Source organism: Periplaneta americana, chromosome 1 (assembly GCF_040183065.1).
Source record: "Periplaneta americana isolate PAMFEO1 chromosome 1, P.americana_PAMFEO1_priV1, whole genome shotgun sequence".
Lineage (NCBI taxonomy): Eukaryota > Metazoa > Arthropoda > Insecta > Blattodea > Blattidae > Periplaneta > Periplaneta americana.
This window is the reverse complement of record NC_091117.1, coordinates 40,500,672-40,622,567: the sequence shown is the minus strand read 5'-3', so window position 1 is coordinate 40,622,567 and position 121,896 is coordinate 40,500,672. Positions and strand designations below refer to the sequence as shown.

The 121,896-nt window shown below is 34.9% G+C and overlaps 4 protein-coding genes and 2 long non-coding RNA genes across 7 annotated transcripts; 3 read left to right on the top strand and 3 right to left on the bottom strand.

The window, feature by feature from the left end:
- Positions 1-367: 367 nt before the first annotated feature.
- LOC138694790 (ADP-ribosylation factor-like protein 2-binding protein) lies at positions 368-10,638 on the bottom strand. The gene is made up of 6 exons (XM_069818862.1): positions 10,441-10,638; positions 8,203-8,322; positions 4,550-4,656; positions 2,952-3,037; positions 1,807-1,903; positions 368-927 (listed from the first exon to the last, which is right to left on the bottom strand). Exons 1-6 carry the CDS (start codon positions 10,454-10,456, stop codon positions 862-864), a joined length of 492 nt encoding a protein of 163 aa, XP_069674963.1. The 5' UTR covers positions 10,457-10,638; the 3' UTR covers positions 368-861.
- Positions 10,639-10,751: 113 nt separating this feature from the next.
- Positions 10,752-19,823, top strand: LOC138694797 (uncharacterized). The gene is made up of 2 exons (XR_011331015.1): positions 10,752-11,178; positions 19,190-19,823. It is a non-coding gene; the product is annotated as an uncharacterized lncRNA (long non-coding RNA).
- An 18,532-nt stretch (positions 19,824-38,355) lies between these two features.
- Positions 38,356-45,382, bottom strand: LOC138694782 (suppressor of cytokine signaling 5-like). The gene is made up of 2 exons (XM_069818848.1): positions 45,245-45,382; positions 38,356-40,536 (listed from the first exon to the last, which is right to left on the bottom strand). The coding sequence occupies exon 2, from the start codon at positions 40,459-40,461 to the stop codon at positions 38,854-38,856; it is 1,608 nt and encodes a 535-aa protein (XP_069674949.1). The 5' UTR covers positions 40,462-40,536; positions 45,245-45,382; the 3' UTR covers positions 38,356-38,853.
- Positions 45,383-49,209: 3,827 nt separating this feature from the next.
- On the top strand, positions 49,210-84,157 carry Got2 (glutamate oxaloacetate transaminase 2). The gene is made up of 9 exons (XM_069818835.1): positions 49,210-49,416; positions 56,256-56,412; positions 61,244-61,372; positions 64,586-64,807; positions 69,089-69,245; positions 76,503-76,601; positions 77,954-78,119; positions 80,884-81,034; positions 83,883-84,157. The coding sequence occupies exons 1-9, from the start codon at positions 49,328-49,330 to the stop codon at positions 84,003-84,005; spliced, it is 1,293 nt and encodes a 430-aa protein (XP_069674936.1). The 5' UTR covers positions 49,210-49,327; the 3' UTR covers positions 84,006-84,157.
- Positions 84,158-88,078: 3,921 nt separating this feature from the next.
- Positions 88,079-91,238, bottom strand: LOC138694774 (uncharacterized). The gene is made up of 2 exons (XR_011331012.1): positions 90,779-91,238; positions 88,079-88,829 (listed from the first exon to the last, which is right to left on the bottom strand). It is a non-coding gene; the product is annotated as an uncharacterized lncRNA (long non-coding RNA).
- A 704-nt stretch (positions 91,239-91,942) lies between these two features.
- SmB (small ribonucleoprotein particle protein SmB) lies at positions 91,943-97,784 on the top strand. 2 transcript variants are annotated; one of them, XM_069818813.1, is made up of 6 exons: positions 91,943-92,103; positions 92,251-92,344; positions 92,902-93,174; positions 93,804-93,983; positions 96,849-96,920; positions 97,539-97,784. In XM_069818813.1, the coding sequence occupies exons 1-6, from the start codon at positions 92,101-92,103 to the stop codon at positions 97,556-97,558; spliced, it is 642 nt and encodes a 213-aa protein (XP_069674914.1). In that variant the 5' UTR covers positions 91,943-92,100; the 3' UTR covers positions 97,559-97,784. The 2 variants fall into 2 exon arrangements, with proteins under 2 accessions (XP_069674914.1, XP_069674904.1); XM_069818803.1 differs by having other exon boundaries at positions 96,849-96,935.
- The last annotated feature ends 24,112 nt before the right edge of the window (positions 97,785-121,896 follow it).

Below are 121,896 nucleotides of genomic sequence, written 5' to 3'. Positions count from 1 at the left end.
TGAAACATACAGTATGTACCGCAACTTGAATAAACCGTGCACTCTAGAAGCACACTTCTCTCGTGCAAGCACAAAGTGTATAATTCTCCCCAACCCTGCTCTATGGCCTGTAATAGGAAAATTTTATTTCCCTACCCCTTCATGCTGGTTAGTAACATGATTTTGAAGTATCTGGGTAAGCACATCAACAGGCATATGGTTGATAGGGGGTTGAAAGTAAACTAGCTATTGAGGGTTGCTGTCTTCATCTTCCTTGTAATATGTTGTAGTCTCTGGCCAAGAAAGAAATGTGAAATTTGACTTTGCAAAGGAAAGAATCTGTAAGGATGTGATGGTAGATAATAATTTGACAAACGTCAAATTAATGTAGTGATCATTTAATTTCCGAATAATATGTATAATGTGAAAATGTGTGATACATCCATATTTTTAATTAAACATTAACTACATTAAGGCCTCGTATGTTTCAAAATTCTTTAAAAACTGTTGACTAGATACATTACATCAAATCAGTAGTTAATACTTTACACTTCTGTATGTGATTAATACTTAGACATCATGGATCTTCAATACAGTCGTGAGAAGAGAGCAATATAAATTATTCATACTGTGCAGCAGAACCATGATATGTGCACAAGGACGTCAATAGAAGAAACTCATTAAACTATGTTTAGAGTCTATCGTGTTTCATGAGTATAATACTGAGACTACTACTGCTTTAATAATAATATTAAGGCCTCATATGTTTAAAAAATGCATTAAAAATTGTCTTTTCATTGTCTTAATACAGACACTTATATCTCGTATTTCACATCCTGCCTTCAGGTCTCATTCTTTTTTTCTTTAATCATTTACATCACTTTAGTGCAGCATTCCAGAAGTAATACATATATCTTTGCTCAGATCTTCCACCGTTCCATTTTTCACCTGTGAAATGCAACATTTTTATATTCAAATCTCTCTTGGATTAATATTCTCATTGAATGATAAGTTAGGGTACATCATTATACACTCCTAATGGCTCTACATCACTGTAATTGAGTTGCAAAATCTTCTGCTAGGGTTCGAGGCTAATACAAATTGAAAATAAATATTACAGCATCTGAAATAACTGTATTTCGAGGTATGTGACAAGGTTAGACGGATATGATAAGAGATTACTTAAGTGACATGCCGAGGACTGTGACAGATAGTTCAGAGATTTGTAATACATAGCCCAAAGCCTGACATGTAGCTCCAAGATTTGTGATGTGTAACCACAGTCTAGTATATACTGTACAGTCGCGAAGCTCAATACGTAGTAAATATGCAAACATTAGATAGTTGCTCACCACTAGGATCGCTAATATCGCCTCATTACAGGCAATGCAAAATAGTACCGTCACAGTCTATTGTTTCTAGCACCCTCAAAACTCAAGCTTCGTGACTGTATATAGTAGACTGGTGTAACCTAGAGATCTGTGACGAGGTTAGAGTGGGTTCTATGAGGATATAGCTAAGTGACAGGTCAATGAGAATATTCACTTTGTGTCATATCCTTTGCATAAGTTAGTAGCAATGAAAAATTTAAGCAATACATTTTGTAGTAATGGCATAGAAATCAGTGAGCTATGGTGTATTCTGATATATAAGGAAGAACACAATTTGAGGCAAGTGAATTTATAGCTTTCACAGTGTTCACATCGTGTTTCTAACAATGCTCTTTTATTTTTAGGTTATTCCAGTCATTTCAAACATGCTTCGAAATGACGTACCCTAACTTGTTGTTTATAATTTCCTCAGATTTCCATTCTTGGTATTACTTACAGCCTTATAATCGAGGAACATTTCCTTGAAAGCCAAGAAGTCTGAGAATGTAAACAGTATTTCAAAAACTTCACCATCCAGTTCATTTTTTCTAGTTCTGTAACACATGAGCCTATTAGTATTGAAGTACTATCAAATATAGTTGTAATATTGCACTAAATTCCAGCAAAACTTCTATTATTACATTCAATAAATTATACAGATCCATAAATGATTAATACAGTTTTGGGGATAAAATATGAGGGCAATTATAAAGCATACCCACAAATAACAGGTAGTAGCAAAAAGTCAAACTCTCGGAGATTTCGAAATCGGTGGTATGCCTCCATATTATCTGTCCTCACAACCAGCCTTTGCCTCTTAAAAAAATTCTTTCTTTTGAGACTAAAAGGTGTTGATGACATGTAATAATCTCGAAGGCGTTTCGACAATTGTGATATCTTTATATTATTGTTCAGGTTAGGTTTGTTTGTTTTTCATGTTTTCCGAAATAGTTACTATGTTTTCATGGAATATTCAAAACGATTTGAATCTCAAGGTCGATGCACCTAAAAAGTAGGATTGGATTGAATTCAGTATGGATTGGATTGCATAAAAACGGGTAGGCCTATTGTATTCAAAACAATTTCAATAAATGATAGTCATTTGTTTGATGTGTCATCTGTTTTTCCAAGAGCGAGAGCAATTTTGTTGAAAAATCATGCTGGCACGTAGCCTACTCCTGTCGAGTAGCACCAAGGGGGCCGCCAGGCTTAACGTCCCCATTCAACAGACAAATCACTATCAACAGTGACATATACCTTCCCTTCATATGGACTGCAGAGAGATTTGGGATTTAACCCGGCATATTGATGCACGATTTAATGATTAGAAGTTGTGCACCGCCATCTCTCCAAGTCCTGAAATAGAAATTTTACAAGAAAAATCTCTGACCCCACCGAGAATCGTACCCAGGATGGCTAGTCTGGAGGCAGACACGCTACCACAGAGCTAACTTGGCGGAATCAATTTATATGGAGACTGTTGAGAAATAAGGTAAGCAGTTGATCCTTTAAGAACATAGAGGTCAGGGATAGAGCAAATGGATCATCCATCGTATTTGACCACCTCCTTGAGCTGAATACAAATTACATTTAAATACTTACTGTAAGTGCTCAATAAATTCGTCCATTGAAAAATTTGGAATCTTGGTCATCAGATGTGTTTCAATATGTCTTTCAATGACGTCTGTCTGGAAAAGGTCAAATAACAAACTATAACACAACCACAATATTAATTTAATACTCATCACTCAGCTAGAGAATGTGTCTGACAATTTTATGATGCCATTTCCTTAACTCCACCCCTAATTTAACTGAATAAATGGGAAAGCAGTGACCTCATTTCTGTAATCAGTCGCTGAAATGCATCAGTTTCATGTTTCTAAGTTTGTACTACTACTGCATCAGTTTCCATTAAGTATATTTGCCAGTTTATGCCAAACTAGCAATACTGTAAGTGCTCTGCCTGTAACTGACATTGGCTACCTTTTCTGGCAGACCGAGTTTTATTTGATCATTACTGCTTCAATAAGAGAACTCAAAATATTTGTTTAGCAAGTAATATAAAAAAATAAAAAATGTATTAACAAAATGGTGAATAACTTATACAGGGACATCACTTTATTTTTACCAACATTTTTAACATTAACCTGGCTATACTCGGAAATACTGTTGCCCCCTTCCATTACATGAGTTTGATGTTACTAGTGCAATATGTAAACAAATCATTTTACTAGGTATAGGAGGAGAGAAAAGTAGTGTATCCATTTATGTTGTAGGGAAATACGATATTACGATTTTCAGTTTGATCATCACTTTTACGGAATTTATCAAAATACAGTAGAGTAGTAACATTTTTTTTTCAAAAACTCAACTTTTCAGGCAGCTATGTTCGTTATGTAATGTCTACTTTATTTAGCATATTAATTATTGATGTTACCATACAATATAGAGAGTGCATTTAAATTGAGGGGGTCATAAGTAAAGGGCTGTAAGTGCACTTGTTACTTTTGAGAAAATGGGGTTTAAATATTTAAGCTTTCATAAAATCGGTGAAATTTTTTATTTAAATTTTAATGTGTGATGCGATTAAAATATCCCTTTGCCACTAAAATTTTAGATACTTTTGCTTACACTGGATGCACTTAACTCATGTTATTACAAATGTCACTAGCATTCCTTTGCTTCTAGCCACCTCAATTCAAAAAAAGCTAATCTGAATTTTTAAACAAGTTGCTGAAAATGGTTGCCGTTCATTACAATGTAGGCTTCAATTCAGTACGCATATTATTAAAAACATTTTGAAGCATATTCTCTGAAATTGAATTTATCATTTCTTGAATATAATTTTTAGTACGATATTATTAATATAGGTTCTTTCTTCTATGGAAAACGCAATCATATTTATGAAACACACTATACACTGCAGTGTTTACTTCACTGCTTGAAGACTTTGAATGCAACAGCGGCCGTAAGTTTGTGTGTCTGACGGGAGGAAGGACATCAGTGAAGGGGTGAGAGTGAAGTACATTCAGAAATGCAGGTACAATAAAAATGCAAGTAAAAATAAAATGATGTCCCTGTACAAAGCTTCCAAAAGTACCAATCAATTAATATAACATTTCTGTACAATTGAAGAAACTAAATTCATATTCTGTACAAAGTCTGCAAGTTTGAATTCACTATGAGTACATAAATCTTACATATTCTTTAAAGATATCCATGTAGCATAATTTATTTTCCTCGTCGTCATCAAATTCATGCCAATACTTTTCCATAAAAGATTTCTGTAATTCTTGGAAATTATCCTCTGCAACAATAAAAAACAAACATTTATTTTCCATATAGCAAACTTTGCTTAGTGTTTGAAGAGCTAAGAGAAAGGTAAAACATGACAGTAAATGCATTAAACCTCTAATGCTGGCTCAAAAGTTTCCTTAATCGTTAGGAACAATTACAAACAAGAGTATCAATTTAGAAATGTAAATCGATAATACTTAGCAATTATACAAAAAAAAAAAAAAGTAAATCACCATAAATTCATAAATCCTTCTCAGGTTCTCAATTGAGTGAGTGGTATTTTTGATTCCAAGCTTTCGATAACTAGTTCTGCCATCTTCTTCAGGGATTGAAGTGCCTTGGGACTATGTCAGGCTGGTATAAAAGCATTCAGTTGAAATTCCCGCTGTGGACCAATCAGGAACTAGTACCTAGTCCACACTGCCTGTCGTAATCTGGTTGGTCAAAGCATACAAGGCTGAAGGCCCATCTATGCCAAGTGATACAACTCCTCTTATATTTGGCAGGGGAGAGTCAGCAAAGGCTCTTGAGGGCCGAAACTGGTTTCTCTGTTGCTGAAGTTGTTCTGTCGGAGTGTCTGGATACATCCAGAAAACGACAGGCGAGTCAGGACAAGGAAAATACTCCAACAGAACTTTGACAACAGAGAAACTAGTTTTGGTCCTCCAAGGGTCTTTGCGGACTATCCCCTGCCAAGATATAAGAGGAGACGTAAGTCCTGGCACCAATGGGCCTTCAGCCGTGCATAGCATGGGAACCTGCTATCACATGCTTCAACCAACCAGAACACGACAGGTGGTCTGGACTAGATACTAGCTCCTGATTGGTCCGCAGCAGGGAGGCCAACTGAATGCTTATGAAATGAAATTTGAATGGAATTTACGGGAGGGCGGCACTGTTATGATCTATTGCGCTAACCTTCAAGCTAGGCGTATTCCCAAACACACAACGGCTGATTACACTAAGGTTCACTGCAAATCCAGGTTTCGAGCAAGCCACCTCACTCATCCCTCTATGCGTCGCCAGCCGGCGATCGGGGAATGCTATGGAATGATGACAAATGGAGAAATGGTGACGGAATGATGTAGATACCTAATATGAGGAAAAATGAGAGAACCCCGAGAAAAACCCCAACTGCGACCTTGTCCGTCATAAGTGTCACTATAAGTTAATGCTTACATACCAGCCTAGATGTAGTCCCAAGACACTTAATGCCTGAAAAAGATGGCGGAGTTAGTCATCGAAAGCTTGGAATCAACAATTCACTCACCCAACTGAGAACCCAGGAAGAATTAATCAATAACGAGCGCCGGAAGAATCTTAAGTCCTACAGCATAATTTAAGTACCCTAAGCCCAAATCTGAGCTTTTTTCAACCTGATACTAGACCAGTGATCAGCAAAGATTACGCCATATAAAATGCAGCCTGCAGACCTATTTTTCACATAGGCTTCAAATATAAATATGTTGTATATGATACCGTTAAAATAAAAAATTCGTCAAAACCAGTTTCAGCTAGTTTTTAAAAATGTAGATAGAAAGCGAGTTTTCGTAAGATCTAGAATCAGTGACAGGTTTGGTTTGTTTAGGCTTTTGTTTGGTAAAAGCCTAAACAAACCAAACCTAACCTTTCACTGATTCTAGACCTTACGAAAATTCGCTTTGCATATATGCGTTTGTTTGGTAAACTAGTCTCTACTAGTTTAAACTGGTTTTGACGGTAATATATAGGCTATACTATGACTAGCAATACACTGTATTTTCTCGAGTACCCCGCGTACTTTTTTTTTTCTTCGAAATCTACAAATAAAAGGTACGGGTGCGCGGCTTATTCGAAATGATGTTGGCAACATTGACAGATTTTCCTACCGCGCAATTCATAAGTTGGTAACACATGCCATTATCTTCCCGCGCGGGTATTTCAATTTTTAACATTGTTAAATGGCGTTTGGATTAGCAGTGCATGTGTTAGAATCAAGTTCAAGCGTGTTAAGTTTATGCATCTCATATTTTCAATGGATCCTTGATGCATGGACACGCATATTGCTCCCTCTTGTTGAAAAGAGCTTCAAAAAGTGTACCATCGCCAATCAACTGGACGGAACAGAGGAGGATTGTGTATGGAGAATTGAGAATGAAGACGATTGCCCGGGCGAGATGATAATGACGAAAATAGCGCAGAATGAAGAAGTTAACAGTAATGACAGGTATTTATTATAATTTATAACAAACCACGTAATATCACACAAAATAAAGGTAGTTAATTTACTGACGCGTGCTATTAATACTGCAGGATAACATGTAAATGGCGGATTAGTGGACATGCATGCAGTGCGTGCCCATAAGATGAATTTGAAATGCGACCTGTTCCAGGATAACATTTATTTAAAGTTTATTGTCACCCAAACTGTGTTTGTTTTTTATTTGTCGTGAATGCATTTGTTGAAAGTTTTATTGTTGCATTTTCTTATTTTCTTTTCCCCCCTTCAAAAGTGGTGTGCACGGCTTATTCGAGGTCGCGGGGTAATCGAGAAAATACGGTATGGAAAAACAAGCGTTGAGGTAGTAGTTCCAGTGACTGTGGAAGTAAATTATTTAAATTATTGTTTAACGACGCTCGCAACTGCAGAGATTATATCAGTGCTGCCAGTGTGCCGAAATTTTGTCCTGCAGGAGTTCTTTTACATGCCAGTAAATCTACTGACATGAGTCTGTCGCATTTAAGCACACTTAAATGCCTTTGACCTGGGCCGGGATCGAACCCGCAATCTCGAGCACAGAAGGCTATACCGACTACGCTACCCAGGCCGACCCCATTCTGGAAATGAAAATGGTCGAATTTATAAGGGATTTCTTGCGGAGATGGATTTCGAAAGTTAAAGATGTTATAGGAAAATATTTCAAGAAAAGGAAATTGTTCGGAAATCTAGTAAATTACGTCTGAAATGAGAGGTGCGTGGTAATGGAAATGCAATTTACGTTGTGGTTTCTGGTGAAGGAAAGGAACCAAAGACGTTATAAGAAAGGAACATACGGACATAAAACACACGACACCATGTAATATGAAGAACGCAGAACTTTTATTAATTCAATAACCACTGTAATACAGTGAAGCACAACAAATAATAATTAAATAGACATAAAATTTCTATATTGTAATGTCGTTTCCACACCGTCCATTATAGTAGCCCGTACCGATAACATCACTACACAAAAATCACCAGGCTTTGAAAATCCTGCAGAGATTCGTATATACAAGATATAACAAAAGTCTAAACTAATCTAACTTGCCACAGATTAGTATAAATAAGACATAACAAAAGTCTAAACTAATCTAACTTGCCTCAGATTCATAGCAAGGCATAGCCTGAGTGTACACTAGCGTGAAACTTTCGAATTGTCACCAAAGTTATGTTGGTAGTACAGAGGAGACAGCTGAAGGTGTGGAAGCGAAGTGGAAAGGGAACTACCTCAGCGCTCGTTTAACCACCATTGTTAACAGAATCATTTACTAAAAGAGGTCGAACCTAAGAATAAAAGAGAACTTATCTAATTACCCATGAGAATATCTTCAATGTGTCCTATTATTAAGTCAAAGAAGCTGTCATCTGCACTGGACTGTGAAGTTATGATTTCTAAATCATCATTGCCGTTGCTGCGCATTCCTTCAGAGTATTCTGAAAAATATGTGTCGTATAAATTTAAAATGTAATATTCGCACATGACGATTACAAATTGTATTTACGTAGCCTAAATAGTATCTAGAAAAAAAAATGACAGTTTCAGAAAATATTTGCCCTGTAAAATTTTATAAGCTATTCTGTTTCAAGTACATAATGAAGGCAAATATGAATATTAAAGTAGGCCTATTATTTATATGTAAATTTAGTTGCAAATTAAAAAGTCATGGTTTAGAAGCAGGCAACAAATTTCAGCATTGAGAACTATTTAAAAATTTTGTGGAAAACTGGAATATATAGCCTACTATTACGAAAAAAGAATTATTGGTACAGTTAGGTTAGTTTTTAATAATATTTAGGGCGCGGTACAAGATCTGAAAAATCGCAATATATCATAATGCTAAACATAGGTGCACTCATTTTTAAATTAGTTCACATTTTAAACTTACTTGAACTGATTTGTGAATTGTACATATTTAGTATTGGTCAATATTATGCAAATACAATCTTTCTTGTGTATCCCTCAGAAATTCTGCATAGGTCCACTTGCAGAATCACTATTAGTGTTGTGTAAAGTTCATATCAGATCGTTTTGGAGCAATGTAGAACTGTCCAGAACGTTACAGAAACTTCATAAACAATCTGAAATGTTCTAAAACCTTCCAGAACAATTTGGAACTTTCCAGAACGTTCTAGAAACTTCTTTAATAATAATGTAGAACCTTCCAGTACGTTCTAAAGAAATAATAACTAAACAAAATAAACCAAAAGAATATAAATCATGAGTAATCAATGAAACAGAACTTCTGGAACAATCTATGGCAGAGGTTTACATAATTTTTTCTCTGAGTAGGTAGGCCTAGCCTACCACGAATTCAGTACTTAAGACTTAAGTATCACCAACCAGAAGAAATACCATGAACTGAAGAACTTTCATAATGAAATTTATGAGGTTCACGAAATGCAATATATGTTAATAAGAAGCATGGTCTGCTTTTGATGGCACTTTGCTTTTAATATCAGAAATAGTTTTAAACTTAGGTCATGTTGAATTTTTATACCTGCTTATTCTTAAAAACATCAAAGAAGAAAAAACTTTCATAGAAGTATGTTGTCGTGAAAGACAAAAAAATTGTACAGCTACAGTAGCCAATTTTGGGTATCTTATTACCTTTGAATCCAAAAATCTGGCAGTTATGTTCTAGAAAAGCTGTGAAGGCCACTTTCACAAGCTTAGTTATCTATTTTTAGCATAAATCTTTGGAGGCACACTTTTTCCACGAGGAGAGGGATTTTTTTTTTTATTCGCCGTAAAATAGGATCCCTAGTAATAAGGTATAACGAATCTACACTAATACAACCTTGCTGTGCATCATATTAACATTTAAACACAAAAGTAATCATACTTGTACAATCTCGTCACATTACAGCATCTTCATACAAGGAAGGGTTTAGGGAAATAGAGGATAGGTGACCCAGAAAATAAAAATCGAAAAGAATCCAGTCTCTGCACATGCGTATCAATTATTTAAACACAGAATCAATATTTACAATGACTATAAAGTTCTACTTATGCTATACTGATTCTAAGATAGGCCTACATATTAATAGTTTTCAACATCAGTAAAGGGATATTAAGTCCTGTGCCGCAGCCACGTGGTCTAAAGCGTTATATTCAGCCAATGTATGGGACTGGTGCCCACCCAGCATTGTGATGAATTTGGGAGGATCACTGTGCTAACCACACGTTACTCCCATGGACTAGTTGGATGATCGTTCACATCTGCCGAAGCAATTGAACGTGAGGCCGTCAGCTGGTCCCTCTTGACACTATAGACTCGTGCCGCCACGGATAAAAAAGGGGAATCAATGATATGGTAAGGTACGATTTCATGAAATAAATTGGTACAGCCCCAATGTCAGTAATAAGGTTAGGTTAGGTAGGGTTTAATGGGATGAGTTTAGTACCAGTTGCTTCGCACAAAAATGACACAAATGTCATCCTTCTATAATTAGTGTATACAATGCTGTACATTTATCACAAAAATATCAATTTCATATTTACAGTGCTAGAATAAAGATATGTGCAATTGCTATTTCCGATCCTGCACTAACCTCTAAATACAGCCATCACCAGACGCTTATAAGTCGATTGTTGGAAAAAATAAAGTAATTTGTTAGCATAGCCCGTAATTATGAAATAGGAATTGTTCGTTCAGTAATGAAACCGTCACGAAGTCCTCTATAATTATTATTTATTGTTTTATTTGTCCAACTTAATTACTCATTTTCATAAACATAAACAAAACAACTGCCTAACTATAAACAACAGGAACTGTTCATGTATTGTACGTCCGTCTGTTAACGACCGCTCTGTCAGCTTAGTTCAATCCGTAAGCATAAATACTTTCAGAAATGTGTATTATCTTTCAGTCACCTTTTTAATATAATCGACTCTATGATATTCATTGACACGCATATATTATGGTAGTAAACTAGCTGACAGATGTCATCTAAACGAACCATATAAATCTGGCATCTGGCATATTTTAGTTACGCCTACTGGAGAGCTGTGCTATGATTAAAGAGGGCTTGTCTATCTGTGTCTGTTGCCTTGGCGAAAGTAATCATGGTGGGGAGTGATGTTGAAATATAGGAAACGGCATGTGGATTTCATTAAGTTTTAGTGTTTGATGTTGAGATAACGTCTAACCATAAAATATTAAGTTTCAAATTTTGTGATTTACGTAAAGATGATACAGTCAGTGTGGAAGTTTTTATGTTACTGGTACTTTCGTTACTTGATGGTAACAGAACTATACATGGTAGAAAGATGGGAACGAGCAGTGATCAGTATCCTTTAATCGTTCTTATGTTAATGCAACTGTTTATACATTAACGCTGATATTTTTGTTTTAATGGAAGAATTAAAAAATGTTTGTAGGTTTGTGTTTCAAAAAAGAAGTTCAACTACGGCATTCTTATCAGTATAGGTTAGGATTGAAGTAACAAATTTTAGTCCATTTCACATGATTATACAATTTACTAAGTTCTTAGGATTTCATATAGGCCTATAGTGTTACGGTACCTTATTCGTGTATTTTATTTACAAAGAACTCTAAACTAAAATATGTAGCCTATTTGAGAGATGGAAATAAGTCTGGCGTAATGACGAGGGACTGAATTGAAGTTAATAATTTTATGTTTTTGGTTTATACAGGTGATTCCAGAAAAATGTGAGGCTAAACTAGCGCTGAGGTAGTTCCCTTCATACTCCGGTTATACACCATGCATATACGACAGGTTAGGTTTGGTTAGTTTAGGCTTTTATTATGCCTTGCATATACTATTACTAACTGCATCTCCACCAAAAAAAGGAAAAGAAAAACTCATAGAATATCCAATTCAACAATTTTCACTTCCGAAATCACCGGAACTACCTCAGTGCTAATTTGAAAACAATCATTTTCTGCAGTTTTGAGTAAGGAAATGTTAAGATTAAGGAACACTAAATGTTCTATACGAGTCTCCTTTCAGGCTCCTTGCTGGAAGTGTTGTCATACCAATACGTCAGTGTCCTAATTACTGTAACATAGGCATATTACCTAGTTTTATACTACAAATAATCATTATTTATAGTAAGAATAGCGAAGGAAAGAAATGCTTAGTATAAGTAAAATATTTTATCTTCCCTATTATTGTGCATGATGATGATGATGATGATGATGATGATGATGATGATAATTCTTTAGAAAAGCTACATTGAAGAAGACACAATTTTCTTTTGCTTCACTGACTGACTTCTGTGAGATGTATAGGCCTATAATGATAAACACGTGGTTTTAGTTTACAGCCACAAATACGTTTAACATAAAAATCGTCAGCTACATATCTTTATATTCTAACCTCCCCCTTCCCCCACTTATTATTAAGGAACAAATGCACAATATCGGAGCTGCCAGATTTCATATATGCCAGTTACGCAACCAGTTAAAGTAAAAATAATTAAAAAAAAGGGAAGTGTTACAGTATATTGTACCTGGTGCTGTTTACAGTATGCAAGCTCTTCTATATTGCTGACTGCCTTAGCATTCGGTCTAACGAATATTCGATTTGTTTCTCACTCTTTATGGGTGAACAGCTCTGGATTACATTGAGTAATCCAGGAATTCCAAGAGCCCTTGCAAGGATGCGATTATCATCATTCATTTATTCATTCATTCAGTGTTCTGTTCAAGGGCAGATCTTTCACTGCAAACCCAGTTTTCTCCAATCTTTCCTATTTTCTGCCTACCTGATTATCATCGTTTACCCTTCAATTTATATTTCCTAGCTCCCTCTTTTATTCGTTCGTTCATTCATTCATACATCTATGTATTATAGTTAGGTATAGTCAAGAGCAACAACATACAGTGTGAAACTACAACCATTAGGAGTGTGAGAGTACTTTTCTTTTTGTTAATATAACATTCTATTTTCTTAAAAACTATTTCTGTATGAAATGATAAAGGATCTACTTAGAGAAATTAAGATAAATTTTATATGAACAAATACTATTTTGGAGGTACTATGCATTTTGGGTGTTTAAATTATAAACGTTATAATAGAATGTATGTACTTATTGCCCTTCTATTTTGTAAGTAGCCTAAATATAATTTATTCTGTTCTTGCATTTGTTTACATATCAGATTTCAGATTATGTATTATGCTTATTTCATTTAGTGTTACTGGTGTACATTTATTCATTTATACAGTGCGTTTGTAGCTCAGCCGGACTGTTCTGCAGCACTGATCGTCAATTGACGAGAAAATTTTATAGACACTTCAACCATTCATGCAAGTCGTGTAAAAACTAACAAGCATGCAATCAAGTCTGTACCAGACCAATTTCTGAACTTGGCTACGGACTAGAAGGTCCGGGGTTCGATCCCAGGTGGTGACAGGATTTTTTCTCGTTGCCAAACTTTCAGAACGGCCCCGAGGTTCACTCAGCCTCCTATAAAATTGAGTACCGGGTCCTTCCCGGGGGTAAAAGGCGGTTAGAGTGTAGTGCCGACCACACCACCTCATTCTAGTGCCGAGGTCATGGAAAGCATGGGGCTCTACCTCCATGCCCCCCCAAGTGCCTTCATGGCATGTTACGGGGATACCTTTACCTTTACCTTTAAAATAAATTCTTATTGTTGTGTTATATAATGCCATGGAATGGTCCAGCCGAGCTATGAAAGCACTATATATTAATCATGGAATTACCGTAAGTTCAATTAATAAAAAATGTAACTGTATTAAAGTGTCCAATAAATTGTAGGCTTGTTTCAAGCAAACACTTTCCATCTTGGAATAATTCTTCTCGGGCTCTCAGCCAGGCAAGTTAGATAGTTGCTTCCAAGCCTTTGACACTAGCTCTGCAATCTTTTTCAGGGATGAAGTGCCGTGGGACCATGTCTAGCCAGTATATAAGTGGTTAATAGGGCTTCCCGCTGCAGACCAATCAGGAGCTAGTTCCTAGTCTTGACCGTCTGCCATGTTCTGGTTGATCGAAGCATGTTGATTGCAGATTTCGACACTGTACTCGTCTGTATTCCCCCCATCTCTGTTGAAATGATTGCCATCTAGTTGGATTTTGATGACTTCCTTGACAACCAGGCCCCAATAACCTGATGCCTTGTTCAAGACAGTGGTGGCGTCAAAATCTATCTTGTGGACCATTTCCAGGCGGTATTGTGCTACTACCGGCTAGATATGGTCCCTTGGCACTTCATCCCTGAAGAAGATGGCAGAGCTAGTCACCAAAAACTTGGAAGCAGCTATCCAACTTACCTGGCTGAGAATTCAAAAAGAATTACGGAGTATTCCATATCCAATGCTGGGAAAGCCTCAAGTCCTACACTTTTCATCTTGATTAGATAAAGTAAATTTCCTTAAATTGTTACTACGTTTGTGTACTCAGAATATGTTAGAATTCGTGTATGATGAAGTGCGCCTAGTGTTCTATCTAGCCCACAAAACAAGTTTCCTTCAAAAATTTTATTCACATATAATTTTTTTTTCTTTCAGCAGTAGTTGGAAGTTAAAATTGTGTTGGCTTTATTTACTGATTATTCATTTGACGGATGTATATCATATAACCACTTGAAGTTCGAACATTCAGGTAGATGCTCAACCTTAACAGATGTTCTCTGGCTGGTCAAATATAAACCAGTTCTAATCCCTATTCTGCAGTTCTCTTATACACACAACATCTAAACTAGTCAATTAAGGTAAAATATTAACATAGAGTAACATTAGCATAGTGAAGTAATTGTTTATTTAAATAACTTAACAGTTCTTTAGTGATTTAGAATGTTGATTTGTTATTTATTGGTATGATGCGAGTTTTGTTGTTTCATTCAGCTTGCTTTGGAAAAAAACTTGCAACTTGAATAAGGATGATGCTGCTTGTTTTTGTATCTCCAGACTAATTGGCAGATTTCTTGTGTATAGTTAGAGGGCTGTAACTGATGTTGTATTCATTGCTGCATAAATTAGTCTTAAGTCATTATTTTTGGCTCTTTCAAGGTTTTCCAGTCTTGTTTTAGTGGCTATAACAGTAACTTCACTGATACATTTCATTATAGATTTGACATAGGTGTTATATGTGGGTGATATTCAGTATGCTGTGTACTGCCCCACTTTGCTCTTGCTAGCCTCTTGTTTGTTTTCTGTACTGTTTGTTAATGTGGTCTGCCCAGTTAAGGTTGTGTCAAAAAGTACTCCTAAATTGTATTGACATTCTTCTGTAACATTTGACTATCAATTTTCAAGCTGAAATCTTCACTGTTGTGGCATAATGAAAAGAATTGTTATACAGGTTTTGATTTGATGATCATGTTTTTCTTTATTGCTCATGGGTTATATACCTTTAAGGAGTGATTCATAATTTTTCTCCAGGGTTCTTTGTTATTTTTTGCTGATGTCCATTAGATTAGATTACATAGGATCAGGTGTAATTCCCTAACATTGAAACAGTGAAGATCCATTGTACATATATTATTACTCATTTTCTTTGGTTCTAATTGAACATATATCTTTCCTTCATATTAGGCTCAAGAGTCTGTTCACCAGATTCTTTTCTGGAAGATCCTCCTTAGGATTAATAATTCCCAGGAGTTCATATATCCCCCCAACTAATGTTTCACATTTGAAGGTTATGTGAGAGGCTGTTTCATTCTTTTTTTTCAGCCTCTTTGGGAGCCCTTTGATATACATGTTGGAGACTGCTTCATGTAGAAGGTCAATTCTGGATTGCTTATACTTTGATTCTGCCTCGTCCCACTCTGACCCATCTCTTTGCTAGAAACCTGCCAAACCAGCTGAGCATATTTCTCCTCACTTCATATCTCTTGCGTTTCTCCATTAGCTTGCTTCTTCAGAAAGTATTATAAGTACCTTTAAAATCTATACCAGCTTGTTCTTCAATTAGTAGTTTCTAATTTTCTGTGAACCATTTTAGTGTTGCTGATGTCATTTTTTTTTTTTTTTCAAAGATTTTTGCAAGTATCGAAGTAAAAGCTATTGATCATAATGACTCTATTTCTTACTGCTGGTTTTTATGGTTTTAATAATGGTATGATTATTGAATGTACTGAATATAGCAAGGTTTATTTTACTACACGATACAATTGAAGCAAATGCGGAAAGGCAAAATACTATGTAATTTTGAACACTACTGAAACTGAACAATTTCAAAATGGGAGAAGAAATGATAAATACATAATGGAGGTATGTTTGCTACATTTTCAGAAGTTCGCCCTCATCTGTAAAATGAACTTTGTGTATATGTTGCCAAAAATAGGGAAGCTAAGGCTTATATTGGGCTGTAGACATGATGACGATCTTAATATGAGGAATTATATGAAGATTTAAATTATATCTTCCATTATCTAAAAAAAGGGGTTATTTCTACGTTTAAAAATCATGTTAAAAATGCTTACTGGTACTTCTGTGCACAACAAAACTTTAAAATAACACCCTTGATACGATATTAACAAATATTCTGAGAAGCAACATGGATTATATATATCGAAGTTAGTTTTTTTTTCTGTAATACTTTGTATTACCTTCATAATCCATGTTACTTCACAAAGTATTTGTTAATATCGTATGAAGGATATTATTTTAAAGTTTCATTGCTTATGAAAGTAAGCAGTTTTGTTAACCTGATTTTTAAATGTAGAAATGGAAGATATAATTTAAATCTTCATATAATTCCTCACATTTTTGTATTTTATAGTGAACGAAGTTGTGTGTCTGAAACAGAACATAATTTTAAAATGCACTGTCTGTAAGCTAGTTACGTGACTTGTATCTTATCTTATCATAAGCTGTTTCATTTATACTTGGAAGCCCCAGAGAAACAGTTATGAGCAGAGTGATATTAGCCTACCTTATCAGAAGATTTGGCATTGAATCCGTAATTTAAATAAATTTATCTTAATGCTATGCTCTTCTAATATTGTAAAGTAACATTTAAAGTATACCTAGTTAAAATGTCAGTTATTCTACTCCGAAGTTCGTTGAGGGAAATTGAATGCCCTTGAATTAATTTGTTTACTGTAATAACTTTCTAGTACATGACTACCATAAAATTATATGAAGTCTTGAGATACTGAAAGTGGTTGTTGTGAACTTGTAGGAAATTCTTCACTTTCAGGATATTAATATACTAGAGTGAGTTGTCTCGTTTTAATTCATCCTAGTAAATTCGCTGATTTAATTCTGAAATTTTTATTTAAGGTAGATTTAGGAATAACACACAAACTCTCTTTTCCTATGCCCTTCTCCTCCTCTCCCACAATTCTCGCGATTACTCTTAAGTTTTATTATCTTGCTTAAATGTATAAAATTTAAATTTTGTTTCTATCTATGGCTAAGTCTCTGCAAACATTAGGCCTCGCTACTTTTTGATATTACAAAAATGTTTATTTTATGTCAGAATACCGACAAGTCCTGTTGTTAATTTAAAAGTCTATGATTCTGACAAGTCCTATTGTTGATCTGAAAGGGTTTTGTTTCTGACAAGTCCTGTTGTTAATCTAAAAGGTCTCTGACTGATAAGTCCTGTCATTAATGTAAAAGGGCTATGACTCGGATAAGATTTGTTGTTAATCTAAAAGGGCTGTGACTGACAATCCTGTTGTTAATACAAAAGATCTGTGACTTTTACAAGTCCTGTTCTTAATGTAAAAGGGCTGTGATTCTTGACTAGTCCTGTTGTTGATCTAAAAGGGCTGTGACTGACAAGTCCTGTTGTGATCTAAAAGGGCTGTGACTCTGACAAGTCCTGTTGTTAATCTAGAAAAAACCTGTGACTCTGACAAACTGTGACTCTCTGACAAGTTCTGTTCTTAATCTAAAAGAGCTGTGACTCTTAAAAAGTTCTGTTATGTAAAAGGACTGTGACCCTAACAAGTTCTGTTAATGTAAAAGGATCATGACTCTGAGAGTCCTGTTGTTGATCTAGAAGGACTGTGACTCTGACACGTCCTGTTGTTAGCTAAAAGGTCTGTGACTGACTAGTTTTGTTCTTAATCTATAAGGGCTGTGACTCTAACAAGTCTTGTTAATGTAAAGTGACCGTGACTGACGAGTCCTGTTGTTGATTTAAAAAGGCTGTGTCTCAGACAAGTCCTCTTGTTGATTTAAAATGGCTGTGACTCTGACAAGTTCTTTACAAGTCCTTTTTTTTTATGTAAAAGGGCTGCGACTTCTACAAGTCCTGTTGTTAATCTAAAAGGGCTGTGACTTTTACAAGTCCTGTTTTTTTATGTAAAAGGGCTGTGACTCTAACAAGTTCTGTTGTTAATCTAAAAGGGCTGTGACTTTTACAAGTCCTGTTTTTTATGTAAAAGGGCAGCGACTCTGACAAGTCCTGTTGTTAATCTAAAAGGGCTGTGACTTTTACAAGTCCTGTTTTTTATGTAAAAGGGCTGCGACTTCTACAAGTCCTGTTGTTAATCTAAAAGAGCTGTGACTTTTACAAGTCCTGTTTTTTATGTAAAAGGGCTGCGACTCCGACAAGTCCTGTTTTTTATGTAAAAGGGCTGTGACTTTTACAAATCCTGTTTTTTTATGTAGAAGGTCTGCGACTCTGACAAGTCCTGTTGTTAATCTAAAAGGGCTGTGACTTCTACAAGTCCTGTTTTTTTATGTAAAAGGGCTGCGACTCTGACAAGTCCTGTTGTTAATCTAAAAGGGCAGTGACTTTTACAAGTCCTGTTTTTTATGTAAAAGGGCTGTGACTTCTACAAGTCCTGTTTTTTATGTAAAAGGGCTGCGACTCTGACAAGTCCTGTTGTTAATCTAAAAGGGCTGTGACTTTTACAAGTCCTGTTTTTTATGTAAAAGGGCTGCGACTTCTACAAGTCCTGTTGTTAATCTAAAAGGGCTGTGACTTTTACAAGTCCTGTTTTTATGTAAAAGGGCTGCGACTCTGACAAGTTCTGTTTTTTATGTAAAAGGGCTGTGACTTTTACAAATCCTGTTTTTTTATGTAAAAGGGCTGCGACTCTGACAAGTCCTGTTGTTAATCTAAAAGGGCTGTGACTTCTACAAGTCCTGTTTTTTTATGTAAAAGGGCTGTGACTTCTACAAGTCCTGTTTTTTTATGTGAAAGGGCTGTGACTCTGACACGTCCTATTGTACATCTTAAAGGGCTATGACTTTGGCGGGTCCAGTTATATACAGACAATCGTGATTTACCTAGCAACTCAAAGACAAATAAGTAGTGTATTTATAGGAAAATACTTTTGACACGACCTAGTATATATTCAGTTGAACCAAAATTTGTGATGTTGATGCTCAATTTTCCTTAACTATGATTCAGATGTTGTATTTCTAATACTGTTTCTCATGCTATCCTACTTCAACTATGCCGTAATTTTGTATGCAACATCCTCAGTAGTTAGATATACATTAATATAGCAGGCCATCACCCGTCACGCAGCAGTCACAGAATCACCAATATCAAGCACACAATATACATCTGCAAATATTTTGCAATGAAACGGACCAGCAGCTCTACAGTTGTTATACTTATGACAATATTTTAATTGCAAGTCTTTTTGAATAAATGAAAGTAATTTAATTTTCTTTATATAAATATAAAAAATGCTTATGGTAAATTTTAAGACTGTTACATTCCTTGTTTCATTGTGAATCAAAAGATAATCGAGTACAATCTCTATTGCATTTTAATAGGATAATTTAAAGCTGTTTTCATGTCGTTTGTTAACTGTATGGCTCAGTGAAACATGTATACAAAATACTGTATAATACATCTATGGCTTACCATAAAAGTTTGATTGTTTATCCTTCTCCATACTTAGATTTCATCTTTACAGGTTTATAATTTTACTTATTCAGACACGATTTATTTATTTATGTATGGTTTTGGTAATATAATGCAATGGAGATCCTGAGAACATGTCAGAAAAAATAAATGCACAGTTTATATAACAGTTTGTGTGATATTAAATTAATGATTCCTAAAGTTTGCTGCTGTCAATAACGTACTTGTCCCAACAAAGCTGTCTGTAGTTTGATTCCCGGAATGGGTAGAAATTTATCTTCATTCCATGGAATTGGGTATTTATAGCTTGATTTGTGCATATCCTCTGATGACTCTACAGTGGTCTGCATCACACCAATCTCATGGCCAGCAGGGCCCCCAATGTGAATATGTCTAATGTTGATCAAATCCCCTCTCCTACGTCACTGTGGTTTCTAGGACTGCATAAGAGTAAAAGAGAGAAAGAAAAAATATGAAACTTGATATTAATGAGTAATTTTTCACACTGGTGTCACAGATAGTAAAAGAACAGTGGCGTAGCTTGACTTTTGAAACAAGGGAAGCAATGAAGATTAAGTTAGTAATATTTAGTCTTAAAGTTAATTGAAGATAAGTATATAATTTCACACAAATAATTACGAACCTTAGAGTTTGAGTAAGTAAAAGCAATACTCTGCTAGACTAGATGGCATTTCGGAAGGCGGTCAGCTGCTACATGTGCTGTAGCATTTCTGGTATGTGACGTCACAAACTTGTACAGTAGAACTAATCAGAATCAGTCTGTAACAAGTACTTCCAGAGTTCGTTTGTTCACGTGTGAGTGTTTCAATACATTGAATAAGTAAAACTAACATTTACTGTGTATGTGTAAGATAAATAAATGGAAGAAGAGACTGTAAAAAGACAAGTATTGCACAGGCAGGCACGGAAAATAGTGTTTAAGGTGTATAATTATTTTAAAAATGTTGACGAGCAGAACGCTGCCGGCCATCTTGATGCTGATTGCAACGTTGCCAACACGCAAGAAACGACTGTAGAAGCATGTGGTGTGGGATTGAGAACCGTGCAAAGAATATTGTTAGTGAAGGAAAGAGGGTTTGTTTGGTGTCATGCTTACAGTAATCAACAGCTAAGGTCATTATTGTCTTTTGATAACTTAAATTCTCTCCTGCACTATTTGTATTGCACGTGCTCGTGAAGTACGATGTGGCAATGTTGTGTGCTGCCTTGTCCTCTCTATCTGTCTCTCTCTATGCAAATGCTAGCAGACTACTGCCTTCCGAATTGCCGTCGACTCTAACAGTCTTACCTTGTTGTTATAATGTAGTGTACTTACTTATGACTTTAAGGAACCCGAAGGTTCATTGCCACCCTCACATAAGCCCGCCATCGGTCCCTATCCTGAGCAAGATTAATCCAGTCTACCATCATATCCCACCTTCCTTATAATGTAGTGTATTATGTTTAAATGTTTTGTTTAAAAGTTAGATAGGCCTACATTTCTTTCCAGTTATTATGTCATAAATAGTCATTGCAATATCCATCGAAATGAATAAATGAGTTTTCTTATAATGTAGTAGTTACGTATGTAGTTTCTTACTAGGTTCTTTAATGCAGTATAATATCAATACATCATTAATATTTTTATTATTTTTGTAATATACATATAGCCTATTTTCAAATACATATATGAATATTTTAATTAAAATGAGATATATAATTTTAGTTTTATTTATTAACGTGGAATGTTCAAGTGGTCACCTATTTGGGAAGAAAGTCTGTTGCCATTTCTGTAACACTCTACACGCCTATTGCTCCTTAGTGGAAGCATGCCGATACAACCCTCAACATATCATTGTTCCTTAGCAGCAGCGGACTGATGCAACCCCCAACAACCGAACTTTCGAGACATTATAAGGAGACAATAGAGATGTTTTCCAGGAGAAACTTAAAAACCCCAAGCCACCAGTTTCACCAACATTCCGGGACTCTCAAAAGTAAAATGTCCAAATTCCTCTTTAGAGTCAATGAACTCGTACCTTCAATGAATTTGATAAGCTAAAACAAAATAAGTAGTTCCTATTCCACCTTTTCTCATCCTTTCTAATGGAAGTCTTTTCAGCGTTGCCGTGTCCTTTTATATATGTGTAAATTAATGTTCTAAATGGTTTTCATTCATCCGTCAATTTTGCTGTCTACTTAATTTCTTCTCTTTTTGGGACTTCATGGGATTTCATCATACAAAACAATATTAACTGACGGAAGGTTTAATTTTTCGCCAGAAAATATAGAAAAGTTACTTACCTTGTATTGTAGCTAATGTAAGAATTTATTTTTTTCTCTCTTTTTTTTTTTTTTTTTGTAAAAAAAATTGAGTTACCCAGTTCTTACATTCAGGTAAGGATGTGATGGTGCTGAAAAAATTAGTTAATTATGTAGATTTACTGTATTTTATTTGATCACGTTTAATATAGGCAAAACTATTGATCTCTGAAGGCTTATTTTATAAATAATGATGTAAAGATCCTCAAAATGGTTTTAGTATTGAAATATTGAATATTTTCATACGTTTCCAAAATAAATTCCCCCCCCCCTTTTTTTTAGCAACATTTTCTTCATATTGTGCTGGTCTCTAGTAATGAGTAAATAGCATTGGAAGCATTACGAAGTCAATTTCAAGAGCCTTTCTATATTTTTTTGAGGAATGGAAGGGTGTGGTGCAAATGTCCACTGAAGTCCCTCTTCTGGTTTTACCCCTCACTACATTCTGAGTACTCAAAGATCTTCCTAACAAATTCGAAGAAACTGTGGAAGAGACGAAGCTCAAGGCCTGACTTCATTAAATTCCTTCTAGTATAGCTATAAATATGGTGACGAGGTTACTGACGAAGTCTTGTCAACTGAAGAGACCTGCAGTGGAGGATATCATTGATGATCTCTTGTGTAAGCAATGTGGGAATAAAGAAAAAACTTCCTTCAATATTCTGACCCAGTGCCAAAAACTGCATACATCTGGTTCAAATGTAACTGTTCTTTGGCCCTTAGAGATTCATTAATTTAGTCAGGAGTCTGAAGACTGGTTAGAACCTCAGGAATTATTCATGACACAACTAAGCCAGGAGATAATAGGGTAGGGTGGCCATTTCCTTTCTTCCTTCATTGCATACTAATAACCAGGGAAAGGATTTATATGTAAATACATATTTACTTATAAAGCTAATATAATTTATATTTTGCATTATCTTTATGTTTCACAATGTGTAGGGTTGAAAAATCCTACTTTTATTTTCCATATTTTTCCATATTTTAGAGTTTAGTACATATTTTCGTTAATTTCCATATATTTTCCATATTTCATATAAAACAGTCCATATTATATTAGGTTTAACAATAAAACAAAACAAAATTCCATTAACTTTTAAAAATACATTTCAACAATAGAGATTTAAACACATGTTCAGTAATCCCTTTAACATCAGAGTTATTTGAAAATTAGCAGTCCTATCAACAATGGGTAAGTTACAAAACTGTATTAATTTAATTTAAAATTTTTAACAGACTTCAGTTGTGCAGCTCAACAGTTAAATGCCAGTCAGAGTACACATAGGTTCAGTTTTGTAAATCATACTATAAAGACGGTAAATATGCCAAAAGTACGTCATTCAGTCAATTTAAAATCAAAACTAACAAGTTACATTTCAGAATTTAAAGAAGATGGTTTATCAACTGACAATAAAATATTATTTTGTAATTTGTGTCAGTGTGCAGTATCATCTACACAAAAGTTCCTGGTGCAACAACACATTACAACTAGTAAACATCAGGCCAACAAACAACTAAATTCCAAGCAGAGACAATTGTTTTTAACACAACCAACAACATCGAATGTAAGATCTGAGTTTAACATCGACCTGTGCCGTTCTCTCATCTCTGCTGATATTCCTCTCTACAAACTAAAGAATAAGGTCTTCAGGGAATTCCTTGAAAAATATACTCAACATACAATCCCGGATGAGTCAACACTTAGGAAGACGTATGCTCCATCCATCTACGATGAGACAATACAGAAGATAAGAGATGAAATTAAAGATAGTTCAATTTGGGTTTCCATTGATGAGACTCCCGACAAAGAAGGTAGACTTGTTGGTAATGTAGTTATCGGTTTGTTAAGTGAACAATATTCTGAACGAATTCTTTTACATTGTGATGTTCTAGAAAAGTGCAATAACAAAACTATAGTTAAACTGTTCAACGAAGCTATGGGTATCCTGTGGCCAAAGGGTATTATGTACGATAATGTGTTATTCTTTATTAGCGATGCTGCCCCTTATATGGTCAAAGCTGGACAAGCATTATCTGTTGTATATCCTAAATTGACTCATTTTACTTGTGTGGCGCATGCATTTCATCGTGTGGCAGAAGTGGTCAGAGACAATTTCCCTAAAGTAGATTTGTTGATTTCATCAGTGAAAAAAGTATTTCTCAAAGCTCCCAGTAGAGTTAACGTGTTGAAAGAAATGTACCCTGAAATTCCATTGCCACCAAAGCCAATTTTAACTAGATGGGGTACATGGCTAGAAGCAGTTGAATATTATGCCGAACATATAGACTCTATTAACAATGTTCTCCTTGCATTGGACTCTGAAGATGCAGTCTCAATTGATACTGCGAAAACAGTTACCTGTGACATAAGTGTGAAGAATGACTTAGCTCACATTCAGCATACATTTTCATGCATCATAAAAACGCTCAAAAGTCTCCAAAATAGGCACCTTTCACTATCTGAAAGTTTTGAAATTATAAATAGTACTGTGGAACAACTGAATCGTGGTAGAGGTAAAGTTGCAGATGCAGTAAGAGCTAAGGTGGACACTGTACTTTCAAAAAACCCTGGATATGAAGAACTACAAAAGGTTGTTGCTGTGATGAGTGGTGAATCAACAGTGAAGATTAACTTGGACTTATCCCCAGCAGACATTGTGAAATTGAATTATGTACCAGTTACTTCTTGTGACGTCGAACGCTCTTTTAGTCAGTATAAATCTATCCTCAGAGACAATAGAAGAAGATTCACTTTTCAGCACTTGAAAGAAATGTTTGTAACCTATTGTTATGGTAACAGACAATAAAAATTGTGTTTTGTTGAAACTACATTGGAAGATAAGGTACGTCCATTATATTTTTTGTTTAGTTTGATTAAAATGTACCAATATTTAACGTACATAGTCATTTTTTTATAATTTTAAGTCCATATTTAATTCCATATTTTGGTAAAAATCCATATTTAATTCCATATTTTGGTAAAAATAACTACATATATATTTACATATTTCATATATTTTTAGTCCATATAAATCCGTTCCCTGCTAATAACACTAATCAGACTTGAGATGTAGGCAACAATTTTTATTATTTCTCCTCAGATACACATCGTCAAGTGAGATGTACTGCCTGATAATAGATGTTAGCCAAAACCTCATTCAGAGGGTTTAAGGTTTGTAAGGAAATTAAATCAAATCAACCAATACAGTACAACCCCGTTTATCCAAAATAAAGGAGGCGCAGCCATTTCAGATAATCAATGAGGAATATTTCGGTAATTTGCAGGAATATTCCAAAAGTTTGGATTTACATTTAACCCAATCAGATTAATACTCCTCCATAATCGAAAGCAAGATTGCACTATTTTTCACACATCTCAGATCTTCTAACTTATCCTTTATGGATGCAACAACACATTTTCTTTTACTCGACATCGCACTCATGTAACTAAAAAATAAGACATAGCCTACCAATAACTGCAATACAATTACAATGAATGAGAAATTGGAAACTTACCTGAAATGGATACACCATAATCCTGTAATTCTCGAATAGGTGGGAAAAGGGGTGGGGGCAAAAAGTGCAGCTCACTTAACAGGACTGGCCACGTCCGGTTACTATACAAAACAAGTGGAAGGAGGTGGAAAGCAGATGTGACATTTGATGAAGGATGGATAGAACAGAGAAAAATTCTCTCCGGCACAGGGACTCGAACCCGGGTTTTCAGCTCTACGTGCTGATGCTTTAGCCACTAAGCCACACTGGATTCTAGTCCCAATGTCGGATCGAATCCCCTCAGTTTAAGTTCTATCTCTCAGTTTTCCCTATGGTGTCCTATCCTCATGTACCGGTACTGTGTCACAGAATATGTGACAGTGGCACTATGTACAGAGGTACACTCATTACGAGTGACTAAGTGGCTGGGATCCAATGGGATGAGCGCTATCTTGAATCACTGATTACTTACGCATATATTATTATGATGTACATACGATATTTCTGTGCAGGAATTCTGTTTTACCATATGATGGATGGATAGAACAGAAAAATTCTCTCCAGCACTAGGATTATCCATCCATCATATGTTAACGCAGAATTTCTGCACGGAAATAGGATATGAATTTCGATACATCATAATATGATATGCGTAAGTAATCACTTAGTAATTCAAGACGGCGCTCATCCCATCGGATCCCAACCACTTAGTCACTCATCTGTAAGGTAGCAAAGGAACTTACAAAATAAATAGAGAGGAAATAAAACGACAATGAATTAAGGAAACTGTTTTATTTCGTAACTTTCAAGTATTGTATCTGACATAAGAGTATGAAGGAAGTAACAACACTGGTTTATATTTCAGTGTTCTTGAGTTAGACCCCATTTCCCACATTAAAGATGGGAGCAGCTATAGCACTGACTGTACATTAAAATCACAAAAAGAAAAAATGAAGAGGAAAACCCTTATCTGCAGGAAAGGTCAATGGAACAATGTACTGCATTGATCCACTTAAAGTAAAGAAAGGTTGGAAAAGAGAGAAAAAAAAAAAAGACAAACTCCCTATTCCTCTAACCAACATATCCTTTCATAGCTACATAACTATTGATTGCTACACTTCGGGCAATGCTGCCGTTACAATATTAATTCGACAAAATTAGCTCATTGGAAGATTAACATATGACACAAAATTAAAGTACTAACATGTTCTGATTTTAAGTAAACAGATTTTCTCGCATTCTTCCATGTTTGTAAACACACATTAGTAACATTATTTCTTATGGCACTTTTTCATTTATAAAATAAATTCTCTTATTTGTCAACAGCACTTAGGTCAATGCATTCCAAACTGCATAACAACACATAGTCATTATTTCACATCTTCCGAAATATATATTAGTTGTTGAATAGTGTGGTCTGATAGTAAAACCCAGTGAAGTTTTATGTTCTAGCCCTCCAGTCACTGTTTATTTAAAATTATTGCCATTTTAATTAACTATAAATTGTCATTTTCTGTTTAAAGTAGAAAAATTACACTAGATCTACTTAATATGCAACCAAATCATGTATTTTTGGGAATAACATGGCTATAAAGTCAGTGGAATAACATTAGAGCTGTCAACTCTCCATATTTCCTAGAATCTTCCATATCTTACATTATTTTATTGCAATCTTACATCTATTATTTCTTGTTCCTCCCACATTCTTTGCATCATCTCAAATAATAATTGCTACCGGTACTAAATGTTACTATTATCTTATATTAGAAATCTATATTTCAAAGTTTTACAAATTAATAGGCAAAGAGTGATGCAAACTTACGGACTGCATGTCACGGCAGACACATGTCTGATTTTAAGACTGATATTAATTATTCTTCACCTTATAAATTATTATAAAACTGTGAAATTTTTAATGTAAAATTACCAAACTTACAGTATGTCTTAACTTATCAATAGTGTAAGTGAAATTTTGTGAATTATGTAGATTTCTTGATCTTATTTCTTTAAAAAAAAAAAAAAAAAAGTTGAAAAAAGAAAATGTTGGCAACTCTAATGATAATGGATGGGGAAACCAGTTTTCACTGAGAACCTGCCCCTGGCCACTTTGTCAACCACAAAATCTCACAGTATCTTGTCAGCAATTTAAACCTAGGATATATATTATAATAAATCCAATGTAAAATGCACCACTTCCCCACATATTTTCATTGTCAACAATAAAATCGATATTTTATGGAACTCTTTCATTCATAGTTTTCTGCCTACAGGCGAGTCCTTCACTGTAAACCCATTATTCTCAAAAAATTCCCTCTTTTCCACCTTCCTGTTAGTCTCTGCATACGATCCATATATACAGTATCTTAATGTTATCTGATTTCTTCCCCGAATTTTTTTCCCCATTCACCATTTCTTCCAGTGCATCCCTCAGTAGGCAGCTTTTCTTAGCCAGTGACTCAGCCAATTCCTCTTTCTAGCACAGCTTCATTTTTTATTTTGTCTGTCCACTACATATGCCCCATATCCACATTTCAAATGCTTCCAGTTGTTTCTCTTCACTTCCATTTTAATATCCATGTTTCCACCCAAACAATGCCTCATTCCACACAAAGCATTTTACTATTCTAAGATGCGTTTAAAATTTTCCATCCCTGGTTTCTTTCCAATTCTTTTCTTTTCACAAACTCACAATCATCTTGCTAAATAATCATTGCATGAAAAATGCAGACTCATTTATTATTTACAGTTATTTGTCTGCTTGATTACTCCATCCTTGCTCAATGGTACAAGAGTTTCTGAATTCAAGGAATTACAATTCTAAAGAGAAGTCTCTTAGAAACATGACGTAGGATGTTACTTATAAAGATTTTCTTACAATAATGGAAGAGGGAGAGATTACAAAGAATTTCATTAAGGGCTAATTTTCAGCAAATTCCTTTCTTCTCAAATATTAATTGAAGGACTTCCAATGAAATACCATTATGGAAGTATACATTTTTATGTACAAGCATGATTTGCAATTACTCATTATTGAATCTAAGAGAAAAAACTGCAAAATACAACCAGTAATAACAGAAAGATTCCTCACATCAATATATATTCCTCCTTAAAGGGGAACAAAACAAAAAAAAATATATTTTAAATGAATGTAGGTGCTCGTCCTTCAAAGCAACAATGCAATAGTTTTTGCTTCCAGCTCACCACCATTTTCACAGGAGAGTGTTTCTTAGAAATAGTATGACGTTACTTTGCCAAGTGGTCGCGTAGCTGTAGCAGTAAGGCACATATCACAGTGAGTTCCTTCCTCATTCGTTAAAATGTCTCAATGTGCAGTTCATGGATGTTCCAACATTTCTGGAAATAAAGGCAAGGACAGACAGGAGAGAAAATTCTTCTACTCATTTCCTAAGAGAGATCGCTCTCCAAAGCAGCACTTGGCCTGGGTGCAGTTTTGCAAGAGAAAACATTTCATCCCAACATCTAATGCATGACCATTTTTTACCATCTGATTACGATGAATCTGAGGTTATGAAGTGTAAAATAATGCCTGATAAAAGAAAAGGACCTACCCTTAAATATGGAATAATACCAACTGTAAAAGATGTAAATATATTGAAAGTTAAAGAAAAGAAACCACGAAATTTACTATATGAGACGAAAGAGGGGAAGAAGATTGTTTCTACGCTTCTTCAAACACCTTGTATAGTAGTGGCAAAAAACCCGGACTGACTCTTGTAGCCAATTTCAGAGCCTTATTCACTCCAGAGCCACAATAGACTGGTAACTAAGACTTTCGTGGTTCGAATCCTGCCTGGGAAGGAAACTTTTTTTTTTTGTTTGTTCCTTATTCAAATATATTCCCAATACTTTTGGATTGCAGCGATATTTTACTACTTAATTAACTTATTATTCCCAGAACATGAATTTTACCAGCTTATTTTCTAATGGCTTTCGAAATGGGCTACATCAGCAGTCGAAACTACAACAGTTTCAATAGATTACTCGCTATCTTGTGAATGCAGGCATGGAATGCACAGTAGCTCATTTCAGGGACCTTGATTATTCCGTCAGTCCAGTTTTTTGCCGTGGTGACGTGATAGTTAATGAGTAAATTTCATCCCAAGATCCGGAAGAAACATTTAATATGGATAAAGAAGTTCAGGGCGAAATGGGAACTGAAATATTTAGAAAATTATGTATCGACAAAACTTTTGACAATAGTAATGAAGGAAGTTATGAACCGAGTGAGAACTCCAAAAGTGATTGTGACTTCGAAGAAAATGATAGCGAAGACATAAACAAAGAAACTTGTATTGAATTTTATGGAGTTGTTTTGATAAACTATTTAAATTTTGTTTGCATTGTCATCACCTGTTATAAAAGTGAGTTGTTACAATAAAGGGCAATGTTGTGTATTAAGACTATTTGTGAAGAGGTTCATAATGTACAGTGGTATTCACAGGAAATGCAACGTCGACGTCCAAGAGCCAATGTTAGTAATAATAGCTGAAAGAAAGAATACTGAAACAAAATCAAATTATTCTATAGTCTTTTACGAAGATTTATGATCATTCATTGACAATAAAACCCGATGATGACAGATAATTCATTCCTCAAATGGATGATACCAAATAAGTACCATACTGTATATCAAGGTTTTCAAAGAGTTTTCAGGAAAGTCTTTATTGTATCTGTCATACATATTACTGTTCAGAGTAGTGGTAGTAGTAGTAGTAGTAGTAGTAGTAGTAGTAGTAGTAGTAAAGTTTTTCCATGGACTGAAATCTGTTCATTTGCTGTGTAGTATGCATCCTAGGTTTTTTGAAAGGTGGCTCATCATCTCTTTCTGGGACTTCTTCAAAAGTTTCCCTGAAATTATGTTCCCTTATTTCTTCCAGCTTCTTGGTTGTTTCTTCCATTTTTTTAGCACAGTATGCAAAATCCATACTTTTGCCTGGAGAATGTTGAGGAGAGCATCTGTGAATGAAAATACTTCAGAAAAGACTAAGCAATAAGCGAATGAAACTTTTTCAGAAAAGAGAAGAAACCCTTAAGCCTTTATGACAGTATTGTTATCACAATCTCCAGAATGATCAAATACGTGTTGAAAGAGCATTATTATCATCTCATATTCGTCCTTTAGAGTATTCACAAGTCTTGAGGCAGAATTCAATCTCGTAGATGTGACTGAAGGAAATTTCGGATAGTGTGTAGAACTGATGCTCACCCAGCAGTCTAATGATTAGATTAATGAATTTGGGAAGCTATAGTGAGAAGCAAAATCTGGTTTCAAAGGCCAGCTATAACAGCTGGGGGGATGATCGTGCTCTAACCACATGTTACCCCTGCACTGGTTTGATGATTGTTCATCTCTACTGAGACATGTGGATTTGAGACCAGCAGTCAGCTGGTTGGCCTTGGTCCTCCATGGTCTGTCATGCCATGGATTATTATTAAATGGTTACTATTGACTGCAGCAGAAATTACTTTTTAAAGTACTGGTGGCAAACTTCCACACTATGTAACTCTATACATCACTGAATGCTTAAGCAGGGATGGGGAACTCGGATTGTAAACAGAGCAGTGAGCATGAGTACCTACATACAACAGCAACTAAGGTAGCAGGAGAAGCTGAGCTCTATAAAAGAGGCTGTTCCCCATGCTGTGAGGATGCCAACAGCTCACACAATAGACAAGTATATTTTTTTAAAGACGTATCAAGGTTGAAGTTACCTAGAATTACTAGTTAATGAATACTACCTGGACTTACAAGAACTGTTGGCTGAAACTCTTTACATGCAGATGTTTTGGAAAGCATAAGAGGTCCAACTCTATGCTCTCTGTGCACCTCCATGGCATATACAGGTACACTTTACCTTAGTCATTCCATAATTGAATGTGTCATTGCAGAAAGGTACCTAAGTCACTTTTTGTGGGAAACCTAGATTTTACGATTTTCGGAATCCATACTCATAGACACATATCCTGAACAGAAAAGTACTGATTTCATCGACTTTGTGTGACAAATGCTATATGGAAAACACCTGCGCTGCAGAAAGGCTCCTAAGTCACTGACAAGTACTTTTCTGCATTCCCACATGACAGCACAACAGGAGAAGTAAGAGGTTTTATAATGATTTGAAACAGGGAGAGAAAAATGTATTAACAATGAATGAAACAGAGAAGGGAAAAATGTATTCAATAATGAAGACAGTAAGGCTTTAGTGTTCGACTTTATGCAAAATCTACTATACTTGTCAGCTATACCAGTTCAGGATATCTTCTATTTGAGACTATTAACCGTTAATGTGTTTTCCATTCACAATTTGAAGACTGAAAAAACTCATTTCTTTATGTATCATGAGAGACAGAAGAAAAGGCGCAGATGAAGTGTCATCATTTCTCATTGATTATATTAATGAATTTGTTATAAAGAATATATCAGAATAACATTTATTTTCTGATAACTGTTGTGGACAAAATAAGAACAATACTTTTGTAAGGGCTTGTTTGGCTTTAACTAATATGAATCGGTTTGAAAAAATTCTCCACTTCTTTCCACTCAGAGGACATTTGTTTTGCCATGTGATCGGAAGTTTGAGATAAAAAAAAGTGCTCTTAAGAAGAGAGAGAGAATTTACGCACACATTATGAATATTGTGAGCTTATTGTTTCATTTTCAAAGATCAGTGCATTTTCATTGAAAATAGTTGAGACAAGTGATCTTAGAATTTTATAAACTGGTGGCCTCAATTTTATAAGATGACTGTATATCTAGAAACATCACGTACTCCTAGAGACATAAAACAACACTTCAATGTATCCCAGTTTAGTTATTTCGAATACTCGTCCACAAAGAAAAGGGTCTTGTAACAAAACTTTGGATTGGTGGAATGGTAGAGCATACCTTTTGTCTGTCTCAGCCAGGAAGAGTTTCACACGTGGTAAAATTCCGATAAAACTGAGTAAGAGAGAGGATGTTAGAAAAGTCTTTCGATATATCCCTAGGAAATATATTCATTTTTATTAATAGGTTTTGTCCTGGCCAGTTGCTGAAACTTAAACATTTATACAAAGCAGGACAGTATGTTGACAGTAAAACATATTTTGTAAAGAAAATGCGAAGCTAATATGCCTGAAGTGTTGATTTAGCATGTATAACAAATTGTAGTAATAGTTCTCATGTGTTTATGTTCAAGCTGTGATATTACACTATTCATATCTATGAATAATAATGACGTCCTTCATTTTGCACTGCAATTAATCTGTAAAAATCATTTTTCACTTCGGAATGATATCTCATTTTGATTTCAGGAAGTTACCTAAGTCAACCAAGTTTGAATAATTTTTTACGCTAAATTATTTCAATCACGAGCATTTGCCTATATATTGTATATTTCTCACAATCAGAAGATTATGCAGTAGTTTTTTTTTTTTCGTTACTCTACATTCTCAGTTATTGTTGTAGACAGTTTTTTTTTTCCTTCCCACAACTTCGTTTCAAGTGATTTAGGTACCTTTCTGCAATGACACATTCAATTATGGGTGGGACATTCTTACTCAGTTTTTTAACTTCGAATTGCTATATTACTTTAAATAACATAATGTAAACTTTCATGTTCCAATTCTTCAAATGAAGCATATTATCTTATATAGTGCATGTTTAAACTTTATTAATGCATTTGAAATATTTTTAGAATTTGTTACGGCCAGGACAAAGATTGGAAAAGCATTTTTGTGATAAATGTTAAATCAAACATTTTCCGTTCTTCTGTTATTGTCAGAATTTTAATATCGAAATTGAAGAAGAAATAGAGGTTTAAAAAATGATAAATAATTTTTCCAAGATCCTTAAAATATATATTTACCTAGCAAAATAACTAAATGAAGTTGTCGGCAGTGTTACGGGTGGGACAAAAAGAAAAGGCAAAAATTTCATTCTGAATTTATTTTCCTCTTTGCAGATCTTACAGATCTTTAAATAGTAAAGATCCCTGTTATTAACAACTTTAAATGCTGACAATATGGAGGCAACTGATCTGTATGAACCACATAGTACACGAGAATACTGAAATCATATGATAATTTTATAAAAATAAATGGTTATATCACATTGATACATAAACTATTTAAATTTATACATCAAACAAAATTTTAAAATGCTGAAACCTCAAAATAATATCTTTATCATTATTATTATTATTATTATTATTATTAGTGGTGGTGGTAGTTACGAGCTTCAATTTGACTAATTATACATAGGGTTTTCCTTAATATTTCTGAGGTAAAAATTCCCTTATTTTATGGAATGGCTGCTTAATGTACGACATCCATACTGCTATGTAATGTCACAAGGACTTGCACGAATTCATTGCTAGAACTCCTCTGGACAACAGTTCTTAGGAATTTCATCTGATACTACTAATTAGTATATGGATGGATAAACGCGTTTACTAATATCAACATAACTTTAGTGTGAGAATTTAAAAATTAATATATAGCCTACATGAGAATGGGGGGGGGGGGGGGAACAATGTATGGCAAGATATCACAGATTGAAAATGCACCTACACTTCCAACACCAATTTCATAAAACTGTGCTAGACTTTACGTCTAACCAACATATTTTCGTGAATCTAATGAAATCTGTAACATGGTTCATTGTTTTAAACATAGCTGTTCAAATTTTAATACACCAAATATAAATCATCTTGAAAGTCTACCTTGTCTTCTTACATGACAAGAAGAGGTAGCAGTACAATGAATAACTTCTTGTTGTCCTAGAAGTATATAATACATTATGTATGCTTACCATACGCACCTCTAGAATAAACAAGAAAACATGGCTATATTTCGGAACATAAGAAGTTTTAACTTAGAGATGGTCGAATATTCCATTAGTTTGACATTAGATTTTCTATGTTTACTTTATATTAAAATACAAAATGTTACATTTCTTTTTGTGCCATTGGTTTAGCCTAGCTGTAGTGACCCCTGCTCTCTCAGCTAGCTGACAGTACCAATACTTAACATATCCTGTGAGATTTGTGGTGAACAATGCGACTCTTCAGTAGCTTGTTTTTTGTTCCCCATGCCATTTACAATCCATTGTTGTTTCATATATCTGTATCACGATTCAACTGACCTTGACTAACCATCACTGACGAATTATATACATTTTCAATCATGGCATTGATAAATCTCATAGAATTTGAGCTTTCCCACAAGCTGCCACTCAGTGGCATTTTTCAACATAGCCACAACTAGGGAACATTGGTTTAATTGGAGATAATCATGCGTGAAGTGCAATAAACCTATTGTGGTGGTTGGCCCTTGCTGCAAGCTCTTCACACGAAGTAGTCAATGGAGTTAGTAAGCCATGGTAATAATAATTAGTGGTGTATTTGAGCCACACAGCAACGTCACTCAGAAGCGCTGTTAAGTAGCTGTCTGTAAAACAGCATTTGAGCATTTGTTCAAATGTCACAAATATAAGCATAAAAGACTCATTTTCTGAAATCTCCTCGTCCCTTTTTGAATATTTTATATGGCCACAGACTTATTTTCTTATTGTTATTACAATATAGCCATTAAACAGTAACAGCTTGTAAGAAACTCTACAGTAAAAGAGAAACACTATCTCATTGGCATGTTCGAAAGAGCTACCATATACTTAAAACTACATCAACAGTCAGTCTACTGTTTTATGCTATTCAGTTTGGAAAACAATAACGCAAGTTAATCCAAGCTCTTGCTCTTAATTCTCCAATATAAGGCAATCCCAGCATTGAAAGAATCTATTCTGGGGCTAAAACCTTCAGGTTTAATGAAATGAGCTGACACCCCTATTCTGCTCAGTGAAACTTGAAACTTTTGTTACTATGTGTATTCTACTTTCAAAAAGATTTAAGCTAACATGAGGGACAGTAAATGATGGAAACCTCTGAAAAATATTTACCATTATTATATTTAGGCTAGACTTTTTTCTATTTCTGATTAAATACAGAAAACAAGATGTTATAAATGCTCGGTTAATTCCTCAAGACCTGCTAGACTCAAAATGTATTTTTAATGAACGTACCTATGGTAATAGGATTGTAAGCAAATATGACTGGTAGAGTTTATTTTTTTTTACGAGGGCAAGAAATGTCTGATAAACTTTGTCTCAATTCAAGGACAACTTTTTCTCATGTGCTGTAGACCTACAATATGGGACCCCCAGTTTTACTTCTCTTTTGAAAGAAGACATGAGACTTTCATCATGTTTGGTTGGGTTTGAACTCACGAACCTCGAATCTAATGACCAGTTTGGTAACCACAAACAATGTTATGTTTGTAAAGTGACGTCCATCTTGGTCTTCAAATGAAAAGAGAAAGACTCATAATATGCCTTATTTTGTTATTGTTGCTTACTACTACTCATTTCCTGTTCTCCATTATCGGTCAGACTAGTGAACTTAGCCATTTTAAATTACCCCTATGAAATGAACTCCCCTCCTCCTCTTTTCATTGTCAAAACTTGTTTCGTTATATTTAATCAGAAATAGAAAACATCGAACCTAAAGATCTGAATTTTAAATCTCCATTATCTCCTTCCTTTAAAACTATGCTCACAGCTGAAGCCAAATAGTATTTCCAGGAAAAATAATGGGTGTGCCTGGCTCAAACTTAAAAGAATCGTGCACTTTCAGCTACTTATTCTGTAACAAGAGAAAGTAATTATCGTCATATCATCATCAACGAAGTGTAAGAATTTATTTGAGCATTGTTTCTGTTTTCATTTACACGTTTCAAGGAAATCTTTATTTTAACAAAGCAAAAAATAAGTTTATTTTAGATTTTTGAAGTACAATCTGTTAAAATCACTACTACTGAAACCTGAAATAATTACCCGTATAAAGATGTAAAATTGTTGGATAAATAATGTTGATTTTGCAGTGATATATTTAACTAGATGACCAGCCTCGTGCTCTAGTGGTCAGAGCTTCTGGCTACGGTTCATGTGGTCCTGAGTTCAATTCCCAGTAAGAACATAGGAATTTTTCCTGTCTTTGTCCAAGGCATTAGGGGGAAGGAAAAAAAAAAATACATATTTATAACCAGATATTCAACAATAAACTTCTAATTAGTTCTAAATATGGGAGAAAGAAATGGAGAATTATTCAGAAGATATATAGCTTGAAATTATTCCATTCCTGGTGAAATATATAAAATTTCACTTCTTAAGAAGCAGAATAATATTTCCATTCCTTTGTTTTCCTGACAAGGATGACACATCCAACTTTTGGAACACTGATTTTTTTTATATCATGCCAGCAATGGAAAAAGTTCAAGCTATTTTTATATATATAACCAATAATTTTTAAATCATCCAATATTCTTCAGAGATCAAGCATCAAATTCCCTCACTCTTACACCAACAGTCAATGTTGCTATCTAAACCAGTAGACAGTAAACCATACAGCTTGAGGAAGCTGAAATTTTACAACTCTTCAATACATAAATTAATCAGATAACCTTACGTTTAGACATAACCGAAGGTATGGCCTGCACACTATTTCTTGGCCTGTCAAGAAAGAGAACAACTTAAAATTCTTGGTCTAAAGTAGTATCAAGCTGTACAAGAAGCACAATAAAATTTTAACCTCCTCAAACTGATAAAACATCTGTATTCTCATAGGAGCTGTAAACAAAAACGTAATAATTAACTTGCAGTAATGATCAACACTGTAACACTAGTTTTCATTGCAAATATTCACAGACATTCATGATTTATACACTATGTACTAACTTGTATTAAATATTATATGCTGTATAGAACGGATCTATTGCTATAGAAAATAAAATTCATTTATATCAGATAATCCACTGTTCGTTTAGGGAATACCCGACACAATCAGCTCTACTTATACACTGCTGGGGTCATAAAGTTGCCACACTTAAATCTGTATTCATTGTTCTGACATATCACGCAATTTTCAGCTTTATCACTCATAATTTCAAAATATATGATTTATTCTTCACGTCCACTCTTGTAACATGTACAGCAAGTGTACAAATGATCATGAAGAAAGAATTGTATTATATATGACAGTTCAAAATCTTAAAGCTACAAAATATCTAGTGGTCTCTATCACACAAAATGTTAAAATTTTGTTTGCATACATGTTATTTGCTAACAAACAATTTCATACAACATATATCAATGTTCAGTGAAAAAAAGTATTAAAATTCGAGACTGTTTTGCTTAATTTCATTGTAAAAAAAAAAGAGAGACAATGAGTTACCTATATGATGTTGGTTCCAGAAATTCTTTGTCCAGGGCAAAACAAATACTGAGTGCCAGATTGTCACAACACCTAGAATATTTGTGTTAATGCCACATTTAAAAATCCCAATCAATAATCCACATTGACTGGTACTCCCACACATTGAGTACAATGGTAAACAACCATGAGCTGTTTCAAATCTCCATTACCTTATCGGGAGAAATGATGTTTAGAGAATATGTGTAAAGACATAGTTTGTGTGTGACACGTGATATATATCTCAGTGTTATTACTGCAAAATGTGACATCCTAATCCCGCAACTTCAGAGAATGATTTGAACACGTGTGTAACATATGGAGTTTTAAGAGAATTATTCTCCATTATATGCATACTTCCAGTCTCCACAGCTTGTGAAAGAGGTTTCATTCTGATGAATCTCATTACGAATAAATTCTGATTCTCATGATGTGCAGCATGAATGAATCATCACTGCAAGACTGATTCAACAAAAGCAGTGCAACAGTAGTACTTGGCTTCTAGGTTTTAGTGCTGGCACCTGGACACGCAGGAAATTTGTTCTGCCCTACATGTATTCATAAAAATTGTTGGGTGAATTTCTTTCTTGTGACAATTATATTTAATTTGTACTTCTAAAGCTCTACATATGGCCCCTGCAAATTAAGTATTTATGTTCGTATTGCATATAGGATAGGAAATGCGATTTTAAAATATGCTGAAATGCATGGACAAATTCATGATCACAATAAATAAAAATTTAATGGCTGAAATGTGACTAGTCTAAAAATGTGGTAGTTGTATAATCTGTACCAGGTACTAAAACAAGGTAATGAGCTACTCTAGCCACTGAGACATCCAGAATTCATCCATTTAACACGTTATATTCAGTGTAACTGACCACTACTGCAGAATAGGGGTGAATGTAAACTAAAAGTTGCACTATAACTCCTAAAATTATATTCATATATTGTATGTATATGTAATATTTATATATATAGTTTTATATATATTTCCTTTTTTTAAACAGCACCGTCTTTGGTTCTTGAACTTTAAAAGCATATTCTGTTGTGATATGATATTTGTCAGAAAGCAATCTAATGTTCCAAATCAAACCTTCTAACTCGTACTCTCTGTTTATAATGATACTCTTTCAAATACCCTTTCAATGCCTTTGGAAGGAGAAGTTGGTTGATGCCATCATAGGTAGCCTTGCTGCATACAACAGCTCGGCATAAATGTTGTAAAGGAAAAGGAAAATTACGATGGAGAGGGATCGTCAACATCGGTTCAAAAAACATACAGCATGATGGATCCTTGTAATGTTCGATGAGACCACAGACTGTTGGAGAAGCAAACACGCCAGGATCGTGTGAATCAAAGCTGAAATGGTGGTTCCACTGTTCAATACGGGCATGAAGCGATCGTCCGTATTTTCGAAAACTTACAGAAAATAAATATTCCTCTTGTGCCGAATCACGTAATAGGAATGTTCCTTCAGGGCGACCCTCCAGTAACTTCTCTGCCTCATAACGATCCATTTTACCCCAATAGAAGGAACAGGATGTAATTTGTAACAAATCTGGTACCAAACAATGTATATAGTCCACTTGTGTATGCACACCCCGCTGAATGGAAGGTGACAGACTCATGTCCAACTGTGACAATGCTGTAAGAGCTGCCGAATGTATGCTTAGGTGGGTCTGAAATAATGCAGTCAGATTATCTATCGTTAATTCTGGAGGACATAACAGTTGAAAATGCTGTCCGGGACAGAACCCTGGTGGTGGTTCAACACCCTCTGCGATTTCACGAGCACGTTCTTGTCTAGCCCTTTCATCACAGTCTTCTATCGGATAATCTTCTGGGTTGAATTTTGACATGTCGATCAGACGATCTGCAGGTGATGGGCTTGCTACTGCTGCATTATCTTCATTGCTACTGCTGCTGGATTCACTTCCCTGACACGACTCTTGCTGTCTTGATGCAGCCTCAAACACAACACCTGCCCCCAAGTGATGCTCTTCTGTTCTTCTATAGCTTGTACACATGCATGATTCACAACCCACATTGGGTTCAGGAATGTCAGTTTCGGTTCCCACTCCCCCACAACTGCTCCCGCCTTTGAGTCGAGCAGCACAGCTCAATTTCAAGCCCCAATTGTTTCGTTTTTTCTTATTCCCTGAGCCTGCCATTTCTTTTGGTGATCTTAAAGATTTCGCACGTGATCTTTTGCCACTGACAATAGATAAAGTTCTAGATGTACCACGCCGTATACTTCCCACATTTTGCTCTTCAGATCTCTTACAGGAAGGATGCATGGCATGTTCTTCTTTACATTTCTCAGAGCAGTTACTTTCTCCTTTATTTGTACATGTACAGGCGTAGATAGATGCAGCCTGATCTACCACATTGCCGTTTTTTTCTTCATTCTTTGAAGCCTCAGCACAGTTGCTGTATATACTCTCAAAGTGTTGATCTACACCTTCCGCATTATTGCCATTAACACTGCCATGAGAAATGTCCACAGTTAATCGTGATGAATTTGTGTTACCCATTCCTGTTCTATCACCTCCATTTAATATTTGTTCATTTGAATCGTCATTATTAGTCAACATATTACCAGCAATGTTTGCTGGTATAGCACTTTCTCTGTTTTCCATTACTCCGAAAAACCCTTTCAAATCACTAAACCGTTGACCCATCACAATCCCCTTTAGGAATAGCGTTCACTTGTCCATATATGAAGATGATGCCCATTTTCGGTAGTGTGTGTAGATCTGAAAAACAAATGTTAAAAATAATAAATGAAAGTTAGTAATAAAAAGACTTTATGTGAAAAACTGGTCTATCAAAATTATAATGTATAATGAATTAGGCCTAATTCTTTAGTTTCTGCCAACTATGTCCATCTTTACACCAACACCAGAAAATCTTAGCAAACACAAGAATTCACTAAAGCAGTGATGTCAACGAAAGCGCAAACATGCTCACAGCCCGTATATGCTGATCAGAGCATGTAAGGCACGCAGATACAAGTCACTGGTGAACACAAGGGTTGTATATTACACATTGACGAAGAAGTCGTTCAGTAAGTTTCAGGCCGACTACTCTCTTGACTTCTTATGTAAGTGAGAGATGAGGTGTTGCTCTTTGTTTGGTTTGTGGTTAGTTACAAAGACAAGCAGTGTCGAACGCCTGAAATTATTAGTTCATCTACAGATTGATATAATATTCAAATTAATTTCTTTTTATTGACATTAAATAGTAGTAAGTGTATGTGAAGACGTATTGTAAAGCTTCTTCCTCATAGCATTGTATTTATGTTTACAGAATAAAGTACAAACAAAACTGTGTGCTGCTAATAGCGTACACTCGTTACATGTTACGAGTTGTGTAGTTGTCCAGATTTTCGTACATAAATTCTCAGTTTGACGATGTTTCTTACCATTACAATATCCTTTGGTTAAGCCAAAAAAAAAGTTCTGTCCAGGTATTTTGAATTGCGTGAATATTTATCAGAATTCATAATAGAAAAATAGAGACAATCCAGAACTAGTTGACTCTACATGGATCGAGGAACTTAACATTCTCAAGGATATATTCGAGCATCTGAACGTTTTGAATTGGAGATCGCAAGGAAAGAATTAATTAATTAATTTGTGTCGACAGATATTGTTAAAAGCTTTCAGATGAAGATTTCATTGTGGATGTCACAGATCTCACAGCACAATTTTTATAATTCCAACACCTTTACTCACTGAACTCCTGTTCAACAGTGTAAAATACTGCAATGTTTTAAAAAATGTCTGGGAAGAGTTTCATGGACGATTTAAAGATATTGACCTATTCAAGCCCAATTTGGATTTGTTTTGTGATCCTTACTCATCAAACCCAGAAAATATACAAACACAGTTACAATTGAATACCTGAATTGACAAACATCCCAAGTCCAAAATTTACCGAATTCGACTTCTTACCCAACAAGTTGTGTTTTACATAAGCTATCATTCTGTAAAAAAGAATATCCTAAGTCCGACTTTAAGCCTGTGTTTTTGGATCATAGAAATATTTATTTCAATACTCATAATGCAAGCCTATATAGTTTCTTTGCGGTCCTGAAAAATGTATTTCAATGGACTTTGAATGTTAGTCAATTCAAGTCTTCCATTAGAAATTATTTTGCTGCAGGAAACAACATTTCACCGGACATCAGAAGGCTGGGATCGGCAAAAATCAGAAAAAGGACTTTGAATTACGCGAGAAGTCAAGAATTTAAATTTGTTTCTAGAAGTGTGATGATGCTCATATACGTAGTACATGATTATGTAACAATTAATAACAATTATTAGATTAATTATAGGTCTCATGTAAAACTGCTTAAGTTAAAGAGAAGCTATGTTTATTATTTGTTATATTCTACTATTTTATAATTAATTGCATTTATTAGAGAGGTACATGCTGCAAAACATGCTTTTATTTCTTGTTTACTCGTATGAGTGTAACACATTATCTATTACTGAAGAGCAGTTTAATTCATCTTCCAGTGGTAGGCCAATAGAGTTCATTTTGTTCACCCCTTCTTTTTCACCGCTACTGCCTGCAGAATAGATTCATTGGAACCCGTGGGCACTTAGTAGCACATGTCTTTTTTACGTGCTCTGACCTTGACATCCCTGCACTGCTTCATTATTTAGCATCTGAATGAGATGAAGGTAATAATGCCGGTGAAATGAGTCCAGGGTCCAACACCGTAAGTTACCCAGCATTTGCTCATATTGGGTTGAGGGAAAACCCCGGAAAAAATCTCAACCAGGTAACTTGTCCTGACCGGGAATCGAACCCGGGCCACCTGGTTTCGCGGCTAGACGTGCTAACCGTTACTCCACAGGTGTGGACTCAAAGTTGTATAGTATATGCTAAAAGGAGGGTGAACTTTCTGAATGTATAGTTGTACATACCGATTATTTAGTCCTGACAACTCAGCGACGCGAAAGAGGGGAAGTAATAGGAGTAGTGGGGAGAGCTCAGGAGTAGAGATAAGGGCGAATAGTCGGTAAAGGAATGTAGTACAGCTTAATTCTACTAGAAACATACCGCATGCATGACATCCGATCGCTCCAAAACCACGCAAGAGACTAACCCAAACACCCTTTGGCGAAACTAAATGGACTTGCCTGACCCAGGCGCATATTGTCCGGGGACTGTCAGGACTAAATAATCGTACTGTAAATGAAGTGGGTTCAGAATAGATCTATAAAAATTTGCTGCGCATGTAGTTACACAGGGGCTAGATTAGACCTCTACAGTTTGCTGAGTACACTGTTAATATGAAGTGATGCCAGGGTTGATCTCTGAAGTATGATGAGCACGTTTTTATAAAACACGTACAAGCCATATGAAGTGAGGTTAGAGTTGATCTCTATGATTTGCTGAGCATGTGGTTGTAAAATACATAGGCTACAGGTGGGACAATAAATTCAAACTCTTCGTTATTTTATTTCTCAGTATGCCAAATCCTTCATCTTTCTGCATGAGTTTATTTCTCCAAAGATTCCCTATGATACAAGAACAATTAGGCATATCACTTGTATGATGTAATTTTTCGAAATAAATTATTTTGTGTAGTGTTTCTATAAATTAATGTTGGACAAAATAAAAATTTAATAAAATAAGGAGGCTCTATAGGCAGCATATTGCTTTAAAAGGGTACTAATTGGAACCATAATCCAGCATTCTTCAACCTGTGGCTCTACAAAAGGACTTTTATGGCCCTTTTTTCATATGTACCGTATTAGAATGCATAATATATAGGCCTAGCAAATTAAGCTTTCAGGAATAACTCCCTGTAAAGTTAATTTGAATAATTCCGAGGGAAAAATTGTTCCGGGGCCGGGTATCGAACCCGGGACCTTTGGTTAAACGTACCAACGCTCTCCCACTGAGCTACCTGGGAACTCTACCCGACACCGATCCAATTTTTCCCTCTATATCCACAGACCTCAAAGTGGGCTGACAACCGTCAAGCAACCAACATTTGAGTGCACACTAACTCTGTGTGACTTTAAATTGTGGTTTTCTGTTACGTACAGTGACGTGTATCATGCAAATTAAGCTTTCAGGAATAACTCCCGGTAAAGTTAATTTGAATAATTTCGAGGGAAAAACGTACCAACGCTCTCCCACTGAGCTACCCGGGAACTCTACCCAAAATCAACTGCATGTACCAATTTAAAATTGTAACAAATCAGTACTTATAATTGTACGGTACCAAAAGTGGCAACACTATAACAGTAGGGTTACTGTATAGTTACTGTATAGGATGTAACCATGAATGATCTGTGCAGTGTTTGTACGATAATCTCCTGTTTAAATTAAAGTTCGAGAAATTCAAATTTAATAAAACAAGGAGCTCTCCAGCGTATTATCGTATTAAAAAGTTATTACTGGTAATGTACTAATGGGAACCATGATCTAGTTGTCTTTAATATGCCCAGCGTGAGAATTGAATCCACGACTGTTGCTTCTAGATCATGTAAACTAACTTTTTCCATCAGAAATTAGGCCTAAATCTGAGATTCCAATCCTTCAAATTGTATTATTTTAGTGGTCACATTTATGCGAAATACACCGCTACGCCAAATACACACCCCAAAATGCTATGTTCACAGTATAATTCCTTGTACGTTTGTTGTCCAGAATCTGTATAGCCTACGTACTATGCCTTTGCTCTACTGCTTTCCCATTCACACCTTGCCACTTATTGCGCTCATGGGGGGATCTAAATGGGAATTGTGATGGTAATGTAAATACAAACAAACGAACGAATACGGAGTATTTGACCACATCTCAACACACAAAATGCATAGTACAGGTGTCTTTTTTCTTTTTATTATGCGAGTCTAATACAGAAAGGCACATCAATAGACTAACTCAGGCCTATCCCTTACTTTTGCCTGTGCTCAGGTAGGTATGTACTCACATATTATAAGAATTTATGAATTTTGCAGGCACAATTTACAGTAGTTATGTAAAAAATGAGACGCACAACATTTATCACCTTGAGCATTCACTTAAAAAAATATCTAATATTCTGACCCTAATTGGACAATGATGTCGATTATGCTTAACATGGGTTTTGCATAACACAACCACCATCTATATAGAAAATATCCGTATTTAAAGGCAAAAACTTGCGTGTGTCGGTTTGAATGAAGTGTCACTAATAACAATACAATCAACCCATGAACATGGTAGCCATCTTGAGCAGAAACTTGTTGGAACATGTATTGAAAGTAACATCATAAAAATGTGTATTATCATACAAAATAACCATGTAACGCCCATGACTTTGGTCCTTAATTCATGCATTTAGTCTGCTTATCACCTATATAACTGAAATTATTTATAATTCATCCTCCTACGTGTAGCTCATTGATATCTCACCTATCACACCAACACATTAAGCACACACGAATATTTACTCACATTATTCATTGCTACGTCACGTTATAAAATGGTGCATTTGCTGCAGTATTAATGATTTCGTAGTGTTTATCTCTTTCATACACATCTTACACGATTCACCTATTACACACTTCACTCATTACAACACGAACGTGTACATAAGGACTTTACTTTCTATGTACCATCTGGGCTCCGCTAACCCTGGGAAAGTCATTGAGCAATGTACAGGCTGTAGGAACAGTAGACAGTAGTAGTTGATCTGTTACTTCGCTAGTACTCACATAGGTGACACCACTTGTCCCTAAATATCATTGAGCTCTGTTGAGATCACTGCTAAACATACCATTCATACTATACTGTATTTCAGTTTAGTTAAGGCTGTACTATGCTCGACAAGTAAGTACATAAAATGATGAGAAAAAGTATGAAATGAAGTTTAGGAAAGAGAATGACATAACATAAAACGATGTGAAGAAGTAACGTAATAGTATATTACAATACAAGGTTGGGAAGTGCTTTTTACAAAATCGAGAAAAAGTTTCGTAATGCAATTCACAAATGTATATTGTGCAACATTTTTTCCAAGATCATATTTTAAAATTGCAAATACAATAATATATACATTGAAAATTTAGAGCAATATTATTCCAAAGCCTTCGCAAAACTATACTGTATGATAACCATACTGCTTGGGGTCACCGATTCGCGAGAGACTGAAGTTTGAAACGCACGGAGTATACATGACGTCATGACCCATGAGGTGAGAGTACAGTTTGATTTCGTAATTACATTACCGCCTTTTTAATTCTGCTTGGCGTGGATCTTTGCAATCACCACATCCTATGAGTAAACAAGTATATTTTATTTCTTTTAATTTATTTCATTATTTATACATGCATATTTGTGTCAGTGTTCCTTTCGCTGTTTCATAATAATTATTCACACTACTGAAGATCATATAGAAAATTAAGAGCACCAAGCGATCCCTTCAGAACGAACTTATAGAGAAGTTGGGAAAGGAATATTTCCTTATTAAAGGGGAAAAAAAAAGAAAAAAAAACACTGAATTTTGCAGATTGTTAAAAAAAAAAGTCTAAGGACAGATAGAACTCAATTCTTTCAAAAGCAGTGTAATAGCAAAAATACATGGAAAAAATTTAATTATACAGTCAAAACTGGCCTTCAACATCAAAATCAGACATAAAACTTGAAAAAGAATTTCATCGAGATTTATGTATAATGCTGGTAGATGCGAACATCCCTTTCAACAATATTTCAAAGCGTTTCTTGAAAAAAAAGTTTTCTTTTGATACGTTGCAAATGTACCTTGTAATTCGGTGCATTGAATTGTAAAAAAAAAAAAAATGTATTTTATGTAAGTAGGTACTGTATATTTTTTTCTTTTCTGCTCACATACAAATGATTATTTTACATTGTTAAAACTGGTACAGTAAAATGTAAATTGAAACATGTAATGTTAGGCAATTATTTTTGTACTGGAAATGTACTGTATATATTTCTCGTATATAAAGTGAACAACTACTTTGTGAATCTAATAGTATATCTCGTATGTGGCACATAATATTAAACCCATAATTGTTTTCAAGAACATTTTTCACTTCTATTGTAATGACCGCTAGGAAGTTCGTATCATAATTCCAATGATGAACTTGGATTGTAATGCAACCTAATTCATAGCAGCACGAGACGTCAACATTTAACAAAGAATAATCCGGAAAAAAAAATAAACGAGTTACACACTCCTGTTTGCATAATTATTTAATAACAGATGAGTTTACTTTTTTTGGAATCATGCATAATATTAACATTATTTAAATAATACAGTAATAACAGAATAACTCACTTTGTTCAGAACCTAAATTATTAATACAAATTAACAATATTCTTCAAACTAGTCCCGACTGTACACAGCTCCACAGAATCATACTATGCGTTATTTATGTGAACTGCTTATCATCTGTAGCGAGTGGGAGCAAAGCGAGGCGCGTGTGAGATCTATACTAACTTCCAACGAGTTCTACCTTTATTCGTCACTAGGGCTAGGAAGTTCGTACCAAAACATACATTTCAGGTTGACTGCAGCCACGCATATATATCCCACCGCTTAATCACTGTCTTCTGTGTGTACTGTACACTGTTCACATAAACAACTCACATGTCTTTCGTAACTATAGGTATCCTACAAGCAAAACTCAGCTCAGACTCTTCTCGCCGCGCATGCTATACCCCTCTTATCCCCCTGCGGGTTCTTTAATAAGCGGCTACTGGTATAGCTATAACGTCTACGGTTGCGGACATGTGCACTCAAAGAGCAGCTGGAACAATAACCAATTAAGTGAATATAACTTTACAAGATGTCAACATTGTCTCTTTCTAAGTCACAATCGGTATCTATCTTCATTGGAACTGTCCTCATATTGAAATTTTAAATATTTAAATTAAATTAAATTAAATTAATATTTAATATAAAACGCTGCTTGGCTCCCTGACTCTGTAGCAATAACACGTGTTCAGTTCAGCACACGAAATAATACGTGCGCATGCGCATAGTGTCGGTTGTGTCGGAGCATGCTGGAAAAGGGAGCATACGTCATCTGCGCGAGACAGTCATGCCCGCTGGTTTCTGCGCACTGAGTTTTGTTTGCAGCAATATGCACAGTAGAAAAGCAGTTTCATTATGCCCTAACGTTCGCAGTGAAGTTGTGTATTTTAATGAGTGGTTTTTTTTTAACATGACAGAATTTAAATCTTCCAATCACACGAATTTGAATGCAATATTTCAAGGTTTACTGATAATCATACTGTATATCAAGAAATGGAGAAAAATTTTACTGGAAATTACAGTATGTAATGTGGAAATATAATCTACAGAACGAATATTAGTTTAGGGACACTGCTATGAACTTTCTGTATATAAATATATACTTTTCTTTGCATGGAAAATAAACAATAAAGAGAAGCATTCTACTTCAAAATCTGACTCAAGTAGACATAATTGTATTCTTTCTCGACATACGTATAAAGTTGGTATGTTTCAACATCCCTTCTAGCCACTGGCATAGCTCAATCAGCTAAAGCGCTTGCCTGTCGACCCGCCGTCGCGTTCAGGCGTGGTTTCGATTCCCGCTTGAGCTGATTACCTAGTTGGGTTTTTTTCGAGCAAAAATGAAAAGTGTTCTTAAAAATAATTATGAGTTTAATGTGATGCGCTGTATGATTCACAAAGCTTTGTTTGTTTACTTGCTGATATAGTATCTGTATCTTATTTCAGAATATCTCTAGTTACCGGTACATCTTGTGACGTAAAAGAAACATTTTCAGAATACAATTTTTTCTTCACAACATCTCTTTTGATAAACTGAAAATGTACATTATTATTAATTATTGTAACATGGCTAGATAATTATATAATTATGTATTTTGTTTGTTATTCTTATACGTATGGACAAATAATTGTTTATTGAAAATTACGAAGATTCTAATTATTGCCAAATGTCTTTTTTATACTCGTACAATATTATTTGTCTATTTTGTTCCTTATTCCAAGGTACAATGACAAGTTTGGTTACTACCGACTGTACATGTTTATTTTGCTGATTTTTTGACGGTGAAAGCAGCGTTACTAGATACTATAGAGTATAGACAAATAAAATCTAGATACTGTTCATTCGGTGGATATGTAGTCCAAGCTCACACAACCTAACAGTTTTGATACAAACTTCTTACCATTGGTAATAAAATTTAATTCCGTCTGTGCTTTGAAAATGTATGAGCTGCAGCTATTTTGTCTAAAGTAAAATGACTGACTTGTAAATTATACTACTTTCACAGAACAATTATGTTTATTAAGTTTGCCTTGTTTAATTTTTGCGCGTTCCCGTTGCACCCAGTGATTGGTTCAAGCCAGACTTTGGGAGAAGATAAAAATGGTCTCTCGGGTTTCTCCGTCACTTGCGTTACGTAATACGAGTTGTTGGACTGTGCTGTAAGGAGACGAAAAGTTCAATCCGCCCTCACAACTTGCTGCAGAAGAGTAGGTTCGGTAGTCGGCAGTTTCGGTAGTGATATTTGCAGAACATAGTAATGGCAACCTCTTCTAGAATTGCGTCTGTTTCAACTAATTTATTAAAATCCAATCATTATGGTGTCTCTTCAGTTGCTTGCAGAGCAAGGTATAGTATTCATATATTATAGAATGATGTGCGTTCCGAATAGTGAAACGTTCCTTGGATGTTAGTAACATGAAACTTTATATTTGTGACACTTCAACTAAGGTCAGTGAAGGTCATAAAGATATTACAGAGATAATTATTTCACTCTTCTTATTCGTAATTATTTTACTGATAATGTATGAAATTCCCTCAGTTTTTTTCACGATTATCTGAGTATTAAAGTTTCTTTGCAAAAATAACATTAATATTAATGCTATTAAAATTTGGGCCGATGATTGCCTTTATCATTAATCTAATAACTACAGAATCTTTTCAGGTTTTTTGTAGTATTATCCTAAATGTTCTGAAACTTAAGGTGGGCAAATCGTAACTCGTTAATTCTACTTACTTCAGATTTTGTGTATGCTACCACATCTACAGTACCGGTACCATACTCGTGTCACTGCTGCACTTTTCAGAAGATGCAGTTTAGTAAATTACAAAATAAAATAAGTTAACTGTGGAGGGAAATTGTGTGACTTCCGGCCGCTTAGCGACCATTATTGTTTACATATAAACTAACCTAATCTAACTTCATTGGATCATTACCATGACAATCTTAAGGCTAGTCTCCTCTTTTATGATGAAGTATTGCAAGTAGACAATGATAGTTAAATAATTACTAAATCATTTTTAAAGTGTGAGGTTAGAGCTGTCAGATGTTTCATTTTATGGAGAATTGTTGTCATTGTATTTCATATTTCGATAATTGATTAGTTTTGCGTAACTCAGTATGATCGACGTATGGGTAGTGATGTCAGAAATTAATCTAGATTGCATACCTACTATTAATATGATGGTAATTAGGTTAGATTATCTTTGGTTTGTTCCTTATATAGTTAACCGGTGGGGGGAGGGGCGGTGCCCTCAGGATTGATTCTCTAAGTTGGTTGTCCATATTGAGCTACATACAGTAAACTAGATTATTCTTTGATCATAATTGATTTATATATGGTGTTGAAAATGTTATTGAATAAACCCTTCAATGATCACAGAGGTAGCGCGCAACCCCAGTGAGATATTCTTCTGCGTGTTACATTGGTATTTCTGTTTCTTATTTTATGCCCATCTATGTAATCTCACTTGATTGTTCAAAGATTCAGAATATTCGTTGCCCTAGCGACAGTCCTATTATTTCTGGTTCTAGTAAGTGGATTTAATTGTTCCTTGGGGTTGTTCAACCTTGTTACCTTTCACGGTGGCAAATATTTCCTCTTCCTTTTATTTGAATTGTGCCCTTTTACTTGGAAGTAGGCTAATTTAATTTTACAATGATGAAAGGAGAGGTTGATGAGTTCGACACAATGATACATGGTTACACAGTTTCAAGATACACGCATCATTGGCCACTCTGTATGTTGTTTGGAATTCTAAGTCTAGCTGTTCTAAATGCATTAGTTCTATACTGTATACGTGAAACAAAATCACAGTGAAACCTAAAAAGAAGGGAAGTTTTTAAGAACCTGGCTTTCCAACTTGTTTCTCCTAACATGAAATGACATTTAAACAAGAATTTGTCCGTGAGCTCTTTGTGAAGCTATTTTCATTCATAGGGATGAAACGAGGCAGGGATTTCGAAGAGTTCGAACTCAGATCCATAAAGATAAACAAATATTCTAAATGTTTCTTTTGCTCTCGAGAAAAGGACAGAAAAGTGAAGACACGTAGTTGAAAGCGTAGGAAGGACTTTTTCAGTACCTTAAAACTATAATTATCATTATGTGCTTTTATTATAAATACACCATATTTTTTGTGTTTAGAAAGATCATAATTTAATAGTAAAAATGGTTTCATAAATAAATATATACAGTATTTGTTCATTTGCATGTTAAATGCCTGCGGTGGTAATGTCCCACCTGTAATTACAGAATGGCTGTAGAGCATTATTTTCGTTCGTATGCATTCAGTCAAGGTGGCAGAGCTAGTTTGAAAGCAATATATAGATATTGTATAGTATACAAACTTTATCAAGAGAAATTTCATAAAGATCCACTCTCAAAGCATACAATACTATTCATTCATTCATAGTGTTCTGTCCAAGAGCAGGTTTTTCACTGCAAACCCAGCATTCTGCAGGCTTTCCTATTTTCTTCCTTCCTCTTAGTCTCCGTATATGATCCATATATCTTAATGTCATCTATCATCTGATATCTTCTTCTGCCCCAAACTCTTCTCCCGTTCACCATTCCTTCCAGTGAATCCTTCAGGAGGCAGTTTCTTCTCAACCACAATACTATTATTGTTAAGTAAATTCAAGCGAACTAGCTCAGTTTTATGTCAAAACAAAGGAAGACATGGGATGAGTAAAATTGCTACCGACAATGCATATAGGTATGTTATCCATGGCTGTGGTGTAACGGTTAACATGTCTGACTGTGAAATGAGTGGTCTGGGCTGGGTTAAAATCTTGGGTTGGGGTTTTTCCGAGGTTTTTCCTCAACCAATTGAAGCAGAATTCTGAGTAACTTTCGGCCTTGGACCTCAGACTCATTTCCTTACCATTAATTTCAACTTCATCTGTAATTATTCATTGAATAGTTTTAAGTCAATACAGGATGCAGCATGATGTAGTACTGTGACCTGCACATACATCGTTCTGACGAAGCTGCATATGATATCTTAGAATGTCTAAGTGTTCTATAGCTGAATCGATTAATAGCACCAAACAGTGAATCAAATTACTTACAGAAATGCGGTCTAGTGGACTTAAAAAAATCATTCTTACCAAAAGGAGCTGTAACCACAATAAGCCTTAGGGTGTAGTGCAAGCCTTTGGACCTCTCTTCTGTAAGAGAAAGAGAGAGAGAGAGACACACAAGGAGGTGAAGGTTACTTATGAACCAGCTACTAGATAAAATTGTTCTAATACTTTGAAAATGCCTAGGAATTATAGTATGGAGCACTGAAAATTGTCCGCCTCAAGTACATACCTTTACTTATATACCAAATTCGTTGTGCGTGAATGAAAACCACCGCCATATTTTCTGAACGTGACGTAATTTGTGTCCACACCTGTGGAGTAACGGTCAGCGCGTCTGGCCGCGAAACCAGGGGGCCCGGGTTCGAATCCCGGCCGGGGCAAGTTACCTGGTTGAGGTTTTTTTCGGGGTTTTCCCTCAACCCAATACGAGCAAATGCTGGGTAACTTTCGGTGCTGGACCCCGGACTCATTTCACCAGCATTATCACCTTCATTTCATTCAGACGCTAAATAACCTAGATGTTGATACAGCGTCGTAAAATAACCCAAAAAAACGTAATTTGTGGGAGGAAATAACGAGGTTTTCAGTATCGCAACACCTTTAACATAATACTACACACCTAATTTAACCTAACCTAACATAATACTACACACCTAATCTAACCTAACTCAACCTCTCATATAATACTACACACCAAACCTAACCTAACTTAATCTGTCACATAATACACACCTAATCTAACCTAACCTAACCTGTCACATAATAATATATACCTGTAAGGTAACATTCTTCACATTTAGTAAATGTTGTCTTCCTTGGTCTATGCCGTGCCAGGAGCCACCTAGCATAAGAAGTGAAACGTGATGGCAGGCAACTGTCTCAATTCTTCATAATTACATAATTACATTTAGTTCGTTAAGTGCGTGTTTTATGCGTTAATCAATGTGTTAATGCAGTGGTAATTCCATAGACCTATATATAGTGCAGTAAAAATTGAAATGTGTTGTGACTGTGATAAAAGTGTTCAGAATTGGTTTATAATGCCACATTGGCAGTACCGGTAATAAAAGTGTGCAATATTCATTCAGTGGCGGGTGGATGCTCTACCTTGAATGAAAAGAAATAGGCCTTTGAGTAAGCCTATGGTGTTTGAAGAAATCTGGCATTCTCCTAAAAAGCCAGCAACAGATAGCCAAGAAATTAAATCTCAAGATAACATCAGTTCAGCAAATGATTACATTCTCATACAGCATACAGGTTAGTCACTGTCTGCAGTATGTGATTTAAAGTGGCTCTGTTGTGCTTCGATTTTTGAAAGTGTATCAAAATTAAGATTTTCTCTTCAATATCTGGTTTTCGAATGAATATCATGTTATGTTGCATGGATACATCAACAACCAAATGACAAGATTTCTTGAATTTGAGAAGTCAGCAAGCGTGTTACATATTCTCATTAAAGATGAGGATGGAAATTGTTAACTGTAAACCAGGAAGGGTATAGCTAATGATTATCCAACCCTTTGTTCAACATCTTCCTTTCTGCTCACAGTGGTTGCAATGAGATGATACTATCCCACATACTGCAAGAGAGTCACTAGAACTTATGTACTGGCACTTTCCATGACTGCAAATTTCCAGAAATACAGAATAGCCTACTGCTTTCCTGCAAACTTTTCTGACCTAACTTCCCTTCCCTCCCGCGATGCATATCTGTGGGGTATCCTGAAAGAGCGTGCACACAGAGATTCGATACCTACAAACATCATTCAACCGAAACAAAACATCTGACGTGTCCTTCACTCTTTAATAATAAAGATGATCAAAAGCGTGTTCAGTAATCTTCAGGAGTGTTATGAAACATTCATAGAGATGCGTAAAAAATAATTTTCTTACTTACAAATGGCTTCTAAGGAACCCGAAGGTTCATTGCCGCCCTCACATAAGCCCGCCATCGGTCCCTATCCTGTGCAAGATTAATTCAGTCTCTATTATCATATCCCACCTCCCTCAAATCCATTTTAATGTTATCCTCCCATCTACGTCTCGGCCTTCCCAAAAGTTTTTTTCCCTCCAGTTTCCCAACTAACACTCTATATGCATTTCTGGATTCGCCCATATGTGCTACATGCCCTGCCCATCTCAAACGTCTGGATTTAATGTTCCTAATTGTGTCAGGTGAAGAATACAATGCGTGCAGTTCTGCGTTGTGTAACTTTCTCCATTCTCCTGTAACTTCATCCCTCTTAGCCCCAAATATTTTCCTAAGCACCTTATTCTCAAACACCCTTAACCTATGTTCCTCTCTCAGAGTGAGAGTCCAAGTTTCACAACCATACAGAACAACCGGTAATAAAACTGTTTTATAAATTCTAACTTTCAGATTTTTTGACAGCAGACTAGATGATAAAAGCTTCTCAACTGAATAATAACACGCATTTCCCATATTTATTCTGCGTTTAATTTCCTCCCGAGTGTCATTTAGGCCTATATTTGTTACTGTTGCTCCAAGATATTTGAATTTTTCCACCCCTTCGAAGGATAAATCTCCAATTTTTATATTTCCATTTCGTACAATATTCTGGTCACGAGACATAATCATATACTTTGTCTTTTCGGGATTTACTTCCAAACCGATCACTTTACTTGCTTCAAGTAAAATTTCCGTGTTTTCCCTAATCGTTTGTGGATTTTCTCCTAACATATTCACGTCATCCGCATAGACAAGAAGCTGATGTAACCCGTTCAATTCCAAACCCTGCCTGTTATCCTGAACTTTCCTAATGGCATATTCTAAAGTGAAGTTAAAAAGTAAAGGTGATAGTTCATCTCCCTGCTTTAGCCCGCAGTGAATTGGAAAAGCATCAGATAGAAACTGACCTATACGGACTCTGCTGTATATTTCACTGAGACACATTTTAATTAATCGAACTAGTTTCTTGGGAATACCAAATTCAGTAAGCATATTAGACAGTTTTTACAATGTGTGTACATTACCGGTACTGGTTGATATGTTTCTCATTTAAATTTCATGTTCTTTATTTTCGGTATATTTTATTCTTGGGCCATACTCAAGGCTACTACAGTATATTGATAAAGTTGTAATAACATTTGTTGTCTGGTTTACTTGGATATAGTTTCCCTGCAGGACCAGACTGTGTCTTCCTTTGTATTGTATTTATTAACATTCTATGGTATTCATACATGCTTACAGCTAGAATATGGAACAAGTCAAAAAACTTAATACTATTATAAAATCTTAATTTATAGTCACAGTCTAGATGAAATACATACAGACGAGATTTACAATATAGTCTACTAGTACAACACAAAGTTTTAGTATCAATTTCATGAAGTGTTATTGAATGTCATAAATTCACCTACAGAATAGAAGGCGTGAGAAATAGGTACTTCTTTAATTTGGCCGTAAATAATTTTATGTTTTGAGTTTCATTTTTTATATCGATAGGGAGGCTATTAAAAATTTTTACTGCCATATAACACACTCCTTTTTGATAGCACGATAGACTTGCCAATGGAGTATGAAAGTCATTTTTTTACGTGTATTTATGCTATGAACTGTTGAATTAGTTACAAAGTTTTCACGATTACATACGAGGAAGATTATTAATGAAAAGATATACTGACAAGCCATGGGCATTATTTGTAGTTTTTTTTAAATAGTCCTACACGATTCCCTAGATTTGGCACCTACTATTATTCTAATTACTCTTTTTTGTAATAGAAATATATTGTTACTATCTGTGGAATTTCCCCAGAATATTATTCCAAAACTCATTACCGAGGGAAGTATGCAAAGTATATTGTTTTAAGGTATTGGTATTTACTATCTTTTGCGTAGATCTAATAGCAAAACAAGCTGAATTTAGTTTGGGGGTAATTTCTTTAATATGATTTTTTTTTTGTCTCGTGTTAACCTAAGCAGTGCCTTGTATCATGGTGACTGCATGAACAGAAAGCCACGCTGTTTGTGAATGTCGATTTTTATTCATAATTGTTCCACTAGTAGTGACGACCCAGACCTTGAAGATAGATGATGATGATGATGATGATGATGATGATGAATATTATTTGTTGTTAGCTCATGGTGGTCGAAAGTAGAGATGGGCCCTCCTGATGCTATCCTGGGAGTAACAGAAGCATACAAACGTGATACAAATCCGAAAAAGATCAATCTCGGAGTAGGAGCATATCGTGATGATAATGGAAAACCTTACGTTCTTCCAAGTGTACTCAAGGTAAGTATATAATGCAGGCCTATTCGTATTTTGTTTATATTGTAGAGATAACTTATCTAACCTAAGACACATGATTGATATATATATTAGAAAATGGTTTGGCAGCACATATCATCAGGTTCACAGATAAATAAATTATCAGTAAGATAATGATCTGATTTTAGGTAGGATATTGAATATACGAGTAATTAAAAACGCTTATAACATTGACATTAAAAAATAACGTTAGTAAAATCTTAAATTTTAACAGTTATAATTAGCACATTACATATTTTGGCACATTCATATAAGTTATTTATGTATTTAATTGTAACAAAATCCTTTCACTATTTTATTGTTAGAATATTCTAGTATGTAGTGCAAAATTCTGAAATTCTGAATAAAAAAAAAAAACACACGCACACATGAGAAACTTTGTGTGATGGTAGAGGGTAGTCCATAGCTCAATGCCGTACCCTCCTCTTCCCCATCGATGTGGCTGGAAATGAGTAATAAAATCAGTTTGATTTCTTTATTGCCACACCCCATATAGGCATATGGTTTTACTTATGATGGGAGTTTTGTTTTTCCATTTTTAGTGCTATCAAATCATTACATATTTTAATTGTTGATGGGGTCAGCATCTCAACTCTCATTATAAAGGAACCCTAGAGTGTAGACATTACAGATAATGACGGATTTATTATTTCATCTGTCCAATTTATTTTATTTGAGTACATAATGTACCTAGATGTATTAATTGTAAGTATTATATTTCCGCTGTGTCGACTGCTAGCTGGTGTGATGTCAGCGCCAACTCTAGGGAAAAAGCAGAATCTCACGCTCAAGTTGGTTTGAAGGTCATTGAAATCAGTCGTGATACATCAAAGGTACCGATGTGAAGTGTCCATACTTATAATTCTCTATGTGCTGGTCTTTACAAAATAACTATTTATAAATGTTTTAAAAAAATATGATTTTGTATGTTTCGAGACCTGGATAATATATGGTGTCATTGAAAAGAACATTGAAAACATATTCAAAATATTCCTTTTTTCACCTCTTATAACTTTTATATGTACGAGTAAGTTTCTTCGTGAAATTAAACATAGGAAAACTACAAAAAATGATCCATACTTTTTACTCACTGGTGTTCATTTCATTTTTAAGTACTCTTATAAATTATATATATAGGCCTAAACTCTCTATGGAGCACCAAAGTGTGAAGTTCGTCAACCACTAAAATAAGAAGTTTGCTTCCAAGTGGGATTTTGATATATATTACTAATAATATGTTTAATCATTGTTTGAGGAAGTGTACATTATCGGTATGGATGTAGAATGTACATTAGCAGTATTTATGCAAACAAATCTATATAATATACCGTATATTAATGTATATTATTCTGCAGATAATTATAGAGTTTCCCAGACGTATATCTTGAGTATTTTTTGTCATCTCATTGGCCTTGTGTTTATTGTGTTTGTCACTAGATTTAAGATTTGCATGTTCAAACTCTTTTGAGTATCATAAACTTTTAAACTTCAAAGTTCTTAGCATGTCTCATGGACAGATATGTTTGGAGTCTGTGGGACTGAAATAATTTCTTATGTTACGAAGGTTTTTGAAGACTTCTGCAATGTGATTGAAAGACGTGGAAGGTTAAGAGCTGCATTAACTTCATTAGCTATCCTCTCAAATGTAGTGTAAATTTAAATGTAATATTTATAAGGATAAATATATGCCTCAAAATTTTTAGAAGATGTATTAACTCAGTATATCATTGAAACATGAAAAAATTCTGTTTCGGTTTCACTTTTTTGGTAATTATGAAGTATTTCGGATTTAACCTGGTGTGTGTCTACTTGTGAATTTACAGTAAGAATTAATTCAACTAACGATGTTTAATACACATTTATTTCAGTAAACTTTCTTCATAGCGCAATAAACATTATTTCTTCTGATAAAACATTATTCATTGTAGCTAATCCCAGAATCGTGGCTGTAAAAATCTGCATATTGAAGTGAAGTTGATGAACGTTAGTAAGTACATTTTACACTGGGAAATAAAATGAAGCTTATTTTCTTTCTGCTATATAATTTTTCTTAAAATCTCTTTTAGAAGTATTTTGTAAAACTTCCAAAATTTTGTTGGAATAACTTTACGGATCTTTATACTGTGTGTTCATTTCAAAACTTCCCACCCTGAATAATTTTAGATGTGCAGGGAATACAATTTTTTAGGAAAAACACATCAATTTAGTTATTGAGAGGAAAATTAAAAACCGCTGCTGATTGAATTTTCTGTTCCATCCCTTTCCTCACTTTTGAATTTCAAATTTCAAATTGCACCTCCTGTCTTCAGACAAATCATTTTAAAGGGGGTGATAAATTCTGTCTACCAAAAAAAATTAAATTCAGTCCTCCATTTCTAAGATAGAGCCAGAAATGTATAATTTAATGAATAAGAGAAGGGCTAATACAGGGATTAAAAATGAACACAAATCATTCATAACAAATCATAATAGAAACAGAATCACAATAATATTTCACGGTCTGTTGATAAATACCCGAAATAACACGCAATATGACCTATGATGTTAAGTGTGTATGTGTGTGTGTGTTTTTTTTTTCTCTTAAAAACCACCAGACAATTCCACATATCTTCATAATATTGTCTAATATCAACTAAACTTTAATTCGTTAAATGATACGTTTCTGGCTCTACCTCAGAAACGGATGGCCCAAATTAATATACCATATATTTTTTGATAGACTGATAGGAATGCAATTTGAAATTTAAAAGTGGGAATAGGTGAGGGTGAAGGTGAAACAGGAAACTCAATCAGCAGTGGTTTTGAACGTCCTCATCAAAAACTAAATCGACATGCACATTTAAAATTACTCAAGATGGGATGTTTTGAACAGAACATACATGATGTATGGAATTATTAAAAACTATTGTTAATTAAAATAAGTAGATACTGGTCTTCAAGTAATGATTCTCTATATTTACATTTTCTCTGTCATTGCAGTAGAATTTATATTGAAATGGCTATTAATGCTTCTGCCTTATTGTGTGTGTAGAAATCAGGCATGTTTATGTGTAAAGATATGCGTGCTGGGGAACGAGAGTAATTGTGTGCAAAAATGTATTTTCAAATTTATTTTAGATATCTGTATTGATAATATAATTAGTAGTGTAGTTGTTCTCATTGGTTTAGTAGATATTGTGATTGCCTCTGAATTTAAGTATTACAGGTTCAGACTCAACTTGGGGACAGTAATGGATATTTTGGATAAAAAATTAGCATCTTTCAGGAGAGAAGTTACGCTGAGTATTCTTCATAGCACTAAGTTTGTGGCATGCAAAAATCCTTCACAACATTCAACCGATCTCTATCCTCAAATGGCTTTACTGGCCAAATCGCTAATGGTGATTTCTGGTACGATATATGAAATAGGAATGATGTGAAAATTGGAAAATCCATAGTGGCAGACAAGGTCATAGTTGGGTTTTTCTTGGGGTTCTTCTGTTTCTTCATATTAGTCATCTACATCATTCTGTCAACATTTCTCAATTCTCTCATAATTCTATAACATTCTCTGAACGTCAGCTGGCAACACATGGAGGGGACTGGCCTAGGGATGAGTGGAGTGGCTTGCTCTAAACCTGGTTCCGCAACGGACCTTAATATAGTCAGCTGGTGTGGATTTGGGAATGCGCCTAGCTTGAGGTTTAGCACAGTAGATCGTAAAATGTCTCAGTGTTGGGTTTTGGTGCCTCCCACCCGAACATTCCATTGCAACATACTTCCTTCCTCTCGAATGATATCATTTCATAAGGCGAACAATTGAACAATAACAAATAATCGAAGACAGCTAATGATACTTTCAAAAGTAGTTGAGAGGAATGATCATTACTTATTTTAACACTCATGTTTACAAACTTTCTTCAAGAGATACTTTCCTGCTGTTATATACTGAATGCTATTTCAGTGTACCAATGCAGCAATAAAATATTATACAGTGACATCAAAAACTTCTTCCTTACATTTTTAAGTATGTCCTTATTGTACCTATGCAGTGTCACTCCTTAGCATAGCAAATACTGTTCACCTGCATGCACTACACACGATTCGTGGGAGCTACTGTACAGATAGGGCATGTGGCCGTGCGTCTGATGAAAGTATAGGATGAGCAAAAGGTATGTCGCTGATATTGGAATAAAAATGCAGTGATACAATGAGTCATTAAGAAATCAACAAAACACATTTTATGTTATATTAACAAAATCCACAAACACTTAAGTCTGAAGAAACTGAAAAAGCTATTTGCTTGAAACGACATGTGGATATGAAATAAAAGTTTAACATAATTACATAAACAAACAAAATGAATCTCTCGAGATATAAATTTAAGAATATACACTCTTAACTCCTTAATGCAATAATTCGCCTTGAAACAAGCAGCCTACTATTGTTAAAATGGTACATTTTTAGATGTTGTTTGTTGTTGTTTAGTCAACTGTCCAAAGACAGATCTGAACCTCACAAGTGATACCAACATGGCACCACTTATGAGGCAACTAGGTTAGGATATAATGGGGTAGGGTGGCCAGTTCCTTTCACTCTCCATTGTGTACATTGCCGATTAGGTACATATTACACTAATCAGATTTCAGATGGATACAGACAATTGTTCTTCCTCTGACACATATCGTCAAGTGAGATGTACTGCCTGATAATAGATGTACATATCAGCCAGAACTTCAGTCAGAGATAGATGATTATATATAATAATATGTTTAATTAATGTTTAATATTTTGTAATATAATTTTTTTCTCTTAGGCAGAAGAGCGCCTGAGTAAAAAGAATTTGGATAAGGAATATGCCCCTATTGCCGGAAATGCGGAGTTCTGCAATTTATCCATCAATCTGGCTCTTGGTGAAGGCAATGAGTATACCAAAAATGGACTGGTAAGCATGTATGATATTTAGATACAAAAGAAAAGAATTTCTTAACATATGCACATAATGAATGGGATGTTGAAAGGTCGCATAATATAAGGTTACCAGATTTTCTTCACAATTTCTGGGGACAAATATCGACACTTAAAAAAATACTTTTAACATATGTTAGTTTTTCGTTAATTGTTTTTTACGCAATTTAAAGAATTAAAATACTGGTACTCCATCTATTTACAGACGAAACTACTGTTTTTTTTCCTCTCTCAGAATGAATTTTTTTAAGCAGGTCTTTAGATCTCAATTTTTCAGCAAATTCCTGACAGATGGTGTTGAAATTGGTTAAGATAGCAAACAAGGCACTAATAATTTAATTTCTAAACTCATTCTGGATTTTTGGGATGTCCACATCATGTTCATCGAAGAAACTCTCTCCACTGAAGCATTACTTCCAGGACACAGAGATAGTTCAACCAACTTACAAAGTTGTGCACAGGGAATCGTTTCTCAGAAAAAAATAAATAAATAAAAATTCCACTCTGTTTTGAACAATGGATAGCATTTTCTTCATTCCACTTAGCCATTTTCACTAAAGTCACATATTTCTTCAAACAAAAAATTTCATCAAATAAATTATCATCTATATTTGAAGAAAAATAATGGACTGTCTCTTCAAATTTTTCTCTTTCACGAGGAACTCAGAAATATAAGTATATTTTGTCCTGGGACAGAAAGCAAAATTTGGGGACTGTTTTTAGGTGTTCCATATTCTAGCTGTGAAGCAATGTATGACTACTATCGAATGTAAATAAATACAAAGAGAACTCAGTTTGCCTAGCATTATTAGATCAGTATCTCCAGATGTTCAGAACAGAGAGGAAAAATAGCAGTATAAATGTGATAATGTAACAGCTAATTAAGATACGTAATAATTATTACGTAATAATCTTACAAACAAGCATTGGTTGGAATGTTGAAGTATGGCAAAGCACGTGACTGTAATCTTATCTTCTTAAGTGTATGAAAATATTTTCTCTATTAACACTCTTGCTTTATCATATACTTAGAGGAGGAATTCTATTTGAAAACCAGTAAGAAATATGTTGAGTACATACTGTACAGTACAACATCGCCAATACAGACTTCATTAGTCCCAAATTTTACTTAATTCAAAAGAGAAAGATGGGAGGGAAACAGAAATTAAAGCCAACATTGCCAGATTGTGATCATTTTTTAGAAGTTAAGGAAACTCGTAAGTTTAAACTTCTGATGAGGTTCGAATCGGAATTTTTACAAATTGTTTTGAAGAAATAATAAATAATTAGTCACAGCACTGTTTAATAAGCACTACAGGTTGTTAAATTACAGTAAAACCAAATAATATGTGATATAGCGTATACATGAAGTAATACGTTGTTAAATAGAATTTTGGATAATCCGAACTTCAGCTAATCTGACCAGGTTCAGACCTCAATTAATTGGTGTTAGTGATGTTCTGCTGTACATAAATTGCATTCCAGGCATACCGGTACTGATTTAATTTTATATTAAATGCCATTAATACCAGTGACATAATCACAGTGAGTTACGACGTTTAAATTGTGAACAGAGTTAACTATAGATTTTATGAAAATATTGTTATTATTGTTTCTAATAATAATAATGATGATGATAATAATAACAATAAATATCACCACTGGTGTTGCAGGGTGGACTAGTTGGTTCATTTTGTTTCACAGTGGACCTCAGATTTATTTGTTGTGTGCTGTTTAAATTTTTTATGATTAAAATGATTATACACAGATAAAGAAAGAAGAACAGGTGTAGGTATCCATTTCTTTCTCTTCACTCACTACACATCAGTTGAAGAAAACAAAACAAATTTCAATGCCGAAGTTAAAGTAGTCGAAAGAGCTCTACAACAACTAATGTATAGACCCCAAATGTTTAACAGAGATGTCATTCTAATAGACTCAAAATCAGTAATACAAGCAGTAGCAGCAAATGGCTATCCCAACTCGAAAACAACAAAAGAAACTAGAACGCTAATAGGTAGCTAACCAATTTAGCCGAACAGATCCACCTCCAGTGGATATCCTCTCATGTAGGGATAGAAGAGAATGAAAAAGTTGACAACCTAGCCGAAAAAGAAACAAGCATTATCCCAGAAAAATCACTACTGAACACCGAATCTACAAAAAGATTGATAAAAATCAAAACGAAATATATGTTTCTAGAAGATGCAAACAGGAAGAAGTGGAAGGGATATACAGGAGCTATGGAAACAAAATAGAACCAGTTCAAGAAAAGAGTCAGTTGCCATATTTAGATTGGCCACTGGACATGACTACTTGGCAGCCCACCTTCAGAAGATGAACATTCTCTATTCTGCCAGCTGTACCATAAGTAAAGAAGAAGACTCCATCATCATGAAGCTCACCTAAAAAAGTGCCCCAACTCGAGAGGCTAGGAGACTAATGGACTAAATCCAGTCTGCCATTGGAAACAATGACAATTTGATTAACATAACTTAATTTTTGCTTTGTTTATTTTACATTGTTTAATAATGTTTTATTCTATATTTTTGTTTGCTTTCCGTATCTTCTGGCGTCATTTGTTGCTTGAATGAATGACTTGAAATGTGTCGAGCCGTTTTGGTCCCATGGATGTAGGTCACTGAAGTGGGTCCATTGTACTCCAAATTACTGGAAAGTTTACCCAAGTCCCCGAAGCCTTGAAGACACGATTACTCTTGAGTCTGCTTTTCTTATATCCTCTAATTCTAGTCTAACCAAATCCAAGAGGACATATCTGATTATGAACAAAGGATTACAATTGCATAATATGTGGAGAGAAGATTCCACTTTCTGCATGTGGGGTCTGTCATTTGTTGCATAGTGTATAATACAAGTACATTGATGATGAATTTTTAATTCTGTCCATTTTCATTTGTAAAATTAGTACCTTCCTTTGTTTAATTCTGTCTTTAAGTTCTCAAGTTCTAACATGTTTACCTGGTCTCTTGTAGTATGGCCATATTGGCAGGTACTTGACTGTTCGTTATTCACCCATAAAGCTATTTTGAAACTATCTGTAATCCAGCATGTTTCATAAAGGCATCTCCAGTTTCTGTAGGAAAAATATTCATGCTGAAGAAATTGATTGAACTCTTTATGGTTCTAAGACGTCTGATTATTCATAACCACAAATGATGATGTTTTACAGAATGCCACTCTACAAGGGATATCAGGTACAGGATCCCTGAGACTTGGTGCAGCTTTCCTATCATCATTCTTTCCAGGAAACAAGGATGTGTATCTGCCGACGCCGTCTTGGGGCAATCACACTCCAATCTTCAAACATGCAGGCCTCAATGTGAAGCAGTACCGTTATTATGATCCTAAGACATGTGGATTTGATTTTCAAGGAGCTTTACAAGACATTGCAGTAAGTATGTACTATGAAATAATGTACTTCATTATAACTCTATAAAAAATCATGTCAGCATATGAAAATACAAACAGAAATATTCAGGTGATAAAAAATAAATTATGCTATATGGTGAAGACATAGTATGGCTCCTAAAAATTCAGAAAACATTGTTTAAATCATAAAAATACATGTTTTAAGTGAAATTAAAAATAGAGGGAAACAGCCACCAGTCTAGCTTAGAGATAAAGGAGCTGATCTTCTGATCTGAGCCTGTGTTTGGTAGTGCTGCTCATCGGAGTGACTACTACCGCGGAGGAATCGGAGATTATGAATAAAGCTCTCCACCGGTGACCTTCCGGTACTATCGTAGGTGGAACCGGGAACAACGGAGGGATGTGGTGGTTCGGAGCGAAGCGAAGTTGGAGGACGTAGAGCTCAAGGACGACCGGCGCGTACGGACTGAGAGTAGTTGTGAGTGGAATAAAATGGCACCAAATCATATATCCATCGCATGGAAATTCTTTAATTTAGTTGAAGGTAATAATAAAGTCGCACGCTGTGAACTTTGTGGGCGAATTTACTCTAAGGGTGGCGGTACTTAGAATTTGTTAGACCATTTGAAGCGATCGCACAATCGCTAACTTGAAGAAAGCAAGTAAATTTAACTGTTCAATACACTTTTGAACTCTTTTAAAAAGCGTGTTTACTTTGATTGATATATAAAAGTTCTAATAAATAATTTCGTGTTTTGTGTACAGACAGAGTAACATTGCGAATGAAAAACTGAAAATGAGAAGAATTTCAGCAAAAAAGGACCCTCTAAGATTGATCCAGCATATTGTTACGAGATGAAATTCTAAACTCCAGTGATGAGCCGCTTACTTGAAATGAAATATGAGTTGGTGATTGTGTTGCCAGAAAAGCCAAACGCTCCTAGGATGCTAACAGGTCCGAATTTGGAAATCTCTATGGCGTGGACCAGGTTAGATAGATTCTCTGAGTAGGTCTAAATTTTAAAATGTAAGTATGTAAATGTTTAGGCTAACATTAAGAGCCGCGGTTGAGGTACTGTCAAAAATAAATTATTACCATTCAGATACACATTGACGGTTAATTAGTGATATCATCGTTTTCGTAGTTTTAAAATTAGGCAAAACATTTGATACGATTTTTTTTTTAACTGCTTTAGTGCTATTGTTCCAAAGGTTCACGTCTAGAAAAACAAGTCTTGAAATTTCTATAAAACGTAACTTTCGAGGCAATAAAAATCATACATAACTTACATAGAATATTTAAAAGGCAACTTGAGTTGTTAGATTAAAATATTGAGTTTCATTCTGAAACTAAAGAAACGTGTGGTAATAAATTACAATTATCCTTAAGTTGATGTCCGCTTATATTTTTCATTACAGAGGTAGAGTGACGCGTTTTAGAAGAGACAGTTCAAATACTTACACCCATTAACTCAATGTTCACAATCCTGTCTGGTGGTGAAGAATCTTAATAAATTATTTTGGACAGTAAACTTTAGCCCATTGATACCACACGTTTCTTTTGTTCCATTCTGAAACTCCCTTAATATATTTTACGTTAAACTAAACCGATTAGAATAATAATTGACAAAAACTGTTTGTGAATAAACGAGTGTTTCCAGGAAAATTATAAATGTTTACATTAGCTACTGAAAAGCTTTACTTTTGCGTTAGTTTTCAGTTAATTTTAATGTTATAAATTTGATCAGTGACTTAAAACTAATACGCCTTTCCACATATACTATGAATTTCAAAACTAGAAAAAAAAAATCTGTTAGCTAACATAGTACTTCAAGCAAAACAAGGAAAAAAAGAAGAGCCGAAGAGAGAGAGAGGTAAAATGTTAAATGTTATGTTTTATTTAACGACGCTCGCAACTGCAGAGGTTATATCAGCGTCGCCGGATGTGCCGGAATTTTGTCCCGCAGGAGTTCTTTTACATGCCAGTAAATCTACTGACATGAGCCTGTCACATTTAAGCACACTTAAATGCCATTGACCTGGCCCGGGATCGAACCCGCAACCTTGGGCATAGAAGGCCAGCGCTAAACCAACTTGCCAACCAGGGCGACGAGAGAGGTAAATAAAGAAGAGAAAATAAACAACAAAAAATTACACACTTATTTTAAAAGATACGCAGACGTCAGTGAACTCCAATCACTGCCTGATCTGATTAAAGGAACGCTCAGCGGAAAGTGTATGTCTGCGCCACAGCACATATACAACCTGCGCGGCATCAATCGGAGGTAACCGGAGGTCTCCGATTGAAAGTGCGCAAACAACTGCTCCAGAGAAAACCTAATCATAAGCAGCACTAGTGTTTGGGCATGGGTTCGAATCCCACTTGAACTGATTACCTAGTTCAGGTTTTTTTCCCAGGGTTTTCTTCTACTGTAGGGTGACTTAATTTTCTTAATTGTGAATCCTTGACTGTTAATTTTATTAATTGTGAATCCTTGATCTCATATCAGTATCACTAAGTCTACCAATGCTTTATAACTTCGGAGTTGTCAGAACTTCATTAAATAATCAATTAAAAAAAGCATTAGACATGTGACCACCACACCAGCTGACAGTACAAAAATTGTACATTACATAACACCCAACAGATGGCAGCACACATACACTTTGGCATGAGCATCATCTAGTGGAGACTTCTTGAGCTTCATTTTACGCTAAAAATTGTACCTCAAATAGGAGGTACTGTATTTTCGTTAAAACAAACATGTAGTTTCCGACTTCTCACGAAAAGAGAGCATTGCTGTCAGTTCTACCTAATCGCTGAGCAGAGTTCAACAAAAGTTCAACTATTTTTATGCTTTCTTGTAAAAATCATGGACGAAAACATGTTAATTGAGAAGCAGTTAACCAACTCAAGTGATTAAAAATCATTGGGGTGCAACACAGAATAAAGATCCAGAACATTAGCAAGCAACAAGATTTTTATTCTGTACTCATAAATTTTGCTATAATTCACTTGAAATTGTTAAAGTTGACTTAGAGAAATTATAATAAATAGAGGCTGAATGTTGATGACCTAAAAATAGCTGAAAAATGACCAATAAAAGGTCTTACATTACATAAAAATGCCTTAAACATTAAAAAAGACCTTAAAAGTTAATAAAATTAAAGCAGAGGACTATACATAGACAGATAAGAAACATAAAAGAATGCATAGTTTTTAAAAGAAATCAGAAGTACTTTATTATTTCTGTTTTCTTTGTATTAAATAAATTAATTTTCATTGTAAAGATTATTAATTTTTTTGGTCCTATAGAATTATCTATTAAGGCTAGTATTAGTTAATAAATGAGAAAAATTCGCTCTGGCATCAGGGATCGAACTCAAGATCCCAGTTCTACGCACTGAGCTACGCTGAGGCTCAATCCACAGCACCGGATCGAATCTTTCTCCTTTGTGGTTTTTTCTTTCTTCCCCCCCCCCTCCCCCCTTTGTGGTTTTACTCCATGTTCAACTATGTCACCACACAAGAAGCACACTCATATGAGTGACTTGTGCGACCGGGACTTCACAGTTTGTTTGCACTGTTAGATGAATAATCTCTGTAAAGATTATTAATTTTTTGGTCCTACAGAATTATTTGTTATGGTTATTATTTTTCTCCGTTATTAACTAGTAAATTAATTTTTAATTACGACAAATCCACATATGACCCTGGTTGTATACTACAAAACAAAATAAGGTATGATTTTTAAACTAAAGTAAAACTAACAATGTTTCTATTACTTAAATTTTTATGTTGGGCAATTTTTATCAAAATTGATGTGATAAAAAGATTTACATACTGGTACTTTTTTTTTTTTAATTATCCATTCTTATTTTGTTTGTCTCTCCTTCTACTCACCATATTCCTCACTCTCGACATAGAATCTATCTTCATGACATTCTTTGCCACCTTATCGGATCACTATAGCCACTGACTGAAGATCATTTTCCTTAGTAAAGAAAAATATTAACCAGTGGAAAAGCAGCAACTATGATTTGTATGTAATATTGTTGTAGTACTAAACGAAATTAAAAAAAAAATGTTATAAAAATCAATATGAATTGAAGAAATTGATTTTTTAATGACCCCAAAAATGAAACAAATGACCTATCGAACAAAAGTGGCAAAAAATTCAATATAAAGTTACATATTTGTTTTGTTTTAACATAAAATGAATTATTGTATTAAAGTTGAAAGAAAAATAATGATATTTCATCAACATCCATATCCTACTAATAAATGTGGTTTTAATTTCAGAAAATTCCAGAAAACTCCATTATCTTGCTCCATGCATGTGCTCACAATCCTACAGGAGTTGATCCTAAACCTGAACAATGGAAAGAGATTTCCAATGTTGTGAAGCAGAAAAAATTGTTTCCATTTTTTGACTTAGCATATCAAGGATTTGCATCAGGTATGGACATACTTTTGAGTTAACACAACATATTAAGAGTACGGTATAAAATTAGAGATGGTGTGTTTGTCATTCTATCAGCAGTTTTTTCTCTTTCTATACTGAAATGGAAGAAATAGGTAGAAGTAGGAATTTTCATTATCTGCACAATTTATATTTAACCCATGGAAAAGAATACGAGTAATATATTTGTTTTTCTTACTTGTATGTTTAATTGTTTTTCTTCTTGTTTTCGTGAATTGAAATGTTCATAATAATGTCATCACTTATCAGATATTAACAGTATTTGAACACTGATCTAGTGGAGAAATATTTGAGCATTTTCATCTTAAGTGATATTGCAATGGTATGAATTTGAACTATTGTGCCATTCACCATATTAACCAGATTTTGGTTCTGTCAGACTACTGTCTTTTTAATCTCAAAATTTGGAAGGAAGGGAATTTGAGGGCAATAGTGATGTGATGGAAGAAATGAATGATTGGTTTCAATCAAAATATTTTGAATTTTATTTGAGGGAAATAAGAAAAGCTTCTGGATTTTATCAATAAATATATGGAGTCAAAAGGTGATAATATTCATACAGTAAATGAACAGGTTACTGGCATGCTATATTTTTTTCTGTAGTGAACTGAAAACTTGAACAAGCTCTCCTCGTGCATATTGCTGATTATTAGGCTTTAGAACATGTGCTAATGAAATGACTATGGTTTGAATGCAACTTTCATGTTTTACTGGATACTTTACAGAAATGAGTAAGATCATGGTTGTCAGATTTGCTAAAGCTTCAAATACTAAGATAATTACGACTGTTTTATTTCAATAGTCATCACTGTAAAACAAAATGCTGCTTTCTTAATATGCTTGCAATTTTTTTTTTTCTTTTTGAAATATATTTATATGCATAATCAAAAACATGTAAAATAATCGAACAAGGCATAGGATATCACATTTACATTCATTCCACAGTGTCCACGTAATATGGATTTTGTATTTACAGAAATAATAAATAATTTAATGACAAGGGTAAAAATCCTTTCCAAGCTATATACATCAATTTATGTTTACGATTAGAAGAAAAAACTCAAATACCACAAAAAAAATATAATAGAAGAAAAGATAATTTTCATTAGTTTTAATAATTTAACAAAAATAGATGTCCAAACAGAAATTACAGACTTTGACAGTAGATATTATTTGCCAAAATAAAGAAAAAGTCTAAGAAACATATGTCCAAATAGCTATGTTTTCTAAGTTACAGATGATTTTCTTTTCCCCGAATGACAAAGTATTAGGGTAACAGCACAGAACATTGAATGTGTTCACAATTGGGCACTAATCAGTTGGCCTGCACAGTCCCCTGACTTCAATTCTATAGATTTTTTTACTATGAGAAAATTTAAAATCAAATGACTTGGAGACATTACATTAACAGATTGTAATTTTGGCAGCAAATTTATGATAATCAAGAATTATAAAATGGGTGCATGCTTCTCAGTGATGAAGGGGTGAACTCTGTAATAATGTCTTACATTGGAAACCTTGTAACTTCGTAGATATTAATTTGGATCTACATATGTAGATCAGAAGCTTTTTTATTTGTTTATTTTCGTGAATACTATCTATTTTTGAAAGTCTGGATTACTTTTCTTTAGTATCCTGTAAACCTAAGTTTTACACATAAATAAAGGATGCTTCTTAAGTAGGAAATGTATTTCAGCATATTTAATGCAGTTGATAAGTACAGCAATATTTACAAACAAATAGATAGCCTCAAATCCTACAAATAGCAATCAATTTGTAATTAAAAAATAATTATAATGATGTAGAAAATTTTCTCAATTACTAATTTTTTTTTTAGAGAAAAAAAGAAAATTTTGATAAAAATAATATTGTAGATTGCCAACATAATGCTAATAATTTTGAACTCGTGTTAGACAATTTTTTATCTATCTGATAGTATTTCTAAGAAAATGGCAACAAATAAAGCTGTTTATGTGAGAAATGTCAAGTTCCAGGACATGGCGAAAACCCAAAAACCTAATTCTGACAAAGTTGTTATTTAGTACTCTACTGAAAAAAATTCCTTCTCTCTTTTATTTGCAGTAAAATATTGTTTTTTTAAATACAACCCATTAAAGAAAGAAATTTTGAATTCAGCATTAACGAAACGGATGATAGAAAGATTAAGAAAGCCAACTGTGATTAAGGAAATGTGTTCTGTGTTTCGACTAATTGTTGGCTTTCTTTTCTCGAACTTTCCATTTTTTTTAACAGTTGTTCAGAACTGGTCCCTATATTTCTTTAATACAGAGGGGTCCAAAAAATTTGTACACACTTTCATAAGAGAAGTTGAATTGAATTATGGTGGGAATGTATAGTGCGTGTTCTTTCAAAAGATGGTGCTTAGTTTTGTAAATGCCAGAGCCAGAATGAGACTTGTATGTCAGTCAGACAAAAGGAAAAGGGCATCACGATTGTCATTCTAGCAATGCAGGCTCATTTTCAATTCAGTTTTAAAAAGTTATTTTCTCTCTCTGAGGAGGATCCACTTGAGGCTTATTGTGCCAATTTTATTATGTGGCGATTATTATTGGAGTTCTCATGAAGAAAATTTGAAAATTCAAATCAAACATTATCAATAAACGGCTATTTCCAGGAACGTAACTACCACATATAACGAAAGCAGAATACTGTATTTTAACCATTTAAAACATCGCATCTCTATGTCAAAATGTCATGCAATGCCACTGGTTAATTTTGATTTCGGTCTCTATGAACATAAGCAATCAGTTTCTTTCTCTTTCTTCATTTTCTACGATAGAAGCCAATACCTAAAATTGCATCCCCTTCAAATATTAAGTAGATGTAATGCAGTCATTTTAAAACATCTGTCTAGCTTAACTTAGCTACCATTTCATGTCATAGCATATCATAGCTTAGCATCGGTTAGCGTAGCTTAGCTTTCTGTGTGTGGTAGCCCTAACTGTTGTAGACTTTTGGTAATGGGGGGGGGGGACTTTAATTGTGTATTGTAGAAAACCAGCTACTTTAATGGAGCTACATGAACGAATTGAAGTGGCGTGTGCAACCATTGCAATGGACATATTGTTCATCACTGCACATGGAGTAGTCTGTCGAACCCAGAAGTGTCTGGATGCTAATGGGACGCAATTCGAGTACTTGTTGTAACAGTAGTTGTTAAACATGGCTCACAGCGATCCCTTGATGCGTGTGTCAATTCACTAATAAAGTTTTTACACAGATATTTTGCACGTTGAAGTGTGTAGGGCCTTTACATTTTTTGGACCCCTCTGTACATCTTTAATAAGTTATTTATATAGACATTTAGCCTGATAAGTATATAAATGCGAGCTGCTTTGATAATTATGTAAAATAATTATATCACTGCAATTCAGAATACAGTGTTGCATGATTGCTGCCATATTAAAATGCAAGAAACAGTTGTACAGTTTCGTATTTCTTGTAATTTGTAGGCTGTGCTTCGTCATGCTGAATATTATTGGCTTCTGTCTAGCTATGTTCACGTGCAGCTGATAGATTTTGTGAAGAGTTTCCATCATATTTCAAGCAAGTGTGTTGTATGTGTAATGTAATCTGTGTATAGATGTAGTCCATTAAATGTGAACTAATCAAATATGAATCCAGAATATTTTATAGAACTGTGGATTTTCGGTGTATCACGTGAAAATAATCCTACACTCTTCATGTCTTAATTTTGATACTATGTAGAAAAATATATATTTTTTTAGAAATTGTGATAGATGGAGATTACGAGTTAGAGTATCGGTACCATATTTACTCGCGTAATTCCTCCTTCCCAGATGATTTTTAGGAAGTGGTTTTTAGAAATTTATTTTATATGCGTATTTTATCTCTCTTACAGTCAACAAAATTGGAAACTCCTTTTTCCTTTGTAGGGCGTCTTTTGTGAAGATTTCAAGTATCGAAAAAATAAAGATGGGACAATTAAGGTCTCTATTCATCTCTTCTTGTAATGAAAAAGTCTATGATTCTTCCATTGATTCGAAAGATGATCTGCATTTGTTATCTATTGAAAGTAGGGGAATGTAACATGCATACACATTAATTTTTTTACGTAATTAAATTAATTCTGATACGAATATTTTATGTGCAAAATTTAACATCAAGATCTGAGATTAATCAAAGTCAGGCTGCCTGCATTAGAATTGACATACAACGGTACTAAGAAAAGCCACAAGATTGTTCATAATTACTCAAATTGTATGTATATGTTTGTAGCTATTTATTATTATACATGATTTGATTAATACATGATTTGTTTGATGTTACTTATGACTAGATTATTCTCGATATTTTATAGACCTCACATAATTTCCCTCTCCTCGATTTTTTACCACCGAATTAAAAGGGGGGGGGGAAATTACCCGCTTAAATACAGTATACACAACATTCTCTAACCTGTATTATTATTATTATTATTATTATTATTATTATTATTATTATTATTATTATTATTATTATTGTTGTATTTGAAGGAAATAATAGAAAGTGGCAAATTCAATGAAATCATAAAAATAGTTTCATAATAAATTGATAATAATTACAATCTAGGTTAAAAAACTCATTCTGTGAAACCATATAGGATATAGTAGTGAAATATTGTTGTAAACAATCGAATTTGTTCTCACGAGGTTCGAATCCCTCCTAGGGAATGGTTATTTATCCATTGACATCATTCATCAGGAACATAGAAGGTTCATGTATGGATTTACAAGACAGCCTAATGGCTGTAGCCATAGCTGGACTACATGGAAGGCCATGACATTAAATCTGATTGCATTGTAGTGAGCGAGGGCTCCAACTCTTTCTATTTATGCTGAGATTAGAATCAGTTTGGAAATTATTGATTGGTTTCTGATGCCGAGCACGTCACAGTTAACCCAGTTCTTCTGAACTGACCTCAGCTTAATTGATACCAATTTTTAATTTGTACACCTCGTACTACATACAGATGGCTTTGTAACCAGTGAGAATATTTATTTTTATTTATGAACAAAGGTATTTTTTACATGCAGTAAATCTACTACATGTGACCAAGACTTTTTTTTTTTTCCGACCAGCAAACTTGCTATACAGACCACTGTAGACTTATGTTGTAATCTGCTTCTGTCCATTCGATGAATGTGTTAAGTCCAGTTATGACGATAATTTTTAATTCTTTCAAAAACTAGGTTGACTTTGAGATCTGATAAAATTTCTTTATTATATTTTGCGGTTTTATTTAAAAATTTCTTTTCTGCTGGTCTTATCGTGGTTTTATCAGTAGAAATTTTTAAACTATAGCTAGATTAATCTTGCTCAGGATAGGGACCAATGGCGGGCTTATGTGAGGGCGGCAATGAACCTCCGGGTTCCTTAAAAGCCAGTAAGTAAGTAAGTAAGCTAGATGTTACTGTTATTCGAAATTAAAGACATAATATTAGCAAATTTGATCTGTAAGCAGTAATTACAGTGCTTATATACTGAGTGAACCATAAGTAATGTCATTAATTTCAGGAAGGTTTTACTTGATACATTTCGGACAAAAAAGTTTAATATAATTTTGCTCGATTTTACTTTCTTTTCGAGATAAAAATTGAAACTACAGTTCTGTTCTGAAGTAATTCTGTACAACTGCACTGCTGTACTCACCCTTTCTAGTTGTAGAAATGTTGCTTCTGTATCTTGTTTTGTTATTATTGACTGTGTATCTATGTTATATATGAAAAAAAAAAAAACTAGTTATCACGTGTCTTTAACATATGATTAATCCATTCACACCTAGTTTGATATAGTGGTAAAATACACGAATGTATATTGTTTAAACATTTAAATTTAAATTGATAGGTGTGCATGAGAAAGGAATTAAGTAATATTTATAAAATTAATTTAACTTCGTTTTATGCACACACGCAAATTTTGGAATGAGGATTAACACTTTATCTGTATGTTAGCCAATTGTTTTCTTTGTATGACTCTAAGTACCGGTATCTAATATGGTTTGTCTGGTTCCACTCCTCAGGTGAAAATGACATAACAGTCTTCTTCAAAAACTTCATATCAATGCTAAGATTAGATTTAAATTTTCTTCATTGAAGAATCAGAGCTGTATTTGCAGTTTCACAGACCTGTAGAAAAAATTAATCTACAAAGCAGGAAACTTGGGCGAGAAATGGCTGTTGTTAATTTTGCCTGAAAATTCTCGTTTAGGAGCAAAATTATTTTACGTGCCTAAATATAATTTGTGTGATATTTGGCTGAATTTCTTCTGAAGGAAGTCATAGCAAGGACTTCTATTGCCTTTTCTTTATTACTATTGTTTGGGATTGAACTTTGAATCAAGTTCTTATTCATGGAATAAAATGTTAATTGAAAAAGAATGTAAGAAAGTTGTTAAGTTCTGAGCATTTTCTTTTTAACTTGTTATATTATAAACTTCGTAACTTTTTTCATCAACAATATACTGTAGATAGCAATTCAAATGTAGTTTCTTTGATTTTTGTAGTGCATAACTATACAACATTCTTTTACAGTAACATAAGTACCGTACATCATGTTATACATATATTAGTATCTACTTTTGTCTAAGTAGAATGTAGGAAAAACTATAGAAAATAGATCTTTGTCTTACTGTTGAAGTACTTTGACGCCTATTTGTTTGATTTCGTTATAAGTGCCTGTACTTACATTTTACACTACATAATTGAAATATCGTATTTCATCTCTGAAATCTAGGTATTTTAAAATGTTATAGTTTGTAGTATCATCAGTCTCATTGACACAGTGGATTTGGTGATTGTTTGAAATGTGCTGTGGATCTTCAAAATGAATTGCATGTTTCACCAATTTGGATGTATAAACTAATGCATGAACTGTTACAAGATGACATTGGATACGGTAGTGGAATATTGGAAACTAGTGACAGAGTTGTGTAATTTGTGTTCACTTACAAGGTAAAGATCTTTGTATACTCGTCATTGAGACTCAGCTTTAGAAGGAAGTGATATGATCAGCCATTCATTGGTTTCCTCTTACTCATTGAAAAAAGAAAAAAAACTCAGTACTACTAGCTTTTATAGGAGATTAAGGACTGACTTCACTTAATTATATACAGTGTTGCATAACACATTAATTCTTGCATGCCTTATACATTCCATGTGCTTGTTTCCAAAATAAGTGAATATTCTTACAGTGTCTTAAAATTTTTTCTAGGTGATGTAGCAAAAGACGCATTTGCTGTAAGACTCTTTGTGAAAGAAGGACACGAAATAGCACTTGCTCAATCTTATGCGAAGAACATGGGGTTGTATGGTAAGTAATACAAATAGATTCAACTTCACCCCCCGAATTTGGCAGCCTACGTGAACTGTTGAAAATATTGTGTATGTAGGGTGATTCACGAAAAAAGGTCGTAACTTTAGGCTATGACTTTTGAAGCCATTTCGAGTAAAAATATTTCATATGAATATGGGTTCATTTTTGAGCTGGTACAGAACTATGACTATTTTAATATACAATACTTTCGTAGCTCTAAATCACGTTTAGAGGCTGATTACTAGAAAATTTACACTTTATGTTCAGAGCTACATACGTACTTAGTGTTATTGTAGTCGAAGATGATGTTTACATTAGATTAGATTTTCTCGTCTGTAGCTGCATTTAGATTGGCAACAGGCCATGATTGTTTGGCCAAACACCTGCATAGAATTGGAATATATCAGTCCCCTAACTGCCCATTGTGCAACTCAAACCAAGAAATGGATTCGGAACACCTCAAAATCTATGCTTCAGTGGCTGGTCATGATAATATCTTTGAAACATATTGGAGTGCAAGAGGTCAAATGACTTTATTGTCAAACGCCTGGCATTAGAAAACAACAACATTAGATTTTCAAATGTACCGCCCTCCGCATCAGTACACGTCTGTGCTCACATATACCGATAAATATCATATTGGTAATGTCACCAATATTGACATTAATTTGTCCTTGGCCTTGACATCTAGTGTGGAGCATAGCTTTTGTTACCTTAATATTACTGATATGTCCTTCCACACATTTACGATTTGGGAGTAATGTTTAAACAAGATCATGATAGAGAAAATCATATGATAGTGAGAGGTTTATAGCAATGAGTTCATTTTTACCAAATAAACTGTTCGAAATCGGAATCATGGTCATATGAACCTTTTTATAGTACTCAAAACGGCTTAAAATGCTGTATCCCAAAGTTATGACCTTTCTTCATGGATGATTCTACGAGGGGAAGTCAATAAATAAGTGGAAAACGTCTGTTTACCGAACACAATTTTAAATTCCGCGCGCATATTTTGCCAGCAGAAGCATATGTATGCTAGACAGTTTGAACTTTTTTACATTATTTATTGTATTTAATAACTGACTTATCTGGAAATCAAAACATGAATTGTGAATTATAAGATTATTAGAAGAATTTTCGATATGAACTTTTATCATAAATTATTAGATTTATATAACAATAGTTATTTGAATATTTAATTTTTTTTTTTTTTTTTTTTTTTTTTTTTTTTTTTTTTTTTTTTTTTTTTTCATTGAGTTGTGCGTATTCCATTACTTAGTGAATCCTACTACAATAGGAAAATAAATAACGAGATTTAACTACCAACATTCCTGTTTTGAATTCAGGTGAGAGAGCAGGAGCCTTTTCGCTTATTACAAACAACAAAGAAGTGGCTCAAAATACACTTTCGCAACTGAAGATTATTGTGCGACCTATGTATTCCAATCCACCCATCCATGGTGTTCGCATTGTTACGGAGATTCTGTCTGATCCTGACTTGAGAAGCCAATGGTAAGAGTTTATTCTCCTTAGGTTTATTGCATAAACCTATGAAGTAACACCTGTACAGGTACATTTGTTTGTAACTAATACAAATTAGACAAATTTTGTTCCATAGAAGCTATTTTTTATAGTTGTATTTTATTATGCCATTCATGTTAGTTACTTGTGACGTTTGTATTGTTCTGTTCCTCAAAGATAGTATTAGTATCTAATTAATTGATGAACTAGTGGACTTACTCATGTTAAATATGTAGGCCTAATATTTGTCCGGCTTACAGCTGTTTCAGTGCTTCACGCACCATCATCAGAGCCTACCAGATCGCGGCGTCATCTCGAACTTCTCTGCCTGTTAAGAGGGTGTGTTTTATTGTTGGAAGGTGTTGAAGTGTTGAGTCGAATAGTGTGTGTGTACTGAAATTGATCTGTGTGTTGAGGATTTGATCTGGGTGTGTTTTAGTGTGTTTGTATATTTCGTATTGTTCTAGTGTGTTCAGAAAACAGAAATACAACATAGCATACAGAACAGAAAACACACTACGAAGGCATCTCAACACACAAAAAACACAAACAAATAAATACGACAACACAGGTGTATACAAACTCACATGTAATAGTTGCAACAAGTTCTACATAGGACAGACAGGCAGATCATTCCAAACACGCTACAAAGAACACATTAAAGCTATAACCAGAGGACACAATACATCTACATACGCCGATCACATAACCAATACTAACCATACATACAATAACATAAATACGGACATGGAAATTCTACACACACAACCCAAGAACCAAAGACTCAACACACTAGAACAATACGAAATATACAAACACACTTAAACACTCTCCGATCAAATCTTCAACACACAGATCAATTTCAGTACACACACACTATTCGACTCCACATTTCAACACCTTCCAACAATAAAACACACCCTCTTAACAGGAATAAAACACACCCTCTTAACAGGCAGAGAAGTTCGAGATGACGCCGCGATGTGGTAGGCTCTGATGATGGTGCGTGAAGCACTGAAACAGCTGTAAGCCGGACAAATATTACATATTTAACACGAGTAAGTCCACTAGTTCATCAGTTAATTATATTCAAGTGTTAAAAGTGGTGTACGCAAGATTCAAAATGTATTAGTATCTTACATAGATTTTATACCAGTGAAAGAAAAATTACACTTTTAGAACATTGTTGGTATTTTATATCAACCGATCTAAATGTAGGGCACAGAAAAAGTAGTGCAAGTAATGGTGAAGATGACATTTTTAGTGTATTCAGAGAGACTATTACACTTTTAGTATGTCATACTACTTTTGACTAATAATACAGTACGGAACGATGTGTTTCAACCTATCATAGCTGCTTATTCTACAATTTTTATCACCTCCCTAGCATGTTTTATCACCTCTCTAGCATGTTTTATCACCTCCCTAGCATTCGTTTTTCATCACTTTCCTAGCATTTGTTTGTTTGCCAACATTGTACATACTTCCAATAATAAAATTGTAAAGTAGATGACAGAATATGATCATCTTCCATCGTACTACTACATTACACCCTCATCAATGATTTTACTTGTGATTTACTTTGACGTACAGTGAATGAGTGCTATAAGAAGAGGGTGTCGCCCATAGTGGGAAAGCGTATAAAAATAATGTAGGGGTGAGTATTTATGACCTTTCTTCCAGGAGAGAAGGCCATTATGTTTTGTCACGAAGTATACCTTTTAAAATGATTCATGTTCATTTCATCATCCTTAATTAAAACTTTTCTTATCATTTACCTTGTTTGTATTATTTAGGTTATGTTATAGCTTCTGCTGTATGAGATTATGGATAGTCACGTATCAGAGATTGTTTAATATAATATATTGATAATTGAAGTGGAATGCAACTGTTTAAAAAAAAATGACACTGAATCAACAAAGCCTTCTTGACTCTTAATCGTCCATAGAGTTCAATGAAGATTGTATAGTTGGAACAACTGGCAACAGGAGAATAGCTGATCATAACACACTATTGCCATCTAGCGGAATATTTGTAATGATGAGATGGTACAATAATACATTTTCAGGACAGTTTAGTATTCTCGTAAGTGAATTAATATTTTATTGTATTAGAGTACTTTATTTCTTTAAATTTATATACTTTTTTTCTAATCGTGTAATAGTCAATTAAATCCCACTCAAGTTTTGATTTTCTCTAGATAAATCAAAACTTCTAGTGAGATTACTGTAGATAAAAAATAACGGGTTTATTCCTGAACAGGGGACGTGACATCAAAACCTTTGCATGAAATGGAATATACAAGATAGTCCGTGATTTGCTCAAGTGAACAACACACCCATATTCCTGGTACAAAACTTAGTCGAAAACAGTCTTGATCAAAATTTGGATCTAAAGCTTCATTCCGAAAAATTGACATATTATTTTAAGCAAAATGACAATACTGTATACTGAAATTGCTAGGAAATGTGACTTGAGACTCAATAGTACTAGTACAGTAGCTATACAGTATAAGCTTGGTCTAGGGCAGTCTAAATATCCTAATTGTAACAAACTAATTTTAATCTTTATCAACCATTATGAAAATTACTGTTATACAGTCATTTACATACTCATGTTATTTTTATAGTAATGGACATTTAAGTTCTGTATTTATGGTAATTTCTGTCTTTGTAATTATATATTATAAAGTGGTAACGGATTTGGTATGTGCTCAAGAAACGTTATACCTTTCATATTATTTATAAATGTGTAGGTTGACAGAGGTGAAAGGGATGGCAGACCGCATTATATCTATGCGAACACAACTGCGTGATAACTTGAAGAAAGAGGGATCACAGCGTGATTGGTCACATATCACAGATCAGATCGGCATGTTCTGCTTCACTGGCATGAATCAGCAGCAGGTAAGAATTTTACTTGTGTTTCTCTTAGTTTAAAGTAAAAAATCATTAAACTGATATTTGTGTTATGTCTGTTAAAAAGGTTTAGTCTAATAGTTAATTTAAAAAAGAACAAGTTTTTTTTTTAGTCTTAACAAATAATGAAATTAATGTACTACACATTATAAACATATTTTAACACAGTGTTCATATACCTCCCAGATTTTTGTAATCATATCAGATTTCACTCCCAGTTGTAAAATAAATAATCCTACTTCAGAAGTTAATGAAAACTAATTTCTTAATATCAAGATTTTTACTACGTGTATTCTCCGTTCTTCTATAAGCAGATGCAAGGAAATGAAGTAGGAACACTGAGCAGTGGTGATTGAGCATTTATAAACACTAGTGAATGAAACAAATCAAATCATTGTCTGCATTCTTAAAACTGCCGGGAGAATGCTACTAAAATTTGCTTGTGGCAAGTGAATAGGTTAAATAATAATTTTATTATGAATAGAATAACATTGAACCAAAAGAAGATAACAGCAATTCAAAATACTTCTACAGAAAAGATGTTTATAAACAAATAGGCCATGATAACTGTCAGTAATTTCTGCTTACATTAAAACCAACAAGCGTAACTAAGAATTTGAGATTGCCAACAGGATTTGTTTCTTCTGACAGGTTTTAGTGTTAGCGTTTTCTTTGCTAATCTTCTATTAACCATTCTCAAAACATATCCAAACTATCTAATTCTCTTACCTTCCACTTTATCTTGCAATTTTGAAATTCTCAAAATGTTTATATCTTTCTTTTTTATTTTTTTCTTCTTGTTTTTTGTACTATGCTGCGAAGAAATCTCATCTTTGTTGCCTGAATTCTACATACAGTATTATGTTAAACTTAGCCCTGGAGTATTTAGTTTAACTTTCTTAGATTAAAGGTTATTTTATCCTCTTAGATTAAAGTTAAGGTTATCCCCTTTACACACCATGAAGGTGCTTGTGGGGAAGAATGGAGGTAGGGTTCCAAACTTTCATGACCTTAACACTAGAATGAGGTGCTGGGTGGTGTGATCCGCACCACACTCTGCCTTTTATCCCTGGGAAAGACCCAGTACTCAATTTGATAGGCTGAGTGAACCTTGGGGCCATTTCTGAAGTTTTCCAATGAAAAAAATCCCTCACCACCTGGGATTGAACCCAGGATTTTGTCTGTAGTCAGTTAAGGCTGGTCCACAATAAACTGGGAAGGAGAACGAGAACCAGAAGTGGAGACCGTGAACGTAAATATTTTTTATTCACAATAAACTGAGAATGGAAACAACTCTGCATATGGATATGCATGTCAATAACGATATGTAAACTCCATATTATCCATTCTGATGTTGTGTATAATTTACCATTGGTGTTCTCTCATAAGTACAAGCCAGCCAACATAAATATAGGTTAACCAACTTTAAAATTTGACAGAATATTTAAGAATTCAATTCACGTGTTAATCTGGTCACACATACACGTAGTTTATATTGAAAGTGGTTCTGCTGAATTTCTGAGTTAGTTTGAAATGATGCATGAAGAAATTATGTCACGGCTGTCTTGCTACAAAATATATGATTATCAAATAGCTTTATGATAATACAAAAAGTATCTAGTAGACTGTGATCGGAAACGAGAACGACAAGGTTCGCCAACTATCATGTTCCCGTTCCCAGGCTCTGGCAAGTTTATCATTAATTGTGAATTGTCACATTTAAATATATGTATTTTAACAATTTTTCCGTTGTTTCCATTCCCGGTTTGTTGTGGACAATGCCTTACTCTACCAACTGAACTACCTGGCCTCTTCCACTTAAATTAGTATTAAGTAATTATATTTAAAAAAATCTGTTACCCAATAGCCCATGGAGAGCCAAGGCCTACCAACTGATTGCTGATCTCTAGTCAATGTCCCTCAGCAGATATGATCATCAATCCTGTATGGGAGTAATGTGTGGTTAGCAAAATTATCTCCTTCCCCCCCCCCCCCCCCAACTGTCACAGCTGGTTTCCGAAACCAGATTTCACTACTAACTGTAGCTCCTCAAATTCATCATGATGCTGGGTAGGCACCAATCCTATTCACTAGTCGAAATTTCATGAAAAAATTTCTTCCCACATGAAGATTCGAACCAGCATTCCTTCTGTAATGTTAATCCAAGACATGACACCTTAAACCACGCAGGTAAGGCATGGGACTTCAATGTAATTAATTATACTTTGCCAGTCCAGTAGAAGCTATCAACCTGGATTTTTGGAAAATATCAAGTTTCTCATGTTGATAGAAAATTTTAAAGAAAAAAAATCTACTCTTGAAATGTGCATTTTGTATAATTTAACATAAAATCACGTGTGGATATTTATTGATTGTCCTTTTCCATTGTCGTATGAATTTTATGTGTTTTTACTTTCCCCGTTTCACTGGAATATAAATTTTGTGTATTTTTACCTTCTTCTCCTGACTTTAGGTATTAATGTCGTTCTGGTATGAAGAGCTATTACAGATAGTGTCCCTGACTTTAGGTATTAATGTCGTTCTGGTATGAAGAGCTATTACAGATAGTGTCCCTGACTTTAGGTATTAATGTCGTTCTGGTATGAAGAGCTATTACAGATAGTGTATGCTGTTAATGTTGGTTTTGTGGAGAAACTACATCTCTGTTTAATTATTTGTATCAACTATTAAAAATTGTAAGAAACAGAATTAATGAATGCATATATATTTGCTAATAACTTTATCATAATAAAGATTTTATACAAAAATGATGAGAAACAAAAACTAATGTATGCTACATTTTTGCAATTACCATACTGTTTGTTTTCTTTTGCAGTCTGAACGTCTTACAAAGGAGTTCAGTATTTATTTGACCAAGGATGGCAGAATTTCCATGGCTGGAGTTACAACAAAGAATGTTGGTTATCTGGCACATGCCATGCATGAAGTTACGAAGTAAATCAGTCTGTTCAGTCAAAAGTTGTGCAATATGTACAGTCAGTATGTTGAGCTTTATGAATGTGAAAAATTATTGAAGTTTTAAGAAGATCATGGTACATACCTGTTAATATTATTCTGAAATGAAAAATATATTTACATCTAAAGACTGGATTTGAAGTTGTATTTTATATTTATTTGAATCATTGAAAGAAAACTTGTTAAAATTTATCACTGTTTTCACACATTTTATAACTCAATAAACTTAAAATAATTTTTTTTCTGTGCCATACTGCTACAAGAAGACAGTTATTGTAGTTTACATTGCACGTGCAGTCCTTTACTGTCTTTACACTACATACCTGCACTATTGCAACATTCGTAAGACTTTTTTTCTTTCTCATGGTGTGCTGATCATTACATGTTACTGAATAATGTGTGATAGAGACTGTCGATGTGCTAGCTATGGTCCTCATAAATACTTAGCTGCATATATTCTTCCTCATTAATTATCATGATCTGAATGCTCTAATACAGGCATGTCAGAAATCAGACACTGAAAGTGCAGTGTATGTGCGCGGAACGCCGGTCTGTGCAGATTGCGTCATTCACGTGTTGCTCTTACCAGTTCTTAGCCGGAGGGATGTACTAGAATCTATTCTGCACTTCTAGTGTTCAATTAAATTGACATTTGGACATTATAAATATACTCAGCAGAAGGAAAAAACACAATTATTGTCAGTGTCTATATTTGACAATAATTGTAACACAAGAAACATTAGACTTACTCAGTTACAATTCACAAAGCAGTCGTTCGTAAAGAATCATTTATTTACACGATTTGTATACGGTATTTGAAGAAAATATAAATATTGCAGTAATTTCGAAACAAAAAACGAACACAGTATTTCATTTTACATAGTAGGTACTGATTATTTCAAAGTAATACTCTTTCATTGTTCAAGCATTATTGGGACCATTGGTGCACAAATGTTAAAGAAAATATTTTACTCCCAATTACATGCAATAGGACATTGTGAGGCTTTTACACTGGAATCATTTTTCTTTGCTGTATATTAATATAAATTCATATTATTATTAATAAATTGGATAAATTAAGCTTGAATTTAAATTTATATATAGTTTATTTGGAAAACGTTGAGCAAGTATCAGCAAGTTGGGAACATTACTGAATTGAGTTAAAAGAGTACTTCACAAGCTGTGAAGAGAGGACGTTTTCTTTATGTCAGGTTTAAAGATTTATTAACGTAAGTACGGTATATTAAGATAATATAATAACGTGAGATGGAAGATTCGCCATTATGTATTATTTTTCGAGAAAATTTTTTCGCTTTACAAATAGTTGCTTTCTTCCTTCCCTTATAACCTCAAGACCCTCATATGTATTCTTCACTCAATATTCTCATCACTTATCAGTTTATCAAATAAAAGTTGTAAGTCGGCTAACCATTCATGGCTGTGTTAGTACAGACTCCAAAACATCATTGCCATGTTTGTCTTGCCGTGAGAGTACTAAAAAAGAAATAGAGCTGGCAAATATCATATTTTGAGAACTTTACTAATCTGATTTAAATTCGCACATCACTATTAGGTCCACATGATATGATGAAAGCCTTTCAATTTAAAATAATTACTGTTGGCTGAGGAAAACATCATAACAGTTACGTTATATGATTCGTGATTTCTCTTCTTCGTTATGTCTGTGGATTCCTCACTTTATATTCATAACGCATTCACAATCACAGCTCAATGAGCACACCCGTACTGATCTGTGTTACTGAAACCAAAGCTGTTCTGCTACTGCAGGTAATGTACAGCCCTGTCGCGTTCCACTCCAAGCTGATTCACTCCCTCCAGGTAGGGGAATAGGAACTACACATTGCACAGAGACCAGTGCACATTGTGCAGGGTTTTGACATGTCTGCTCTAATATAAGATTACCAGACATCCCCTAACTTGGCTTCCTGTTCCTGAACAAATTTTGTCCCAGGAATGTTCTCAAATTTCATAATTTGCCCCAGATATCCTCGAATTTTAAGTGTTAATTATTATAATTTTATGAAAATGTTACTGAATTCCCCCTTTTTGCAGTGGACTCTTCGGTTATTATACTAATGCATTAAAATTGCATACATAAATTAAAATATTATCTTGTTTGGATTGATCAGTTAGACTCCATGGTAACCCTTAGAAAGGGCACTGTAACTTTTTGTTCTCGCTCTCTTCTTTACATAAATTGATTTTGACACAAATATTTTATGCGCCAAGTTTAATACCATGATCTGAGATTACTCGAAGTCAGGTTGCCGGCATTACAACTGACACACAGCAGTACAAAGAAAAGCCTTAAAATTGTGTTATAATTGATAATCAATGGTGCTTAATTATTACATTTTATTTTTATAACAGTATTCATATTTAATTATATTCATTTGCTATTAATTCCCGGATCCTCGTGGTTATCCTTACTTAAGGCCGGACGATATATTTCTCGCGCTCTCTCTCTCTCTCTCTCTCTCTCTCTCTATATATATATATATATATATATATATATATATATATATATATATAGTAACTTTATTACAAAACAAGAATGTAATTTTTTTGTTAAAATGACAATAATAATTACTTTCTATAATTGAACGTAAACACTTCCATCAACAATGGGATTTCCACTCCACACAGTAACACAGTATTCGTTATTGCACTCCACAGACGACAATGACAATTTACTTGAATTATTGAGAACAACAATGAACTGTTAATCTTAACTAATGTTCACAAAGCACTATTTACAAAACAGAACTGTCAGTTCACAGTTCGTTTGCCTTGGCAAGTTCTTCTAGCTCGGTCACACAAGTTCACAGTATCTCGAACCCAAGACCTTCAGAGACAGTCCACTGAACTTCGAACTCAGGTGCCCCAACTGTGGTCCACTGCACTCAAACTCAGGACTTCGGACGCTCACACAGCTGCGGACACACTCAAGTCGAACTCCGGTCTCGAAGCTGGCTTCACTGCTACACAAGACTGGCTGGCTTGCTGTCCACCGACTATAACAACAACTGCTCAAGTTCACTCGCGTGTCGTAATTTATAACCAAACCATACTTACGAGAAAGTACGATGCTCGAAATTTCTACTTCTACAGACTGCTGGACGATTCTGTTCGGGACCGTCCCCCCCTTTCACCTCGCACAGCAAAGCACCACCAGCTTTGCATCCCCCCTTTGCCCCACGCCGTAGTGCACCTCCCCTTGCCCTCTCAGCATGCAGATGCTCTCGTTACGTCCACTACACCGAAGCGACCAACGTTTCGTCTCCCGCGAGCCCTGTCACGACGCGTTCGAATCCCGACGCAGCTGTCACAATATATATATAACATTTTCTCTGAAATCGCATATTTCTTCAAGCAAGAATTTTCATAAAATAAATTGTTTGTGGATTTTTTTATAACATATTCACGTCATCTGCATAGATAAGAAGCTGATGTAACCTGTTCAGTTCCAAACCTTCTCTGTTATCCTGAACTTTCCTAATGGCCTATTTAAAAATAAATGTTACAAAGATCACACACTTCCCAAAATAAGATATACCGGTAGGCCTGCAGACATGTGAAGCTTACTTTTTTTTTCTTTCTTTCTTTCTCCCTTCCCTTCCTGATCACATATAAAAGATTGTTTAGTCTTATAGGCTTTGACGGCAACTTTTATCAACTATATTGCCATTTAACTACTGCATAAGAAGTCACGTTATAACTCTCATTTGAATTGCACGGAGCAACTGTACTTCCATCTAGCAGTCATTCCCAATCGACAGTGGTCATCCTGGTGGTTCTCTTCCACATGTTACTGGTTTTAACAGGGGCATCCCCCTCTTTTTGGGGGGGGGCAGGGGCTTGAGTCCTCTTAGCCCCCTATCTGTGGATGCATTACTGGAAAGTAGTATAGGGATAGAATGGTATCACAACAAACAAAGCTGTTTTTTTTTTATGGAGGAGGGTCCTGAACGCTTACACGTCATCTTACAGTGAACAAAGTATGACCGAGAAAAATAATATTCTGCAAGTTTGTAATAATTTTTCACAAGTCACAACACTTTATTGCGATTTAATGATTACACTTTAAGTATATGAAATACAAATTTAATTCTCTCATGTAGTTTACAAAGAATTCATGTAACAACAAATAAAGCAATACTAATACTTGCTCTAAACTTCAAAATTGAGGTTTAATTCCTCGTGCAACTCAGTCACTGGAACATTTAAGATATGGGATAAGTGTCCAATAACAATTTGTGTGACATCTTTAATTAAGTTATATTCATGTAATTGTTCCATATTCGTGGATAATGCATTATCTTTACCAATGTCAGCATTTAACTTTTGGATTTCGTTATCCAAATCTCTTTCTCTTTGTTTTAATTGCTCGAATTCATCTACATAACATTTAGGCCTATCTGAACTGCTACTATCTACAACTACAGTTTCATTTGATATGTCACATGCTCCTGATTTCTCACTTTCAACATTAAATGAATTTTCGTCTTCTGAACAGGTACATATTTCATGCTGAAACTGAGACGAGTTTATGCTTCTTGGTTCAACAGGCTCGTGTTCTTGTGCCGGTATATAATCAGTTTTAAATTTCTTAACACTACTTGATGGAGAAGCTTGAACTCTGGATTCTTCACGTTCTTCAGCCATCTAAGAAGCTGTTGTACGTATTAATGCAGTCAATAAATGTGAAAAACGTATTTCAAATATGCCTTTGTTGAATCGACTCTTCTACAAATGATGTACTGTTCTCCTGAGGGTGGAATATTTTCTGTAACATACACAAAAGAAATGTACAATAAACAAAAACAATACTGAATCAATTTTGTCACCAGTACATGAATAGACTATTTGTATTCACAAAATTGTGGTAGCTCCTAGTTTACTCTTTAGGCATTGTAAAGCTAACAGGAACTACAAAGATGAGGAAATGAACGGAGGGGCAGACACCAGTAGGAGCCAGAAATAAATGTTGACCAGAGGCAAAATACGCCTGCTATGTCTTTATACATTACTTTAAACACTGAAGTAATTTGTGTACTGTTAACAAACAAGACATACCGTATGCATTTCTCCAGTAAAAAGTTAAGAACAGAGTAGTTTTTTGAGCCAACAAAATTCTCTGTCGAGTAATTTTCAATTAAATCGGGATTAATGAGTCTGAACTTGGCATGGGGAGAAATCTTTTTCAGTTATATCTGTGTGTGGTCCTGATGAACTAAGAAATCGTGTCATGAAGTGAAGAAAGACTGAGCCACCAGCGTAGCTGACATAATGAGTAGGATTCCTGATCCAAGCTACTCAGGTATAGGTTCCAATCCCACATGGACTGACTGAATTTTTTTCTGACATCTTCTCCAACTGTAAGGGTAAGTACATGTGCAGCAATGATAAACAATACTGAAGCAGTAGTGCTGTACCAACGAAAATGGAAGTATGCACTTATATTGTGGTGTTCATATCAGAAGAACGACAAAGTAACAAAAATAAAAATGTAATTTAGTTTGTTCTTATGACCTGTTATGATTGTTATAGGCTACATCTCTCCAATCGATTATTAATCGATTTACATGCCTACTCAAACTTATAAAAAAAACGTATATTGACAAATTAATCGGCTGTGTTTATAGGTGACAAATGGCACAGAAAAAACAAATATAGTCATGAACTGAAGCTAATGATATGAGTTGATCCTCGAAATAGATTAAACACGCTAGTACGACAGCAATTTTTATAGAACTTAAACCTCAAATTATCTTAACACAACTTAGTTTAAAGAATCAAATAAATTACATTAGTTAATATTTTCTATAAAGCAGCATTAGGCTACATAGTACATGACAATTTATAGGCTACAACATTATTAATAATACAGCGCTCTCATTTCACGAGGAAACTTCGCATCATTCCGCCACCGGCCGACTTCCTGCTGTCCTGACACCAGCATGGAAAGCCAGTTCTACACAACATCCCAGCAGTTAGTTGCTTCTGAGAATTTTCTGTTAGTAACAAAACATGCTCCCCACGGGTGCAAGAACGACGTGGAGGATGTATGCTTGGGTTCCACTGTAATCTAGTTTCCTCGTAAAATGAGAGCACTGTACAATATATGAAATATAAGGCACAGGCCCTATTAAGTGAATTACATAGGCCTACTGTATGAGAGCTTTATATTTACAATAGTACACCAACAATTCTGAAAGTGTCTCATAAATATTTTGTTGTGCTTGGGTGGTCAATCTACCACAGGAACGTGTTTTCTCATTACACTGCCTTGGAAATCTGATACGCTAATATAATGTATTTCAAATGATGTTCTATCCTTCTTTGTCCAGCTGGAATACAGAATGCCAGAACTAAAACTTTACTAATGAACTTCCAAGTAGAATTTCTTCTAAACGTCTAAACCCATATGCAGACGACTGAACAGACTGTATAAATTACAAAAATCATTATCACGACTTATAGTGGAAGTAAAGTAGCCTAATCTTCAAAATGCATTCCCTGGGAAGTTTCTAGTTGCTCAAATGAGAACACTTGATTCTTTGGTGAAATCAACGCTTATCGGGTGTTGCTACCAGTATTATCGTTTATTGTTGCTCTAACATGTAGCTTGTTGCAAGATAGGTGTGGTGGGGGTAGAGGGGAACAGTGCAATCCGTGTTCTGGAGTTTATTCGTAAAAATTTTCAATTCACATATTGTACACTGATTTGTTTACCTCCACGCAATTAAGCAATCCTAGATGACACCTACCATACGCCATTATTCTCACCCGACTTTACTAATATTATCCTTTTTATTATCCATAACTCTTTCATTACATCACTGATAACGTCACCCTTTCCACTGAATTTTCTCTGAACCTCGAGGCGATAAAGTAAGCCCACCCTTTCTCCATCACCCGACTGCTTCTTGTGGAGGAACGTGCTGGTGTGGTTCACTTCTTCTGAAAAATTAAAAACGTCATTTGGCATTTTTGCTCCTTCTCTTGTCAGGAATCACTCCTGAAATGTGTCTACATTTTAAGTTCACCCTGTATACGTATACTCAACTCTGGCGATCCTAATCATAGAGTCATAGACAAATAAACATCTATATAGGCCTACTGTATCTACATGTATCACAGAAAAACATTGAAAATCTTGAAGTAACACTAATATATGAATGTACGTTAATAAAGAATAACCTCAATTCGGATGATCCTAAACGTCTTAATCGTAGTGAACGTAAATCACATTGAAAATATTGCCACAAATATTGCACTGACACTTAAAAAGCAATTTAAAACATGTCCGCCATCCATAGTTGCCAATATACTTCAGAAGTCGAGAATTGAAGGAAATGCCCTGAGGACTCGACATTTTTTTTCAACAATAACAAGAACAGAAAACCTATTTGAAAGAAGCTTTATCTGTTATTAATGAAATAGTAACATAACATATTATAAATAAAATATACTTTGGATTAAAAACTTATTTATTCAGGAAATGACTGTATCAAACCTGTTCTCATTTTGCTCACATATTTTCCTGAATAGTTTTTGGTAATTTTTAGATTTTGTCATAGTTTATTTCATATCAATTAAGTTCGTGTATTTAAGTGATTTAAATGGAGATTTTACGCAAAAATTATCGAATTTATAACTCTCTATCATGAAATTGCATTGAAAAAATAAGTTGCATTTTGGCTTCATGCAGAAATTATTTCGCTTCACATTGAAAACAATTAAACGTCATAATTATGCTAAGCATATGTTATTATTGTAACATCCCATATTATCTTTATGAAGCATAATCAGTATAAGTAAAATGATATCCCTGATCACATACACTACATAACGCTGGCGCCATCTGTTTTGATATAACTGAAGGGAATAACATTTTTGTGTGGTTGGTGGTGATACTGTTCAGCGGGCGAAGAAGCGAGGAAGTGTAGTCGCCGGCGTTGGGGATTCGTCGAATTTCGTTTAATTTTCAATTTTGTGTGTTGGATGGTAGATTTTGTTTGAACTTGATAAGTGTATTCAGTTTATTAGCCAAGATGGTAAGAATTTAAATGCATAAGTTAAGATTACTTAAAATAGGAGCTTTCATTACGCTTGCTGTTGGGTTTTTACATTGTTTTTAGGTTATAAAGGACACCGTACTGCTTTATTATTGTAATTAAGTAATTTTTTTTTATACATTTCAGACGATCAGCAAGAACAATAAAATGCTGCAGCACATAAATTACCGAGTTCGAATCATTTTACAGGATTCGAGAACATTCATTGGAACATTCAAAGGTGTGAAATACATTTTTTTCCTCCATTTTCCTTGCTAGCGTTAACTCTGCTTGCCATTATGTGTTAGAATATCTAAGTGATTATTAAACAATAGGTGTATAGATCTTCATAGTTTAGTTTTAGGTACTGGATAAATTTCAGAACACGGATTCCTTCCTTTCCCTCATACTTCAAAATTCCAATCTTGTGCACACAAAATAAATTATTGGCACTGAAAAGCGCCTTTTCGTAAGCAGGATGTTGCGCATTCGACAAACTCAGACAAATCTGCTCTTTTTAGTATTTTAAGATATAATTTTCAGTGAGAAATCCGTATACTGAAATTTTCCCACGTAACTTTAGAATAATTTGTTTATTGATTTGTTTTCTTACAACCCACTATAATTGTAATAATTTATTACTTCATTAACAACAATATATTATTTAGAAATCCGATGAAATTGAACAAAACAGTGATTTACTTATTAGTAACAATTTCTATCTTAAATTTGTTCAGTGAGACTCGATGAATACCCATGTTTCAAGTTCAGAATGTGATTTGTCGGTTGTGGTTTCAGCTTTTGATAAGCACATGAATCTCATTCTTGGCGACTGTGAGGAATTCCGTAAGATAAAACCGAAGAATACAAAGCAACCAGAACGAGAAGAGAAGAGAGTTCTTGGTTTTGTGTTATTACGTGGGGAGAATATAGTATCATTGACAGTAGAAGGACCACCTCCCCCAGAAGAAGGACTTCCTCGTGTGCCCATCCCTGGTGCAGCACCAGGCCCTGGCATGGGAAGGGCTGCTGGAAGGGGAGTTCCCACTGGAGCTACTGGAGTCCCTGCAGGTATACAGTTCTTCTGTTTTTGATAGCATTTGTGTATTAAAAGTGGCTTTTCTTTATATATATATATATATATATATATGAGATGTATTTCATACTGCCATGCCATGGAGATGTCTTCATATTTTCCATAGAAATCTGTAGCATTTCTCTAACATTTGATCTATGCATATTAAATTATATGATTGCATAGATTGTAGCAGCCATACAACTTTTAAAATGTATACATAATTGTATTTACATAAGATGTGTACAGGTGAGTGTTTTGTTGCAAATCTTTGAAATATAAACACTTTTTACAGAGGATGACAATAAGAATCGAGCAAGGTGGCTTAGTGAAAATCTTTGGGCTCATTTTGCTATCACCAGTTTCATCAATCCTAAATAATATAGTAGTTCATACAACACCGTTAAATAACAAACTAAAGAAAAATCTTCGTTAAAATATATCACAAAACTTGATTGGAACAAAGCCACTGGGTGTCCAAGTTTGGGCGACAATAAATTTGTGTTGTTGACATATACAAACCATGGTTATATTCTGTGAACATGAAATGAAGTACAGATATTATGAACATCAGTGTAACTGCCGCTCCTCATGGCTGATTTGTTTTTTTATAATGGCAATCCAGGTCTTCAAGGTCCAGTTCGTGGGGTGGGTGGTCCATCCCAGCAGGTGATGACGCCTGGAGGCCGGGCAGGACCTCAGGTTTCAGCTCCACCCCAGATGAGACCTCAACAGCCAGGTCCACCTCGCATGCCTGTTGGCGGACCACCACCTGGAATGATGGGACCACCTCCTGGCATGATGGGTAAGTAGTTGAAGCACCCAATAATAGTGCATATTTTGTTAAAACTATAACATGTCGACTCTTATAATCCAATGTAGTTGCATTCAGTTACCAAGTATTGCAGGTGTAGAGTATATGAGGAGCTTATTTTCAAAACGACTCTTGTCCATTCCCATAACTTTGTGGGAAATCACGAAAAACATTTTCCTTACCAGCTAGGCAAGAAACATAATGAAACCAAAGAGGTTGGGTGCATTTAGAATCAAATGGGAGCATCAGAGTCTTTGAGTCCAAAGCTGGAACTATAATTCCATCACTCTAATTTCCGGCAGCCAATCGCGTTGCAGGTCGGCTACATTTAAACGTGTGCGTCTTGTGATTCGCTTATGAAGACGTTATTCATTTCTTAAGGCTCTATAAATACTTAATATAATCGCCCGCCATTTTGGCTCTTTCGTTGGCGTTTGCAGAAAGCACATGAAGACATTATTTGCCGTTCAATTATTTGCTGAATTGCAGTGTGTTTGATTTATTATCATAGGAGCTACGACATGATAATGTTTAACGGTGTGGCAAATAGATTCCTCGTATGGTAGCTCGGCAACAAAAGAACAAAAATGGTGAACGATACTACCTACCTAGACTTTATAGAGCCTTCACTTCCTAAGACGTAAGCAAAGAGGAGGAGTCACGCCGGGAATAACAGCGTCGCGACTATAATATTTTGTCACAATTTTTGCTGTTTACAAGAGTAAGTTTGATTCAAATAGTCACCTTTAAAGTAAGATTATTATTAGTGGTTTAGAGGGCGTTCTGAAGCTAAATCATGACAGTTGTATGTAGAGTTATATTTGAGGAAGCTCATTTTCGTTATAAAGTGGACAAGAGGCGTTTTGGAAATGAGCTCCTCATATAAGATATGCTCATAAATGTATGTTTTTGCATGTATAGTAAAACCTACTTAAAGCAGAACCTGAATAAACCGGAAACATGCCTTAAACATACTTCTTCTCTGGTCTCCCAAAGATATAATGCATTTTATACAGTTTGAAATAGAAACCTATCTAAGTCTGAAATGGAACAATATTTCCAGTCCCATGAGAGAAAAATCATTGAATAAAACTGAATTACTACTATAATGCAATAAAATTAAAACAATACTATAAATATGGCAGGCAAGAAATTGTATCGCTTACTAGCTTTTTGAGCAGGTTGTTGAATGTTATTACAAGTCACCTGAATTAATTACATGTCTTAATTACAAGTTCACTTATTTACATGTTAACTTAAATAAATAATTTCGTATCTGCTTAAATGATTACACTGCACCTACATTACTTTTAAATCTTTCCAACCTTGCCTTAAATGTGTTGATTTTAAGAGGACTGCCCTGAAAGTTTGCTGCAGTTAAACTGTTCCAATCTACAATTGTATGGTTTTCAAAAGAAAATTTTGCCACATTTGTTTTTGTTTTCTGCATTTAAGCTTCATAGTATTGTGAATTTTATTAGTAACAACAATGTAATTTATTCGCCACAACAATAATTCCTTTCTACAATTCGCCTTAAACGCTCTCGTCAACAGTTGGATTTTCACTTAACACAGTATTCGTTATAGCACTCCACCGACGACAATAATTTACTTGGACTAGTACGAACAACAATGAACTGCTAATCTTAACTAATATTTACAAAGCACTATTTACAAATCAGAACTATCAGTTCTCAGTTCACAGTTCTTCTAGCTCAGTCACTCGAGTTCACAGTATCTCGAACCACAGATCTCCAGAGACAGTTCACGGTACTCGAACTCAGGTCCCTCCAACTGCGGTCCACTGCACTCGAACTCAGGCCTTCGGATGCTGACGCAGATGTGGACGCACACTCGAGCCGAACTCTGGTACACAAGGCTGGCTTGCTTGCTCTGTTCACTGGCTTACTGACTGAACTAATCATGAATGACTGGCCGAGTTCGCTGGCGCTTCTTCTTTTATAGCAAAATCATAGTTGCGAGAATTTTCTACAGGTGTGTAGAGAATTATCTGGATATCTCCACTTCGACGCACTTCTGGAAGAGTCGGGAAGTTCCGTTCCCCATTCACTGCGTTAAGTAGCAGCTGCGCGCGCAGCCTCCCCTCGCGTGTAGGCCCCTTTCCCCACTACTCCGCCGCTCGCCGTCCCTACGTGCTCCGCGCGATCTGCTTTCTTGCGGGACGCTGGTCGTGAGTTCGAATCTCACGTCGCTGTCACAGTATTATCAACCCTGCCTAAATATGATGCTGTCACTAATCTAGTATGAGTTAGCTCTGTGGTGTCTGTCTCCAGACTAGCTGACTCGGGTTCAATTTCTGGCGGGATCAGAAATTTTCTTGTAAAATTTCTACCTCGGAACTAGGAGAGGTGGCAGTTCGCAACTTCTAATCACTAGATTGTGCACCAATATGGCTGGGTTAAATCCCAAATTTCTCGGCAGTACATATGAAGAGAAGGTATATGTCAATGTTCATCTGTTGGACAGGGACGTTAAGCTTGGCGGTCCCCTTGGTGTTATTCCCCTTCTGCCTTCCTCATCTTCATCATCCTCACCCATTCCCTACACTACACCTAGCTGCACGAACACTTCATATACACTCACCTTAGTACACGACATAACTCTCCACAGAATACATATCATGCATAGCGTGGCCCACCGAAGTGGTGTGCAACTTGAAAATGGGTCACAGTCCTGTCATCTATCTGCAATATCCGGAACCTGAATCACGCAAGTGTAGGCATTGGATACACACACACACTACTCTAGTATAGATATCAGTCCATGCTTTGTGTCTCATTTGTGCCTTAAACAATGTGTTAAGTCTGGCATAAGATAAATTTAATTCTGTTGTAGGAATGCCACCTGGTATGCCAATGGGTCGTGGCGGTCCCATGGGTCCACCTGGAATGAGAGGACCACCACCAGGTATGATGAGGGGAGGTATGTAGAGACGCTTATTGGAGGAATTTGCTGATACTTTTATAATATCACCTTTTTCAGTAAATTTTGACAAGAAAAACAATGTGTGATACAATATAGAGAATGTGGTTATGTAACAATTACAGCAAAGTTTGTTTGTCTTCCATCTGTGTGATTCGTTCGATGAGTGCAATATGATGCAGTGAACACGCACCATAATAGACTGCTGTCTATAAACGTTCACATGCCTTAGTAGAGGTGAACGATCATCCAACCCATACAGGAATAATGTGTGGTCAGCATGATTCCCCCTTCCCAGCTGTTATAAGCCGGCTTTCGAAACCAGATTTCGCTAATCACTGCAGTTCCTCAAATTCATCACGATGCTGGTTGGGCATGAGTCTTTTACATTGACCGAAATTTCATGGGAAAATTTCTTCCGCTGTAATATTGTATCTCAAGTCTAAGGCATGACTCTTTAGATTACGTTGCTACAGCACGGGGTTTGAACTAATCATACTTTTAAAAATGTGATGGGCTATAACATTCATCCTAAAGTTTTGATTCTAATGTTTGTTCAGTGTTTGTATTAACATATGCATTTGTTTTCTTTTTTGTTTTCAGGTCCTCCACGTCCATATTAATTCAGTTACAAATTAATCTGGAGAACGATATAAATTCATTGAATTGTGACAAATATAATATATGTCTTCAGGATGCCAGCTGTGAGAGGAGGGATGTGTGATGATGGGAGTAAACTTCATTAATATGGCAAATGTGTGACATTTTAAATTGTAAAAACGTGTTTTTTTAAGTATATGATAGGGCACTGTGATTTTCACTTCATTAAAGTATTATATTGAAAGTGTCTTCATAAGTATTTTTTATTTGTTTATTTTTTGTTGCAAGATTGTCAGTATTGTAGATATCGCAGGTATAGGGTGACACATTCACATTGATAAACAAGAGGACACATAGCTTCAAAGAGGACATTGTTCGAAAAAAGAGGACAGAAAATATGTACTTTGATTTAGGCTTAGGCCTATATTATACTTTAAATTACATCAATATACAGTACAGGTTTAGGCTTATATCATACTTAAAAGTATGTTCTATTTTATTACAAAATAATTATGATAAAACTTAATAATAATGATTTTGCAGTTAGCTACATATAATAGTCGAGGGAACTATAATTATTATTAAAGATGACAGAAGATATCTATTTATATTTAGGCTTAGGTCTATATTGTATTTAAAATTATGTCAATATCTATTTTATTATAGCACATTTATGATAAAACTTAATAATATAAAATGATTTTACAGTTAGCTACATATGAAAGCCAAGGGAATTATAATTATTATCAACAGGAGGAGCAAAGAGAGTTAAGAACATTGGCAAAAAGTATATTCCATCGATGCTGCTGCCACCTACTGGCAAATTACTTGAAAAAGGCATCAAATCAGATAGTTTTAACATATCAGGCATGCAAGTTATGAAAAGGAGGACATTTTTTATTTTTTTTTTTAATCTGCCTGGACCCCCGACAAAGGCCTAAAAAGGAAGACATGTCCGGATAAAAGAGGATGTCTGGTCACTGTACACAGGTAAGACATACATGTACTTGTGGTATTTGTGTTACAAGTGAAATTTACATTAATTTCCTTCGATTTTGTTATATGTTATGGAGGGCATTCATTATGTAATGCAACATTTTTTTTTTCTTCATTCAAGATTTGTTTCATTTCAGTTTTAAATACATAATATTGTTTGCAATCTTCTGCCTACCAAAACACATTTTCCGACATAGTCTCCTTTCGGTTCTATAGTTTTTGCCACCTAGTTGTGAGAGCCTATATGTATTTGCAATACCACTCTGCTGGTTTGCCTCTTAGTCATTTTCTTACTTCAGCTATGACGTTATTGCTATATCACTTATCGCTGATTGCATCTTTAAATGGCTCGAAGAAATCAAAGTCAGATGGTGCAAGGTATGGGCTGTAGAGTGAGTGAGGAACGATAGTCAAGCAAAGTTTTGTGATTTTCTTTTGATGCGCACGCATGTGTGTGGTCTTGTGTTGCAGTGGTGTAGGAGAAGTTTGTTCGCATCTTTGTGAGGACGAACATGCCAGAATTCTCTCTTCAACAACTTCTTAATTGTGTTAATATACATTTCTGAGTTCATCATTTCACCATGAAGCAATTCGTTGAGCATAATCTCTTGATTATACATCTTGATTACACAACTTTTAACACTGTATCACTTCGGAATATGTATGATAAGAACATGTTAACATGTTTCGACCTATTTTGGGTCATCTTCAGAACTGGTTGTTGTTGGTCTTGACGCGTCTTGTTTCCTGTGAGGGTGCATTCGTAGTGTAGAGTCAAAGAGTGTATGTGTTCTACATAGGACAGACAGGCAGATCATTTCAAACATGTTACAAAGAACACATCACAGCCATAACAAAATTACAAAACTCCTCCACATATGCAGAACACATCACAAATGCCAACCACACCTACAGAGACATCAACACAGACATGAAAATACTGCACATCCAACCAAAAAGCCAGAAACTCAACACACTAGAACAATATGAAATATACAGACACACGAAAACACACCCCAACGATATTCTCAACACACAACTCAATTTCAAAACACATACACTCTTTGACTCTACACTACGAACGCACTCTCACAGGAAACAAGAGGTGCCAAGACCAACAACGACCAGTTCTGAAGGTGACCCAAAATAGGTTGAAACATGTTAACAAGGTACGTTAAAATTTAACACAAGAAAGTCTTATCATACATATTCCGAAGAACATAATCTCTTCTTCAGAGATCCAGAAAACTGACCATGACCTTGTTAGCTGGGGGTACTGTCTTGAATTTTTGTGATGCCACTTCATGAATTGCCTGTTTGTCTCAGGCTCAAAAATGAAGAATCCATGTTCCATTTAGTGTGACAGTGTTGGATAAGAAATTGACACCGTCAGCCATATACTCCTCAGGGTCCAGGGAATCACCTGGCACAAATTTTTTAATACCATAGGTTATCGGTGTCCATTATGTGATTTGCAACTCAATCTGTAGTCACTGTGTAACCTGCAGTGTAACTACCCCTCAACCCTTCTGCGTCACAGTAAAACTCGAGTATGCATCATCCCTTGTTCACTAGAACACGAATGGAGTTGCGGCAGTAATGCACATCGAAAGTATGTCTGTGTCAAAACCTTTAACCTCTAAAAAAAGATTTAACTTAAAGTGGGAAGAAGAGTTTTTCTGCAGTACTGGTGACAATATAAAATGCTTTGTATTATAAGAAATGCAGAAATATTCGATCTTTCATCAGTTTTGTGGAAGCCATGTTTGGAACTACATATATGTGTGAGCAATTCTTCTCACGAATGAAAACTGTGAAATAAAAATGTAGGACTCGCATGACAGACAAACTCTGTGACCAGTTACGGTTGGCAGTGTGCAGCATAGACTAACTCCTGATTTTAATTCAATATTTCTTGAAAAAAAAAATACGTGAAACTGAGGACTAATTTCAACAGCTTTTGTTTTATTGCAATTCAATCTACAGACTTAAAAAATTGCATTATCTTTATATTGGAATAATGATTGTGTATTAATATAAATTTATATGGAACCTTAATGGTTCATAATTATTTACTTCTAGCTTATTTTGAATATGTGTAATGATTTACAATAATTTATCATACTACTCAAACATCTATAATTAATTAATTTTTATCTTGTACGTAATTAATGTACAATAACTTCCCAGTGATGTTTAGCATATTAATAATAATAATCCACCACTGTTCTAGTTACCGTACCCACTGCTTTCAACCCTTCATGTACCTAAGCAGCACTACTCAAGTGAGTCGGCACTATCACGACATTTTACAATTCATTTTTGGTTTCAGATAAATCTATTCAATTTGATAAGTTTATTTTAAATGTTCAAACATTATGATTTGTCTATATTTTGCAAATTTTTGTTATTTGCTATGACATCTCAACTGGATATTAACATTTTCGCCTTTTCAGCATCACAAGATATTTTAAAAGGACGAAATCTAAACTTAATCCATTAGACCATACATAGTAATGTGCATGACAAAGTTGATTTCATGAGTTTTATGTAATTGAATATTATTGATAAGCAGTTCAATTTTGAATTTGATTTCGAGAAATATAAATTTTAGAATTGTGGATGTGACTGTGGATACATATCTCATGTTACATTGTTAAAATACCACTTATTATAAAAATAAATAATTAAAATAATAAAATTTACACGTTACACTTTGTGTCAGTATATAGTTTTTTAATTTAGACACAAAGTATAACATGTAAATTTTGTCAATTTTATCATTTTAATTATTTATTTGTATAATAAGTGTTACTTTAACACTGTTACATGAGTTATATATATTCACAGTCACATCCACAATTCTAAAATTTATATTTCTCGAAATCAAATTCAAAATTGAACTGCTTATCAATAATCTTCAATTACATAAAACTCATGAAATCAACTTTGTCATGCACATTACTATGTATGGTCTAATGGATTAAGTTTAGATTTCGTCCTTTTAAAATATCTGATGATGCCGAGAAGGCGAAAATATTAATATCCAGTTGAAATGTCACAGCAAATAAAAAAATTTGCAAAAAATAGATAAATCATATTGATTGAACATTTAAAATAAACTTATCACTATCACGACATTTGGCCATTCATACCCTAAGTGATGGATAATTAATTTTGTTGATGCTATCTATGTATAGAGATACCAAGTTGAACTGCAAGTTCTGTGGATATGATCTATTTATCATTGTGAATAAGGGTATCGGCACATTCAATTGCTGTAGGTGTCACTGTGTGAGCATGGGAGATCACATTGCATTGTTCTGCTTCTGATGTTGACAGCTGGTTCGCCCAATGAATCATGGTGTTTTTGTCCACTGCCATGTCTCCATAGACATTTTTAAGCACTTTTAAACGTACATGATGGTCTCCTTTTCCACCAAAAGAAATTCAGTTACCTGTTTTGCATGTCTCTCACTCACATACTCCATTTTGAAAGCTAATTATGTTGCTGCCACCTACTAGAAAATGGTGAAACTACAGGAAGTTAAAGAATGATCCCCTGAAAATACACCATATATTATCGCGTAATTCTCTCCCTTTTTTTTTCCTGAAATTTCTGGTCTAAACACACTGCGAGTATATTTTCTGGAAGAATGTATGTAGTATTCCAAAAACGTTCATTCGGTTTCATCATTGATATTGTGTCTAAGTGTCGGATTTTTTATCTGCCGGGAAAAGTGAGGGACAATGAAGAAATGCATGGACAAATAATACATAAGGCACAAAGAACATAATATTAAATTACTACTGGTAACTTAAAAAATATCCTTATTTCAAATATAAACATGTGCCTAAAACAGTTGAATGTACATTGTTGGCTCACAAACAACGAAATTTCTTATTTTCTCTCTCTCTATCCTACACTGTGTTGTTATGAAATTCATCAGTATCATACATAATTTTTATCGGTATCGTCACTGTTTTTATACACATGCAATTCAGACAACACATCATCTTGTTCATTTTCACTTTTCCATAACATTTCATTCTTGGACCCATCAGTAGCACAGAAAATTCCTTTCTTTTCTTTTCATTATGTATGTATGTATTCAATGCCTACCCACTTCACTTTACGTGATTCGGGTTCTGCATATTGCAGATAGAGGGCAGGATTATGACCCATTTTCTAGTTGTACACCACTTTGGCGGGCCACCTTGTACAGTAGTGGCAAAAAAGCCAGACCGACCCTTGTAGCTGATTTCAGCCTTGTTCACTCCAGAGCACGATAGACTGGTAACTAAAACTTTCGTAGTTCGAATCCTGCCTGGGAAGGAAACTTTATTTTGTTCCTTATTCAAATTTATTCCCAATACTTTTCGATTGCTGATAAAATTCACGTTCTGGGAATAATAAGTTAATTAAGTAGTAAAATATCCCTGCAATCGAAAAATATTGGGAATAAATTTGAATAAGGAACAAAAAGAAGTTTCCTTCCCAGCCAGGATTCGAACCACGAAAGTCTTAGTTACCAGTCTATCGTGCTCTGGAGTGAACAAGGCTCTGAAATCAGCTACAAGGGTCGGTCCAGTTTTTTTTGCCACTACTGTACATGATGTATTTGTGGAGAGTTATGTCATATACTAGGGTGAGTGTATGTGTAATGTTCTTGTAAGTGTAGTGTCTGGAATGAGATGATGATGATGAGGAAGAGAGAAAGGGAAACCCGGTGCCGGCATGTAGCCTACCCCTGTTGAACGTCTCTGTCCGACGGACAAATCACTATCAACAGTGACATAGGCCTTCTCTTCATATGCACTGCGGAGAGATTTGGGATTTAACCCAGGCATATTGGTGCACAATCTAGTGATTAGAAGTTGTGCACCACCATCTCTCCTAGCCCTTAGGTAGAAATTTTACATGAAAATTTTTGACCCTGCCGGGAGTCGAATCTAGGCCAGCTAGTCTGGAAGCAGACATGCTACTATAGAGCTAACTTGACGGACTTTATTATTATTATTATTATTATTATTATTATTATTATTATTATTATTATTATTATACACCTGAAAATTTATGGGATGTAAAACAAGTGCTGTAGAAAATTTCACCGCAGACTGACTGCAAGTAATTTCAGTGTCCTTTGAAGAGAGGGAAATATTCGATATTTAATTTAATTTCAACATTTTAAATTAATCATAGGGAGAGTGTTATGTGGCAAAATATGATCATTGCTTTCCAACAAAAGTTGATCAAGAAAAAATAGTGCTGCATTACTTATTGAATGCCCCTCACATATTAGGACTAATCCATACCATACCAAAATACAGAAGAAACGTGTACTTCAGCACAAGTGACTGAAAATAAGCTTCCAAAATGAGTAGGTTTCAGAGTTATTTAATTAACCTTTTAATGTTAGAGACATGCACAGTGGATTCCTCAGACTTGAAGTGCATAGTGTAAATTTAAGTTATCTCTATTTCTATTTTGTCTTTAACATACTTGCTCTTTATTTAACAAAAATCTATACATCCCATCATGTTACACTGTGAAAGAATTGGGACAACAAATATTTTTGTTTCGAAGTAATCAAATTTATTAGTTCATTTTGTCTTCATTATAGCATATTTCAGACTTTTTCCATGGGAAAAGATGACACAAAAACTTTTACGTATTGGTTCACAGTGGAAGGAAGTATTTCTTACTTCATTTACAATGTAACTGGAATGTGAAGGAGACATTGGAGAAACAATACATAAAAGAAAAGGTGAAAGTAAAGGTACTCCCATACATACCATGAGGCACATAGTTGCATGGAGGTAGAGCGCCATGCATTCTTTGACCTCAGCACTAGAATGAGTTGGTGTGGTTGGCATCATGCTCTGGCTGCCTATTTACCCGTGGGAAAGACTGGTATTCAATTTGATAGAAGGCTGAGTGAAACATGGAGCCATTCCGTAAGTTTTGATCACGAGAAAATTCTGTCACCACTCAGAATCGAACCATAGACCTTCCAATCCATAGCCTACTGCTCTACCAACTTACAAGCAAACATTCTTATGGGGGGCAGATAAAAAGTTAATTTTTTTCTTCCACCATGTTAATAATTTCAAAACAAGTGGTTATACAAATTTTGGCCATTTGAGTGCAATTACGAGGGCCGCCACAAAGTAAGTTTGCCTGGGGTCGTTTACAGAAAGAAAACACAATTTCATAGAAAGATTTATTAGAATAGATACAGCAGTTGTTGAGCTATTTTACGATATATTTCCCATTGGAATTGAGACATATATCGTGGGATCATCAGAAAAGTGAAGACGGCTGTCACACACTGGTTGCTACCTCAGGCAGCAGACTTCTATGACACAGGAATACAAATTCATTCATAGGGATTGCCCAAGGGCAGGTCTTTCACCGCAAACCCAATATTCTTCAGTCTTTCTTATTTTCTGCCTTCTTTTTAGACTCTGCTTATGATCCATATATCTTAATGCTGTCCATTATTTGATTTCTTCTACCCCGAACTCTTCTTCCATTCACCATTCCTTCCGTGGTTCTTTCAGTAGGCAGTTCTTCTCAGCCAGTTCCTTTTTTCTCCTCCTGATCAGCTTCAGCATTATTCTTTCTTCATGTTTGCAGTTTTTCTTGGGAAAGGTAAATGCGGTAGTTGCCTGTAGTTTTCTGCTCACCTCTCTCTCTCTTTCGCATCTTAAAAAAATTCCAGGGACCCCCAGCGTGTATGTATGAGCTGTTCAGAACAGAAGTGGTGTAAGTCAAAATTGGATAATGAGGTTAAAGTAAAAATTCTGTAAAATACAGCGCAAAGTAGCAATTAATATGTCCTTCGTGCTATCCACTGACTACTAATAGTTTAAATAAACTGAATATTAATTGCTACTTTGCGCTGTATTTTACAGAATGTTCACTTTAACCCTCATTACCCATTTTTGACTTACGCCACTTCTGCTCTCAACGGCTCATATAAAACTGACCTCTGTAAAAGTAATGAAATGTAATTGCCTTGAGTTGATTCTACAGTAAGTTCAAATACCACTGGTGTATGAGGTATTTGTAATATATCCCAAAGGAAATTACATTTATAATATTTATGTGAGTAATAAAAGTATTAAATCTGTAGTCTATTATTTTAATACTAGCTGTACCCGTGCGCTCCGCTGCACTTGTTAGAAATAAATATAAAGCAATTACATAATTAAAATATGACATCTGCCCCAGGGAACATTCGTGTTTGATAGAAGAATAAATAGTTTAATATGTTACTTAATTTAAATTGTATTTAAGTAATTAAAATGCGATCATTTTGGTCCAGAGACCACTCATTTGGTACAATGATAATTCCTTTAACATATTTCTTATTTGTTATTACATGCAAATAATTAAAATATGATCATTTGGTTCAGAGAACATCCGTTTTTGATGCAACGATAATCCGTTTAACATTTTTCTAAATTAGTCTTGAATGCATCTTTAATAAATCACTCCAAATTAATAGAGTGGATTGTGTACGAAGATAATTTTTCTGTGCGTAAAGATCTATTTTCATCTTACCTCATTCCTTGTATGTAGTATTACACCCATCTAGAGAAACTACAAATTTCAAATAGTGAAGGAATTATCCAAATTAGCTTCTGAGATTACTTCATACAAACAGACAAATTTAATATTCTCTGTATATTAATATTGATAAACGTCAAGGCCGCCTTAAATAGACGGAGTCATTTGTTTTAATTTCATTATAGCCATCGATGTCGTTCCTGCAATAACTCCTTTGTGACATATCAATTTTCAGATTTGTGCTCTATTAAATAACTTAAATAGTTATACAGCAAATAATACAATCTCCTATACGTAATTATATTTCTTTCTTTCGAAAATGTAAGAATTCACGATCTCCTATGTACCACTGCCATAGAATGAATAAATCTGTTTTTCCTTCCTACTGAAAAATTTTATATTTTGCACATAGGAATTACGGAACAACGACGCTATAATCTGAGGCGGCATTGAAAATGTATTGTATTGTTATTTTAAAACTCTTGTACATCCTTAAATATCAGTTCTATCAAAATTCTTTCCAGGATAAAACTTATCGAAAATAAAGTTTAAAGAAACTTTTGTTATGTAACATTTATCACAAAAATCAATAGTAAGCGAGATATTTCGATTTATTTAATTCAGGCTCCCTTATAAACCCCCCTTTCAAATAAAGTATTTTGAATGCCATATAGCCTAAAATCTAAGTTACAACGAACTTAATTTATATTCCAATTTTCATCTAAATCCGTTCAGCCATTATCGCGTAAAAAGGTAACAAACATCCAGACAGACAGACTTAAATATCAGTCCTATCAAAATTTTGCCTGGAATAAAACTTATCGGAAATCATTTTTAAAGAAACTTTTGTTATGTAACATTTTTCACAAAAATCAATAATAAGCGAGATATTTCGGTTTATTTAATTCAGGCCCCCTTATAACCCCCTCCCCCTTTTAAATGAAGTATTTTGAATGCCATATAGCCTAAAATCTAAGTTACAACGAACTTAATTTATGTTTCAATTTTCATAGAAATCAGTTCAGCCATTATCGCGTGAAAAGGTAACAAACATCCAGACAGACAGACATACATACAAACAAAAATTTCAAAAAAGCGATTTTCGGTTTCAGGGTGGTTAATTATATATGTTAGTACCAATTATTTTTGGAAAATCGAAAATTACCAAAAAAAATTCGGCTACAGATTTATTATTAGTATAGATGAATAATAATTTGCAAATACAAGTAAGGCATTCATTTTTTTTAATAGGTGTTGCCACCTAGCAAGCTACAGCTGAACTATGGCAGTTAGTTATAGTAAAATAAAGAAATAGTTTTGTTTCCCATAAACTTTGTATTAATCGTAGTTTTTGTTAATATTCAAAATATGTAATTTGTGTTAATTTTGACGAAGTGTTTCTATTATTTGATGAAAGTTATGAATAAATTCTTATATACAGTATTCTGTATTTCTAAATATTATATTTTCGTAGAATTTATAAACTCTTTGGTCATTGGATACAGCGGGAAAAAAATTTGATTCGTACTGGGAAGTGATTTATAATATTTTGTCTCGGTGTGCAGAGTGCTTTTAGCTGTTTATTAAATCAAGTAAGTGTCCATATTTTATTATCCATAAGTTTTATACTAAAAATGTAATTTAAAATCGTTAAAATAGACCTAACATTCCTAGTTACAGCATTCGACGATAATTTTTTATGGAGTGCTAAGTTTGAATTTGTGTGACTAAATCATTGCATTCACAGTGTGCTTGTACTGTAGTGTTAGACGAAAAAAACAAAGTACTGTAATGCATATGTTTTATTTACCGTATTTATTTTGCTTAATTTTCCTTAAATTACACCATGAAATGTGCCAGAAACGTGGTGAGTTTTGCTTTATCTTCTATGTTTATCTTTATTTGTTTATTTTACGAAGTTTTCTGCTGTTCGGCATAAATTTGCGTGTTGTATGTGTCGTGTCATCTAACCTCAGAATGTAACTTCTAGCTAATTACAAGTAAACAGTTTTTTGTATTGTGACAACTCCGATGTTACAAAATTTATAGAAAACTTAATTCCAGGTAAGAAAAAATGTCTATAGATCTCAATCCCGTCAAAATGAAAATTATCATACACTGCGTTTTGAACAATAAATCCGAGAGTGTAGGCCTACTACAAGATGTTAAGACAAACAATATTGTAAGAGTTGCGTTTCTTTTAGTTTGGAGAAATAACATTAATCGCGAGCAATATCAGCAAATATTAGTATGTTGAGAATTGGCGTTACTAATAAGCAGGTTGACAGAACGAACGATGCAAATGTCTAGGAATACATATCAGCTGGGGAAACGAGCGCACTTGTGTTTGTATGCCATTAAACAATTTTGATACAGTTGATTGTAATTTATTTCAACACATCTATTATAAATCCGGTGAAAGGACGGACCAGAATCCTTTACTGTTTCCTGTAAAAGGTACCATTTAAGAGCATATGGCCAAATTAGGCTGTCTCTTTCCCCAGCTTCCAATGTTACGTTACTGGGTGGTAGCGACAAAAGTGTCAAGTTTGCATTATAGGAATTACCTAAGAGTGATTAAATATGGATTGGAAGGACATAATATGTACCTACGGTTCAGAGATCTCGGGCTTACCCCCCCCCCCCCTCCCTCTTCAACTTTCGGAAAGATTTTGGGACCTGTTTATTCTTCTCTGAAAGGAGTCTCCCACTTTGCTTTGCAAACCAATCACTTACTTTAAGAGAGGAGGTTAGGGTGGATCTTTACCTCGTGCCCCAGTGTGTGATTACGAGAAATATAACACTTTATGCTGAAAATCGAAATATTTTCCAATTCCGTATTACAGAATAAGTTATTTTGCTCAACATCGCAATGAAAATGTAATAGGCTACAATAGGGGTACAGTAATTAGAAAATGCAATATTGTTGTCATACTGTATAATTTATATTACCGGTATAAATATAGCTACTGTTGCCGATTTAAGAGGTTGAATTACTGTAGATTTATTACATTGTAACGTTGTAGTTCGACCAAATTAGAATTACTTTTTTTTCCCTCCATATGTTACATTTCTGTACGTTAAGAAGTCACACTTTCCATATTAATTCTAATGATTTTGGAAGGATTGCCAAAATTAATTAGAATATTTATTGGTTGTTAAACAGCGTGGAGATATTGTGTAAATCAGGGGTCGTCAGCACAGAGCACGCTGGGGCTAGCCTCTATTACCCGCGGAAAACGCAGTGCACTATAGTGCTCTCGCAGCTGCTAGCGGGTATGCTGTCTATCTTTCCCTGTTGCACGACGGTGCGCACGGGACAGCGCCGCGTACCCATTGCGCATTTCAGCGAGTGCTGACAATCACTGATGTAAATGGAACACTAATATCTAGTACATACAGTCACAAAGCTCAATATGTAGGGAATATGCATCAAATGATAGTCGTTTGTTCAAGTGTGATGTTTCAATACATGGATGAATACCGGTAAGTAATACCAGGACGAATAGACTGTAACATACACTGTACTCCAATAGGCTACTCTCAGATGCTAACCGGTTGGAGCATTGTATCGCGAGAAACGCAAAAAACATAGACAAATAACAGCAAAAAATCACCTCGAGCTTTGTGATTGAATTAGTATCGGTAGAATGCGTTAGAGTGCACTGACATAACGCTATTTACAATGTCGCCTGTTAGATGGCATTGATCTCTCCTTGAAAATTATTGGTTCAATAACTGCACGAGTGCGATTCTTATCCAAAAGCAGAAAAATTTGATAATGGACAAAAAATTCAGACAGTATTTGATCCATTTCGAAAATGTGTCGAAATCCATTTCGTCGAACATTAAATGTATAATAATGAAATAGGCCTATTAATAAAAATAATATTATGACAAAATAGATCTATTAATATTTATTTATATAACTAGTGAGTACAAATTAAATTTCTTCTTCTTCTTCTTCTTCTTCTTCTTCTTCTTCTTCTTCTTCTTCTTCTTCTTCTTCGGCTTTTTCCCACTTATAGGTTCGCCGTCTTCAGTTTCCATATATATATCTATCGTTCCTATCTCCTTCTTCCAAATTCCTGTCGTCCATTATTGCTCTGACATGGGTTTTCCATTTCAATTTTGGTCTACCACGTTTATTTTTTCCTGGGGGTGACCATTGATATATCTATCTTTCGTTGCCCATTCTTTGTACATGTCCATACCATTTCAGAGTTTGATTTTCTATTCTCTTAACAACAGATGTGGTGACGTTCATTTCTTTACAAAGGAGTTCATTTCTAATTTTATCCTGTCTTGTTTTTTGAAGACTTCTCCTAAGATAATCGAATTCAACTGTTCTAATTTTGTTTTTTTGTACTTCTGTCATGGAGCAAGTTTCACTTCCATATGATAAAATATTCTGTATTATACTCTTGTAGATTTTAATTTTAGTTTCTTTTGTAATATTTTTATTCCAGATTATTCCATGCAAAGTCTTGGTAGCATTTTTTGCCAAAGCAATTTTATTTTGAACGTCTCTCTCACATGTATCTATATTTGTGATTATTGATCCAAGATATTTAAAGGATTCACATTTTTTAATTTTTCCTGTTTCAAGTATGAGGTCACCCACATCTTTTCCTAAACATATATATTCTGTTTTCTGTAGATTTATGTTTAGTCCCCATTTTCTATATTCTTCCATTATTTTATTTACCATATAATCATATCATCTTCATCCTCCGCAAATATCACCTGGTCATCGGCTTATAATAATGAATGTAGTGTTTTATCTTCTATAGGAATACCCATTTCAGAGCATTTCTTGTACCATAGGTTAAGAGCCTGATCTATATAAATATTAAAAAGAACTGGTGATAAACTGCATCCTTGCTTAAGCCCTTTATTCAATCTGATTTCCTCTGTCAATTTGTTCTGTATTTTTATTTTGGCTTTTGTATTACTATACAACAAATTAAATTTAATAATAAATAACATGACATTTCACCATTGTAGGGTACACACCTGTGGAGTAACGGCTAGCGCGTCTGGCCGCGAAACCAGGTGGCCCGGGTTCGATTCCCAGTTGGGGCAAGTTACCTGGTTGAGGTTTTTCCGGGGTTTTCCCTCAACCCAATATGAGCAAATGCTGGGTAACTTTCAGTGCTGGACTCCGGACTTATTTCACTGGCATTATCACCATCTCGTTCAGATGCTAAATAACCTAAGCTGTTGATAAAGCGTCGTAAAATAACCTACTAAAAAAACCATTGTAGGAGGGGAAAGGAACTGGCCACTCTATTCCATTATCTCTTGGCCTAGCTGCCTCATAAATGGTGCCTTGTTGGTATCACTTGTGAGATTCAGACCTTGTCTTCGCACAGTTGACTCAACAACAACAACGAGTACATTTACCAAACAGAGAACGTAAATAGTTAAACAAAAGCCTTACTTTCATAAATGAGAAAAAAATAAACATGAATTTTAGTCGGCCTGAGCACACTTCTTCCATTTTACTAGTAGTATTTGCAGGCCCGAACGTAGAAACTCAGGGCCCCTAGGCAGCTGAAGAGTCGGGCCTTTTTTTTTTTTTTTTTGGTAATTTAGCAAAAAACAAACATTACTCTTACTTTTAATTTAACGTACTTTGACTTTAGAAAATAGCCAAGCAGACTTATAAATGAAATAGATGAATATCAACTATAATATACTATACTATTATATACTCTATACACTAAGAACTAAAATTGTAGTAGAGGATAAGATGATTGAACAAGTAAATTCTTTTACTTGCCTTGGATGTGATCTCTCTTACATACCCTCCACAGACGTAGAAAACAAGTTAAATACTTATTGGTACAATTAAACGTACACTCACAAATAAAGTCGACAAACTGTGCTCAAATTTTACAAGACATTGGTAATTCCGACATTGTTATATGGTTCAGAAACGTGGATTCTGACTAGAGCCCAACAGAGAAGAATTGAGGCCGCTGAGATGAGACTCTTAAGGCCACTAGCAGAATTTAGACTACAGGACCATAAGAGAAATGAAGATATACGTCAAGAACTAAATATCGAGAGTATAACAGCTATAATTGAAAAAAATATAGAAATAATTGGTACGACCATATAACAAGAATGCCCAACGATAGGATACCTTTTAGAACATGGTGTTACAGACCTACACGAAGAAGACGAGTGGGAAGACCAGTTTGACGGATAAAGTTCTGGAGGCGGAACAGGCCATTGGCCTAAACCTTGAAGTTATTGATAATTATTATTATTTATTTTATTGGGTTATTTTACGACGCTGTATCAACATCTCAGGTTATTTAGCGTCTGAATGAAATGAAGGTGATAATGCTGGTGAAATGAGTCTGGGATCCTGCACCGAAAGTTACCCAGCATTTGCTCGTATTGGGTTGAGGGAAAACCCCGGATAAAACCTCAACCAGGTAACTTGCCCCGACCGGGATTCGAACCCGGGCCACCTGGTTTCGCGGCCAGACGCGCTGACCGTTACTCCACAGGTGTGGACATGATTATGATTATATACTATATACTAACTATATTATTTTTACACATAATTTTTACATTTATAATTATAAGATTACTTTGCCACGCGACGAACTTTCTTCTCTGCAAAGGAGTGGATGACCTCACTATTGTCCACAAACTGCATTATTTCTGATTCTGAATTAAGCCTGTTCTGTTCTGTGGTAGATGTTAAATATTTCTTCACTCTCTTTATCACTGAAAACGACCGTTCTCCCGAACAGTTTGGCCCTGATATACACAGCAGTATGCGGAGCGCTATTCCCACGTTTGGATAAAATGTGTCCAAAAAGTCTTTTTCCAGGCTGTACTTGTATAGCTCCGATGTTGATAACCCCTTTCTTCCCTGTAGCCTCAACGGAAAACAAATGAGCTCGGAGGCGAACAATCTCGTTTTGTAAAGTATCGTCCAATATTCTATCTTACGGAATTATTCTTTAAAATCTAAGACAGTATATAATACACTAGTGGCGAAGTGCATCAACATTGATTAGAAACGCAGTAATCATAGATTACGAAACGATGGTTAAACAGTAGCCGTGGTTAAAATGTAATTTATGTGCACCATTCATAATCACCGATTACTAAAACATGGCTAGCTGACACCTCATTTAACCAGAGTAAAGTCTATGATGGTACATTGTTTCTACAAAATGACTAAAGGAAAGCATCCATACCGCTGCAAAGATAATAGTCAACGTCTAAAAACGACTGCGCTCACTATGTTCTACATCGAAATGAACGTATCCTACATTTTCGCGTTGCATTTGTTTGCCTTTGGGCGCTGTTATATTTGTGAGTTCCATTTCTTTGTTTTTCAGTAATTTTAGGTTAAAATCGTACAAAATGGAAAATTGAATCCAAAAATGATTATATCCCAATGTTAGGTTGAAGTATCGATAGACTTAATTACTAGATTTAAATGTAGGCCTATTATATAAAAAAGATGGAATATCCCTAAAGGAAAAGGATGCAGAAAATTGGTAGGAATGTGTGTACGATCTTGGACTACACCAGGGAATTGTGCATTATCCTAAGATCCATCCATAACCTCTTTTTGTTCAGCCAGTGACATAGAGAAAGAGATACTGGTATTCGAGTATTCCCTCTTAAAATACAGAAAATAATAGTTACATAGAATCGTAATATAAGCAGCCGATCCGTAGGAGAAATATGATTGTTCTTGTGTTATTTCAATTGATCCATTTGTAGATTTTGATAAACGAAATCCTTCCTGAAATTTTCTGTCACCTAATTGCTCGCAAGAATTCTATCTTTCCACTAAAGAACCTTCACGCTCATGCTCTATCCAAGTAATTCAAGTACTGCACAATAATAATCGTCTTCGAAATAATCACCTGTGGTTATGGCCGCCATTTTGCTTTACTTGCTCTACTAATCGCTGGTTATCTCCTTTAACACTCTCATATTTGGCCGGTTAGAGATTACTGTGGTTAACTTCCTATTTAAGTCGTAACCGAGGTCGATCCACCGTAAAAATGCTTAATCGGGGATTAGGTCACAATTTTAACCGATGGTTACACTAACCGACGTTGATGCACGTGGGCATAGAAAATGTTATAGAATGAAGTCAGGTGCGATTCGAAACGAAGTGGAAAGTAAGAACACAGAGTGTTGTCACTTGAATTGTTAAAAAAAAACTGTAGTCATTTATTTTATATTTCCTAAGGAAAAATTGACGTTATTTTCTGTGTCCTGTGTTCTCAATGTGTACCAATGTGTACATTAATTCATAGCTTTCTGCCCAAGGGTAGGTCTTTCATTGCAATATATTATTATTATTATTATTATTATTATTATTAAAAACTGTTGATTAGCTTATTTAGTTGATTAATGGACATTTAGTAAGTACAAAGAGAGAGAGAGGGGGGAGGGAGAGGGGAGAGAGAGCCGCTGACAGTCAAAAATATAAAATCTAATTTAATTTGTTGAATGGATGAATGACTCTGCTGGAACCTGATTATTCAAACTGCTGTCTCAAAGAAACTGGGCAAACAAAGAAACACGAAGACTTTATATCGGTCATGAATATCTGAAACAATGAGTAATAATGAGGACAATATCTGGCCTAAATTACAGAGTTGTTGTGCTTATAAAATCAACACAAAAGTACAAGCATAATAGCCCGTGGGAGAAAATGAAATTGTTTATGAGGTCAGAGATAAGGAAGTTTATTTCGAACAGTGCTACTGATAATAATACGGAGCTGCAGTTGCATATTTAAGAAATAAGTACTACTTAAATTGTTAATCAACGTTACCTCAGAAAGGAGCTTTGTATGCTATTGAGTTCTGTTTATTGAACTACAGTATTCAGGTTTAAGAAAAAATAATCTCTTAACACCGCTTGAAAGTCGTCCTTATTGTTAGTGATATAATAATAGTAAGTCACCATCCTCTGAAATTCAAATGCGGTAAAGAAGCAATAAAAATAACATTCCTTCAGAAAAGAAACAGAACTAGGGACCCGTGTCGTAATGGCAGAGTGATTATTTCCTTGTTACAAATGGAAATTTTACTTTTGTCGATGCACTCCCACGAGCCGGTTACGGAGAAATCGTGTTATAGGCAGTTCGACAATATTCAGACAATGAATGTGAAATATTATTAATTATTAGATATAACTAGTTTCACGAAATACGGGTTTTCAGCTGATAAAAGAAAAAATGTATGTTTCATGCTATTCCGTAAGTTTAAACTCGCGAAATAACACGACATTTTGTGTATAAGCGAAATTTTTGTTTTGTTTTGTTGTCTTTTTTGCACGAATTTATTCGAAATTGGTGTTTTTAAAAGAGATTTTATTTTTTAGGACATTTTAATTTAAAGTGTCTGAAAGATATATTTATTGGAAGTTACACAAATATGTAGCCTACGTGAATTAATATAATAAGCCTTGGTGAAACTAAGTTCCCCGCGAGCTGTACTGTTGGCAGACGTGGCAGTGATTGGGATTAGCTGTATTTACGATTTTGTTTTAATTAGAGAGTGGAATTGTCTCAAAATTTGTAAGTGGTTAAAATACAGTATAATCTGTTATACATTGATATTATGTAAAGATTTTGAATTTAATGTCCAAAACCTATTTTAATACATCCGTATTTTGAGTGACTTTATTTTTAAGAAGAAATAGCCTGAATGTTTTATGGTGCCCATTAGTTTATGTTGTTCACACACATTATGGAAGTGTGTTACACAAATTTCTTCACACAACAGCTAAGTGCCGATAGAAAACTGTAATTAGGCCCTATTGTTAAAATGTATAAAGATCCTTAAGATTCTATTACATCTACTTGGAGGATTTACTGAAGAACTGTTTTCAGAACATGGTGGGATTATAATAATTTATTTATTTAATCTGGCAGAGCTAAGGCCAGTAGGCCTTCTCTTCCGCCCAGCCAAACTCTAATTCTAATTGAATACAATTGGTTACATAGTTATTACATTAATATCTAGACCATAAAACAACATGAAAGTAAATAATGAAAGTTGGATAAGTAGGCGGAAGAAGAATAAATTGCATAAGATTTGCTGGTGATTATTATAACGTTGTTACCAGAAAAAGAGATCTAAATGACGGTTGTGAGTAGTATGAGATGAAGATAAATGCAAACAAGACGAAGACCATGGTTATCGGAAGAAAACTAGAGAAAGTAAACGTGGCAGTAGAACAAATACTTGGGATGTACTATAAACAATAACATGAGTGCTACTAGCAAGTCAAAAGGAGGTTAGCTATAGCAAAGGAAGCATTCAATAGAAAAAGCACCTTTTGTGGACCTCTGGAAAAAGAACTAAGGGAGAGACTGGTGAAATGCTTTGTGTGTAGTGTGGCATTGTATGGGACAGAAACATGGACATTACGACGAAGTGAAGAAAAGCGACTAGAAGCATTTGAAATGTGGATGTGGAGAAGAATGGAGCGTATATTAGCACAACTTCTGCCAATTATGTGAAATTAGACTTATATTAAGATGATATAATTTTCATGAAAACGTACATATAGGGTGCGTCAGAAAGAACGGATGGATTTCAAAGGACAAGAAAATTGTAAGGATTCATCAAATCAAAAATTTATTGTTATCAACAGATTCACCAATACATGCAGTTTATTTATGGTATACAACATCATCCATATGATGTCCTTGGCTTTCGATACAGGCATCGAGGCGTTTTCTGAAGTTCGCCGTCACTTTCACAGTCATAGTTGGTGGGATTGCAGCGATTTCTTCACGAATCGCCGTCTTCAGTTCTTCCAGTGTATGTGGTTACTTATGCCTTCAAATGGTCCCAAAGAAAGAACTCGCAGGGCGCGAGATCTTACCGTAACCTCGGACGATTTCAGTGCAATAGCATGTTTGCGGGCTGATCGTTGAGGTGGCCGGACAATCTACTGTCTGTCTCCACATTTGCAAGTGTACACGCGCTCCGTGGTCGTCCAGGTGATTTCTTCTTTAATGTTGAACCTGTGATACGAAATGAAGCCATCCACCGCAAAATTGTATTCCGAGTTGGAATCCTAGTGTGACGTCCGATGTCGAAATGAGTCCTGAGTGGCGATCACAGACTCTTCATTTTTCAAAAATGTCTCTGCGATGAAAGCACGTTGTACACCAGACCAACACCATGTTCTCAACTGAAACCGCATTCTCTCGCTGACCCAACAGTCGTGGTCCCCTTCACTCTATCCCTCACCTCGCTGCGTTTCGATAATTTGAAATCCATCCGTTCTTTCTGACGCACCCTGTTCATTTTTAGCGTGAAGATAAAAAATGATAAAATTTGTCAAAAATAGTAGCGTATCGCCTTGAGAAAGGATCTTTGCTCAAAACCGAATTACTTTATGTATGATAGAAATTTTCAAATAGAAGAGAAAGAAGTGCACATTTTCACTGATATAAAGAAGCTTCATCTTGCAATTTATTGTTACAGATCCAAGAAAAAGTATCTTAAATCCTTAATGAACGTTACCTATGAAAGAAGCTTCGTCTCTTCCTGTGTTGGTCTGTGTATGCAGTTACTTTGAAGCTTGCAGATGCAACTTGGATAATTTCCTGGTAACGGTGTCATTGCTTTGAATACATGGATCGGTGAATACTCAAAGGCCGCATGCAAAGAGATACTGGAAATAGAAAATGCATTGTTTATGTCGTGGGCAATGAAAGATGTGGTCCATGTGTTACATCTCTCGTACATGCGAAAAGGGTAAGCCGCTATGTAAGCGTAGGATTATTCAAAGGTCAGGAAATTTTAGTAATGGTTGAAACTTTATTCAAATAATATTTACATTCATTCATTCATTCATAGTGTTCTGCTCAAGAGCAGGTCTTTCACTGTAAACCCAGCATTCTCCAGTATTTCCTATTTTCTGTCTTTCTCGTAGTCTCCGCATATGATCCACATATCTTAATGTCGTCTATTATTTGATATCTTCTGCCCCGAACTCTTCTCCCGTTCAACATTCCTTCCAGTGCATCCTTCAGTAGACAGTTTCTTCTCAGCCGGTGACCCAACCAATTCCTGGTCCTCTTCCTGATCAAGTGATCAGTTTCAACATCATTCTTTCTTCATCCACTCTTTTCAACACAGTTTCGTTTCTTATTCTATCGGTCTATTTCACACATTCCATTCTTCTCCATATTCACATTTCAAATGCTTCTAGTTGCTTCTGTTCACTTCGTCGTAATGTCCATGTTTCTGCTCCATACAATGCTACACTTGCCACAAAGCACTTCACTAGTCTTTTCCTTGGTTCTTTTTCCAGAGGTCCGCAGAAGATGCTCATTTTTCTATTAAAAGCTTCCTATCTTCCATCTGACTTCCTGGCAGTAGCTCATGTTGCTGCTCATACAGGGTTGTTTCCGATCTCTGATAACGAATTTGAATGACGTCATATGCATCAGGAATCACACCGACAGCTGAATTGCGGCGAGAGGTGACAGACCAGTAGTGAGTGATTTCATAATCAGAGTGCACGGTGTATCACAGTAGTAATGCCCAGGAAAATCGAGCCTTTTTGAGTAGCAATGCCCAAGAAAATCGAGCCTTTTTGAGTAGCAATGCCCAAGAAAATCGAGCCTTTTTGAGAGGGGTATACAGTATAACAACCCTTTCCGATGCCAAGTATAGTTACGTGAATATCATAGGATCCTGTAAAAACGTGGTTTCGTTATTTCCAATAAAGGCATCTTGTGTGTACCTAATAAGACTGGCAAAGCTCGGTTGGGATTAATTCCAGAGTGGAAAAAGCAAGCAAATCCACCCCCGTCACAAGTCGCCGCACCCCACGAGATGATACAAATTAATTCCATTCGAGTTTTACCGATCTTATTAAGTGCACAGAAGATACCTTTCTTAGAAATAACGAAACCTCGTTTATTGCAGGCTTCTTTTATTTTCAATTAACTGTACTTGGCATTGGATTTTTTGAGAATTTCTGCTGTGAGTCGCCGTGTACTCTGACTATGAGATCACTCACTACTGGTCTGTCACCTCGCGCCACAGTTCAGCTGTCGTGTAACTCCTAACGCAGATGATGTCATTCAAATTCGTTATCAGAGATCGGAAACAACCCTGTAGTACACCCCAAGTATCTGAAGCTGTCCACTTACTCTACTGCCTCATTTAGAATTCATAAGTTTACCTTCTTTACTTTTCTTCCTATGACCATGGCCTTCGTCTTGTGTGCATTTATCTTCATCCCATACTGCTCTCAGCTGTCGTTTCGCTCCAGTAGCATATCCCTTAGTATCATCTCATCTTCTGCTAACAACGCCATATAATCAGCAAATCTTATGCACTTTATTCTTATTCCTCCTACTATCGCTCCTCCCATGTTCTGAAAACAGTTCTTCACTAAATCCTCCAAGAAGATGTTGAACAGGGTAGGTGATAAAGGGCGTCCTTTATGTACTCCTCTCCCTATTTCGCTTCTTTCTGACATTTCTTCTCCTATTCTGACTTTAACTCGTTTCATATAAAGGTTACTGAACAGCCCCCTCTTTTTCCAACCCACACCAATTTTGTTTAGAATCTCAATCAGTTTATTCCAGTCCACTCTGTCAAACGCCTTTCTAAGTCCACAAATATTATATACACGTCTATATTCTTCTCTAGGTATCTTTCGCTGATATATTTACATATGATTGGAATATCATTTCGGAAAAGAATACGACTTAATGTGACGATAATTGCTTTCAGTTGTTTCATTTCGTTAGCGCTTGAGCTTTTTCAGCATACCCATATACATCAGACGTCTCCAAAAGCGTACTCGCGAGTAAGCCCCTGAACGGAACCGAAGCCAGTACGTAATGAGCGCGCTCCGCCTCACCCATCCCCATCCTGTATTGTACTCAATGTTTATGCGCAAACGAAGAGCAGTGGCGGACTGCCATTATCATTGTGTTGGTCGGAGTGTTCCACCGTGTCTTCTAATCATGGACATAGAACATTCAAGGATGAAAGGGAAGAGAAATTTTTTGTGTTAGTGGGGAGAATGTGAAATGCTTAATTTGTTCGAAAATTCTTAAGGGTGTGTTAAAATTCAACATGCGACGACAATACTCGACTCTTCACAAACAATATCATACAATTGCAGGCATGCTGGACATGTGAAAATTATTTATTTTGTGGCTATCTGTATAACTGTTGGTTATACATAATAATCAGTATATTACAATACGTTTACACTCAGTTCCGCATGGCAAACATATAGTTTTTCTTTTAAATTTAGGTGAAATGCGTAGGTCTACAAATATTTTGTTAAATATAAAACAAGAAAATACAAACACAAATCACACACGTGTCCTCAGTCTTAAACAAAAAGAGCTTCTTGCTAGCTATGTTCTAGCTAGAAATATTGGAAAATCAATGAAGCCCTTTACAGAAGCATCATTGTAAAATCGTGCATAGACCTACAGGACGTTACGAAAATATTGTGTCTAGAACAAAGTCAAAGTTTAAGAAAATTAAATTGTTTCCAATTACAGTTCAGAGAAGGAATTTCAAGATTGTAAATATAATTGAATCTGAAGTCGAAACCATAATTAACCAATCTGTAGCTTACTCACTTGAATTGGACAGATAGAAATGACAAAACTCACCTATCCATTTTCATCCGAGGAGTTAATGAACATTTCACTGTGTGTGAATGTCTTCTAGATGTAATTACAAAATACAACTGGAGAAGATCTTTTCCAGGCATTGAAATGCACCATAGAACAGAAGAGGTTGAATTTTCAATGGCCTGTGTCAATAGCAACAGACGGGGCTCCAGCTTCATAGTATGTCAAAATAATATACAAACGTTTGATATTTCTTATTCTTTTGATGTTATTATTTGTAAATATAAGCAGACCATCTGTTGAGGTACGAGTCTCTTCCCCTTGTCTAGCCTTACAGCACACTGTGTTCGGCGGGCAGCATCGAGAGCACGAATGACGATACACTTTTTGGAGACCTCTGTTCTACATCATATCATCGTATATTGCAATATTTTTCTTATATTCTTTTGCTGTCGATGGATGCGTATATGTGTATTTATTTACACTGCAATTGGGTAAATACGCGGTGGCAGTGGTAACTAATTATACTGAATAATTACAATTAATAATAAATTACAATTAATAATAATACTGATAAGGGGCATCCTAAATTAAATGAAGCACAATTACTTTAAATAACATAATTAATTAAAACATCAGTGTTTAAAATAAATACCATAAAAATATCAAATTGCGTTAGTGGTTTTATTCCATCGACGCGAAGGAGAAGCCCGAAGATCAGCATTGCAGTCTCTAGTGGGCTTATTGTTCCTTACAGCTTCTATAATGAAATGAGTTTTAAAAATCCGAACGGTCGCGCTTATGTAAATATTGTGACTCAGCTGTGTGGTGCCATCTATCGATTCAGTTTGCAAGTCTGAATGGTTTTAAAGTACTGCATTTGTTCGTATCCTTATATTGATATGTCTGGAAGATAGATTGTTATTCATATTATATATTCGGACACTTTATATTCGAAACTGCTATTTTTTACCAGGTACAAAAATCGGACTTTTATATCTGGTGGAACCTTCTTTTTATGAAGTGTCGTGATGTAATCCTATAATACATTACTGTATATCTACGAGTAATTTTCTTCGCTGTCTGCAGTATTTTAGCCATGTTTCATCTTGTCTATTTAGTGTAATTATAATTATTATCATAATTTTAATTTAAGG

What these genes read in the sequence shown, in the direction of transcription:
- SmB (XM_069818803.1), top strand. An exon ending in ATTCATTGGAACATTCAAAG is followed by an intron (nt 92,345 to 92,901) that starts GTGTGAAATACA and finishes TTGTGGTTTCAG; the next exon opens with CTTTTGATAAGCACATGAAT. An exon ending in AGCTACTGGAGTCCCTGCAG is followed by an intron (nt 93,175 to 93,803) that starts GTATACAGTTCT and finishes ATGGCAATCCAG; the next exon opens with GTCTTCAAGGTCCAGTTCGT.
- LOC138694782 (XM_069818848.1), bottom strand. Translation starts at nt 40,461, where the DNA reads ATGGGTCAACGGTTTAGTGATTTGAAAGGGTTTTTCGGAGTAATGGAA.
- LOC138694790 (XM_069818862.1), bottom strand. An exon ending in GAATTTATTGAGCACTTACA is followed by an intron (nt 1,904 to 2,951) that starts GTAAGTATTTAA and finishes CATGTGTTACAG; the next exon opens with AACTAGAAAAAATGAACTGG. An exon ending in TGTTCCTCGATTATAAGGCT is followed by an intron (nt 928 to 1,806) that starts GTAAGTAATACC and finishes TGCATTTCACAG; the next exon opens with GTGAAAAATGGAACGGTGGA.
- Got2 (XM_069818835.1), top strand. Translation starts at nt 49,328, where the DNA reads ATGGCAACCTCTTCTAGAATTGCGTCTGTTTCAACTAATTTATTAAAA. An exon ending in TTCTTCCAAGTGTACTCAAG is followed by an intron (nt 56,413 to 61,243) that starts GTAAGTATATAA and finishes TTTTTCTCTTAG; the next exon opens with GCAGAAGAGCGCCTGAGTAA. An exon ending in AGTATACCAAAAATGGACTG is followed by an intron (nt 61,373 to 64,585) that starts GTAAGCATGTAT and finishes GATGTTTTACAG; the next exon opens with AATGCCACTCTACAAGGGAT.